Below are 144,179 nucleotides of genomic sequence, written 5' to 3'. Positions count from 1 at the left end.
CATTTCTGTGGTGGTGCTCAACTGTGTTTTGCCTCTAGTTAGCCAATCACTTTTAACAGAGGGCGCAGAGATGACAATGTTGTAATCCTTGTAAAAAGTAGACCACATCCAGAAGATCTTTAAGGCTGCCCTAGCTCTAAGCTGGGGGAGAATCATTTCCCTGGAGCTCAATTCCATTTCCTGCTTCTCTTTCAAAGTTCATTTCTCAGTTTATTACTCATTGCTGATAATTTTGTGTTTGACTCTGGTTGGGCAAGATTTCGTAGTGCCAATCATGTATTCTTTTCATTTAAATTTGCTTCAGGATTAAAGGAATTTGAAGTTCACTGCTTTTTTGATAGGGGAATCATCCAGATGTACATTCCAGCAGATACAGAATTCCTTTCCTTTATTATTCACATCTGCTTTACGTAATCCAGCCTTCTAGCACCAAGAGAGATAACTACCTACTCACAATTTGCACATTTCTACTCGGCTGAATACTGTTCTGCCTGAATTTGTAAGAATGTTCCTACTGTAATTCTCTTGAGGATTAAAAGCACGTGTAAGCCAAGAGACACAGTATGGAAATATTCATTAAAAAAAAAAAAAAAAAACAAGTCTAGTAACACAAGACAGCTCCTTGCTATGGGGTACTTCTACCATCAACACCCTCATTCCCAAAGCTTCACCTGTCATCTCATAGTACTCTATCTGGTTCTTCTCTATCTACCATTCAACAAGATTTCCAGGTCCTGGGGGCAGGAATCCTGCAATACATCTTTTGCTTCCTTTCTAGTGTCTAAGGAAGTACTGAGCATCACGTGGCTATCCAATAAACAATTGTTGAGTCACGGTGAATTGAATTTAAAAAACACATATTCCTCGTGCTGGAATGACGGAAGCAACTGAACTTCCCCCTGTTCTCCACAGTCTGAGAATTATCATCAAAAGTAAGGATTATCAGGTAAATGAAGATTACCAGGAAGGAAAAGCCAAAGACCAATGCAAAATACTGCAAAGAAGGGTTACAAGAGAAATAACTCCCCTTTAACCTAGTCCTCTGCTGCAGAAAGGGGATGTTTGGTAACTTGTTGGTAAAAGTCACAGTCTACATGGTCTATTGTGATTGTCACATGTTCCAGCAGCATAGAATAAAACAACTTTTTAAAGCTTGAAGTTCTAATACAAGTTCTGTGTTTCTTATTTCTTTGATTCTATGATTAGTATATAAATAATGAAAAGAGCTTCTCCAAATCCATGACTAATTCCTGAATATGAATTCAGTGCTCAGACACTAGTTTTCACTGCACATTTTCCTCCATAGTTAAACCTTGTGAGTGTCATGTGCAGGAAGCAGGACAGAGAACAGAGGTCTTCTGTTAACTTTAGTTCTGTCACATGGACTTCCTTCAGGACTGTGTGTTGGGTTCCATATTCTACAACCATGACCTCATTGTCATCTTTATTATGCCTTTGCTAGCTTCTGTTTTTTAAAAAATCTACTTTTGAATCTCTTGATTTTTAGACTTGTATCATAAAATCTTTCACTTTAGAGATTCCACCCCCCCCCCCCAGTGTTTAGTGGAGTAAAGAGCCTCTTACAGGTTTTCAATGAACAATTTTTGAATCATGTTGAATTGAACTTAAAATTTCATTGAATTTCAATTGAAATTAAAATTTAAAAGGAATTTTAAAATGATGTTATTTGTTTCCAGGATGAAAGTTTTATATGGTATCTATGGTATAACTGAATAATTACTACAAATAAAGTGTCATAAAATATTATAAACGTAGTTTAGTAAAATAGCAGTTTAACCAAAAATAGATATTGCATGTAAACACAGACAGACCTTGGTTATTTCCTGTAACATATCTGTCTTATAGTTTTTATATAAAGATTTTATATAGGGGCTTTCCTGGTGGCTCAGTGGTAAAGAATCCACCTGCCAATGCAGGAGACCCAGGTTCGATCCCTGGTCCCGGATGATGTCACATACCTTGGAGCAGCTAAGCCACTGTGCCAACAGTTGAGCCTGTGTTCCAGAGCCTGGGAAGGACAACTACTGAGCCCACGCACTGCAGCTACTGAAGCCCGCGTGCTCCAAAGCCTTTGCTCAGCCGCAAGAGAAGCCGCCACAATGAGAAGGCCATGCACCACCCTAGGGAGCAGCCCCTGCTCGCCAAGGAAAGCCCGTGCAGCAGTGAAGACCCAGCACAGTCATAAATAAATAAATTTTTTTTTTTTAAGTCTTATACAGAAGCAGTAACCATATTTCTTGAAAAGTATTTGGGATTCTTTCTTGTGTAAGTATGGTAAGGTAGGACCATATAGGATCAATTTTTTTTTTCTGTTACCTTGACTTTAAAAAAAATAAACTCAATTTTTCCAATAAATCAATGGAAATTACACAGAATATACCTATATTGGCCTGATAACTTTAATTGTAGCACTGGTTAGTAGCATATTAATGTCTTGGCACTTCCCCACCTCCACTTTAAGGAATTCTCTGTAATAATGAATTTTCACCCTTTACAATAAAGATTTTCTTGTCATGCAGATGGTGGTGGTATTTTGAATGAATACAAGTGTGTATATAAAAGATCAATAGGAAATAAAATTATACCCATATGAAAAGTGCTCTTCTCTAAATTAGAAAAATTGGACTATAAAAAAAGATAATAGTTTTAGTTTTCTAAGTGCTCCCTCATAATTTCATGACTCTTATTCAGCAAAACAAAAATTTAAATTAGTGTTTGTCTTATTACACATGCAATCCACTTGTAATCCACTCGGTAGGTCACCATTATCTCTCACAAAGCCATAACGAGAAGTTTGGAATTGTTTAGCAAAACTGAGCTGGGAGCAGGCCTGTTTTGTTGTATTTGCCAATCTGATTAGTTGCTCTTTTTCATACACAGTAGGACCTAAAGCACAGGTTTCAAAGTATGGTCCAAGAATCATCTGAGAAGCTTGTAGTTATGCATCTCCCCAGGCCCCTAATGGACCAGCCGAATCAGAACCTCTGGGTGCAAGGCCTAGAGATCTATATTTAAACCAGAGTCCCTAGTGATAATTATGCTCACCAAATTTGAAAGCCACTGACTGCAGGTTCACACTTAGAAATTAAAATATATATATACCTCATCTTTTGGTAAAAAAAAAAAAAAAGATTTTTTTGGTAAAACTTAACTTTTGGTTTCATATTTAATATGCCTCTCCACTCAGTGGTTTTTTTTCCCCCTTCTTCCTGGGTCAGGAAGATCCCCTGGAGAAGGGATAGGCTACCTACTCTAGTATTCTGGGTCTTACCTGGAGCCTCAGATGGTAAAGAATCTGGCTGCAATGCAAGAAACCTAGTTTTAATCCCTGGGTTGGGAAGATTCTCTTGGAGAAGGAAACAGCAACCCACTCCAGAATAGAGGGCTTCCCTGGAGGCTCAGACAGTAAAGAATCTGCCTGCAATGTAGGAGACTCTGGTTCGATCCCTGGGTGGGAAAGATCCCCTGGAGGAGGAAATGGCAACCCACTCCAGGATTCTGGCCTGGATATTCCCCATAGAGGAGCCTGGTGGGCTACAGTCCATGGGGTCGCAGAGGCAGACACGACTGAGCGGCTATGCGCAGCACAACCACTCCCTGTGTTTCTGCTCTTTTCTACTCTTCGCCTCTCACTCCTAAGTTTCACAGAGTTTTAGAACTATGTGTGACGACCATCCTTTGGTTACAGGCAACAGAATCTAATTCTGAATGTGTTAAGATTTTTTGCAATTTGTGGGTAGCTCATAAGTCAAAAATAAATCTGAAAACAGTGTTAAGAAAATACATGAGTTCAAGTAGATAGAATAGGAAGTACCTTTGGTCTTCAATTCCTGTATCACTTCATTCAAATTTCAAATTATATTTAAAAAGTATAGGCTTTGCCTAGCATGGTCCTGTTCCCATATCTTGGCCAGAAGAGGGAATGTAACTTTCAGGAGCCTTCCAGAACTGTATCCAGTGACCGAGGGGTGGATCCCTAAAGCAAAATAGTACTAGTACCTTTACAAGAAGACTGAAGAAAGATTTTGGTACAGTCAAAAATAATAGATTCACCATGATGCAGAAAACTTTTAATTACACAATTTGAAGTCCTCGTTTTAATCATTAAGTCAACTGATTCCTGAGAGTTAGTCAACAGATACTTATTACAAAGTTAGTATTCTGAGTCAGGTGCTATGTTAGGTGTTAGGGAAATTATATTGAAGTTACCAGAGGTCAGGAGTAACAAATTAAGGTTATGTAGGTGGGCTAGTTTAGATGGACTATTTGGGACTAACAGAAGTGCCTGTTTATGTAAATAAAAGTCTGAATCAGATACTTTTTTATCTAAATAGACTATTGTTTATACTCAGCTGGTAAAGAATCTGCCCCCAATGTAGGAAACCCTGGTTCTATTCCTGGGTCAGGTAGGTTGTTTCTATCTACTAAGGAAGACAGGGTAAAACACTGTTTGCCTTCTGGGTGTTCTCATGGGGCCTTAAGACACACAGATAAGGGAGCTTGGCTGGGTGTGTGTGTAAACAGGAGCTTGTGGGGGGTGTGTGTGTGTAAATGAGAACTTGGGGGGTGTGTGTGTGTGTGTGTGTATGTAAATGGGATCTTCCCAACCCAGGGGTCAAACTCTCATCCCCTGCATTTGCAGGAAGAATCTTTACCACTGTGCCAGCTGTGAAGCCCCGAAACTTGTGTGAAAGTGAAAGTCGCTCAGTCATGTCTGACTCTTTGCGACCCCTTGGACGGTAGCCTACCAGGCTCCTCTGTCCATGGGATTTTCCAGACAAGGGTACTGGAGTGGGTTGCCATTTCCTTCTCCAGGGGGTCATCCCAACCCAGGGATCAAACCCAGGTCTCCCGAATTGTGGGAGAAACAAAGGGGAAACAACTGGGGAAACAGACTCTTGGAGGGCACAAACAGAATCTTGTGTGCACCAGGACCCAGGAGAAGGGAGCAATGACCCCACAAGAGACTGACCAAGGCTTGCCTGTGAGTGTCCAGGAGTCTCCGGTGGAGGCGTGGGTCGGTGGTGGTCCGCTGCAGGGCTGGGGCACTGAGTGTATCAGTGTGTGCTCCGGACCTTGTGAAGGAGGTCACGGTTATCTTCAAAACCTCCATAGTTTGGCCTCAGGTCAAATAACAGGGAGGGAACACTGCCCCACCCTTCAGAGAAAATGGGAGTAAAGATTTACTGAGCGTGGCCCCGCCCATCAGAACAAGACCCAGTTTCTCCCTCAGTCTGTCTCTTCCATCAGGAAGCTTCCATAAGCCTCTTCTCCATCACAGGGCAGACAAAATGAAAACTAAACAATCTGATCACATGGACCATAGCCTTATCTAACTCAATGAAACTATGAGCCACGCCTTGTAGGGCCACCCAAGATGGACTGGTCATGGTGGAGAGTTCTAACAAAACATGGGCTACTGGAAAAGGGACCAGAATTCTTGCCTTGAGAGCCTCATGAACAGTATGGAAAGGCAGAAGATAGAACAATGAATGATGAACTCCCCAGGTCAGTAGGTGCCCAATATGCTACTGGAGATCAGTGGAGAAATAACTCCAGAAAGAATGAAGAGATGTGAGAGTTGGACTATAAAGAAAGCTGAGCGCTGAAGATTAAGAGCCCCTTGAACAGCTAGGAGACCCAACAAGTCCATCCTAAAGGAAATCAGTCCTGAATATTCATTGGAAGGACTGATTCTGAAGGTGAAACTCCAATACTTTGGCCACCCGGTGTGAAGAACTGACTCATTTGAAAAGACTCTCATGCTGGGAAAGATTGAAGGCAAGAGGAGGGGGTTATGATAGAGGATGAGATGGTTGGACGGCATCACCGATTCATGGGACATGAGTTTGAGTAAACTCTGGGAGTTGGTGATGGACAGGGAGGCCTGGCATGCTGCTGTCCTTGGGGTTGCAAAGAGTCAGACATGACTGAGTGACTGAACTGAACTGAGTCCTGCCAGGAATGCTCCAGTTCCTAACCATCCCACTAATAAATACAGATTCATCCTTTGTGTTTGAGATGAAAAGAGCCTCTGGGTAGAGTTTTCTCACTTCCCCTCAAATTTAATTTCTCTGGCATTTTATGCCAATATTTTTGTCCCATAATTGCTTACCTGCCTTGTTCCCCACTAGATCTTTCCCTTATCTTTTGTGAGCCAAGAGCCTCCTTAGACAATGTCTTACACAGTTTCAACCACCATTTATATTCTGAGAAAGCTCAAATCTATGTCTCAGCTCCAATATCTGTTGCTTTCTGGATTATACAACCCGCTGCACATACAGAATTTCCAAATCTGATCTCACTGATCATTCCCTCACTTGTTTTCTCCTCTTGGAATCCTCTATTTGAGTGAAAGGTACTGCCTTCAGCTTAGATTTTCAGGACAGAAGCCTGGAATCTGTGTCTTCATCTCCTCCTTCCACATGTATTCAGAATTTCTCCACTTTAATCTCTTTCTACTCTGCTCACTCTTCTACATACCTCTGTACCACCTTAATTCCAGCCAGCATGATATTTATCAGAACTGCTGTAGATTCTAAATTAGCCTATCCCCTATGGCCCACCTTCTAAAATTAGCAGAAGCCAATTTTATAAAACAAAACTAACTTCCCTTACCTCTTTTAAAAAACATTTTAAAGCTGCAAAATAAATCATGCAAAGTGCCAGGCTGAATGACTCACAAGTTGGAATCAAGATTGCTGGGAGAAATATCAACAACCTCAGATATACAGATGATACCAGTGTAATAACAGAAAGCAAAGAGGAACTAAACAGCCTCTCGATGAAGGTGAAAGAGGAGGCTGAAAAGGCTGGTAAAACACAACATTCAAAAAACAAAGATCATGGCATCTGGTCCTGTAACTTCATGGCACAGAGATGGGTAAAAGTGCAAATAGTGATAGATTTTCTTTTCTTGGGCTCCAAAATCACTGTGGATGATGACTACAGCCACAAAATTAAAAAAAACTCTTGCTTCTTAGAAGAAAAGCTATGACAAACCTAGACAGCATATTAAAAAACAGAGACATCACTTTGCTTACAAAGGTCTGTAGATTCAAAGCTATGATTTTTCCAGTGGTCATGTATGGATGTGAGAGCTGGACCATAAAGAAGGCTAAGGGCCAAAGAATTGGTGCTTTTGAACTGTGGTGCTGGAGAAGACTCTTGAGAGTCCCTTGGATTGCAAGGAGATCCAACCGGTCCATCCTAAAGGAGATCAGTCCTGAATATTCATTGGAAGGACAGATACTGAAGCTGAACTCCAATACTTTAGCCACCTGATGTGAACTGATTTATTTGAAAATACCCTGATCCTGAAAAAGATTGAGGGCAAGAGGAGAAGGGGGTGAGAGAGGATGAGATGGTTGGATGGCATCACTGATTCAATGGACATGAGTTTGAGGAAACTCAAGGAGATAGTGATGGACAGAGAAGCCTGGCATGCTGTAGTTCATGGGGTCACAAAAAGTGGGACCCGACTTAGGGACGGAACAACAACAATATTAAGGAGAAAGTTCAAATTCACATGCGTTATATAGAAACATCATTGTCTATTCCTTCCTATCTGTCTAGTTTCTTGGTCTGTCAAAGCCAATGAGTAATGTTGGTATTCCCACCCCACAAGCCTGTCTCAAGTCCTTACCATTTTAGTGACACTGACTTCCAACTGCCTAAAGTCTTTCTCCTGTAGGTGTCCTCAAACAAAACATATCAAAAATTGATGCATAAATGAGTACTCCAACTTCCTTATCCTCTGGTTAGATAACTCTAAGGCTTGTGTCCTACATCAGCTCCCAGAAATCCCCAGTGTAGCTGATTTCCATGTATTCACATTTGCCACAGTGGAAACAGACTTGATCAAGTAAACTTTGGTTCTACCTCTCCTTTCCTAGAGTCTTCCCAGTGTCTCATGGGATCACCACACTGCACCGACACTCTGAATCTTGTCTCTACATCAGATTTTGAGGCAGCCAAACAAGGCATCCAACATGTATCCTTTGCTTCAGCCAAAAATATAACTGCATTTTTAAAAGCTGTCATGCTTTCCCTGGAATGATTCTGGCCCCCACCTCCATTACCTTGCTGAACTTTACTAATTTCTTAAAATATCTGCCCAAATACCACCTCTTTAAGGGAAACTTTTCTTAACACCGAATCGTGGCCTGGAAGCCCTCCCTCTCTGTACCAAAGAATATCTATCTCATGGCAGACACCTTAGTCTTTGATTTGCTCCTCTCGCTCCCCTAGTGGACTATGAGCTCCTTGAGGGCAGGGATCAAGATACATTTGAAAGTTTGGTGCAGCCCTAAAAATATAAGGGAAGACAGCACAATTAAGCTCACTAAATGTTTGCCTGAATGAATGGTTTTTAATGAATGTGTTATGAATGAATGAGTAAATAAAAAATGAAACCAAGGACAAATGTAATTCAAGGACAGTAAGTCTATTGTTGAATGAAAATTTGTGCAATTAATCCCAAGTTTCAGAAGAAATAGTTCTGGTTCATTTGCATCACTGCTATTCCCAGTAGGTGGGGATAACAATAATAAAACTAATACATTCTGAGCAATTGTTATGTCCCAAACAGTGTGTAAGCACATTACATATGTAATCTTCCCTTTGTATATGATGTTATGATATTATTTTGTATCATATTACACCGACTATATTAGAATTTATTATTATGATGACTACTATTATGACTTATTATTAGTTCCATTCAACAAAGGGTTAATTATGTTCATGCTGGATATTTTAAAGCAGTTTCTTTTCACAAGAGTCTCAGAAAGTCCTATTATCCTTATCAAGGTGATGCAGAATAATAAATTCAAATGATGGAACTAAGAAACTTCATGCCTCAGGACCCAGCCACCAAAAAAAAAAAAAAACAAAAAAACACAAATTGCCAGGGGCAGACTTCTGGCCTCACACTGTTTTGTAACTTAACATAGCCAAAACACTCTTGTTTTGACCATAGGCTAGACTTTCCTAAAACCAGTTTCAGAATTATATTTTCCAAACACATTCAAAATTTAGGTTCACAATAAAGTAGTGAAACTACTACTACTACTAATCAACAAGTGTAATAGGCCCTTTTTATATTTATTGCATGATATTAACTCCTGGGGATACAGATTTAACTAAGTCAGGATTCAGATCACTGGCATGTGGTAGCTTATTTTGAATAATAGAGCTGACCCTTGAACAATATGGGCTTGAACTGCATGGGTACAGCTTCCAATCAGTTTTTTCAATAAATATACAGGCTCCCAGTATCCATGGGGTTCCACATCCATGGATTCAATCAACCACAGATCATGTAATATTTATGATCTGGATCTGCAGTTGATGGATCCATAGATTCGAGTCTGTGGATACGGAGGGCAAGTATGGGACTTGAGCATCCTTGGGATTTTGGTGTCTGTGGTGGGTCCAATCCCTCTCAGATTCTAACAACTTTAATTTCCTTTCCAACTTTAGGATCAATGACCAAAAGGTACGACTCAAGTCTTTTCTCCTGTACTGTGTCTAGAATTAAAAATAAAAATTGACTTGATCTTAGATAATTTTATATTTGTTTATAGAAGTCTGTCTGCTAAGAAACTCCAGATGCATCGTAGACATCAGCTTGTTTATCTTGAAATGACTACTTCACTTATGTCAAAACTGAACTAAACAACACTTTCATTTTTAAAAAAAATTTTATCTGGTTGTGCTGGGTCTTAGTTGCATCATGTGGGTTCTTTAGTCATGGCATGTGAACTCTTAGCTGTAACATGTGGGATCTAGTTCCCTGACCAGGGATCAAACCCAGGTCCCCTGCATTGGGAGTGTGGAGTCTTAGCCACTGGACCAGCAGGGAGGCCCCTCAACAACACTTTCATTTTATTTATTAGTTAATTAATTTTGCCTTACTCTTCTGGTTTTCTCTCTGAAAGAGTATTTTTTTTTTCTTTTTGAGGAAAGGAATGATGTTTTATCTATTTTTGTATCACCAGGACCAGTATGGCTTTAGGTACCTCAGAAGCATTCTATAAGTGTTTCTGTAATGGATTAAAAAAAAAAAATTCTCTAAAACGTTAAATTTTATGCTTTTAAGCTTGAAAAACTAGAAATGTTTTTGCAGAGTAGTTCTATATAGATTTTTATCAATAAAGGCATTTTAGTTTAAGTTCTGTGAATTAAGCCATGCCTTATTTAATCCCTACCCCTATATCTTTTCCTCCAGACATAACTTGAAATCAGTGATAAATTCCAATTCATAAAGCTAATCTCTAGTGTTACATCCGGTCTGCCTCATTCACTAGCTTTCCAACAATAGTCTGAAGTAGTCAGCATGTAGTAATCAGGAAACCTTCACTGGCATGCTTCCAGGCCCTAGTCATCTTTTATGAGCCTTAACACTGTTAAGTCACATCAACTTAGGCTCAACCACATGAATGAAAATTCCACGATACGCTTACGTCACTGTACAAGTCCACAATTTATAAAGAGGCTGTATTTTGAAGTCTGTTTTTACATCAGTGCTTGCAATTTGGAGAGCCTTTTCATAAATTTCCAAACTAGCCCACCAATTCCTTTAGTTAACTTTATTTAAAGATAGATGAATCATAAATGATAATAGTTGTATTTATAGTTATGGATTCTAGGTCGGGGAGTAGGAATGGGATTTACTGGAAAGAGATGTATACCCCTAAGGGCTGAATTGACCAGTGGAGCAAAGCCCCCCGTCTTTGCAAAGCCTGAGCAGCGCCGCAGAGGGTACAACACTTTTACATTACTTCCAGGTCACATGAAACTTCAGGGGCCCAATGGCAGGACAAAGGTAGAAGGCTGGCTGCCCAATTTATAGACTTGCGGAGCTTTCTTTGGTCATCCCTGCCAGATTTGTCTGTAAAGGGTCAGATAGTAAATATTTTAGGCTTTTCAGATGATACAGTCCCTATCACAAGTATTCAGCTCCACTGCTGTGGTGTGAAAGCAGCCGAAGATGATGCATAAATGGGTGAGCAGAGCTGTGTTCTAGTAAAACTTTACTAACAGATACCAGAAGTTGAATTCTACATAATTTTCATGTGTCACAAATATAGTACTTCTTTCGAATTTTCTTCCAACCATTTAAAAATACAGAAACATTCTTAGCTGTGCTGGACAGAACTGTCAGAAGGCTGGATGTGAACCACAGGCCATAGGTTGCCAACCCTGCTTTAAAATAACCCATGTTTAACTTCACGTTTGCTAAAATTTTTTTCTGCCTCCCATTTCTGCCTCCCTCATGCACCCTGAACTCTTGTTTTGTTCTAAATCCCATGCAGGATGATTCGAGACCAAAGTATCCCATGCTCTGCTGTGTCTGAATTTTCCTTCCTGCCTTCCCATCTCCTGGGTATATAGCTTTCTAGCTAGCTCTTCACCATTTAGTCACTTAGTTATGTCTGACTCTCTGTGATCCCATGGATGATAGCCCACCAGGCTCCTCTGTCCATGGGATTTTTCAGGCAAGAATACTGGAGTGGGTTGCCATTTCCTTCTCCAGTGCTAGTTCTTAAGAAAAATTAAATGTGATTCACTAAGAAGTGCTGTTGCCCAAATATTCTCTAGAAAATACAAATCTGGACGTGTCATCCCAGTTCCAACATTTCCCTATCTTTCCTTTGACTAAAAGAAATATAATCTCAGGCATCCAACCTGGGCTGGTGATCTGTTTCACCCTTGATAGTATACTTGTTTCAGTGCTGTTCTCTCTGAACATCCCACTCTCGCCTTCTCCCACAGAGTCCGAAAGTCTGTTCTGTACATCTGTGTCTCTTTTTCTGTTTTGCATATAGGGTTATCGTTACCATCTTTCTAAATTCCATATATATGTGTTAGTATACTATAATGGTCTTTATCTTTCTGGCTTACTTCACTCTGTATAATGGGCTCCAGTTTCTTCCATCTCATTAGAACTGATTCAAATGAATTCTTTTTAATGGACCACTACAATATCATAAAGTAATTAGCCTCCAACTAATAAAAATAAATGAAAAAAAAAAAGAAATATAATGGTTTACACTCAGCCGTTAAGTCCTCCACCACCTGGCTGTCATCTCCCACCAGATCTTATTCCTTACCATTCCTGTGATTCTCACAGAATCATGTGTACTGCATGCCCTGTGGACAGGCCATTTGTTTCCCTGGTTGCCAAGCAGGGCCCTTTTGTCCTCAAGCAAACTACTCTCTCCCAATGGAATGCTTTGACCCCTGTCCTCTGATATGGAGCTTCAGCTGACCCTTCACGGTCTGGCTCTAAAGTTACACTCCCAATGAAGCCTTTGCTAATACCTCAAGAAATCACTTTGTGAAAAAAAAAAAAATATTATGACGTACAACACATTGTTGAGTCACTATCTGTTTATACACCATTTCTTCCTACCAGACTAGTTTTAGGTGGGGAGGGATTGTGTTTTCTTTATCTTCACTGATACCTTCCTTTTCTACCTGCAGTCCTAGCCCAGAGTCAGCAAGTAGTGTATTCCTATGAAAGGTATTAAATTTAACTCTCCCAGAGGGTTAAATGTTTTCACATTTAGCAGTGTCTATTTGCTAAGTCAAGTGAATTGCGAATTTGCAGGGTTCCAGGCTATAGTAAAATAAAGTGAACAAATTTGGGCAGAAAAAATAAAGACGCTGTTTTTGGTCAGAGCCAGCTTCCCCAAGGGGTTTCCATGGTTTACAGTTCTTGTCTCTTTCTGATTCCCACAGGCTCCCTATCATGTCTAATGTCCCTGTGACTTTCATGGGTAAGGCTTCAAGTCAGAGGAGGGAAGTGAAATGAGAGGAACTGCTATTCAAAGACCAGTCAGCTGTTACTTGTTTGGAAGCTAGGGACTGAGGCAGTAGCAGGACCTGCCATGCTTCCTTACCTACCACATCCAGGGAGCAGAGAAGGGTTTAAATGGGAGTGATAGAGACTCTGAAATGTGTCACTTAGCAATGACTATTTCATTAAATGCAGAAGAATTAGGGAAATGCTCAACTCTTTGTCTAAAATAAATGGCAGTGATTCAGTGAAGGTCCTGTCAGGAAGATAAGATTTAAACAATTTTCTGATTTTTTCCTTGGAAACTTTTCTACCTTTTAGACCTATTCAATCTGATTTTCAAGGAAAAAATAAATAAATAAAACCTAAAAACAGGTTTTTCTGATGGCTCAGTGGTAAAGAATCTGCCTGCCAATACAGGAGGTGTGAGTTCGTTCCCTGGGTCAGGAAGATCCCCCAGAGAAGGAAATGGCAACCCTCTCCAGCATTCTTGCCTAGAGAATCCCATGGACAAAGGAGTGTGATGGACTATAGTCCATGGGGTCACAAATGAGTCGGACCCAACTGAGCACACACACACCCAAAAGCCCTTAAAACACTGCAAAAGGTACAATTTACTATCTGTTATAGATCATTATCGGCAGATATTGTACAACTATTTTCTTTCCCCATTTCCCCAAGCCAGGTACTATCTGTCGTAATGCAACTAACCAACAACAACAAAGCTAAAACATCATAAATAAATCTCATTAGATATTTTAAAATGACTATTCACTAATTTGTGTGATTTTCCTGATTAGCAAATTAGTTTCACCTTGATTACTATTTTGGTTTTTGACAGAAATCTTTGAAAGTTAGAGGTAGAGACTTGCTTATCTATGAATTATGGCAACATTCCAAACCCAGTTTTCTTCCAACTTTCTGAACAAGACACTGTGGACTCATTTCATCTTCCCATTGCAGGGATTACAAACAAAAATTTTTTTTTCAAATAGTGATTTTTATACAATTTTTGAAGGTTGCTTCCCTTTACAGTTATTGCAAAATACTGGCTATGTGCCCTGTGTTGTACAATGCATCCTTGATCCTGTCTGACACCCAACAGTCTGTATACTCCACTCCTCCATCCTTAAAATTGCTCCCCAGCCAAACGTAAACTGGGCTTCCCGGGTGGCTCAGCGGTAAAGAATCTGCCTGCCAATGCTGGTGACATGGGTTTGATACTTGGGAAATGGCATGGACAGAGAAGTCTAGCTAGTGGGCTACAGTCCATGGGGTCACAAAGAGTCATGCATGCCTTAGCAACCAAACAACAAAAGCAAACATAAACTAATTTCAGTTGGGCCTAAAAGAGTTGTTCATGATCTGGAAACCGTGGGCCCTTGAAGAAGCCAAAATGACAACCAGATGTAATTCTTGCCTTCACAAAACATCCCATTTACTTCAACAATATTTATACTCTAGCCCATTTGGCTATCATTTCTGTATTCAGCCCTCAACACTTTGCATCGTGTTTGGTGCTAATAAATGTTGGTTTCATATTAATAGTGGAAGGAGACCGGGAGTTTTAAGATGCCGAAGAGAAAAATAAATATTAAATGTAGTTGGTTACTAGTGAACTGAAAACAAATGACTCACTGACTGCCAATGAGGGAAGTTCTTATTGGAGGAAAGGGTACAATTTTTAATAGAACAGGGGAGAAGTTATTAAGACAGCCCAGTTGAATTCATATTTCTTGGGGTCCTTTAGGATATCAATATGGATTTATTTATTAGGTTAGTTTGATGTCCAACCCAAGGGAGCTTAGATATGATGAAGGAAGAGCAGGACAGTAGCCCAGGGAGATAAACTATAGGCAAGAGCAAAATTTTGGGAAGAAAAATTGCTGAAAGTAATTCCCCACTGAATACACTGGCCTAACTGAGGATTAAAAATACTCTTAACTCCAGGATCATTGGGTCTTTGGAACATGAAACCTTTTTTTTTAAATATCTTTTTAATGGAAATAAACACTAATAAGCTAATTAAAAAAATTGTTTTAAGACTTCTTGTTGTATGAGGGGGATTTAAAAAACCTGCGGGTAGACTTCCCAGGTGGTCCAGTGGCTAAGAGTCCACCTTCTAGTGTAGGGGACATAGGTTCAGTCCTTGGTCGGGGAAGATTCCATATGCTGTGGAGCAGCTAAGGCCACGTGCCACCACTACTGAAGCCAGAGTGGCCTAGCGCCCACGCTCTGCAACAGGAGAAGCCGCCGCAGTGACAAGCCCATGCACTGCAACTAGAGAGGAGACCCTGAGCTTTGCAACTGGAGAAAGCCCATGGGCAGCAAGGAAGACCCAGCACAGCCCAAATAAGTAATTTTTCTTAATAAAAAAAATAAAAAGTTTGAGGGGGAAAAATTCCTAAAACAAAGTTTGGTTAGTTTAACTTTAGAAGATGAGTTTAACTTCACATTCAGCTTTGGGTCTCCTTTGAGCTGACTTCTCCAAAGAAAAATCTACTTGTGTCCTCAGGTTAGAAACTGTGTTAACATATACTATTTTAAAAGATTCCAGAGCCTCAATGAAATTAGAACTGTAATGGGATCTAGGGCATTATCTGTAATATTTGAATAGCTTTTTTCTATTCAGTGGGCTTGCCACACAGTTGAAATAAATTCCTACAGAAAATATTGCAGGATCTTTCTGGTTAAGTGACTAAACTTCAGTTAAGTACTCCATGCTGATACTTTTTTTTTTTTTTTTAAAAGCAAATAGAAGCAGAGAGACCAGATTCCATCACTGGCTGCCATGGCCCACTTTTGAATTCCTGGCAACTAAAGATTGTTTGATAAGTATCTTCAGCCCAAGTTACGCATTCAAAGATTTTCTTCAGCAAGGGTAAAAAAAAACAGGCACGAGGGTTTATCTTCTATCAGATGGCAGGCTGCTGTCTTCAGGGCTGGTGGAGTCAATGAGATTAGGAGAAAGGCAGGTATTTCGATAAAGAAGAGTTTATCAGAACAGGAGTCTTACCACTGGATATTCAATCTAACTTTTAACAATCCAAAAAGAACTAGTTTAATCGGCCTTTCCCAGCATGCTGTGTGGTCGGCTAAGAACACAGCATGTGGTAATAATGTATCACAACATTCTGTAGATCAAGATCACAAAGAAATGTTTAAATTAATTCATCAAGACATTTGAAATGGCATTTAATCCCTGTCTCTCCTTTTTTCCTCTCTTTAAATAAAGTCTTATTCCTGGTCTTTATTTTCTGGTGGCTGCTTCTTTTGTAATGTAATTCTACATAGGGTTTTGAAAAGTGACACATTCATTTTCAGTCACAATTTGTTTAAAAAGTGAATACATCAGATGTATTATAAAAAAAAAAACATGAAACTGTAGATTTCTTGTACCTAAAAATATATATGTCCCGGCTCTTTCTTTTCCTTAACAAGGTACCTATGTAATTTTTATGTGATAATTCATCTAATTGTGTCAGCTTTATTTTTTATATAACATTCCTTCATATTTCTACATAGTGTTCATATTTTAATTTCTTACATTACATTGTAATCTAAAGAAATAATATAGTTTGTTAAAATGTTTCTGATTGCAGCCTCAGTTTTACAACAATTGATAAATGAGTAGATCTAATAATAAGGATAATTCTGTGTATGTTATATTATTAAAGAGCCTGTATAGCCTGACACTATCACAGGAAAAACTTTTCTTTGTAAAGAAGTAACTCAGGGCTTCCCTGATGGCCCAGTGGTGAAGAGTCTGCCTACCAGTGTAGGAGATATGGGTTCAATGGCTGATATGGGAAGATCCCATATGCGGTGAAGCAGCTAAACCCGGGAGCCTCAACTCCGGAGCCCACGCGCCAAACTGCTGAAGCCGGTGCAGCCTAGGGCCGGTGCTCCGTGACGGGAGAAGCCGGGGCAAGGGGAGCCTGTGCACCTAAACTGGAGCGTAGCCTCCACTCTCCACAGTGGGGAGAAGCCCTCGCAGCAGCAAAGACCCCGCATAGCCAGAAACAAAAATGAATAAAACTTTTTAAAAATGGCTGAAGCTAAAAAAAATAGGGGGTGGTGGTACCAAAACTATAAATCTTAAAAAAAAGAAGGAGGATGGAGACACTTCATGGCAGCTAACAGCATGAGTTTTCTGAAATCTTCATTTTTAAATATCCTCTGACTCTCCAGTGGTAATGATTCCCCCAGGGATTTGGTGAGCGCCTTCCTCATCCCTGTCCACGTAGAAGAGCAAGTAGTTAAATAGCAAGTTCCACAGGCAAAGTGCTGTTCTAGGCGCTTCACTTACATTAATTATTTAATCCTTCCAATGACATTGCAGCCAGTATACCATTAATAGCGCCATTTCACAGTGGGGCAAATGAGGTAGAGTGAGGTTAAGTCACTTGCTCAAGGTCAGCGCTAATCACGGGGAACCAAGACTGGGACAGTCTTGCTCGCCAGCTCATGTTCTTCACCACATGCCCAGCACCTCACAGGCCAGTGCTGGAAATTGGAACACACACCGCCACATCATGCTATCTTTTAGTAATAAGAAAGGGGACTTCCACGGTGGTACGCTGGATAAGAATCTGCAGGCCAGTGCAGGGGACAAGGGTTCTATCCCTGCTCTGGGACGATTCCACGCTGTGAAGCAACTAACCCTCGCCACAACTATACTGAGCCCGCACTCTGGAGACCACCGAACACAACTACTGAGCGTGTGTGCCGCAAGTGAAACGCCTCTGGACAGCACTGAAGAGTTCCCCACTTGCCATAATTAGAGGAGGGCCCAACAAAGACCCAGCGCAAGCAAAAAAAAAAAAAAAGAAAAAAAGAATGAATGAATGAATTTTAAAAAATTAAGCAAGAAAGAGAGGATTAATACAAGACTAACATTCATCATCTTGAAATGCAAAAGCAGACAAAACATTGGGGACAGAAGTTCGTCGTAGGTGGCCATTAGTCAAGACAGTATTTATGCTCTTTCCTCCCACAATTGGAGCTTGCAGAGGCCCTGCAGGGAACCTCATGATATCATCTTTAAAACTTCCCTGAAAATGTGTCTTCTACATAGGAATATTATGTCTCCCTGATACTTGGCAGCTTGCATACTTGTAATGGTACTAAGCAGTTTTGCAATTCCTTAAATCATTTTCAGCCTTTTGAGAAGGGGGGTCATTAGCCTCAAGGTCACTTCTGTCAATCTGGATATGATAGAATATGGGTCAGTTATCTATAGTAGGGGCAAGGGCAGATGAGGAGAAAGAGGGACCTGGAATTACAGGCCCTCTCGAGGCAGGAAAGAAGTTCCTTTCCAGTGGATTCTAGGAACACAGGAGCATGCAATGCAGTGAAGAGAAAAGAGCATAATATTTGGAGCCAGGAGGCTTAAATGTGAGCATTGATGCCACCAATGCTAACTACATGAGCTTGTGTGGGTTATTTAACTTTTCACTGCTCTAGATTTTTATGAAGGCTGTTAGGATTGAATAAGAAAATAGATTAAGTGTGCCCTGTAGACTATAAATTGTTAAGTACATTTTAGCTAATTAAAAAAAAAAGATGGACAGTGGGCACTCAATTAGACCATCACACTGAGTCTGAACTCCTAATACGGCATAGTCTGGTGTCATAGCCGGTGTAATAGCCGGTGGTCAGGTTCCATGACGGGTGATCCAGACCCGAGTGAGAGGTGGAATCTCAGATCTCCAGGGCATCTGTGAGCAGCCATCAGAACTCCAGCCTCTGGGCTGGGTTCAGGCAGAAAGCCCTAATTTTGGGTCTGTTAAGAAGCTAGGTAAAACTTTGGGTATTTAAATAGGTACTAACAAAGTCAGTGCCCAGATACTGGGTCACAATATTATCTTGAGAATAGCAAGGATTCCTTGAGTCTGTACCCCAATATTTGGGCTAAAGTGCCACCAATCCTTTTATTGAGCTCTGACCATGAGGTGCAACGGCTGCCAAGTCTGGGAACCTGATACTTGCCTCTCAAACTAATGGACCATATATGATTCTTAGATTACAGAAATGGAGACAGTTTCAAGGGGGTGGAAAATGAGGACTCAAAGGTGACTTTGTGGTTTTTAGCCAGAGTGGCTGGGGCCACAGGTATCTCATTTACAAAGGTTGCTAAGTTGGGGGCCAAAGGTGAGAAAGGAAAGAGATGGGAGAAGAGTAATATTCTGGAAATGCAGGATCATGGTCAGGTAGTCAGGAGATGCTGTTGATACCTTACACCTAGAACTCAGAAGGAATATTAGGACCAGAGGTGTAAGTTTGATAAACTGTTCACAGAACAGTTGCCCAAGCCCTTGAAAAGTGTTTCTTTTCCTGGGGCTGCCATAACGAATTACCGCAAATTAAAAAGCTTAAACAGTAGGAATTTATCACCTCACAGTTGTGGAGGCTAGAAATCTGAAATCAAGGTGTCAAATGTTACAGCCCTCTCTCCTGGCTTCTGGTAGCGCTGGCATCCTTCAGCTTGTAGATTATATTCTCTTTGTGTATTCACATGGTCTTTCTTCTATTCATGTCTGTGTCTGAATGTTGCGCTCTTATTAGGACACAGTCATATTGGATTAGAGTCTGCCCAAATGACCTCATCCTCACTTGATCATTTGAAAAGACCCTATTTTCAAATAAGGTCACATTCACAGACACCGAGGGTTAAGATCTCAGCATCTTTTTGAAGGACACAGTCTAGGCCATGACAGAGGAAAATGTTCCTGGGAGAACAAAGAGGGGGCACTGAAGTAAGGCCTTTGAAGCTGTGAGCCTGAAGAAAGGCATATAAGACTGAAGAAGAAGATGTAACTACCACATGGAGATAGGAGAACCAAGACAATGTAGCAACTGAGAGAAGGCAAGCTTCACACAGAAAGGATCATGATTTTAAATGATAGAGAAAAAAATTAGGCAGCGGAATGAGGACTAAGAAAAGATAGCTGGATTGGTGACCAGAAGGTCACTGATGTTCTTTGTAAGAGATGTGTGTGACATAGTGTTTCTGGGATACCTGCTGTGGGCTCTATCTTAGTTTCAGCTGCTGTAACAAAGTACCATAGACTGAAAGGGTTATAACCAATTTTTTTCACAAGTTCTGGAGGTTCCGGATCAGTGTGCCATCATGACTGGTTCTGGTGAGAGCCCTCTTCTAGGTTATAGACTGCCAGATTCTTGTTATATTCTCGCCGGGAGGAGAGCAGAGAGGGGACATGAGCTCTCTCCCGACCCTTGTAAGAGCACAAATCCCACCCAGAATGGCTCCCTTCACATCATCTCATCTAATCCTAATCACTTCTGAAAGCTTCCACCTCCTCTTACCATGATGTTGGGGGGCAAAGCTTCAACATATGAATTTTGGGAAGACACATTCAGTCCATAACAGATTCAAACCTAAGCTCAGTCATTATCATGGGATGTTGCCACATTATTTAAACCCACTATTTCTCAGCATTCTTATCTATAAAATGGGGATGATAATAATTGTTGCAATCTCATAGAGTTGTTACAAAGATTAAATGAGTTGTTCTTAAAATAGTGTCATGCTATTTATGCTCAAAGAACACTATCAACAGAATGAGAAGGCAACCCAGGGAATGGGAGAAAATATTTGCAAATCATATATTTGATCAGGGATTGAGTAGGTTTTACTGATTACAGGTATTCCTTGATTTTTTTTAAAAGCTACTTTGCTTTTTACAAAAGATCCACATTAGTACCCATCTTTGCTGACTAAAACTATCTGAAGGGTTTTTTTAAAAAGCACTCAGCGTTTGTTCCGCAGCAGCCCTCACATGGGCGGCACACCCCTTGAACTGTGAAGCGGTGAGGGTGGGACCACCCAGCATCTCCGCATCAGGCCTCCACAGCTCCGAACTATGAGTGTGAGTATCTCCGCCTTACCTCAGTTTAGCCTGCATCTGTTAGCAATGTGTGTCCTAAGGTAATTGCCTCGCCACTTCACCCCATTTTGGCTTAACATTTGGATATGGGGGAAATCTGTAATTGCAACTAAATCAGTAGAATTAAAGGCTCTTAAACTTCAAGATCAAATATATTTCAAGTATTATGAAAATTCATGTTTAGTATAGAAATATTCTTGGCCAAAAACAGAAAAACGTAAAAACAGTTATCATAGGTAAGTGTGTCCCGCTTTAAACCTTTGGCAGGATTATTCTGAAATTAATCTGAAGAATTAAACTAACCAAATTGGGAAAAGAAATGAAAGCTCTAGGGCTTTAATTATTTGTGTACGCTCATAATTTTGCTAAAATATCCTTTAATTGGGAAGGTAATTAAGATATTTTCAGCTTCTTAGTCAACTCAGGAAAATTAGTACAGTCCTGCCTTTTCAGTAATTTTACACTCTCTGTTTACTGAACTGTTCCATTAAGGTTAAACCCTCAAATTAGCTTTCAGAACACTTAATAGGTGCTGAAATATGATAAAACAATATTAAACTTTCCATTTTTAGAGATAAGGGGCCATTATGCATCCAAATGTTGATACTGGTAAAACAAATTTTTTTGATCAATTCACAATTTAAAAAACACTTTACATTGATGTATTTAAAAGAATTCGTTTCTCCCAAATTTATCATTTCATGCTTCTTTCATTTAGTAGGGTGATAGGTTCTTTATTCTCACTCTACTTTCCTAGGATTTAGGTATTGGACGATTCTGCCAGATTTTAATTTCTAGCTATGGAAATGGCCAGAAATTCAGATTATCAGATGGAATGGATGGAAATTCAGATTATCAGGTGAGATTAGTAATTAGATTTATATTTTCTTTATATAATATTCTATGTGGCTCAGATGGTAAAGAATATGCCTGCAATGCAGGAGACCTGGGTTCAACCCCTGGGTAGGAAGGTCCCCTGGAGAAGGGAATGACTACTCCAGTATTCTTGCCTGGAGAATCCCATGGACAGAGTAGATTGAATGCTGGCTCCCAAAGACATCAGATCCTGATATCTGGAACTTTTTCATTATCTTATTTGGGAAAGGGTCTTTGCACTGTGATTATATTAAGAATTTTGAGATGGGGAGGTTATCCTGGATATCTGTGTGGTTCTTAAGTATCATCACATGTATCCTTATAGAAGAGGTACAGAGTGGGGCTTGAAAATTACACAGAGGAGAACATATGAAGACAGAGAGACAGATTGAGTGAAGAGGCCACAAGCTGAAGGATGCCTGTAGCCCCCAGAAGTGGGAAGAGGCAAGGATTTCCCTCTGGAGCCTCCAGAGGAAGTGTGGCCCTGTGACACCTTGATTTTGACCCAATGACATTGATTTTTGAACTTCTGGCCTCAGGATCTGTAAGAGAATAAATTTCTGTTTGTTTTAAGCCACCAAGTTGTGGTTCTAGGTTATAACAGCCACAGGACTCTAAAACAAATATAAACTTTTACAGTGGAAAATTTTCACCCAATCACTTTAATATTGCAGGTAATTCTGATGTTTTCACAGAAACCCTGGAGAGGAATTGTCCTGTGATGAACTACAAGAATTCTATATTTAGGGAGATATAAAGAACTAGAAAAAGATTGGTGTTGACATGATGATTCAGAAGAAATGGTACCCTATTGCATAAACTATTTCATTTGCCTATATAGTATTTTGTCAGGCCAAGAAGAAATTTCATGAATGTCAGAGAAATAAACACAGTATTTTAATCTCCTTCCCATTAATTACTTAAAATTATTTTCCAAACTATAAAAATAGCACAGTTGCATTGAATAACCTTTGCAAACTAGATGGGAACCAATTCACACAAAATTCTCAATACCACTACTATCATCACTTTTTTATAATCACTTACATTTACTTTCTCTTTTTAAGTGGTGGTAGCCATTGTGTGGAAAATTCTGAAAGAGATGGGAATATCAGACCACCTGACCTGCCTCTTGAGAAACCTGTATGCAGGTCAGGAATCAACAGTTAGAACTGGACATGGAACAACAGACTGGTTCCAAATAGGAAAAGGAGTACATCAAGGCTGTATAATATCACCCTGCTTATTTAACTTCTATGCAGAGTACATCATGAGAAATTCTGGGTTGAATGGAGCACAAACTGGAATCCAGATTGCCAGGAGAAGTATCAATAACCTCAGATATGCAGATGACACCACCCTTATGGGAGAAAGTGAAGAACTAAAGAGCCTTTTGATGAAAGTGAAAGAGGAGAGTGAAAAAGTTGGCTTAAAGCTCAACATTCAGAAAACTAAGATCATGGCATCTGGTCCCATCACTTCATGGGAAATAGATGGGGAAACAGTGGCTGACTTTATTTTTGGGGGCTCCAAAATCACTGCAGATGGTGATTGCAGCCATGAAATTAAAAGATGCTTACTCTTTGGAAGGAAAGTTATGATCAACCTAGACAGCATGTTAAAAAGCAGAGACATTACTTTGTCCACAAAGGTCCATCTAGTCAAGGCTATGGTTTTTCCAGTGGTCATGTATGGATGTGAGAGTTGGACTGTGAAGAAAGCTGAGTGCCGAAAAATTGATGCTTTTGAACTGTGGTGTTGGAGAAGACTCTTGAGAGTCCCTTGGACTGCAAGGAGATCCAATCAGTCTATCCTAATGGAGATCAGTCCTGGGTGTTCATTGGAAGGACTGATGTTGAAGCTGAAACTCCAATCCTTTGGCCACCTGATTGGAAGAGCTGACTCATTTGAAAAGACTCTGAAGCTGGGAAAGATCGAAGGCAGGAAGAGAAGGGGATGACAGAGGATGAGATGGTTGGATGGCATCACCAACTCAATGGACATGAGTTTGGTTAAGCTGCAGGAGTTGGTGATAGACAGGGAGGCCTGGCATGCGTGCTACGGTTCATGGGGTCGCAAAGAGTCAGACACGACTGAGCGACTGAACTGAACTGAACTGAGTCATTTAATGCCTACACTGTTGTATATTGTGGAGAAGGAAATGGCAGCACACTCCAGTATTCTTGCCTGGAGAATCCTGTGGATGGAGGAATCTGGTGGGCTGCTGTCCATGGGGTTGCACAGAATTGGACATGACTGAGGTGACTTAGTATGCATGCATGCATTGGAGAAGGAAATGGCAGCCCACTCCAGTATTCTTGCCTGGAGAATCCCAGGAATGGAGGAGCCTGGTGAGCTGCCGTCTATGGGTCACACGGAGTCAGACACGACTGAAGCAACTTAGCAGAAGCAGTTGTATATTGACTTTATTTGCTTAATATGCAACTTTTGCTATTGTTAGTCTTTATAACAATTTTCTTAATGATAGGTTAAATTGCTATTGAATGGGTACACTATAATTCAAATAGTCTCTTGTCACAAATCTTCAGACAAACTTCTATTTTTTGAGGAACTGTATAAGTCATCTTTTAGAAATTCCCTTATTTAAACTTTAAAGAAATTGAGACCAATGAATTAGAGTTTCTTAATCTCAGCACCACTGACATTTTGGGCTGGATGATTCTCTGCTGTTGGGGGCAGTCATTTGCTATGGAGAATGTTTAGCAGCATCCTGTTTTCTATTCCACTTGATGCCAGTAGCTTCCCCCTCACACAATTGTGACAACCCAAAATGTTTCCAGACATTGCCAAATGTGACGTGGTAGGCAAGATAGCCCCGTCTAGATAATCACTGAAACAGCGGCTAAGTTCAAGTCCAATCACTGAAGAATCCATTATTAAGTTCCAAGTTTGGGGCTTTTTATCCACTTTCAATGGCCTTGTTCCACCATTTCTATGAAAACTTTTGAACTTCATGGTGGTAAGACGGTTGCTGCATCTCCAAGTATCACGTATACATTTCTTTCAGGAAGATGGGAAATTGACAAATTATAAGAGGCAAGAACACTCCTTCCAAAGAAGCCATCTTTTTTTTTTTTTAATTAAAAAATTTTTTTTTTTTTTTAAGAAGCCATCATTTTATTGAGAAGGGATGCCCTCCCTAGTAACTTTTCATAAATATTATTTGCTGGACGTATATCACATGACCACCTCTAGTCATGGGAAAAGCTAGGAATTCAAATTCTTGGCTTTAACAGTCTCTGTAATAGAAGAGGGAGAAGGGTATATGTGAATGATTTTTGAATAGCCCATCCACACTATTTGCTAAATTTCCATTCTAGTTCACTTTCTTCTCTGTGGCAGATGGGATAGGCAAGGATTTGGAAGATACTCAAGATGTTTAGCCATATATATATGAGGTCTTACTGTGCTGTGATTTATTATCTAGAAAGTGCTTCATGAAATCCTTCCCAGCTGATTGATTTGGTGATGTTTTTAAAATTCTGTTTTCTCTTAATTAAGACAGTGTATTCATGTACAAATAGTGTCATTGAAAGGACCCAATTAATTTCAGCTAGAAAGGTCGCTACGTCAAACCATCAGTGCTTTTACCAGTTGTAATAAACATGCCTATCGATGCATATCATCTGCAGGCTGATGTTAGAAGCCCATGTCAGTTTCATTTCCTATCCAACAATATTCAGCAGTGTCCCAAGTGCTAGGTGCTATCTGCATCTGAAGATGTGCAGGATGTGGACACATCAGACATATGCTAAGAACACAATACAAGTTCAGATCAGTCCAGTCGCTCAGTCTTTGCGACCCCATGAACCACAGCACGCCAGGCCTCCCTGTCCATCACCAACTCCCAGAGTTTACCCAGACTCATGTTCATTGAGTCGGTGATGCCATCCAACCATCTCATCCTCTGTCGTCCCCTTCTCCTCCTGCCCTCAATCTTTCCCAGCTTCAGGGTCTTTTCAAATGAGTCAGCTCTTTGCATTAGGTAGCCAAAGTATTGGAGTTTCACCTTCAGAATCAGTCCTTCCAATGAACACCCAGGACTGATCTCCTTTAGGATGGACTTGTTGGATCACCTCGCAGTCCAAGGGACTCTCAAGAGTCTTCTCCAACACAAGAGTCTTCTCAAAAGCATCAGTTCTTTGGTGCTCAGCTTTCTCTATGGTCCTACTCTCACATCCAGAACACAATACAAATAGGAGCACAAATCACTAGCTATGAATAAAAGCATGACTTTTTGTTTCCTTATCCCCCAGGTAGTTCAGAAATTTTAATTATGTAGTATTTAATTTTCCTATTCAAATAAATGTGCCCCTACCTGTGTTGGGGTTGAATTGTATTTCCCCAGAAGATACACTGAAGTCCTAGCCCTGGGTACCTGTGACCTCAATTTGAAATAGTATCTTTGCAAATATAATCAAGTGACCTTGAGGTCACTAGAGGGTGGGGGGCCCCTAATCCATTATGACTGCTGTCCTTTTAGAGGACGAGACAGAAAGACATCTAAGGAGAAAACTGTGTGACTACTGAGGTAGACATTGGACTCATGAATGATAAACCAAGAAACACCAAGGTCTGTTGGAAATACCCGAATTGTGGTGCTGGAGAAAACTCCTGAAAGTCCCTTGGACAGCAAAGAGATCAAGCCAGTCAACCTTAGGGAAATCGACCCTGAATGCTCACTGGAAGGACTGATGCTGAAGCTGAAGCTCCAGTATTTTGGTCGTCTGATGTGAACACTGACTCATTGGAAAAGACCCTGATGCCAGGGAAGTTTGAGGGCAGAAGGAGAAGAGGGTGTTAGAGGATGAGATGGCCGGATGGCACCACCGATGCAATAGATATGAACTTGGGCAAACTTCAGGAGGTGGTGAGGGACAGGGAGGCCTGGCGTGCTTCAGTCCATGGGGTCACAAAGGGTCGGACATGACTAAGTGACTGAACAATAATAGCAATAAGAGAAATGAATGGAAAAGATTCTCCCTTAGGGCCTTCAGAGACAGCTTCGCCCTGAAGACGTGGATTTCAGACTTCTTACCTCCAAAACTGTTTGAGAGTATAAATTTCTATTGTTCAAAGTTACTCAGTACTTTATTATGCAGCTCTAGAAATCTAGCTAATACACACTAAGCATGAAAAAATAGTAAGTACTTGCTAGATGAAAAATTAGTAGTACCTTCCATTAGGCTCTTCAAAGGATAATTTTAGATAAGTGCTTCTGTTCTGCATGTATGTTCTTTTTCACTTTTTTGAGTGATCAATTTCCCAGTGCTAATTTCCTTTCCTTTGCTTTTATCAAATGACAAGATCATTTCCAAATCAAACGTCTTTCAGGAAGAAGGGCAGATACAAGCCCGGTGGTCAATATCAAGGGAAAGGTAGTAATGGGAGATAGAGAGACTTTCCTTCTTTGCATGATCATGGAGGGTTGGGATGCTTGTGAGAAAGACTTCACCTAAAACCCCAACAGAATGAAACCTGATAACGGATTGCAACATAGTTGGGTATCTATGTTAGCTGGGTTCCTCTAAGAAGCAGACAACAAACTAATATTAGACATGCAGAAAATGTATCCTAAGAAGGATAAAGGATAAGGATAAAGAAGTATCTGAAGAAGGCAAGCAGTGTCTTCCAACCATAATTCTAATCTGATACCTGTAAAGGGGACAGACAAGGAAGGAAGATTGGATAGGAAGAGTCTGAAGCTTCAGCACAGTTCTAAGAAATGTTCAGCTAGGTCAAAGGGCAATCTTGTACCAAAACTGCCCATCAGGACAGTCCTACACCTCAGGAATGAAAGTGAAAGCCGCTCAGTTGTGTCCAATTCTTTGTGACCCCATGGACTGTACAGTCCATGGAATTCTCCAGGCCAGAATACTGGAATGGGTAGCCTTTTCCTTCTCCAGTGGATCTTCCTGACCCAGGGATCAAACGCAGGTCTCTCACATTGCAGGCAGATTCTCTACCAGCTAAGCCACAAGGGAAGCCCAAGAATACTGGAGTGGGTAGCCTATCACTTCTCCAGTGGATCTTCCTGACCCAGGAATCAAACTGGGGTCTCTTGCATTGCAGACAGATTGTTGACCAACTGAGCTATCAGGAAATGGGCTTGCCTAAGCCCTTCACATGCTCAGTCACTGGCTGGGAACACTCATGGGAAATGTGCCCTGAGATCAGATGTGGTCGTAGATCCAGAGAAGCAGCATCTGGGCCATCAGGCAACCATGTTCGCAAAGGCAGGAGGTCTGATCAGGGTATTTCCACAGCCACCACTCTGTTCAAAACCAGAACAAATTCTCAGTGTTGCTAGGAGTTCATTCTAGGGCTTCCCTTGTGACTCAGCCAGTAAAGAATCCACCTGCAATGCAGGAGATCCGGGTTTGATTCCTGGATCGGGAAGATTCCCTGGAGAAGGGAAAGGCCACCTACTTCAGTTCTTCTGTGTATTCCTATGACCTCCTTTTATGCTCTTCTGCTTCTGTTAAGTCCTTGCCATTTCTGTCCTTTCTCACAAAGAACTATACAAAAAAGGTCTTAATGACTGGAATAACCACAATGGTGTGGTCAGTCACTTAGAGCCAGACATCCTGGAGTGTGAATTCAAGTGGGCCTTAACAAACAAAGCTAGTGGAGGTGTTGGAGTCCCAGTTGAGCTATTTAAAATCTTTAAATTATCTAAAATCTTTAAATCTTAAAAGATGATGCTGTTAAAGTGCTACATTCAAAATACCAGCAAATTTGGAAAACTAAGGTCAGTTTTCATCCCAATCCAAAGGAAAGGCAATGCCAAGGAGTGTCCAAACTATGAGTACAATTGCATTTATTTTGCATGCTGGCAAGATTATGCTTAAAATCCTTCAATCCAGCAGTACAAGAACTAAGAACTTCCAGATGTAAAAGCTGGGTTTAGAAAAGGCAGAGGAACTAGAGATCAAATTGCTAACATTTGTTGCATCCTAGAGAAAGCAAGAGAACTCCAGAAAAACATCCACTTCTGCCTGATTAACTACACTAAAGCCTTTAACTGTGTGGGTCACAACAAAGTGTGGAAACTTCTTAAAGAGATGGGAATACCAGACCACCATACCTGCCTGCTGAGAAATCCATATGCAGGTCAAGAAGCAACAGTTAGAACTGCACATGGAACAACTGAATAGTTCCATGAAATGGTTCGGTAAAAACAGAGAAAAGAGTGTGGCAAGGCTGTATATTGTCACCCTGCTTATTTAACTTATATGCAGAGTACATCATGAGAAACGCTGGGCTGGATAAATCACAAGCTGGAATCAAGGTTGCCAGGAGAAATATCAACCTCAGATATGCAGATGATACCACTCTAATGGCAGAAAGTGAAGAGGAATGAAAGAGACTTTTCATGAGGGTAAAGGAGGAGAGTGAAAAATCTGGCTTAAAACTCAACATTCACTGCGAGTCGGGACCAGGGTCTGGTGCAGACAGCCCTTCATTATGGGACATGCATGACTGGAAAGGCGGCCACCCCCTCACACATCCTACACCCCATGTTCCTGGGGAACCTGGTGCTAAACCATTGGTAGAGGACCTGCTTCTGGGTCTGGGTTTCATTTGCAGCAGAGAAGCTCCCTTGCTGTGATCTATTGAAAGTCAGACCTTGACACAAGGGTTTGTAAAAAGGAAAAAATAACAACATTCAGAAAACAAAGATCATGGCATCTGGTCCCATCACATCATGGTAAATCAGTTCAGTTCAGTTGCTCAGTCATGTCTGACTCTTTGCGACCCCATGGACTGCAGCACACCAGGCCTCCCTGTCCATCACCAACTCCCGGAACTTACTCAAACTCATCTCCATCGAGTTGGTGATGCCATCCAACCATTTCATCCTCTGTCATCCCCTTCTCCTCCCACCTTCAATCTTTCCAAGCATCAGGGTCTTTTCCAATGAGTCAGGTCTTTGCATCAGGTGCCCAAACTATTGGAGTTTCAGATTCAGAATCGGTCCTTCTGATGAATATTCAGGACTAGTTTCCTTTAGGACTGACTGGTTTGATCTCCTTGGAGTCCAAGGGACTCTCAAGAGTCTTCTCCAACACCACAGTTCAAAAGCATCAATTCTTCGGCACTCAGCTTTCTTTATAGTCCAACTCTCACATCCATACATGACTACTGGGAAAACCATAAATTTGACTAGACGGACCTTTGTTGGCAAAGTAATGTCTCTGCTTTTTAATATGCTGTCTAGGTGTGTATAACTTTTCTTCCAAGGAGTACACGTTTTTTAATTTCATGACTGCAGTCACCACCTGCAGTGATCTTGGAGTCCCCCAAAATAAAGTCTGCCACTGTTTCCATTGTTTCATCTATTTGCCATGAAGTGATGGGACCGGATGCCATGATCTTAGTTTTCTGAATGTTGAGTTTTAAGCCAACTTTTTAACTCTCCTCTTTCACTTTCATCAAGAGGCTCTTTAGTTCTTATTCACTTTCTGCCATAAGTGTGGTGTCATCTGAATACCTGAGGTTATTGATATTTCTCTTGGTAATCTGGATTCCAGCTTGTGCTTCATCCAGCCCAGCATTTTGCATGATGTACTCTGCATATAAGTTAAATAAGCAGAGTGACAATATACAGCCTTGATGTACTCCTTTTCTTATTTGGAACCAGTCTGTTGTTATACGTCCAGCTCTAACTGCTGCTTCTTGACCTGCATTTGGATTTCTCAGGAGTCAGGTCAGGTGGTCTGGTATTCCCATCTCTTTCAGAATTTTCCACAATTTGTTGTGTTCCACACAGTCAAAGGCTTTAGCATAGTCAATAAAGCAGAATTAGATGTTTTTCTGGAACTCTCTTGCTTTTTTGATGATCCATCGGACGTTGGCAATTTGATCTCTGGTTCTTCAGCCTTTTCTAAATCCAGCTTGAACATCTGGAAGTTCACGATTCATGTACTGTTGATGCATGGCTTGGAGAATTTTGAGCATTGCTTTGCTAGTGTGTGAGATGAATGCAATTGTGCAGTAGTTTGGACATTCTTTGGCTGTGCTTTTGTTTGGGATTGGGATGAAAATTGACCTTTTCCAGTCCTGTGGCCACTGCTGAGTTTTCCAAATTTGCTGACATATTGAGTAGAGCACTTTCACAACATCATCTTTTAGGGTTTGAAGTAACTCAACTGGAATTTCATCACCGCCACTAGCTTTGTTTGTAGTGATGCTTCCTAAGGCCCACTTGACTTGGCATTCCAGGATTTCTGGCTCTAGGTGAGTGATCACACCATCATGGTTATCTAGGTCAAGAAGATCTTTTTTCTATGGTTTTTCTGTGTGTTCTTGCCACCTCTTCTTAATATCTTCTGTTTCTGTTAGGTCCATACCATTTCTGTTTTTTATTGTGCCCATCTTTGCATGACATGTTCCCTTGGTTATCTCTAATTTTTTTGAAGAGATCATTAGTCTTTCTCATTCTATTGTTTTCCTCTACTTCTTTTCAATGATCCCTGAGGAAGGATTTCTTATCTAGATCTCCAAAATGTCTTTGGAACTCTGCATTCAAATTGGTATATCTTTCCTTTTCTCCTTTGCCTTTAGCCTCTCTTCTTTTCTCAGCTATTTGTAAGCCCTCCTCAGACAATCATTTTGCCTTTTTGCATTTCTTATTTTGGGGGATGGTCTTGACCCCTGCCTCCTGTACAACATCATGAACCTCCATCCATAGTTTTTCAGGCACTCTGTCTATCAGATCTAATCCCTTGAATCTGTTTGTCACTTCCACTGTATAGTCGTAAGGGATTTGATTTAGGTCATACCTGAAAGATTTAATGGTTTTCCCTACTTTATTCAACTTAAGTCTGAATTTTGTAATTAGGAGTTCATGATGTGAACCATAGTGAGCTCCTGGTCTTTTTTTTTTTTTTTTTTCTGACTATATAGAGCTTCTCCATCTTTGGCTGCAAAGAATATATTCAATCTGTTTTTGGTGTTAGCCATCTGGTGATGTCCATGTGTAGAGTCTTCTCTTGCATTTTTGGAAGAGGGTGTTTGCTATGACCAGTGCGTTCTCTTGGCAAAACTCTGTTAGCCTTTGTCCTGCTTCATTCTGTACTCCAAGGCCAAATTTGCCTGTTACTCCAGGTATCTCTTGACTTCCTACTTTCGCATTGTAGATCCCTATAATGAAAAGTACATCTCTTTTGGGTGTTAGTTCTAGAAGGTATTGTAGTCTTCATAGAACCATTCAACTTCAGCTTCTTCAGCATTACTGGTTGGGGGCACAGATTTGAATTACTCTGATATGAATGATTTACCTTGGAAATGAACAGAGATCATTCTGTTGTTTTTAAGATTGCATCCAGGTACTGCATTTTGGACTCTTGTTGACTATGATGGCTACTCCATTTCTTCTAAGGGATTCTTGCCCACAGTAATAGATACAATGACTATCTGAGTTAAATTCACACATTCCAATCCAGTTTGGTTCACTGATTCCTAAAATGTCCACGTTCACTTTTGCCATCTCCTGTTTGACCACTTCCAATTTACCTTGATTCATGGACCTACCATTCTCGGTTCCTATGCAATATTGTTCTTTACAGCATCAGACTTTACTTGAATCACCAGTTACATCCACAACTGCATGTTGTTTTTGGTTTGGCTCCATCTCTTCATTCTTTCTAGAGTTATTTCTCCACTGTTCTCCAGTAGCATATTGGGCACCTACCAACCTGGGGAGATCATCTTTCAGTTTTCAAAGTTCAGCTTCCTATCTTTCAGTTTCATGGCAAATAGATTGGGAAAAGTAGAGTGACAGATTTTATTTCCTTGGTCTCCAAAATCACTGAAGATGGTGATTGTAGCCATGAAATTAAAAGACACTTGCTCCTTGAAAGAAAAGCTATGACCAACCTAGACAGCATATTTAAAAGCAGAGACATCACTTTGGTGACAAGTCCATCTAGTCAAAGCTATGGTTTTTCCAGTAGCCATGTGTGGATGTGAGAGCTGGACATAAAGAAGGCTGAGCACAATTTTGAATTGTAGTATTGGAGAAGACTCTTGAGAGTCCCTTGGACAGCATGGAAATCAAACCATTCAATCCTAAAGGAAATCAACCCTGAATATTCATTGGAAGGACTATTGCTGAAGCTCCAATAATTTGGCCACCTGATGGGAAGTGTTGACTCACTGGAAAAGACCCTGATGCTGGGAAAGTTTGAATACAAAAGAAGAGTGTGGCAGAGTATGAAATGGTTAGATAGCATCACCAAGTCAGAGGACATGAGTTTGAGCAAACTCTGAGAGATAGTGAAGGACAGGGAAGCCTGGAGTGCTGCAGTCCATGGGGTTGCAAAGTGTCAGACACAAACTTAGTGACTAAACACCACCACCAGCACCCACATTAGTATTCTTGCCTGGAGAAGTCCGTGGATAGAGAAGCCTAATGGGCTACAGTCCATGGGGTTCCAAAGAGTCAGACATGACTAAGTGACTAATGGGGGGTCATGAGAGGGCTAGATTCTTGAATAATAAGGCACCTTCAGCCTAATTCATTTGCTGGCTCCTGAAATGATAGTTCCTATTGGCAATGGCTGGTCAGAAACTGTTTTCTTTTTTGCTACCATGGGTTCCTGGTACTGGCTATGGCTCCCTGCTTTGTTTCTTGACAGCAGCTCTTGCCTTAGGCATCTCCCTTTGAGAAAGACTGGAAGCAGTTGTTTGGTGAGTCCCACTCTGGACTCCATTATGCCTAACCTGGCTGCAGGCTACAGGTGTTTCTTTCAGCTTCAGCAGTGGTTTGCTCTGGCAGTGGTTCCTTGTGCCCACCACCCCTCCTTTGCCCTCACTTTTCCCCCTACAGGACCACCTTCCTCTTCTGCTCATTCAAATGCCACCCATTCACAGCTCAGCTTAGTTTCACTTCTTTCCTAGAATTCAAAAACATAGAATGTATTCATTATTCAATCCAGGATTTCCTTGTTCATTAACTTTTCACACAGGGCGTATCGTATTTCTCTAATAGTGCACATGACAAATCTGTAAACGTATGGTCCATGATAGATACTTTTCTACGGGGCTTAAAAAATTTTTGAAAAATACTGACACTATTGATATAATTCAGTAATATCTAATGAATACCTGTAATGACTATGGCTCTAGTCACCCAGTAACTATTCCTGTTTCCCTAGCTGCTGATGACATTGTATATGTTTCCAGACCACAATGATTCATTATGAGTTGATAGTACAGTATTCTGAAGGCTAAAACATATTCTAAATTATTTTCTAGTTAAAATAATTTTGAAAATACTGGAGATATATATATGTGTGTGTGTGTGTGTAGATATAATATATATATATATTTATTTTAGTTAAAATAATTTTGAAAATATTGGAGATGCATATTATAGATATATATAGAAAAGAAATATGTGTATATTTCTTTTCTGCAGTATACTTTGGGACTTTTAATTTTTTTTTTTTTTTTTGGCATTGTGAAATTTAAAGAGTTAACAAAGTATGGAGCATTTACCAAAAGTTCTTTGACCACAGAGCTTTTCTTTTTCTTTTCCCCTTGAAACTTATTGAGAGACTAGAACTATATATTTTTGGAAATACTGGATTGAATATCTAATCTTCCCAGGGGTGATTTTCATTTTGATGGGAAACTCTAGAAGACCAGAAAGACTTCATGACGCTCTAATTGTGGAATTTCAGGCATTAAGAAAGCCAGGAGAGTTTTGAAGAGGAGGAGAGACTGTTCTGGCACAGGTCTGATGTATCCTGCCTGATAACACTGCCCTTCTGATGACCTCATGGAAGATCTTATTAAGAGCTCTGACTTGCAGTAGGCTGTCCTGATTTGGATTCAAGCTGAATTGTTCTATTATTCACAGACTTCATGTTATCACTTGCCCCGCCTCTCCCCCACTTCAGAGCTGTGCTCCTTCCCTGAGAAATTTCTTGTTGAGCTTAGGAAAGCAGTCTGAGAAATTGCATAACTCCTCCATTCTCAGAAAAGATATCCTTAGTTTTGAGCCTAAAATCAGGATCCTATCTTAAGAGAAGACATTGCCTGTCTGGTTGGGGAATGCTTCAAGGTTATCAACTCAATGCGTGTCCATTGAGCAACCAAAATGTGCAAAGTCCTATGCTTTATGTTTGCCTAATATCATACATAGTTTCCCCTGTTCCTTAGGAACAATCTAGATTAATGGAACAAACCTAAATTTAGTCATCTGAGTGCTTAATGTTTAACCAAATGTCATAGTCTTCTTATTTAGAATGCAAAATGAAAGCAAAGCAATATCTTTGTTGAGGTCACCACTAAAATTGTTTTCTATATAAGTTGTGCATATAATTGGATCATGATCTGACTCTAAAGCTTTCTGCTTCAGAAGACTGGCATGCAGTCCTTTATTAAAAACTCTATTCAGAGATGTGGGAGTCTCCTGTGGAGTATACATACTAAACTATTAGACTGTGATCATTAGTTTTTTATGGATTACCTGGTCAGTAAATGTTAATAAATGTGGTTGATATATTCATTTAAAATAATCAATATTAAAGAAATTTCATGGATGCTTTTCTGGTAGGAAATTGTTATTTTCTATCTCAACTTGTCTTTTGAAAACATTGTTATTACCACTAAAGTAATTCACTTCTCCCAGGGCTCAATAATGCCATATAGCCATTATTTCACTAATTTTTCTTCATTATATAATTTTTTAGATACAAGAAAGTTGCAATTATGAATATACAATGATAAAGAGATGGGCAGTAATCAAGAGTTATTTCTATACATTTATAATGTGTGTGCTAAGTTGTTCTAGTCGTGTCTGGCTCGTTGCAATCCCATGGACTATAGAGCTCCAGGCTCCTCTGTCCGTGGGATTCTCCAGGCAAGAAAACTGAGGTGGGTTGCTTGCTCTCCTCCAGGGACTCTTCCCGACCCAGGGATCGAACCTGAGTCTCTGTCTCACCGCATTGGCAAGTGGGCTCTTTACCACTAGTGTCAGCTGGGACGCCCACATAATAGGCAAACTTATTAATAGGCCTTTGCGAAGAAAAGGTTATTGTCTCTCCTTTTTTTTTTCTTCTCCCTATTGGGATCATTTGTTGTTTACTGAGCTTAGACTGGGCTTGCCACTTTGTGTTGTCCTATTTTCGGATTTGGCCATCTTGATCTGGGTGTGTCTTAGGGGAGGGGGTGTCTGTGAAGTGGAATTTGTTGTGTAGGGAGCTGGCCTGAGACTGGGGGACAATGGAGAGGACCACTGGGGCGGGTTCTACCCCCTAGCCAGCCCTGGGGACTAATCCCAAGGCCTGTGAAGAAAAAGAAGGAACTAAAAGAACTGTTTTAACTCAATGACTGGTGAAGAAGCAGGAGGCGGGCCCATTGCCTGAGCACCCTGGATGAGAAGGGAACCGTGCGTTTGTTGATTGTCCTAGTCTGCCTGGGCTAGCTCAAGTTTATTCTTCTGTCTTGGGGTAACTATTAAATAGAGCCCCTCTCGCTCTCAAAATTATTCAAGCTAAGAAAATAAATTATATATTCACCCTCAACAGAGAGTGAGGCAGAAAAGAGATTCTGTCCTTGGGGATCGAGGAAGGAATAGTGCATCTCAGGGCAGAGGACTCAAGGGAAGGCATCTCATGGAGGGCCTGGGTGGTGGTGACCAGTGTCCCCCAGACGGCTCTACAGATGTCAAGATCACTTAGTGGCCGCACTGGAAGAATGTGAGCTGATCTATTTGGGGGCACGTGGAGAGTTACCCTGAGGACTACCTGACATCCTGAAGAGAGACTTGTTAGGAGGGACTTTTTCTCATGTGACCTCATTTGATCTCCAGGCTGGTGAGGCAGGGGGGACCTAACACAGGGCCTGGCCGTAACCACAAGGGCCCGTATTAATTCTGAGAGTTTGTTTAATGCATTCAGCAACATTTTTGGAATGGGTAAGATTCAACCACAGTGAATCTTAAGTAGTTTCCCCAAGTTAAATGGATCTAAATAATGCTGAATCCCTTATCAAATAGTAGTGTTCAGCGATTTATCAGTCTGAATTTGGGTCTCTTGAAATCCTGAAGCTTCCATCTGAAGCAGTCACTCAAAGTCTCTCATAGTGATGACAAGATCAGAATGATGACTAAGTTTGCTTCCAGGTGTGGAGCCAGTTTGAAAATAACTATAGTGCATTTTTGACTGATTAGCTCATGCTCTCACTTTAATATGATCATGTCTGTCTGATTTATTTTTATTATGTTATATAACCAAAACTTCTCCCAACACAGGAATAAAAATAGAGAGAACTGCCATAAGTGGTTATGTATTATTTGTTCTAGGGATGGTTTCATATTTTGCTGGTTCTCAGAGAACTGTCTTAAATTTACTTGTGCTTCATCATCATAAGGGTTAAAATCAAACTATGACTGTCACTTTTGTTTTCAGCGATTTAACTTTTGGATTGAAAAGGATAGTTTGCATTAATGCCCTGAATAAGTTAATTAGAAAAAAAATTCAACTAATCTAAAAGAACTGATGTACCTCCCCAACATGACTAATCAATTTCTGGACTTCCCCCACTATCAACTATTTTTTTTATTGGTATATATATAGAGGCTGTTTCCCTATTAGTTTAGTTAGTCACTCAGTCATGTCTGACTCTTTGTGACCTCATGGACTGCAGCATGCCAGGCTTCCCTGTCCTTCAGTATCTCCCTGAGTTTGCTCAAACTCACGTCCATTGAGTCAGTGATGCCATTCAACCCTCTCATCCTCTGTTACCCCCTTCTCCTCCTGCCCTCAATCTTTCCCAGCATCAGGGTCTTTTCCAATATGTCAGCTCTATGCATTAATAAAAAGTTTTTTTTTTTTGCTTTTCCACATTTTTTGTGTGCATAGGATTCACTCTCTTAAAGAAAGACACTAAGTTATTTTAAGTATTTTAGCCCCTACAGCACAATAACTAGCAAATACTGATATCTATGAACATCCTTTGCATTCATGTACTTTAATTTTATATCGCATATTTGTTTCTTGGTATATTGACTCAATATTATGAATTATTCTGTTTTTAAATAATCTGATTATTCCATTTTCCCAATGTTTTGTATGTTCAATTCTTCCATATTTGTATACTGTGTATTTATATTCCCCTTTTTATTTTATAATGTCTTAAGTAGAGAAACAAAACAGAGACGTTACTTTGCTGGTAAAGGTCCGCCTAGTCAAGGCTGTGGTTTTTTCCAGTAGTCATGTATAGATATGAGAGTTGGACCATAAAGAAAGCTGAGCACTGAAGAATTGATGCTTTTGAACTGTGGTGTTGGAGAAGACTCCTGAGAGTCGCTTGGACTGCAAGGAGATACAACCAGTCAATCCTAAAGGAAATCAGTCCTGAATATTCATTGGAAGGGCTGATGCTGAAACTGAAGCTCCAATACTTTGGCCACCGGATACGAAGAACTGACTCATTGGAAAAGACCCTGATTCTGGGAAAGACTGAAGGCAGGAGGAGAAGGAGATGACAGAGGATGAGACGGTTGGATAGCATCGCCAACTCAATGGACATGAGTCTGAGTACGTTCTGGGAGTTGGTGATGGATAGGGAAGCCTGACGTGTTGCAGTTCATGGGGTCGCAAAGAGTCATACATGACTGAGTGACTGAACTGAAGCACAGGAACTATTTTTATTATTGAATTTTTCTGTTGTACTCTCAGCCTTTTTTAAAAACAAGAAAGTAAATGTGAAAAATGATTGTTTAGTGTTGACTGAATTATTTGGGTATCGAAATTACCTGACTATTGCATCTTTTTAAAGTATCAATGATCTAATTGCAAAAGAAGTGCATTCCTCAGGCCTTTGGCTTTTCTCCCTTACCTGTTCAACTGTGTATCACCTTTCATCTTCTCTAGATCTTCCTCCACAAAATACCTCCTTTTTTCCTGAAATAATTGACTGTCTCTTGACTGTCTCCTCCTATTCTACCTGCAAACACTACCAACCCTTCCTTAATTATAAAAGCAAATGAAAAAAACAAGCAAAACACCATTTTCTCCACTGTCCTGCAGCTTCTTTTACTAGATATCTTGAAAAAGCTACCCTGGGCTACTTTGCTTCAATAACCTCTCTCTTATCATCTGACTTGCTCCTTTCTCAACTGCCCTGACATCTTAGAGGTCCCCAGTAACAAACAATTCTCTGATGTGCTGTTCCAGCCTCCTCAGCCTCTCTGAGTACTTGGTGATTTAATTACACTCTGTTTTCCTTAGTCTGTTTTGATGTGGTTCTGGCTGTAATTGCTGGACCACTTTGAGCTATCAGCACTGCTCCCAACATAATGTGATACATCATCCAGACTCTACGTCATCATTTAGGAAAAAATAACAGTTAAGTTATGTAAACACTTAACATCAGAGTATAATGCAGATGGCATGGAGTTTTCTGTCTTTGAACACTTGCATCATCAAAGTTCCTGAAAATTCAGTTGAGGTCAGCAAGTCTTCTGGAATTACAGCTGCCACCTTGGCCCCCAAGTCCTTAATGCATCCCAGACTAGAACTTCCAGTGATTCAGTGGCAGAGTCAGTACAAAACTGTGGGGATGTGGTACAGTTCTAATCATCCCATGAGCATTCTTACCTGTTATTAAAAAGAGAGACAAATTTACATGAGGCCTCTCTGTGACTGATGTCAACTGAGTAATAAGGCCGTGTATCCTCTTAGAAACATTTTCAAAGTGATTTAAAGGTTAAGAGCTACTTATTCGTAACACTCTGATCCTCCACACATTGTTTGGCCTTGGCAACCCCTGCACTCATACACTCTGATGTACTTCAGAATTTATTTCAACACAGTCTGTCCACTTCTCTTCCTAGATGGTTATTCACATTCTTTTTCATTATATTTATTCCATCGGCATTTATTGAATGCCTCCCGGGGTAATACTGAGTATGTAGAGATTAATAAGACACAGCCTTTATTCTAGCATGTAGTCCATTAGAGGAGATGGACACAATCAAATATTCATAAAACACTTGTACTTTTGTCTGCATAGTAAATGTGCCTTTAAGAAACAACTCCATCCCTCCATGTTTGAAGTAAACAGTGATGACTGGTTCAAGGTCAAGAACACACCCATGTGTCAAACAATTCCAATCAGGGCCCTTTCATAAATCTGATGTGTGAATACCGAGAGAGACAAGATGTCTTTTCTTTTTGGATTTCAAATTGGGGACAACTAGTAGCCTCCTGTGTAGAAAGGGCAAGCTTAAGAATGAGAACAACAGAGGCAGAGGGAACAGTCAGTGACAGAGACCAAGTCACTGGGACATCTTTTGACCACTGATATTCAGCCATTCCTATTCTACTGTTACTTCCTTGAACTTCTGAAAGTTCAGATGAACACAGTTATATAATAAATACACTGAGAGACCATATATAGGCATTATACAATCACAGGTGTAGAGTCCAACCTAGAAGGATAAGGCTAGGCTAGACAGAGTCAACTGTTTCCTGAAAGGTATAAGTAGCATGCTTTGGAAAGAGTCTCAGACTCTCAGAATGCAATATCCAGAAATACCAACCTTCTACAATATCAGTTCTTGCTGCTACATACTCAAAAACTGCATTACATTTTAATCACCAAATGAAATTAAAAACTTGATCACTGAGGAATTTGAAAAGTTTTCTTTATCAGAAATAGTGCAACTTTAAGTTTGATCTGTCATGACTAGAACTGTTTACTAAATATACAAAATCAGGAGGTCAGTGATGGGATAGTTTGGGCCCAACCAAATCCTGGTAGTCCAACCTGGGCCGGGGCTTCGATTTTGCCATAGCTCCCTGCACTTCACCTTCTTAAAACTCAGTACGTTTAAGTTGACATTTCCTGAGAGAATGCACTCTCCGAGGGTCGGGATGGCATCTGTCCATCTTGTGTTTCATTGTTACCCCCGCATTTGGCTCAGTGCCTGAACTGTCCTGGGTGTTCCACACATTTGCCATATGAAATTGTCTCAAAAGTAGGAACATCACACACGACAGAGCTGCAGTCCAGAATCTTTTTGTATGTTGAAGTATATCGTAGGAGAGGAAAAAATATGGAAAGTAAGAAGAAATGTGTCTGCAGGCTCCCAGTGCAGGGGGCCTGGGTTCCATCCCTGATCTGGGAACTAGATCCCACATGCTACAACTGAGTTCTCTTGCTGCAACTAAAGATCCCGCACGCCACAACAAAGACTGAAGATCTTGTGTGCTGCAACTAAGATCCAGCACAGACAAATAAATGAAAATAAATATTAAAAGAAGAAGAAGAAATGTCCCAGGTGGCAGAGAGGATGGGTGGCCATTCTACTGGCCTGGTATGGACACACCTTTCCACTTATCCTCTTATACACAGTATGTAGTGTTTGGAAGGCCAGCTTGGAGAAAGGAGTTAGCTATCCTAGAAGAGGGGTAACTAGCACAAGTCTTTCTTGAGGCCAAAGTAAATGTGTTCCATTGAATTTCAAAATACTGGGGGAACTAAGGCCTGGAATGTCATAAAGGCTTCTTGTTTAATGATTTCTATTCTCTCTCTCTTTTCTTTAAGAAAATACATATGTGTGTGTGAGTGTGTGTGTATTTATAATTCACAGTAAGATTATTGACAGGTATTTCAGCTTATCTATGATGTCAATTTCCTGAGAAAGTGGTATCTATGAAAATTTGCTAAAATCATTCATATAACACAAAATAATACATACACATATAAACTTAGCCATTTCAAACATGAGGAAATGTGATCCTTGAATGTTAGTTACATGTTTAAAATGTAGACATTTTTAAACATCTAAATGTGCAGAGAATGAATCCCTATACATCAATGATTGTCAACTCATGGTCAAGCTTCTTTCATTCATACTCTTCCTCATTCATGCCCTCCTCATATTTCTATGGAAAACCTAGACTGTATATTGTTTATTATAAATGTTTCTTTATGACTTTCCTGGTGGCTCAGACAGAAAGAATCTGCCTGCAATACAGGAGAGCTGGGTTTGATCCCTTGGTTGGGAAGACCCCCAGGAGAAGGAAATGGCAACCCATTCTAGTATTCTTGCCTGGAGAATTCCATGGACAGAGGACCCTGGTGGGCGACAATCCATGGAGTCACAAAGAGTCAGACATGACTGAGCAACTAACACCTTACGTATAAGATATAGACTTTTAAAAAACATGACCACAATAATTATGTCACTATATATAATATATACATATATTATATATATATGAAATTTACTTTTAGGACTTGCAGTTATATTCAGTAACTAGAATTTGCTAACACAGTTAATTTTTCACTTAGGATGGTAGAGCTTGGTTTGACCAGTTATCATAAAGGAATGAGTCATTTGAAATTCTTAATTTATCATTCCAAAAAATGATAAATTTATTTCTTTAAATAGATTATAAACAAGTCTCCTAGGGTCTCATTAACAGTATTAATTTGTTCAGAATACCTTTATCACTTATTAATGGAAAAAAATTGGCACCCTGTATTTCTGAAGTCTGATGGGGAGAAGATTTATCTATCAATATGCATTCAATCCATTACTCTTGGAGAATTTTGTACTTTGCAACTTAAAATGCTTTTTAAATATTTTTAAATAATCCTGTAAGTTGGTTATTATTAGCTTCATCCTTATTTCAAACGAGAGGAACAACAGCTCAGAGAGGTGAAGTACCAGAGGGTCTGAGTCAATCTCTCAAACCCTGGGCTCATGTCGCCTAATCACACTGCTTTTCTATGAATCGTTCCATTATTGCTCTCCTGCAAAGATACCCACATTCTACATGCTCAAACTTTCAGGTCCTCAGGTAAAGAGAAAAGGTAAAATGAGAATGTGTCTCACATTTCTAATCTGACTAGGCTGCTCGTTCAACATTTTTTTTTTCAGCCTCGTGTGCACACATGCCTGATGGCACAGCTTGTGGTGCTAGGCTAGTCATATTGTCAGGGTCAGAAGATGGGATCAAATAAACACCTTTTCCTCTCTGCAGAAAAAGTACATCTTTGAGAGAAGGTTTCTTGTCCAAGACAAAGTTCTCTACCTTCAAGCTTTGACTAAAGTCATGTTCTTAAGTACTTCTGGGATATATGACTTTATAAAGTAAAGTAATTTGATTTTTAATAATCTGTAGTCTTTCTTGCTGCTTATTGTTTTTGTCTTTCCACTTATTGATAAAATTCATTCCTGAAGGAATTTATTTTCACCATTTCTATTTTCAGTAACAATTTTCTATTATGTATGGATTTGTACTATGAATGGATGTTACGAATCCAGCATTGATTGTTGCAACACTGAGAAACGATGCAAATTGAGGTTATAATGGTTCTCAAAGGCAGAACTGATCTTAATCAAATAAACACATGGATTGTGGTTGCTTAATGGAGAAGAAAAAAATAATTTTTGAATGTTGGCAAAGGAACACGTAAATTGACCACTTGAGAACATTTTGAAATTAATACGCTAAATAATTATTGCAATTTAGTGATCATTATCATGAATTGTTTTGTCTCTTCTTTGGGGAATAGCATTACTCCTCCCTCTCCTACTTCCTACCCCCATGTAATCGTAATGAGAGCCTCATCCTAATGAAATCCTGGGCTACAGTGATTGTTGTACCCAGACCCAGTGCTAGGGCTAGAGTCAGACCCGTGACTCAGTCAGCCAGGAAAAATCCTTCTATGAAGTGTCAATAGCCGGGGTTGTGAGAGTTTGTTTCCTCTTTGGACACAAGTGAGCAATGGAAGCCTTTGGAAGCTTCAGGAACTTTTGGAAGCCAGATCCCCTTCTCAGGAAAGCCTGTCTGAGGGAACGTAACCTACTTGCAGAGAGAGGTGAAGCAGAAACCTGGACAGTGTTGAGTTCTGCCAGTGTGAGAGCGCTGGAACTGCTGACCAGTCCTCAGGATTGTTCAGTATGAAGAACGCGCCCTTAGGAATTAGTTAAGCTAATACGCATGCTCAGGATTTAGCATATATCCTCTTATGTGGTAGGTTTTTCCTTTTTTACATGTGTCTTCTACGTGTCTACACATCAACGCTACAAGAATTCAACAGAAAAAACAATGATCGGGGTTGAATGTGGTTGAGAAAACTTTCATGAACTCTGGAGTCATAGGTTTCACCCTGAAGGAAGCATGATCCTAAAATAAGTAGAAAAAATAGGGAACACCATTTCACGGGGATATGAATGTGAGCAGATATACAGAGATGAAAACACAAGTCGTGTTCTGAAGGATTCTTCTGTGTGTCAAGTTGCCCGGGTCACAGGGTGGAGAGGTGGTTAGACAGTATTCTAGGCCTGTCTGTGAGAGTGCTTCTGGATGTTAACATATGAAGTGGCCTACTGAGGGCCCTCCTGATTGTGGGTGGGCGTCATTCAATTCACTGCAAACCTGAATAGAACAGAAAGGCTGATAAGGGAAGTAACTGCTCTCTCTGCCCATCTTTGATCTGGGATGTCTATCTCCTGGAAATTATACCACTTCCTCCCCTGGTCCTCATACCTTTGGTCTTGCACCAGAACTACGTCATCAACTCTCCTGGGTCTCCATCTTGCCAGCATCCATAATCATTTTGTGAACCAGTTCCTTATAACATTAAAATACCTTTCTTTCTCTCTTTATATAAATACAAGTTGTGAGTATATAATATATATATTTATATACGTTATATAAATTAGGGTTAGTTTATATATAAATTATATATAACACATAAATATATATAATATTGTTTCTATTATATCTGTTGGTTCCATCTTTATGAAGAACTCAAGCTGATACATGTGTTGAGTGGGAAATTTTTATCATAGTATGAATCTGTTGTATAAGGTGAGGTAAAAGACGTCCTGTTTAGCTAGTAGAGCTAAAGAGAAATTAATCTAATAAATTTAGAAGAAAGCTGTCAAGAGGTCAGCTAAACTTTGTGCGGAGGGAGAGACAAAACAATAGAGTAAACATCCTTTTAACTATAAGAGTAAGTGTAACTCAGAGACAGTGGACTTTTGACCAGGTCTAGTTAAAACTTGTCAAAACTTTTTGCACATTCTCCTTTTTGCCCTACCAAGAGTATCTCTGCCTTCTGGCAATTTCATTAAATGCAAATACAGTAAATATGACTAGGGCAAAGAAGAGAATTTCCAGGCACTCCTTACCTGCTGCTTTTGCTGCTGACTTTGGCTGGTATCACTGTTGGGTGAAAAAAACTTGGAAGTATTTTGTCTACATTATCAAGTCTACTCTAGCTTTCATGTTTATAAAGAAGCCCTAGGATTCCAAAACCTAGGATTTGGCAAAGGTGGAAAGCCATTTTCTTGTGCTTGCTGTTGGAACTGATGATTTATATAGAGATAGAGAAAGGAGATCAGAGAAATCAACAAGGAATTGATTGTGGAAGTCCTTGAATATAAGATTAAAAGTTATCAAGAAAAGTGTGTGTGTGTTGCTTTGGATTGGAAAGGTTATATGTAAAATCATGATTTAATGATAATCACATGAAAACATGGATTGATGGATTAGAGAACAGAAATCACATGAATTGGCACATAGGTACCACACTATCATTCTACATAAGTCTATCTGTTCAGAATACTGTGTTGGGGGATTCAGAAGTAATACAGTCAACAACAGCTCCTTCCTAGCACGTACTGACAGATGGAATATTATCTCTCTTGTAACAGCACCTATATGTTTAATACAGTATTAAAGTACCTATAATATACTCAGAGTAAGTGACAAAGATAGAAAAGTAAGTATTTTCATTGTCAATGTTGTAGTTCCAAAAAGTGACAACAAGAAGCAGCTTAAGATTAAATGGCAGAGTTAGTACCACCAACGCTAGTTGTTCCTCCGTTAGTAGAGCAGATTATTTAATATATATTTACATCAGTCAATATAATTTCACCACATCAGCTATTGAGTGCATGGTTTTCTTTGGTTTCTGGCACAGTTTGAGAATACTGTGTGGAGAGCCTGGCAGGAGAGCAAGTCCCACTGATAAGCCCTGGATCCGTTTTGCACTGTTGCCTGTATGAGTTTCAGAATCTCTTGGGCTCACGACTTCCCGTCTCCACGTTTGAGGAGAGAATTAGCAGAACTTCTATTGGAGAAGCAGAGTGAGAGGATGGAGTGGTGCGTATGAAGACAGAAGATCTTAAGTAAGGCAGCTGAGTCTGACCTACTAGGAAACTGAGGGAAGAAGGTTTCATTTACAGAGTGTGAAGACAACATTTGGGAAGTCATACTGTAGGCAGCAGGGGATGTCAGAGTAGATGGCATGAGACCAGAGAGAAGGGGGAGTGTGTGGCCAGAGGCTTCTGAATTGGGGAGCCTATATGTTGCAAGCTACTTGTGTGCTAAGTCGCTTCAGTCGTGTCTAACTCTTTGTGATGCCACGGACAATATCCCACCAGACTTCTCTGTCCGTGGACTCTCCAGGCGAGAATACTGGAGTGGGTTGCCATTTCCTTCTCCAGGAGGCTGCAAGGTGAGAGAGCAGGAAAGATGTTAATAAGGTAAAAGAGGGGGTGTCAAGAGATTAGATGGAGCTAATCTAGTGAATGCACTAGTGAAATCAACCACTTAGGAGTTAAATACTGAAAGCTGAATTCGCTTCAGGCTTTACAGAAAAATGTCATGTGATGATGACTCCACACAAGGGTGACTAGCAACAGGAAGTGCAATGACTTCATTTTTGTTTAAAGTTTTGTTTGAATAAAGTTGGTGGTGGGTCAAGTATTGGAAGCAGTTTGTTGTCATCTGTTAACTTGCTGGGAGATCAGCAAAAAAGAAGAGGAAATAAATTCTCAACTATAGAGATCAAAGCATTTTTTTCTCTGCAATGGCGTTAAATGACAGAGTTGGAGGTATGTAGCTGTAAAAGATTTATGCAGATGTAGGCACAGTAAGGCATATTTCCTACTCTGAGGAGAAATACAATTAATAGAAAGTAGCAAATGAAATTATTTCCTTCTCTCTTTGATTATTTACAAGTTGAAAAGAATGGCTTAATTATGTTATAAATATCAGGTGCTGAATAAGCCCAGGGAAGCCCTTTCTGCAACAATTTTTTTTAATAAAGCATTATTTCCACAATATTTAAAAAGGTTTTTAAGATCTACTCTCAATATTGACAATATAATGAATGTGTCCACTGGATGTAATATTTTATTGCTTCAACTTTAAAGCCTCCCCTATATCACCCTTAATGTGATGCAGTATGATGGTTTTTTAAACTAATTTACAAAATTAATGTGCAAATGGACAAACGATGCATAATTAAGTTACTTGTTAACACCGAGTTTGTGGAATCTGCATCTGAGTTATGTGTTTTTTTCTCCTTAGCATATTCTTTCAAGTCAGATCTGTGATCTCCTTCTATAGATGAATTTGTGATCGGGATAAGAAGTTACGGAGAATTTAAAAATCTTCATTTAGTTTCACTTCTTAGGGATATGACCATCTAGAAAAGCCTAAAGAAACTTTCTATCATATGAAACACCTTTTAACTGAAGAAAACTTTCATGTAGGAGGCAACTCCCCCTGCTGTGATATCTGGGAACAGGAAAACAGAAGCCTGAGATTTAGAGATGCTAAAGTATGGAGGTTTTCATATCAATAGAATTAACAGCATGGAGATTACTTTCTTATCATACCGAGGATCAGATAAGTAAACACTTTCATTGTTACTATCCTCGTTGCTACAAAGAAAATAGAAGCCATCTTCACTATGCGAATATGTAGCTTTTTTCTTTTACTTTCAAGAGCTCTTTAAGTAGAATGTTGGGGTTTCATTTTACCTCATAGTGCATTTTTTCTTCTACTTCAGCTTTACTCACATTTAATCATATTAAAACTTTCCCACCTGGCTGGCAGAACTTTAGGACAAACTACATTTTCATTAAGAACATCTGTTTTTGAATACTGAAGAGATTGAACTGTTTCAAAATTTCATTCATTATTTTAGCAAGCAAGTACACGTATTTTAATGATTTTAAAGAAGCATTGTTTATGAGCCATATAAACAGTCACTAAAGCACCTGTAATGTACTCAGAATGTAATGACAGAGGTAGAGAAACAATAGACTGGGTAATACAGAATCAACTCAGTATCCACCATATTCAACTTATAAGAACGTTCAGTTTCTAAACAATAGACAGTGCAGGCATCTGTGTTTTTCAAAAGCTTAACATCTTTACTTTGGATGACATCACACTTGGATAACATACAGAAAAATTTTCTTCTTTCAATTTTTCTTTCTAATTATATGGGACTGATGAACGTGGTTTCTTGTTGGCCCTCTTATTGAGTCAGTAGAGGGAGCCAGAGCTACCAGCCAGTGGTCCTGACCTAGCGTGCTTGTCAGGCAAGCAAGCAAAGGAGATGGAGCCAGCAAGCCTACTTTGTGTTCCAAACAGTCAGAATAGGTTCAGGAGGATAGCAGAAGGCTTCTGAATCTGAAATAGCCAGACTTCTTTTCAAGTGCTTTGGTGTTTCATAAAGAAAAGTCTTAACATTTGCAAATAGGATTTTTTCTGGTTTCTCATTAGGCAGATAGGCACTGAATAATCTGCTTATAGAGAATTCTCCTTAGAAATGCATGGTGAGTTTGTGGAAACTGTAATTGTCATATTAAGCACTGATGTGCAAGTTCGTGTTCGGAAGTGGTAAATTGCTAGGTTTTGTCATAGTTCTCATTGTTTCCTATCCAAGCTATTCTCTTCTCTCTTCTGGGTACCTGCATTAGCCTCCTGACAGGTCTCTCTGCTTTCACTCTTCCTCTCCTACAGTCTGTTTTTAACATGAGAGCCAGCGTGATCCTTTATGCTTCACTCAAGGACTACCCTAGAAGTGAAATGTTAATCGCTCAATCATGTCCAGTTCCTTGCTATCTTATGGACGGAAGCCCAGCAGGCTCCTCTGTCCATGGAATTCTCTAGGCAAGAATACTGGGATGGGTTGCCATTCTCTTCTCCAGGAGATCCTCCTGACCCAGGGATCCAACCCGGTCTCCTGCATTGCAGGCAGATTTTTTTATCACTGAGCCAGAGTGATCCTTTACACTCTATTCAAAGACTACCCAACTCCAATGCTGAGAAAAAGCCAAAGTCTTTACAATGGCCTCTGAGGTCCTCTGCGTTTTGGTGCTTCACAATCTCTGACTTCATCACCTACTGCTCTCTGTCTGCTCCCCCAGCTCCAGCCGCTGGCCCCTCATCTCTCCTCTAATGCTCAAGCTCATTCCTACCTTAGAGGCTTTGTCAGGCTGCTTCCTCCACTGAATGCTTTTCCTATAGCATTTCCAGCATCCTAAGTCTTTGCTCAAATAACATCTTCATAATAGATCTTGGATACTCCTAGTTCCCCTCCCCCATCCTCCTTGTTTATAATACTTAATAATGCTCTCGCCTACTTTATAATTTTTTTATTTACAATGTTTGTTATTTTTTGTGTCCACAGACACTAGGATTTAAGCTTTGAAGATAAGGATTTTTTTGAAACTTGCTTTTTATTAAAACTTTATTTTTAAAATTTATTTTCAGATGATTAAGGATTCACAGTAATAAAAGATAATCAAGGAGATCTTGTATACCATGACCCAACTTCCTCAAAGTCTTACAAAAGATCATCAGACCGGCATTGATTTAATTTGTCTACCTTATTCAGATTTCACTGTTTCATGAATTCATTTGTGTGTGTATCTAGCTCCCTGCAACTGTATCATGTGTGTAGACTTGTGTGCCCATCATCATAGTCAAGATATAGAACAGTCACTCACAAGGATCAACAGTAGGAACTTCTGTTTAATTCATTGTATTTCAATAGTTTGGTAACATAGTGAGTGCTCAATAAATATTTAATGAATAAATTATTTTATGCAATAGAACTTATATAAAAATAGTCAGTTTTGGGTTCTCAAATACTTTGAAACCCTATTTAAGTTGGGCTTTTTTGGGGTTGTTAATATAACAGGCATATATAAATATGATTCTTTTGGAACACATACATGTTGATCTCTTACTTCTAAAGTGCTGGTAATTATGACATGGTGGCTAGATATATGATTTGATATAAATACTAAAAGCATTTTTGCTCATGGGCTTAGAAAAATCATTTAATATCCATGATTTTCTAATCCTAATTTAATGTAGGATTTGGGGGAAATAAAACACTGACATTTTACTGATACGCTCACCATATTTTAAATATATCCCAGAGAAGTGGTATGAGAGGGAGTCACGGTAGAACTGGCAAGCTATCTTGTCATCTTATTAGCTTTTCTTGAGGGGTTTCAGTAATAAAACAAAGTTGGAATCACACCAAGGCTTTTTCCATAGAAACAATATTCTAATCATTATTATCTACCTGGCTTTTTGTTGTTAAATAGATTCCCTACACAGCAACACTGACGGTCACTCAGTTTCTTTGTTGGTTTATGAAACCACTGACTTGGCGGCTTAGTCTGGAAACAGGAGAGTTGTCGTCTCTGTAAAGTTCCTTGGCATATTCTGGAATTGAACTCAAGTTTTAACTGCATTAAGCTCACAGAACATAACAGCATGATATAGGTTACCCTGAGGAAAGTGGAAGTGAAAGTCGCTCAGTCCTGTCCTACTTTTTGTGACTCCTTGGATTGTAGCCTGCCAGGCTCCTCTGTCCATGGAATTCTCCAGGCAAGAGTACTGGAGTGGGCAGCCACTCCAGGGGATCGTCTCTATTCAGGGATGGACCCAGGTCTCCCACATTGCAGGCACATTCTTTACCGTCTGAGCTATATCCACTAGCTATACTCTGACCTATATCCTAGCTATACTGCTGAGCTATACCCTGAGAAGACCGGGGTTAGATTTAATGATTTCTATCAAGATAATTCTCCAACCAGTGGAATAAATAAAACTGGACACCTACTAGAATTTTTACAGAACTAAGCCTCCTTTTCATCTCTTGTATGCAAGAATTAAAGATTAGTAATATAAAAGCAAGCTAACTTCTTTCTTTTTCTAGGATTTCACATCTCTTGTACTTTTGGAGGACATTGTTTAGTTGATTGGAAAAATAAAACCAAAACTGAGACCTAGAATAATTTTGAAATGTAGCTCTATACTTAGCCATTTCTTAAGTATCTTTTGTTTTGAGCTACAGATGTAGTTAATTTTGACAAAGTCTAAAAAATTTTAATTATTGATTTTTCATGAGATCTTAAATTTTATTAGCATAAGTAGACTGAAAGACATGCAGCTAAATCATGTGGGATCAAAGATAATCTAAGGTCAATGGCTTAAAAACATTAACAGAGGAAAGTGAAAATGTTAACTATATAGCTAGTGACGAATTTCACTGGTCGGCAAGAATTAAAGGAAATTAGGAAAGGATCAATAGATGTGATTAAAATGTATAATTTTTTATTTAAAAAAAGACACATACATATATTTAAAGACAAACAACCAACAATATTTAAGACAAACAGATAAAGTTAACATCCTTAATAAGTAAGTGAACTTGCTTTTCTAAATATCAATTTCCCAATTTAAATAATAGGCATAATACTGCTAATTTCAGAGGAATCTGGTGACTATTACATGTGAAAATCTCTAAACATGATGGAAGTCTGATAAATGTACCTTGAATTTGAATATAAATTAAGTTCAATTACAGACTTCTATTTTAATTAGCCATTTTACTGAAGAAGATATAAAAGTATTTTTTAAGGTACATTTGGACATTTATATGTGAAGTGGTAATAAATGCATATCGTATCAGTTAATCATCTTAAAATGATATTTACAGGTGGGAGAAGCAGTATACTTTTACCTCGGCTCCCTTTTTCCTTTTCTACTTCCAGCTATTGACATTTTTTATCATTCCTGTATTCAACCATAATCCTCACTTTTTTGGTTTTAGTTTCTACTGATAAAATGTATCAATACTCATTGTTAGTCAGTTTGCCATGATGTTTCCAGATACCTCTTGGTTGGCTGAATTTAGTCCTCTAACAGTTTAAAAAATAAAAGATTTATTTTCCAGCTTTATTGCTATAAGGCTGTAACATTGTGCTAAGTTTAAGGTTTGCAACAGGATGATGTGAAACATGGATATATTGTGAGCTAACAAGCTTATGAAGAAGTGTGTGTGCATGCTATGTCATTTTAGTCGTGTCCGACTCTGTTTAACCCAAGGACTGCAGCCTGCCATGCTTCTCTGTCCGTGGGATTCTCCAGGTAAGAATACTAGAGTGGGTTACCATGCCCTCCTCCAGGGGATCTTCCCAACCCAGGAATCAAATCCACATCTCTTATATCTAACCTGCTTTGGCAGGCAGATTCTTTACCCCTAGCACCATCTGGGAAACTGTTATGAAGAAGAATTGATGGGAAATATATTCTTGGGGCTCTTGCATATTCAGACTTTTTTTTAATGGGCTTTATGATTTGGCCTCTAATGGTTTAGCTAGGGATACAATGTTTGGGTCACTCTTTCTTTTGGCTTTTGAAGGACCTGCTCCAATGTTGTTCAGGGTTGAATGTTTCTTTGTAGATATCTGAAGCCTGTCTGCTTGTTTTCTCACCATAGATTATAAAGGATTCTTTATTGTAGTATCCGAAATTTTAGGTTTCCCTGCTAGCTCAGCAGGTAAAGAATCTACCGGTAATGCAGGAGACACAGGAGACGTGGGTTAGATTACTGGGTCGGGAGGATCCCCTGGAGGATGAAATGGCAACCTACTCCAGTATTCTTGCCTGGAGAATCCCATGGACAGAGAAGGCTGGAGGGCTGCAGTCCCTGGGGTCGCAAAGAGTTGGACATGATGGAGTACACACACACTCCAAAAACTTTACTCGGAAATATCTCAGGGCCCTCCCCGACCTTGTTTGGTTTTGGATACAATATGCTCTTTCAATCAGTAGGTTCAACTCTTCTTTTCTTTCTGGCCAGTTTTCTTGAAATTAACCTTTAAGTATTTGTTGTTTTCACTATTTCAGTCCTCTTGATTGTGAACTCCAATCATGTACATATTTTCCATCTTTTGCCCATCTGCCACATTATTTACCTTTAACAATATTTTGTCCATTTATGTTATTCCCTTTTCTCAGCTCTGTCTTTATATGACTCACTGCATTCTCATCCGCTTTCTGTATGCTTCTCGACCTTCATTTCTATAATATTTTTATCTTTTCTTTCTTGAATTCTGCCAGCTTATGTTTCATCTCCTTTTGCTTTCTCACCAATCTGAGCCCCTACGTATCAGTTAGTGCTTTTTTTAATTTTCAAAAAGTTTGTATCAGTAAATTTGACTGCATTTACAATTTTTGTTCCCCCTGGCAATTCTTTCTTCTGGTTTCCTTATTTTTTATTTTTGCTATTTTTGTCTCTTTTTTCTTACATTATTTTCTGTAATGGTTGTGTTGGTTCTTTATTTAATTTTTATTTTATGTTAGAATATAGTTGATTTAGAATTTTCTGTTAGTTTTAGGTGTACAGCAAAGTGATTCATTTATACATACACATATATCTACTCCTTTTCAGATTTTTTCCCATATAGATCATTACAGAGTAGTGAGTAGAGTTCCCCGTGTTATACAGTAGGTCCTTGTTGCTAATCTATTTTATATATACTAGTGCATATCTGTTAATCCCAAACCCTTAATTTACCCCTCCCCCAACCTGTCCCCTTTGGTAATCATAAATTTGTTTTCTGAGCCTATGAATCTGTTTCTGTCTTGTAAATAAATTCATTTGTATCATTTTTTAGATTTAGCATATAAGTGATATCAGTTCCTTTTTATCTTTATTCACCTTTAAATTAGATACATTCTTCTTAGATCAGCTATTTGCTGTAAATTTATGTAAGGGAGGGTCAGGCCATTACTCCATCACCACAGACATTTTCTGTATGCAGATGTGAATCCCTTGGGCATTTTTTTTCTAGCAAAGATCAACCGGGATTAGCACTGCAGGGCTGATAATAAGGCAGAGGGTCTCAGTCCTGCCTCCTCTGCTCCTCAGAGCTGCATTGTGGGTAGACAAGCTCTCACCACCACATCTCTCACCCTTTTCCGGATGTCATGATCAGGAGTTGCTTGTGTTGAAATCACTTTTTTTTGGAAGAGGGAGCGTTGCCATTATTTTCTGAGAATGTGGAACATGAGGGTTTTGCCTTCACACCGTCCCTCGTGCCTACTCGCCCTGTACTGATTCTGATTTGGGGTTTTATTTATTTTTAAGCACGGAGCCTGCCTGTTGTTTCTTGTTCTGCTTGCTGGTTTTGGGTGATTTCTAAGAGGGGATGGGAAAAATCCAAATGTGTTAGAAGTCTGGCTGTAAACATAAGTGATTGCTTCTTATTTGCATTCAGAAAATAACTGTGGTAAGTCATTACATATCCGAAAGACTTGGAGGAGTTGTGATTTCTTCTTGAACTGCCCCAGAAAGAACCTGCTACACTTAATATCTATCTTCGTTTGCTTTTTATTAGTCCTTTCTACTTGTTCTTTGGATAGTAATTTCCTGGTTTTCTGTTCATTTATTTTCTGTCTTCTTTCACTTCTTTTTTTCATTGTATGATAAATTTAGACATAGTGCTGATTTTATGTGATGAGTTCAAACGGAACAATTTAGAATGCAGATAAGAAAACTTGGGGAAACCAAGGCTTGCCAGGTGCTCAGGCGTAAAGAATCCGCCTGCAATGCAGGAGCCACAGGAGACTCAGTTTCAGTCCCTGGGTTGGGAAGATCACCTGGAGGAGGAAATGGCAGCCCATTTCCAGTATTCTTGCCTGGAGAATCCCATGGACAGAAGAGCCTGGCGGGCTACAGCCCATGGGGTCATAAAGAGTTGGACACGACTGACTTAGCATGCATGCACTGAAAGTGTCGCAAAGAGTAGGACACAACTCAGCAACTGAACAACAGCAAAAACGACTGAAAATGAGGCATATAGAAAGCCGGAGGCCTTTACTTCTGCCACCTCCAAACAATGCTAGAAGATAAGACAGGAGTAACAAATCTGAGTTTTTTTCAATGGGAGCCTTGGAGATTTATGCTCAGGTAAACCATATGCAGGTCAGGAAGCAACAGTTACAACTGGACATGGACCAACAGACTGGTTCCAAATAGGAAAAGGAATACGTCAAGGCTGTATATTGTCACCCTGCTTATTTAACCTATTTGCAGAGTACATCATGAGAAATGCTGGGCTGGAAGAAACACAAACTGGAATCAAGATTGCCCGGAGAAATATCAATAACCTCAGATATGCAGATGACACCACCCTTATGTCAGAAAGTGAAGAGGAACTAAAAAGCCTCTTGATGAACATGAAAGAGGAGAGTGAAAAAGTCAGCTTAAAGCTCAACATTCAGAAAACTAATATCATGGCATCTGGTCCCATCACTTCATGGGAAATAGATGGGGAAACAGTGGAAGCAGTGTCAGACTACTTTTGGGGGCTCTAAAATCACTGCAGATGGTGATTGCAGCCAGGAAATTAAAAGACGCTTACTCCTTGGAAGGAAAGTTATGACCAACCTAGATAGCATATTAAAAAGCAGAGACGTTACTTTGCCAACAAAGGTCTGTCTAGTCAAGGTTATGGTATGTCCAGTGGTCACGCATGGATGTGAGAGTTGGACTGTGAAGAAAGCTGAGCGCTGAAAAATTGATGCTTTTGAACTGTGGTGTTGGAGAAGACTTTGAGAGTCCCTTGGACTACAAGGAGATCCAACCAGTCCATCCTAAAGGAGATCAGTCCTGGGTTTTCATTGGAAGGACTGATGCTGAAGCTGAAACTCCAATTCTTTGGCCACCTGATGCGAAGAGTTGACTCATTGGAAAAGACCCTGATGCTGGGAGGGATTGGGGGCAGGAGGAGAAGGGGACGACAGAGGATGAGATGGCTGGATGGTATCACCGACTCGATGGACATGAGTTTGAATAAACTCTAGGAGTTGGTGATGGACAGGGAGGCCTGGCATGCTGTGATTCATGGGGTCGCAAAGAGTCAGACACGACTGAGCAACTGAACTGAACTGAAACTGTGTGTGAATGTTCACAAAACACTCCAATTTTGCAAGCACAGAAACAGAAAATCTCAACATCAAGAACTAATTTCAACAAAAATGTCAAAATAGTCATTGGAAGATATAAGTCTCTTAGGTATTTCACATGCATTTGCTGTTTAGATACTTCTGGATGAGCACTACATAATGTAGTCTCATCCAAACAAATTGTCTAAATCAAAATCCATAAATTGAAGGAAGTTACCTGAGTCTATGAATTTTTAATATAAAATAAAAATTACCCCTATTTTTTATCTTGAAATAATTATCTGAACTTCCTTATTCATCTTGAGGTTAATATGTGAGTTACCCTGGTAAGCCGGTGACTTTGGGAGTCACCCTTTGCAGCTGGACAGGCCAGGAGGAGGTGATGGCTGGAGCCTTGCTGACCTAACAGAACTGGGCAGCAAGTCCTTCCAGGGAGAGGATCCTGAGCAGTGCGTCTCTGTGTCCACTACAGTAAGAGTGGGCAATACAGCTTATTAGCTGCATCTTCTAGCAAGGACCCTGGCAAAGTGGTATGCTCTTGGCTGGCTTTTGCACTGTGATTTTTGTAGCTTTGGACCTATGTTAATGCATAATCACCCTCTGGTCACCTTTTCTCTTGCTTCACTCTTTCAGAGCTCATCTCCTCCAGCATGGAACAATGGACTGTTTGCCTTTTCTAGTAATTTGGGTGAATTCTGTCTTTGGTAAGGAATCAAATTCTCCTTACACTGGCTTAGCTGTTCTTGCTATTACTGACCACTCCTGATATTTTCAGCACCATAACTCTTATGTTATTGCTTATTTAATTCTCTCTTCCTGGGTTGCTAAAATTCCTAATATCTAGCTGAATGAAATACAGTAACTATTTATAAATTATAGTGTATGGTTAATAAAAACTCCTTAACTTTCTAGAGACATGATCAAGAGGCAGTATAGAGTAATGTTTAAGAGCACAAAACCTGCGGCCAGCTATGAACCTTGGCAAATTTCTTCCCTCTCTACAACTCAGTTTCCTTATCTGTTAGGAGAGGATACTAATAGAATCCACTTTGTAAGTTTGATGTGAGGATAAATACAATGCATTGACGACAGCACTTGGCCTGATATGTTGCTGTTGACACTGTTGTTAATGTGGCAGAATGGAAAATACAAGTTTGGTGAGTCTTATCATGGATGCAAAATAAAAACTGACTACTGGGTTTTACTGTATAATCGTAAGGGATGTGATTTAGGTCATACCTGAATGGTATAGTGGTTTTCCCTACTTTCTTCAATTTAAGTCTGAATTTTGCAATATTATACAGTGGAAGTGACAAATAGATTCAAGGGATTAGATCTGATAGAGTGTCTGACGAACTATGGACAGAGGTTCATGATATTGTATAGGAGGCAGTGATCAAGATCATCCCCAAGAAAAAAAGAAATGCAAAAAGGCAAAATGGTTGCCTGAGGAGGCCTTACAAATGGCTGAGAAAAGAAGAGAAGCTAAAGGCAAAGGAGAAAAGGAAATGCAGGGTTCCAAAGAATAGCAAGGAGAGATAAGAAAGCCTTCCTTGGTGATCAGTGTAAAGTAATAGAGGAAAACAATAGAATGGGAAAAACGTCTTCAAGAAGACGAGAGACACCAAGGGGACATGTCATGCAAAGATGGGCACAATAAAGGACAGAGATGGCATGGACCTAACAGAAGCAGAAGATGTTAAGAGGAGGTGGCAGGAATACACAGAACTGTGCAAAAAAGATCTTCATGACCTAGATAACCACGATGGTGTGATCACTCACCTAGAACCAGACATCCTGGAATGCAAAGTCAAGTGGGCCTTAGGAAGGATCACTACAAACAAAGCTAGTGGCGGTAATGAAATTCCAGCTGAGTTACTTCAAATCCTAAAATATGATGCTGTGAAAGTGCTCTGCTCAATATGTCAGAAAATTTGGAAAACTCAGCAGTGGCCACAGGACTGGAAAAGGTCAGTTTTCATTCCAATCCCAAAGAAAGGCAATCCCAAAGAATGTTCAAAGTACCGCACAATTGTACATATCTCACATGCTAGCAAAGCAATGCTCAAAATTGCCCAAGCCAGGCTTCAACAGTACATGAACCATGAACTTCCAGATGTTCAAGATGGATTTAGAAAAGGCAGAGGAGCCAGAGATCAAATTGCCAACATCCATTGGATCATCAAAAAAGCAAGAAGTTTCCAGAAAAACATTTATTTATGCTTTATTGACTATGCCAAAGCCTTTGACTGTGTGGATCACAACAAACTGTGGAAAATTCTTCAAGAGATGGGAATATCAGACCATCTTACCTGACTCGTGAGAAATCTGTATTCAGGTCAAGAAGGAACAGTTAGAACTCAATATGGAACAACAGACTGGTTCCAAATTGGGAAAGGAGTACATCAAGGCTGTATATTGTCACCCTGCTTATTTAACTTCTATGCAGAGTACGTCATGAGAAATGCTGGGCTGGACAAAGCACAAGCTGGAATCAAGATTGCCAAGAGAAATATCAATAACTTCAGATACACAGAGGACACCACCCTTATGGCAAAAAGCGAAGAGGAACTGAAGAGCCTCTTGATAAAAGTGAAAGAGGAGGGTGAAAAAGTTGGCCTAAAACTCAATATTCAAAAAACTAAGATCACGGCATCCGGTCCCATCACTCCATGGCAAACAGATGCAGAAACAATGGAAACAGTGAGAGATTTAACAGTGAGCAACCAAACTGAACTGAACTGAACAAGTCACATGCAGCAAAGACAAGTTTAAGCAAAACTTCGTTTTCAAGTTCTTTAACCCTACAATTTATCATTTCCTTGATTGATTTCATGATTTCTCTCTTTAACCTTCAGGTTATTTAATTATGAATTATTTCAACTATACGTTAAAATAGTGAAAATAATATAACCTTCTCCTTTAAAAAAAAATCCATCATTATCATATCAACTTTTGCTATGTTGTTTTTAGGCCTGTCTCTACCTCTGTCATTATCTCTGTCTTGTAAACACTGCCACCCAAAGAACTTCTGTTATGTTTCAGTGAGGCCAAACAGCTCAAGATTTGTATGGATCTCATTGGTACTCCTTCTACTTCCCTAAGATTTCATGGCATTACTTTACTGATTCAAATTGCATATCAGGGTTTCCCTAGTGGCTCAGTGGTAAAGAATCCTCTTGCCAATGCAAGAGACACAGGTTTGATCCCTGACGCACAGAGCAACTAAGTCCACGCACCACAACTATTGATCCTGTCCTCTAGAGCCTGGGAGCTGCCACTACTGAAGCCCATGGACCCTAGAGTCCATGCTCAGCAAGAAGAGACACCACTGCAATGAGAAACCCATGCATTGCAACTAGAGAGTAGACCCTGCTCGCCACAGCTAGAGAAAAGTCCACACAGCAACAGAGACCCAGCACAACCAAAAATAAAATAAATAAATAAAATAAAAAATTAAAATGAGCTAAAAAAATTGTATATCATAGTTGTTTTCCTTTCCAACCCAGTTGAAAGTTTTTAATTAGCAAGTAATGTTGATATTTCAAGTCTTGCTTAAAACCCGTTTGCTTCTGAATAGAGCTACAAACCCCTTCATTTGGAGGAGGAAGAAGGATTCTGTGAGGATTCACTGGCAATTGCTTTTATTTCTGCCTTAAATATCTTCTCCTCACTTGAATGCTAGTACATGCCCTTTACCTCTGTGATAAACTCTGATATAATAATATAAAAGAAAAGTAATAATCACCTTTGGTCACTTAAGAGATGAAAAGAAGAACTTCATGTTGCTATGGATACTGGAGTCTTGCTGGCTGACTGTCATTCTTAAAACACTAATATTGTAACATTCTAGCCTAAACCTCCCATATTACAATAATGAATTAGTTAAAGATATAATTGTTTCAAAGCTTTCAGGCAGGAAAATGCCATGGTTCCTGCAAATTATCACATATTTGATATGAAAGCTCCATATTCAAAGTGAAATTATTAACTTTACATTCAATAATTTGCAAGTATGCTTAGAGCTGCCTTGAAGACAAAGAATGTACTAATCTACCCTTTTGAAAGTTAGGCATGCTTCTGCCAAAATAGATGGGCTTTTTACAGTGGAAGAAATGGGTTACATATTTGCAGGTTGAGTCAATGATATTTCTTGGGGGGTGGGAGATGGAGAGGAATACCAGAGAAAAGTATTTGGATCAATGGATTGTTGGTCTCGGTGCAGCTAAAACACTGAGAGAATGATATGCTTGAATGGGTGCTTGGAATTAAGATTTTAGAGGTATTGTTTATTTGCAATGACAAGGTCTAGGATTCAACCATGGAAGTGGCTGGGGTTTTATAAAGGACAAGGTCACTGGAGCAGAGGAATTCTGAGAATTTAGTGATAAGTATGTTGGAGGGGTAGTACAAATGGATTAAATCACTAAAGGGACAGTGTTGGATAGAATGCCATTGAGCCAGGAACTAAAATCTTCCAAGAATGAAGGTAAATGAGATAGAGTCAGTGAAAGACTACAACAAAGTGTAGGATTATCTAATATTTTATACATGAAAGAGCTGAGAGCCAGAATTGTGAACTGATTTACCCAGGGTTATACAAATTATTAACACAGCCATACAACTCAAACTCTAGCAGTCTGTCTCCAAGCTGAATGTTGTGCCTACTATATCACATTATCAATCATGATAATTTCTGTGAATTCAACACTGAATGAAGATTAATAGCAGGAAGCAAAAAAATTGTTACATAGTGGATGGGGCAATGATGAATTAACTTTTTGCAACCTGAATTTGAAACACCCGGGGCTTCCCAGGTGGCTCAGGGGTAAAGGATCCACCTGCTAGTGTAGGAGGTGTGGGTTTGCCCTCTGGGGCAGGAAGATCCCCTGGAGGAGGAAATGGCAGCCCCCTCCAGTTTTCTTGCCTGTAAAATCCCATGAGTGGAGGAGCCTGGTGAGCTACAGTCCATGGGGTCGCAAAGAGTTGGACAGCATTGACCAATGAGCATGCATGCATGCACATGCTATAGTGAAGAGGGCTTTTAATTATGGAAGTTACACATTCAAGTAGAGAGATTTTGTGGGCAATCAGAGATATAGCCTTGTCTGAAGCAATAAATATGGATGAGACAAAACAGGGAGAGAATGTAGAAAGGGAAAATAAGTCTAGCAAAAATTGGATATCACATATAAGCGGCAAAGAGAGAAAAATGGAATCATACAAGAAGCTGAGAGAAGAGTTCCAGGAGGTGGAAGAACCAAGATTTCAAGAATTGGTGATCAGTTGCACAAAATGCTCCAAGGAGATTAAATGGAATAAGGAAAAGAACTAATCCTTTGGGTTTGTCACTAAGAAGGTCAAGTACACATGTGCATGTATGCATGCCCAGTGATTCTCAGTTGTGTCCACTCTTTGTGACCCCAAGGACAGTACCCTGCCAGGCTCCTCTATCCATGGGATTATCCTGGCAAGAATACTAGGGTGGGTTACCATTTCCTCCTCCAGGGGATCTTCCCCACCCAGGGATTGAACCCATGTCTTCTGTGTCTCCTGCATTGGCAGGCAGATGCTTTACCACTGAGCCACCTGGGACCACAATAATTAAGTTATTATTTAATAATGAATAATATTTAACCAATGAATAATAAATGATTAAGCATTGTTCAGGTATCAGAAAATAGAAGGATCAGTTATGATCACCACAGTTTTGCTGAAATCATTGTCCATGGGAATGATTCAACCATTGTCAATGGGAAAGTTCCACCAGTTTACCATCAAAGTGTCACAAAAAAGTGTCAAAGATTTGCAAATAATGAATTACAGAAGCATTTTCTGGAACACATGTCCAAAAGATATTCCTTAAAATAATGCTAAAATAATTTGGGAGACCCAATACAAGAACTTTATCATCAGCATCATTATTATTTGCAAAGTACCTTTTAACATTCTAAGATTAGAATTCTGCAGAACACATTTGGAAGAATGCTGATTTATATTTATCAGGTCAGAATGCATTGGTGAAAGAAAAATCAAGTCATTAACTTTTTAGGGTATGAAAATTATGACTAAAAGACATAAAGTACTAGAGCAACGACTAAATTTAGTGTATTTTCTTCCTAATTGTAGCCAAGAGCTAGACATTCTTTCATTTATTATCATTATTATCACAATTTAAATTCTTGATACAATAGTTTTAAGTCAATAAGATTATATATACTTTTTAGTAACTTTAAGTCACTTCAAATCATTTTCTCCATGTTAAGTTTACAATAATGGTTGTATTGGAAAATTTATTAAAAGTGACTTCATTTAAGCTCACAATAGCAGACTGATCAATTCAGATAAAGGAAAAAATAGCCTCAATCTGCCTAGAATTTTGATCAGATCTTTCTGCCATCGGAAGAGAATATACTATTCGTGTGACACTGTCTGAGACTTTCTTTAGGATTTATAGATGGTCCCTAATGACTGTATTAAAGAAAAAATGACATCAGAATTTGTGACTGACATTCATCAATTGATAAATTGATTGGCACTTTACTAATAGGATAGCTAATTAACAGTCTTGGTGATGACAAATGACATAATTATTGAATTTATACTGCCAAAAAGAGAACTGACTTTAAAGTCATTATCAAAGGGAGATGTTATTAAACACTTTCCTTTAGAGATTAAAACTTATTTGAGCAGTATGAATTAATCTAAATATGTAGGAAATTTTGTGATTTGTTTTAAAATGAGACTTCTGATTATACATTACTTTGTTATACACCTCAGATTAGGTAGATTTTTGTGAATGCGCATTTCTCTTCTCTTAGCAATGCTAACAGCAATATGTTATGGAAGGCCTGGGTCGTTTTTTTGCTCCTAAGAGTTAAGAGGAGACTTCCCTGGTGGTCCAGTGGCTAAGACTCCATGTTCCCAGTGCAAGGGGCCTGGGTTGGAACCTGGTCAGGGAGCTATATCCCACATGCTGCAACTAAGAGTTCACATGCCATAACTCAAAAGATCCTGCATGTTGCAGCGAAGATTGAAGATCCTGTGTGCTGCAACTAAGACCTGGCCCAGCCAAATGAAGAATTTTTTTTTTTTCAAAAAAGAGACATGAGGTAAATAAGAAAAACACAGGAAACATGACAAGTGAATGGGATTTTAAAAGTGGAACCCATCTTTAAAAGAGTAAGTTCTCCTTTATTCAATCAAGAAATAATTATTGAATGCTCACTATGTAAGAGATTCTGAGACCTGTGGCGCTGGGGGATACAAGCAGTGAAATATTCACAGTTCATATGCTCGTGAAACTTCCAGTAAGGGAAGCAGACAAGAAAGAAAAAAAAAGGTAATTTCTATAGTAATAATTGTGCAGAACGTTAACTAGGGTGAAGGAGTGTAAAGAAAACATTTAGGAACGTCCTTCTCTGAGGGGGTGAAACCTGTGTCAGACCTGAATGGTGAGGTATGGTCGGGCCTTAAGAAGCTGTGGGAAAAGGGCCTTCATGGCAGAAGGAAACACGTGAAAAAAGACCCAGAGGTGTTTGTTCTAAGCTTCATTGGAAGACACTGATCAGTTTTACAGCAGAGGAAAGGGCACGACCTGATCTACAAAGACCCCTTTGAGTGTGGAGTGGAGAACTGACCATGGGAAAGTGCAGAGAGGATGCTTGTGGGAACGAAGATGGTACCGGTGAGGCCAATGAGAAGTGATCAGATTGTGGATCTATTTCAGAAGTACAGATGACAGGCCTGGCTGTTGAATTTTGAGATGAGGCCCAAGGAGAGAGGAGTGAACAAGGATGATGGCTCTGTTTGGGCCTGTGCAACTTGGTCCATGATGCAGAAACAGAGAAGATTTAAGATAAAAGCAGGTTTACATCAAACGTTAAAAAGAAAAGTGATCTCATTAATACAACTAGGGAGTCCCTAAAAATTCCTTAAGGATGTTTTTGTAAAGTTAATTCACTTTCATAAAGAAACCCCACTAGAATTTAATTATGATAAATGACTTCACTGGAGTAACAGGGAGCAAAAATGTATATTCAGGTTAGAAGCTGCTACTTGAAAGATGTTTTATTACTTTGGGAACATAAGCAAGAAAGACTAAATAGCTCATCATAAGATATAGATTTATATCTCTTAGGATCAGGAAGACTTCAAAGTCTTTTGTGTATGTCCTTCTCAACAAGCTAAATTGGATGGCATTTTCAGTAAATATAAAAGAGTTTACTTACACTTTAAAAAAATGAAGTCTTTTCCTCTGTGGACATACAATGGAAAAAAACAAATCAGCGACTAGGGAGTTACTTGCCTTTAAAAATAAAAGTAGCAATATTCATGCTGAGTTGTATATGAGTAAGAATAGCTTGCTAACCTATCCTTTTACTGAAAACATAACAAGAACAAATTAAAGGAACAGTGACGAGTTAACCACAGAGACAAAATTTTTGGCAGTAAATCAGTCTTGAAAACAAGTAGTTGCTATCAAGAGCCACCTAGACTAGGTCATAAGAAAATATTTTTATATGGAAGATTGATAAAGAAACAATAAACTTTATCTCCTTAGAAATCTGTTCCTATAATTATTAACACATAAGAGAGGAGTGGGGAATAATTCCATTTATCTGAAAATACATCCAAAGTTTCTTCAGTAATGCCAACAGCTTCAGGACAATATTTGAAGCCATTATACTTGTAGAAATAATCTGTAAGATACTGTATGTAGATTCCTTAGTGTATAAGCAAATTTCAGCATCTCTCTTTTTTTTTTTTTATGGTAAACTTTGAATCTCCCTCCCATGATTAAATGAATATATTAAAGTACTTGGCTCAAATTGAAGTTTTGACTTAAGAGATGGAAAATTTTTTGTTAGGTTTTCCAGGTCCATGCCAATGTTAACTGTTTCCTCAGTTTTATGAAGTTTTGATAAATGACTACCTCTTACAGGACATAGCACAATAAAAATAAGTATCCAACTTTTCATGGGCTTATGGCTTTAGAAACAAGTAAACAAATCCTGTATGATCATAGCTTTCGTTGAATCCATTGCTTTTTCCAAGTTGTTTTGGTGAGTGCAACTGAATAATCAAGTGTTTGATTCTTTGATGATTAGGAAATTGTTGGAAAGCAGAATGCAAAATTTTCTGGCATGACCATCTCAGAGATGGAAGATATAAGATCTGTTGTTTTATCTAAATTTACAGGTGGTAATTGTTAATCATATCACCTGGCTTAGCTCTGGTCAAGTGTGTAGTATACATATTTTGAAGAAAAGAACTACAAGAAAGAAAGTAGATTTTCACTGCAAAACGTTCCCAGTAGCAGGGACATTGCCACAAATTGTGATTTCATTTTCCTAAATGCCAATTGGCCAAGTCAGTATGGAAACAACTTTATTTTCTATACTATGTGAATTCACAACTCCCATTAGACTTGCAGAGGCAATCTCAGTTCTATTACAACAGCACATGTTCCCAAGATAACCACTCCAAATTGAATTAATATTCAAGAGGATCTTATTCATCACATTATAGATGTGGTTTGTTCCTTTATAACAACTCCATGTTTATTGCCTTGATTTTCTATTCATTGTAAATGTATAATAGCCAACTATTGGTTTAATTCAACATAAATAACTGGTTAAAAATATAATTTCAATTTGATTATAAAAGAGAGTAAGCCAGCTCAAGGTTTTGTTTCTTTGTATACAACCATCTTTCGGAGAAGGCAATGGCACCCTACTCCAGTACTCTGTCCGGGAAAATGCCATGGACGGAGGAGCCTGGTGGGCTGCAGTCCATGGGGTCGCTACGAGTTGGACACGACTGAGCGACTTCACTTTCACTTTTCACTTTCATGCACTGGAGGAGGAAATGGCGACCCACTCCAGTGTTCTTGCCTGGAGAATCCCAGGGACGGGGGAGCTTGGTGGGCTGCCATCTGTGGGGTTGCACAGAGTCAGACACGACTGGAGCGACTTAGCAGCCGCAGCAGCAGCATACAACCATCTTTAGTGTGGTATTAAATGTTTAACTCATACATTCTATGGAATAAAGTAAACAACGGTTTTTAGTTTTGTCTGTGCCTTTTTTTTTTTTTTTGTCTGTGCCTTATTATGGGCTTCCCGGGTGGCACTCGTGGTAAGGAACCTGACTGCCACTTCAGGGAGACGTAAGAGACGTGGGTTCCATCCCTGGGTCAGGAACATCTCCCTGGAGAAGGGAATGACAACCCACTCCAGTATTCTTGCCTGGAGAGTCCCATGGACAGAGGAGCCTGGCAGGCTACAGTCCGTGAGTTCACAAAGAGTTGGACACGACTGAGCACAAACACCTTGTGCCTTATTATGTTAAATGTCTTAATAATCAGAACTAGATTTTCAAAAGAGTGCTGTCAAATTCTCAGGACAAAAATTTGTTTTCATCTGATTTTTTTCAAAGCTAGCACAACTCTCTACAGATCTGAATAGTGAGGTAATTGCATTTGGGCAGCCTTCCTTAGCAAGGCTTGATGAAGTAATTTAGAGAGACCTTGTTGGCAGGTGGCACTGTCCCACGGGTGGTAGCTCCTTGTGGGTGGAAAGGTGGGCCAGAGGTGAGTTTTCTCTTTTCGAAATATAAACAAAGAATGATCTACCTCTGTGCTCTTTGCAAACATCATATGCAATGAAATATTTGGCTGGGAACATGAACAATTACGATTTTCATCTGAGGCCCTAATGTTGAAAAGCTGACAATCCTTATAATCACTGCCAACCAAGGAACGCTGCCAAGCTTCCGAAGATGCCAAAGGGCATGGCAGCCAAAAGACTCCAAAAAAAAGTAAATCTTCAAGGTAAAGTCAACAGATAGTGGAGGGAAGCAAGAACGTGTGTAGTAACAGTCTGGTTCTGCTTTCTGGTTTTAAGGAGAGGGACCTTGCAGAAAGAGCCTGGAGGATGTACACAGGAGATCACCTTGTGAGAATCTCTAAACACAATTTAGAGTGAGCCAACTCCTGATTACAGTTCTGAAGAATATCTGACTGCCCATAAAGGACTTAACTATACTAATTGAGGGATGTGATGGAATTAGACTGGGAAGCTGTGAGCTATCCCAGCTTTGAGAGTTGCCAAGGCAACTCAGAAAGATTGAATAGGATATCTACGGGGTAGGTTTTCAAAATGAGACCTGGAGGAGGTAGAGAAGGGGGAGGACTGGAAAGAACAAACAGCTAGTATTAAACAGTAGCTAAAGGCAGGAGGACTGGAGGCTCAGCTTGTGAACCAGGCTCACTGGGCTCTGCTGCTCATACTGAGCCTTTGGAATTTATACACGAGAGGAATGCAGCAAGTCACTGGTTGGTTTCAAATCAATTCTGGACCAAATAATGTGCAAAAGCAGGGCTGCATATTAAATATAACAAGGTAATTATATTCTATTTTATTGTTATTGATGGTACATGTCTCCATTATTTCCTCCATCATTTTTCATGTGTGTTTATAAGAATTCTGCACTTGGGGCACACAGAAAGAAAAATCCTAGAATTTGATTCATATTTCAATCAGCCAAGATAATGAAAGAAAATTTAGTAAATCTATCGTGCTTTATCTGTCTCCCCAAATTTGACATCAAAAGGTTTTATTGTAACAGAGTGCATATCTAGCCTTCAACAATTTCCTTTCCTCAAATTAGTACTGCCAAATCCCAAACCCAAACCCATTTCCTTTCCCCAATTCCCCCAGAGCCTTAATGTTTTTTTTTGTGTGGAAGTGTGTATATGATGAATATTTTTTTCTGGAGTTTAAATCTAATTCAATTTAAAAATAAAGCTCACTTCTTTTAACATGGAATAATTATTTGTGATTATTTAAAAATCCAATCCGTTCTCCCAAGGCTTATTTTCAAAACAGCTTTTCGTAGGTGTGTGAAATTTTAATTAAGTCCTGTGCAAGAATGCCTATTCATAGCCTTAGTAAAAGAATTTGATTTTAAGCAACTAGTCCTAAAAAGCATGCAGCCAAGTAGAAAAGTGGATGCTGGGCTTAAAATGTGGCCTTTTGCCACCATCTCATTGTTTTGAACCTACTTGTGTCAATTTGGTCATACTCAGTGCATGAATTCTTTTGAGCAGGTATATCAACAGTATCTACTAATGAAGTTTTGAACTGGGTGAGCACTGCTTATGCTACCATAACTCAGCAGTGTGTTGACAAATGTTTAACAATCACCTTTGGAAAATGTGTGTGTGTGTTATAAGAGATGTGAGGCACACTTTTCACAAATAATAATAGCATGTATAGTATTCATGATGGTAGATTCCATATAGCTAATTGAATCTAATCAAATGCCTCATTGATTTTGACCAAACTTTTGCATCTGTAGCCAACATGAGGTTGCAGTTACTAGATCCTCACGAATATTAGTTACTATTTTTGCTTTTGTTAACGAGTAAGGTGGAAGTGAAGCACTGAAGACGTATGTTGGAAGCTCATTTGACCATCAGTGATATATGTGATTTTGATGAGTCAGGTATCTTTTCAAATAGAATAGTTTTTCAATTTTTTGTCCTATTTATAGTGAATGGCTATATATTTGAAAAACATTTAAATTTAATTTTCACTAACATTTTCTCCATCATTTTCTTAAATAATGAAATAATAAATCAAGCCCTGATTTTTAGGAAGTTATTGATAGAGATATAGATAACATGTAACTTTGAAGAACACTCTTCCTGATTTAAAAGGCAAGTGGACCACACCACAGGCTACTTACAGCTTTTGGTCTCAGGATTAATGCACAAGTTAAACATATATATATATATACACACATATATATATATATTAAAGTATTTTAATATGCATTACAGCTATTGTAACACTGCCATTTAATATCATTGAGATTTATAGGTTATGTATCAACATGTTTGTACTTAACTACACATGCAAATAATGGGGTGCAAGGTCCCAACTTATAAAAAGTGAAGTGCTGGATACTGCAGAGAGTAATGCAATGGTAATATGTACTTTTGTAAAAGAAAAGAATACAGAAGCATTTAAAGTAAAAAAGTGAAAGTTACTACCTCCTTGCCCACTGTTCTAATCTTATTCTTTGAAGGTAAACACTTTTAATAGCTAATATCTATCCTTTAAATTTTGTTCTGCCCACATAGATATTTTGACTAGATTGTATTATAGTATGCTTTAGTTATTTTAAATAAGATGCTATATTATTTTTATTTTTAAGGGACACATTAAACATATTGTTAGGCAACATGTGTTTTTTTCCAACTTATAATAGATTCTGCTTTGTCATATAGCCCTACTTTATATTCCACAAAAGCTGTAGAATATTCTATAGAAATAGTCTCCTATTAATAGAAGTTGATTCATTGTAAGAATTCACTTACCAATAGAAGTTTAGGTTTCCTTCAAGTTTTTAAAATTTAATATGCCTTTTGTTTTTGCAAAAAAACAGTAATGAATATCTTTGCACATATGTGTGTAGTGTGTGAATTTCTATAGGAGATAGAATCCTAGAAATAAAAAGTAAAGGCTTCTTCAATCACTGATCACATTTGTTTGTTTTAATTGAATGTATATATATATATATATATATACACACACACACACACACACACACATCTAGGTATCAGTAGTTTTTACATTTAAAAATACACAATGTTGGGATTACCAAATACAAATCACTATACATAAAATAGACAAACAACAAGTCCCACTTATATAGGACGGGGAACCACACTCAACATTTTGTAATAGGGACTTCTCTGGTGGTCCAGTGGCTAAGACTCCATGCTCCTAACGCAGGGGGCCTGTGTTCAATCTCTGGTTGGGGAACTAGACCTCACATGCTGCATCTAAGAGTTCACATGCTACAATTAAAGATCCTGCATGCCACAACGAAGATCAAAGATCCTGCATGCCATAACTAAGACCTGACACAATAAAAAATAAAAAAAAAAAAACTTGTAATAAACCACAAGAGAAAAGAAAAAAAAATATACAAGGTGTATTTGTGTTCTTAGGCTTCATTCGGACAAGTTCCCACTGAAGCATTTCCAAAACACTAACCTTCTCTTTTACTACCCATAATGTTCAATGTTCTCAGATATTATTTCTCAGATCCCTACTTCAGAAATGGACACACTATGGTGAACTGACCTCAACATCATTCTTCAGATATCATCTTGATATATTTCCAGACTCTTCTGCTAGGGGAGGGGAAGCTGTCACAACATATAAAACTTTCATCCCTGAACTAGTTAGTAACTTAGTTTGTCTCAAAAGGCCTCTCAAAAAGCCCACAACTGGTAAGATATTCCCTAAATTACTCCTTTAAAATATGGGTTTTAAATTGCAGTAGAATCTCATACAATAAAAGGTCAGAAAAATAAATGAAAAAAAAGTTAAGTAAATAAATGAAAGAAAGGCAAAAATCACAGTACATTGCTTTGGAAATGTTAATGCGTTTCTGTGTCTTTATCTCTCATTATGACATTATCCAGAAGTGACAAGGATTATACAGACTGCCAACTTTTTCTTTAAGGCATGTTCAACATTTATTTTTATTGAAGTCTAGATTTACACCGTTGTGTTAGTTTCAAGTGGACAGCAAAGTGATTCAATTATGTCTGTGTGTATGTGTGTTCTTTTCCCTTATGGGTTACTATAAAACATAAGATCACATATTTCTTACTTTGTAATTACTCATACCATGTTGGGATAAATTCCAGTTTTGTATACAAATATTTGCCAATACATCATCACTAGGTAGTCACTAAATATGCTCCAAAGATACCCCACTTTTTGATTTCATCAAGTTCAACATTATTTTGTTTCTGAATACTCTGTGGTTCAAAAGCTTTGATTCTGGAGTTCACATTTGTTATAGGTGTTTTCACTAACGAATTATCTGGTCACTAATTTTAAGAAGTAAATGAAATGATTTTTTAAACTATGTTTATTGTTAACAAATCAGAGTAAAATGAATTCTCTTTTCAGGGTCCATTAGCACATCTTCAGAATGAGATTGTCAGTACCTTACTTATTTGGGAGAAAAAAGAAAGTCTGTCTATAAGTAATAGTTTTAATTAAAGTGGAGGAAAACATTTAAACTTGTTCAAGTAGGAGAGATTATCGTTCGTTCACAGACTAGGTTCTGTAATAAATTCTGTGACTTGCTGCGTTATGAACAGGTACATGTATATCATTCCCATGATAAGAGATGGAACACAGTAGCAGAGTATTAAGCCCCTCAGAACTGAAGCTACTGCTGGAGTCTGGAGCAGTTGGATTTTCAAGTCTTAGTGAACTTTATACCATCTGAACCTATGAATATAGGGTCAGTTTGTTCTTTTAAAACATGTATGGATATCACACATATATGGCATATTTCTTTTTATTAGATATGTCAGCATCCTTATCTGCAATTATACTAAATGATTTGCAACATAAACCTGCTTCTCATGCATCCAGTGGTGTTATTCAAAGCTTAATTATCTGTTTTAATTTTTTATAAGCCATTCTTTTTTGTAACCTTGAAACACTCAGATTGTTCAAACCCAACTAAGTGAAAAATAAGTCTGGCTAAGACATCTCTGATGCAACCTCTGCTGGTGACGAGGAGTGGAGAGTGTGTGTTTGGGTATATTTGAACACAAAGCTACTGTATATCTACTCAAATTGGTGACTCAAAATCTGAAGGTGTGGGGATGTCTAATCTGACAATGAAACTCACTGGTGCACACTCTTAAGAAATGGACCAGAGTATGAGAACATAGACACTTGGCACCACATGAAATATTTACTGACGGGGGAGCCGGATAAGGTTAACAGAAAGAACTTGAAGAATTCTAGAAAAAAAATGTGCAGGCACGTTCAACCACTGATCATGCGCTTATTTTGAAATCATAGAATCATTCTGGTTTCAACCAAAAACCAAGTGCTTATTTAGAGGACAAAGAATGCATGGGGTCTGAATTGAGCCTTGCTGATCTCATAGATTTTTCTGTCAGTTTACAGTTTAGAGGGACAGGCAAGAGGCTAAATTCTTGAGCCGCTTTTCTTTCTACAGTTGGATGAACTCAGGCATCTGACCTGCAGGCCTTAACAATACATTGTCAGGACAGAAATTAAAGGAAATCACTGACTCGCACTGAGCTAGGAAACTGGTAGAGCCGAGCAAGGGGATAAGGCAATTATGACCTAAGAAGACCAGGGTGTCTCTTCATCTTTACTGACAGATCATCTGTATTTCGGAGGAGGCGATGGCAACCTACTCCAGTAGTCTTGCCTGAAGAATCCCAGGGACAGAGGAGCCTGGTGGGCTGCTGTCTATGGGGTTGCACAGAGTCAGACACAACTGATGCGACTTAGCAGCATCCGTATTTGCTTTCTAAGTGTGGCAGTTGGGAAAAGGCAGTTAGTGAGACAGAAGCTCCTGAACTATGCTTTCTCCCTCTTCAAAACATTTGATTCTTTTTGATCAAAACCATTTAGGTACTTAATTTTGAGGACACTAAACTGTAGGTTTTAGGAAGGCTGTGAGAGTCTCTGTTTTGCCCCACCCAGATTTCTAGGGCCTGGCACAAAGTAGGTGATCAGTGATTACTGATGGATGAATGAATAACGGAAAGGAAGTGCATCTTTCCATGAGTGAAGTGTTGAATAAGTATTATCGTTGTGGTTGGCAGGCTCTAGGTTGGCCCTAGCTGGAGCGAGTCTCTTTTCCTGATACTCACGCTTGTTGTGAAATCTTCTCTTGGAGTGTGGACTGGAGCTAGTGACCTGCTTTTAGTGAGCACAAGACAGCAGATGTGATGGGGTGTCACTTCTGAGATCAGCGTATGGAAAGACTGACTTATCTTGCTTTCAGTCCCACCCCCTCAAAGTCCTCATTCTGGGGAAGCAAGTTATATGTTGTGAGTAGCCCAATAGAGAGGCCCAGGAAGCAAAGAACTGATGCCTTTGGCCAACAGTCACATGAGTGGGTTGGCAAGCATAGCCTCCCTGATGGAGCCCTGAGATGACCTCTGCCCTGGCCAGCACCTTGATGGCACCCAACCAAGCTGCCTCTTGATTCCTGACCACCACACAAAAATTTGTGAGATAACAAATGTTTGTTGTTTTAAGCTATGACATTTCTGGGTAATTTATTATACAATAGGAGAAAGTCAATACAGTTGAATTGATTTGCTATATTGAATTCATTTGTTGTAAAAATTCTAACTGCATAATTCTTGAAAGACATTGACAGTTTGTTGAGAAACACAATTTTTCTATTCCAGAATATTTTAATGGCTGTATAGTTAAAAACCAAATTACTTTATCAAAGTCACAAATTATTTCAAATAGTTAAAATAGGGATATTTACCCTGAACTTCTTCACCAAGAATAAGAAGTAGAAACACTCTTGATCTTATCACTGTTATGTTAGTTTACATTCAGATCAAAGTGTGTAATATATCAGTACTTATTTAGACCTCATGTTCAACGAACTAAACTTTACCCATGCATTCAGATGGAATTGCCATGCGGGGTGCTGTGGTGAAGATTGCGGTCAGTGGTGTCAGAGTGCCTGAATTTGAGTCTAGCTTTGCTGCTTTATTAACTTAACAAATTTGATCAAGTTACTTATCTACATCTATTCACCTACAAGGGAAAGGGAGTAGACGGTAAAAAAAAAAACATAAAACTTACAGAGAATAGTTTATAGGAGTGATGAGATCCCATGCCCTGATGGCCAATGAAAAATCCGCAATTTTGCTTTTTCATGGTTTTCTCAAGGAACTTCCATTTTCCCTAGTCTTTTCAATTATTTGGTCCCCTGTTTTGATGGCATTAGTGCATTTCTACATTCACAAAATAAGTAGACAGATGTCTACATGTGTGTTCCTTTACAACTTAAAAAATTTTTTTCAAAACCATTCATCTAATTCAGAGTTTTACTGTCATATAAGGTGGCTCTAGCTTTGACTGGCATTGAAATGTGGCCAGTCCTAATTCACATTGGCTGCAAGGATAAAGTACACCGTGGACTTCAGACTTAGTATGGAAAAAAGGAGCTAAGTAGATCGTTAATAAATTTTCTGTGATGATTGCTGGTTGAAATATTTTGGATACATTGGGTTAAATCAAATATATTGTTGAAGTTAATTGTACTTTCTTTTTCTACTTTTAAAAAAAATGTGTCTACTAGGAAATCTACACTTACATATGCAACTCTCATGTTTTATTAAAAGCACTATCATACTTTATGTTTAAGAAAAAAAGCAGTATTCCTCCCTCTGCTCCAGTGTCTCCACAACTTTCACCTTCTCTATGCATTTTTACCTCTTTTAGGTCATTCATTTTGGAGATTTGGTCATTGTAACTTTGAATAACGCAGTTTTGCTGCTACTTCTTGACTTTTCAGGCTCAGACATTATCTCTTCACATCTAGTTCCCGCTTTGTCCCCCCCCAGCCCTCAAGCATTATTTCCCAGCCCACAGCTGTATTTGCATCATTTGAGAGCCCCATTCATGGCTGAGGCAGTGGGGAACCATGACTGACTGTCTTTTCAACCCAGGTTGCTGTTTGCCGAGGACTAATGTGTCTTCTTGCTTTGTGTTTCATAATCTAGCTTCAACCTTTTGCCAACTTTCTAGATCTCTTCTTAAGATGCCAGGTGTGTCTGCTATTCTCTCAGAAGTCCCTCTCCAAGCCATCGGGTCCACCCCAACCACACCAGGGGCTCTCTCGATCTGGGGCACAGCTGTCATCTGGGAATCTTCTGCACCATCCAAGGGATTCCCCTCATCATGCGCCTCTGTTGGATCACCTATTTTTTATACTAGAACTTCCTCTTTCTTGGTTTATTTCCTTCTTTTGATAGACTACATAGTAGTCTACCAAAGATTTTTGGTAGGGAGGTAGAAAGCGAACACATTTACCTAATTTTTGAGATGTGCATGTCTGAAAATGTTTCTACACTGATTGGAAGGGTTTGGCTAGGTAGAATTATGGAAAATCTTCCTTTTGACGTTTGAAAGGCTCACTTAGAATTCTCTAGCTTCAAAATCCTGCTATTGAGAACTCTGAAGTCATTATGAATCCATATACTTTGTGACAGTATTTTTTTTCTCTTTCTGGAAGCTTAAAGGATCCTTGTTCTATCCCCAGCATTCAGTCACTTCTATGCACGATAACTGCATTGATGCGGCTCTACTGTCAAATAATGCCTGTTCCTTCTTCCTGGAACAGTTGCCCCCATATCCATGTGGCTGTCTCCCTCGCCTCTTTCTGAGTGACACCTACTCTGATTGCTCTTAAAATAGCACTCAGACCTTCCCTCCAGCAGTCCTCTTGATCCTCCTTGCGCTGCTCTGCTGTTTTTTTTCCTCTATCACAGTATGTCGTTAGGTCTGCTTTCCATTTCATTAATTTTCTTGTTAATTTGGCCTAATTTTCTGTTTTATCCCTCTATGTTATTTCAATTATTATATATTTATTTCTAAAAGTTCTATTTTTTCAAACACACTTGGTCACTTTTGATATTCTCTTTCTCCTAACTTGTCTTTTTTATTTCACCTTTTATGTCTTTTAACACTGTAAACATATATTTACTTTTTTATTTAGTATCTAATGATTTCAGCATTTGAAGTCTTTGGTTTCGTTGCTTGTTTTGGCTCTTTTTTTTTTGTTTTTGTTTTGTTTTGTTTTTGTTTTGGCTCTTAACTCCTATTTCCTTGTGTATGTTTGCTGGTAATTATCAATTCTTAATTTTTTACAATTTTGTGAAGGAATTCTATGAGGACTGGGTGGAGAAAAAAATCGGTATTTACTTCTGCTAGAGTGCCGAGGATACCACATCATCGACTGCTATTTAATAAGATACTTCTTGGAAGATTTTGGGACCACCTAGACATGTGATCCTAGACCTATGTGGGCTGCTCTGTCCTTGCTAAATCCTATGGATATTTTTCCTGTTAACTACAACACAGAAATTAGAGTTTTCTTTTTAGTCTACTTTGCTAAAATGGTTTTCATTTAGATCATCTTGTTTTTATACACATAGTACTACCAAAGTGCCAGCTTTATATGGGGTGGGTTCAGATGTTTTTATCTATTTCTGCACAGCTGCCTGAGACTCCAGGCTACCTACATGAATCCCATCGATGCCCTCAGGTTATGCTGTACATTCAGCCTTTCACACCTGCTGAGGTTTTCTGCTTCTATTTTGCTTGTAGCTACAGGGCATAGACTGAATTTTTTTTTTGGATACTAGTCCATCATTTAAAAAAACATCCTGTATGGAATTAACATTTTATACATAAAGAAATTTAAGATTATTAGTGTATCATAATAATGGAAATAAGACACTGGAAAGAGAAATACAAGGCATTTTTAAAAGCTATGAATATTTATCATACATATATAATATAAAGCATAATATATATAATATCCATTCCCACCAACCAGCTTAAGAACTAGAACATTTTCAATATATTTGAAGCTTCCTGTTTGCTTTCCATGATTTCATAGCCCTCCCTTCCTCATAGAGATATCAATTATCCTGAAATTTGTGGTGACATTTGTTTTTCTTAATAATTTCATGACTTATGCAATATCCCTTAAAGTAATGTTTACTTTTGTATGTCTTCAAACTTTACACAAAAATCACATTGGTACAACTTATCTGCAACTTGCCTTTTTTTAAAAAATTTGTTGAGGATTGTTTGTGAGATTCTATAAAAAGCTTTTCAACTTCTTAAAAATAAACTAACCATTATTCACAGAAATGCCATGTCAATGATTAAGCAGCATAAAACAAATAATAACTAGAGGGCTTGGGAATTTCTGTGTTTTACTTTTATTGGAAATGAAAGTTCAGTTGAAAAGCTTAATATTGACTAACTGTTCCCCTAATTAGAAAAAATATTTATCATGATTACAAGAAAAGAAATGCAAATTCTTCTATTGCAGCAGTTTTATATTGTGTTTGAATTCTTCCTACAAACCCGATGCCAATCACACAATTCCAGATGAGTTAAATAATGTTTAAGTTTAAACTAGCTTTTAAGTTTATAAAACTAAGCAGGACTTGAATAAATAATAGTATCAAGCTGCTTGTTTATTTCTATATACACACACAGAAAATGTTAAATTGTTAAGAATTTTGAATGGGATAAAAAGTATTTGCTTTCTAAACAGGCTTATCAGTCTAACATTTCCTTCCTTCTTTGTTTACTTCTGTTTTGGGGGAAAGGCTGCAAAATTCCTTAAAGAATAATACGTCTTACAAAATCTACCCTCACTTTTTCCAAGTCTATTTTCAGATATCTATGAGTTAATTTTGGGGATGATAAGAGCTAAATGCAGAGAACACAATAAGAGGGAAGCACTACTGGGAAAAATGTCATCATTTCACCAGGAGAGAGAGTATAAATTTTCAATGTTCTGGGGAATTTCTATTGCATCTTCCATATACTAGTGAGTTAATAAGCCTCAGGCAAAAAAATAAAGCAGAAAGGGAGTGCTGACTCCTTCCTTGTTCCACCACAGGCAAATGCCATGCCTTTTCAGTAAATGACTGAGGGCTATCTACCACTCATCAGACCAGGAGAAAGGGATTTTCATGAAAAACAAAAGCCAGAGGTCATAAACTACGATGAGATATAGTCTGCCTTGAACAAAGTAGGTACTTAATAAATGGTTTTTGTGTTAAGTAAATTTCAAGTGTCCATTCATAATTTTACCTTCAACTACCTCTTAAACATGAATCCTAATACAAATTCTGTAACACAAACATTAAAAAAACATAGCTTATATTTCTCCCTAAAAGCTATTTAATAAGGGTGCAGTCTTTACAGAGATTCCTTAGTATCAAATTTAGCCATAAATATTTCTGGCGTCTTTGTCAACTTTTAATAGTTGGAAATTATAATATTTTCCTGTGGATGTTATCATCTTGTTATCATCTTGACTGAAAACACATAGTATGTATGTTACTCAGCATTACTGTATCTCACCTTCTGTTTTTCTACTTTATTTGTTCACGTTTTCACATTTCAATCAGATTTTCATTTTTCCTCCACTTTCTAATTGATACGCATTAGCTACTTTCACTAAAATATTGCTGGTCACCCTATCACCCTTCCCCAAATGTTTACTGAGCACCTACTTTATGTTCAGCATTGTTTTGAGGGCTCAAGTTACAAGGATAAGAAAGAATAAATCTTTGACTTAGAATTTACTCGTGATTAAGGTCCAGACTCTGCAAAGTTATATATTAACATGAATATAACTGTCCAATTGAAATACCCATGAGTTCTATCAGGCAGAGAATGTGAAAGTGTTAGTTGCAAAGTTGTGTCCAACTCTTTGTGACCCTGTGGTCTGTCCATAGAATTCTCCTGGCAAGAATACTGGAGTGGTTTGCCACGGCCCTCTCTAGGGATCTTCCCGACGCAAGGAGCAAATCTGAGTCTCCTGCATTGAAGACAGATTTTTTTTACCATCTGAGCTGCCAGGAAAGCCCTTAATTTCATGGTTTCATGCCCTATAGGATATAATTATTTTTGTGTCTAACATGGGAAATTCATTCCAGTATGCCTTTTCTGAATGATATATAAGCATTTATTCTACAAATTCTCCTTAGAAAAAGCCTTACTTTGTTTGAAGTGAAAGTGCTATTCACTGTGACTGTGTTAGTCGTGTCTGACTCTGTGACCCCACGGACTGTAGCCCACCAGGATCCTCCGTCCAATTCTCCAGGCAAGAATACTGGAGTGGGTAGCTGTTCTTTTCTCCGGGGGACCATCCTGACCCAGGAATCGAAACCAGGTCTCCTGCACTGTAAACAGACTCTTTACCATTTGAGCCACAAGGGAAGCCCTTTATCTTCTTTACTATTTTCTTATTAGTAGGTTAAACATTTAACACTATTTCAGGATTAGTATGAGAATCTTGATTTTTACTTTCTGAAAATTATATTTTTTCAGAGGACAGAGGATGAAAGAGAAAACTTTTCTGCAGAAGGAAGGTTTGAGCGCAAATCTAAATGCCATGAGAGAGTCACAAGCCCAATCAGAACGTAGTCCTCTGGACAGACAGAACATGTGCATGCCTGTGTGCTCAGCTGTGTCTGACTCTTTGCGACCCCACAGACTGTAGCCCACCAGGCTCCTCTCTCCATGGAATTTTCCAGGCAAGTGTACTGGAGTGGTTGCCATTTCCTACTCCAGGGGATCTTCCCGACCCAGGGATCAATCCCAGGTCTCCAGAGTCTCCTGCATTAGGAGGCAGATTCTTTACCACTGTGCCACCAGGAAAGCCCAGGGAGACAGAACAGGATGTCTAAAAGCCTGAAGTCTTTAAGGAATGAGTGTGGAGGGTTGAAGGCTCAGAAATTTGTATGAAGCAAAAAAGAAGAAGAGTAGGAGTGGAGGACTTCAGAAAACGAATCAGGGGACAATTATGTAGGGTTCTGGAGACTATGAATAATAACTTCCAAAGAAGGCTGAGCACCGAAAAACTGATGCTTCTGAATTGTGGTGCTGGAGAAGACTCTTGAGAGTCCTTTGTTTTTTTTTTTTTTTTGGACAGCAAGGAGATTGAACCAATCAATCCTAAAGGAAATCAACTCTGAATATTCTTTAGAAGAACTGATGCTGAAGCTCCAATACTTTGGCTACCTGATGCAAAGAGCCAACTCATTGGAAAAGATTTTGATGCTGGGAAAGATTGAAGGCAAAAGGAGAAAGGGGAGGCAGAGGATGAGATGATTAGATAGCATCACTGACTCAATGGACATCAATTTGAGCAAACTTCAGGAGATAGTGAAGGACAGGGAAGCCTGTGTGCCGCATTTCATAGGATCACAAAAGTTGGAGACAACTTAGCAACTGAACAACAACAAAATTATATTATCTAGGTAATCTTAATTCATATGTTCTTGCTTTTACACCTAAGGTAAGTTCTTTAATTCTTTAAAAAATTGGGGTGGGGAGAAAAACACAAGGATTTATACAAACAAAAGAAAGAGAAAAATAGAAGAAAAATTCTAATTAAGAAAATATATTGAATCATGCCCTATGAGATGATGCTTTGATTTAAATTGAAGATGCAGGTGGGTGCAAATATACCTATAGGCCCCCTTTTCTTCCTTTTCTCAGTAAAGAGGATAAACTCCCAATGCCAAATTATCAGAGACCCATGGAGGAGAAAATAAAAGCAGGGTGCTGTGATCAACTCTGCCCCTGATTGATTGTGTTTTTAATAGTGTTTCAGCTTCCTCGTCTCTATAGTGAGCATGAAATTGCCTAGAGATCTGTGTGTTTCCTTTGTGGAAAGGTTTAAGACAGATAAAATTAACTGCAAATCATTTTGAATTTCTAAGAGAAAAAGCTCAGACTTTGAGGATTAGGGTTTGTCTTTTTGCACCTTGCTTTGCCTTACATGGCAAAGACAAAAAAATGCCCACTGTAGTTACTTTCTCTTCCCTGCTTGAGATCAGAGTGTTCTGTGCCATGAACATTTCACTTCTTAATTTATTAAAGGTCACAATATTGTGTCTTTCTACGTGGTTTTCTGTATTTGCCAAGAAAGGAAATGCAAAGAACTAACGTAAGATTGTAGGGTATTTTTATTTGTTTTTCACTTGCCTAGTTACTCTCGTCTCTCTGTTATTGGGCCCTGACCTTTTGGCAAAGTTTATTTTCAGTTTCTATTTTGTTTTCCCTGCATTGTGGAAAGGTCTCAACTCTCACCCAAATGGCAGAAATCCACCAGAAAATCCAAACTGGGGAAATCCTAGAGTTGAAATGACTTTTTTTTCTTTATTAAAGAAAACCTTACCAAAATAAACAGGCTCAGGGATACTCCTGTTTGCTACCAAGGAGATCTGTAGAAAATTCTAAAATAAGGGATAGTAAAAATAAGAAAATACAGGCATAATTAATTTTCAGAATATCAACTGCTGTTGCAAATGAAGCCCAGCTTCTGCATAAAATACATATTAGCAAAATGTGCTATGTCTTCTGCCCCTTTAATTTTGTTTTCAAAAATTCCCATGACAATGTTCAGATATCCACAACCACACTGACACATTTCATGCCAAAATTGGTTTAGGAATTCTGCAGATCAAAAGAGAAAGGGATGCTGCATCTGAGAACAGACACTTCTAAGACATCTCGCAAGGGTAAGTTCAGAACTGCATGGTGTCGTGAATACTGTCTGGGTATTGACAAGAAGATTCAAATAGATTCTGTAAACAATGGAGCCTTGGGAACCGCATACATCTTGAGAAGCAATTTGAGTGGCATATATTTAAGACAGTCCATTCATGTTTGAGCACACTCAAGCAATTTATGTTTCCTCAATGTCAGCTTGAATGGGACATTGGGAGAATGGTGATGCTTCACTCTCATTTTAGATAAAAATCCTGAGTAATTATGTATTTATCTTCATATTAATTTATGTCACAGAAATATGTCATGTAAGAAAATAAGACCTCCATATGCTGCTGTTGATGGTATAAATTGTTATACAATTTCATGGAGGACACTTTGGAGTTTATATCCAAAAGTTTAAAAATATTCGTGATCTTTGACTCATCAATTTTTCAAGGAAATAGGAAGATAGATGTCCAGGATAATATCATTAATTTATTATGTTGCCATTATGTTTACAGCAATGAAAATTGAGAAAGAGTCTATCAAACCAGAGGTAAAGGAACAATGGATGTGTTTCACTCACACTAGAGAATACTTGGAGCATATACAAGTGATAATAAAGATTTATAGTTATTGACATGAAAATATATTTTTACATTTTAAAAGATAAAATCAGGCTGTAGAATCTTCTCAAAACATATGTGAAGTTTATTAAGCTTTAATCTCTAAATTAATCCAGGAGCAATATCCCTTTTATAGTCTCTGGACCCAGAATGGAATATAATTTTCATTTATGTCTCTCTCTACTTTTAAAGAGATATGAGTACTAGGATCACAGCAACTGCTATTAACATATGGCAACCTTGCTCTCAGAAGTCTCCTGCTCTTCCGTTAAGCAGAATTTTCTCACTTATGCAACCTATTCTTACATTTTCCCAACCTACACCACAAAGCTCATGGTTTCTCACAGTATACTTGGGACACTTCCTGACTCTGGGGTTTAGCACCTAAGGGAGAAGTCCTTTGTGGTTCTGAATACTTCCATCAGACCAATTTTAGATATTGTGCTTTGTATATTTTAAAAAACCATATATAGATTAAAAAAAAAAAACAAAACCTGATCAGTCTCCTAAAAAGACAGGCCTAGGATTTCATAATCAATTGTGGAAATATTTTTCTTTCTGAAATCATAGCAAATATTTGTTTGCTATTTACTTAACTGAAGTTTGTAGTGGCTGAGATATATTTGGCTCCACCAAAATAAATGCTAAGAAATAAATGGTGCCTCAAAGAATTTAAGAGTATAGAATTCTCTCAAAAATCTTTTCTGACCACAATGGCATGAAACTAGAAATTAACCACAGGAAAAGAAATGAGAAAAAAATGATTTTATGGAGACTAAACAACATGCTACTAGAAATAAAATCAGTTCAGATCAGTTCAGTCGCTTAGTCATGTCCGACTGTTTGTGACCCCATGAACCGCAGCACGCCAGGCCTTCCTGTCCATCACCAACTCCCAGAGTTCACCCAAACTCATGTCCATAGAGTCGGTGATGCCATCCAGCCATTTCATCCTCTGTCGTCCCCTTCTCCTCCCGCCTTCAATTTTTCCCAGCATCAGGGTCTTTTCAAATGAGTCAGTTCTTTGCATCAGGTGGCCAAAGTATTGGAGTTTCAGCTTCAACATCAGTCCCTCCAGTGAATACCCAGGACTGATCTTCTTTAGGATGGACTGGTTGGATCTCCTTGCAGTCCAAAGGACTCTCGAGTCTTCTCCAACACCACAGTTCAAAAGCATCAATTCTTCAGTGCTCAGCTTTCTTTATAGTCCAATTCTCACACCCATACATGACCCCTGGAAAAACCATAGCCTTAACTAGATGGACCTTTGCTGACAAAGTAATGTCTCTGCTTTTTAATATGCTGTCTAGGTTAGTCATAACTTTCCTTCCAAGGAGTAAGCATCTTTTAATTTCATGGCTGCAATCACCATCTGCAGTGATTTTGGAGCCCAGAAAAATAAAGCATGCCACTGTTTCCACTGTTTCCCCATCTATGTGCCATGAAGTGATGGGACCAGATGCCATGACCTTAGTTTTCTGAATGTTGAGCTTTAAGCCAACTTTTTCACGCTCCTCTTTCATTTTCATCAAGAGGCTCTTTAGTTCTTCTTCACTTTCTGCCATAAGGGTGGAGTCATCTGCATATCTGAGGTTATTGATATTTCTCCCAGCAATCTTGATTCCAGCCTGTGCTTCCTCCAGCCCAGCGTTTCTCATGATGTGCTCTGCATAGAAGTTAAATAAGCAGGGTTACAATATGCAGCCTTGACATACTCCTTTTCCTATTTGGAACCAGTTTGTTGGTCCATGTCCAGTTCTAACTGTTGCTTCCTGACCTGCATACAGGTTTCTCAAGAGGCAGGTCAGATGATCTGGTATTCCCATCTCCTGAAGAATTTTCCACAGTTTTTTTGTGATCCACACAGTCAAAGGCTTTGGCATAGTCAATAAAGCAAAAGTAGATTTTTTCTGGAACTCTCTTGCTTTTTCAATGATCCAGTGAATGTTAGCAATTTGATCTCTCGTTCCTCTGCCTTTTCTAAAACCAGCTTGAACATCTGGAAGTTCATGGGTCACATATTGCTGAAGCCTGGCTTGGAGAATTTTGAGCATTACTCTACTAGCGTGTGAGATGAATGCAATTGTGCGGTAGTTTGAACATTCTTTGGCATTGCCTTTCTTTGGGATTGGAATGAAAACTGGCCTTTTCCAGTCCTATGGCCACTGCTGACTTTTCTTAATTTGCTGACATATTGAATGCAACACTTTCACAGCATCATCTTTTAGGATTTGAAATAGCTCAAGTGGAATTCCATCACCTCCACTAGCTTTGTTTGTTGTGACGCTGTCTAAGGCCCACTTGACTTCACATTCCAGGATGTCTGGCTCTAGGTGAGTGATCACACGATCGTGGTTATCTGGGTCGTGAAGATCTTTTTTGTACAGTTCTTCTGTGTATTCTTGCCACCTCTTCTTAATATCTTCTGCTTCTGTTAGATCTGTACCATTTCTGTCCTTTATTGAAACCATCTTTGTATGAAATGTTCCCTTGCTATCTCTAATTTTCTTGAAGAGATCTCCAGTCTTTCCCATTCTGTTGTTTTCCTCTATTTCTTTGCATTGATCGCTGAGGAAGGCTTTCTTCTCTCTTCTTACTATTTTCTGGAACTCCACATTCAAATGGGTATATCTTTCCTTTTCTCCTTTGCTTTTGCTTCTGTTCTTTTCACAGCTATTTGTAAGGCCCACTCAGACAGCCACTGTGCTTTTTCTCATTTCTTTTTCTTGAGGATGGTCTTGATCCCTGCCTCCTGTACAATGTCATGAACCTCCATACATAGTTCATCAGGCACTCTGTCTATCAGATTTAGAAATAAATTGGTACTTTTGAAAAAATAAACTGTCCAGAAAAATGTATGGATGTTTTCCACATATGATATCTAGGAATAGCAAGCATGGACTTGAATTTTCCTGGTGGCTTAGATGGTAAAGAATATGCCCATAATTCTGGAGACCCACGTTCATTCCCTGGGTTGGGAAGATCCCTTGAAGGAGGGAGTGGCTACACACTCCAGTATTCTTGCCTGGAGAACTCCATGGATAGAGGAGCCTGGCCGGCTGCAGTCCTGGGGTTGTAAAGAGTCAGACACGATTAAGTGACTAACACTTTCACTTTTCAAGCATGGCCTTAACGACATGAAAGTAACAAAGTATTGTCTTCCTTGCTAGCACAGGTCCTTAGTTATCCTACTGATCTTACGTGCTGTCCCAAGGAATATTTAAGCCCATTTTGATGTTGATACATCATTGAATCACTTTTGTAAACATAAAGCCCAAATATTACAATGCTTTATTCTAGTTAAGTTCTAATATGTATGAAGATTCATCTCTGCTACAATGCCTGAAGATTTCATAAAATATTTATGACCAGTTCAGTCTTTGTTGAGAATAACAAAACATGGGAAGTGTGCAAATTATGTCTCCTCTGGTTAAAAACTTTATGTGCCTTTATCTTTATTGGAAGATTTAGGCTACAAATAAATGTAGATTTTCAACAAATCTGATCCATAGTAGAGTCCAATATTTTGTCTCCCCACCATAGGTCATTATGTTCAAGGTATAGTGATATGTTTAAGAAATTATGAAATAAAATTATTGACTGTGACCTGATTTATAATATTTCAAGCTTTATTTCATTTGGAGTGGAACTGCAGTATAATTTGCAGCTCAGCAACTCAGGAATTCCCTGACTCCCTTATTACAAATCACATATTTTGAACTCTCTTCCTTATAAATAAAGTGGCCTTCCAGTATCTCTATTGTAGCATTATTGTTGGTGTTAATGATATAACCTGGGTAAGGTGTCTAATATAGTGCTTGACACTTGGCAGATTCTCAGTGAATGCTAGTGGCATGTCATGTTTTTTCCGTCAACTTTATTTATTCCAACAAATATGATCACATAAAATGTATGCAGGAAAGACTCATTTGGATAAGCTTGAAGATTCAAGCCTCAAGTGCAGCAATAAATCAGAGTTTGAGATGGTTATTCAGACCTCTAGCGATTTCATCGATCTCTGAAGGCGACAGATTCCAGGATGGAGAACCCACCATATGGAGAGTGTTCTCTCCCTCAAGGGTCCCTTTCATAAACAAAGGTTTGTACACATTTGAGATAAATCACATTTTTGAGCTATCTTCACAGTTTTCCTATAAATCTATTTTAAAACATTAAAAAAATACCCTCTGAGAAAATGACCCAAAATGAGAATATATACACACACACTTTTTAAAAAATTAATTAATTAATTTTAATTGGAGGCTAATTACAATATTGTGGTGGTTTCTGCCATACACTGACATGGATCAGCCATGTGTGTACATGTGTCCCCCATCCTGAACCCCCCTCCCACCTCCCTCCCCATCCCACCCCTCAGGGTTGTCCCAGGGCATCGGCTTTGAGTGCCCTGTTTCATGCATCGGACCTGGACTGGTGACCTATTTCACATATGGTAATATACAGGTTTAAATGCTATTCTCTCAAATCATCCCACCCCTGCCTTCTCCCACGTATTCCAAAAGTCTGTTCTTTATATCTGTGTCTCTTTTGCTGTCTCACATATAGGGTCATCATTACCATCTTTCTAAATTCCATATATATGCGTTAATATGCTGTATCAGTGTTTTTCTTTCTGACTTACTTCACTCTGTATAATAGGCTCCAGCTTCATCCACCTCACTGGAACTGATTCAAATGTATTCTTTTTCATAGCTGAGTAATATTCCATTGTGTATATGTACCACAGCTTTCTTATCCATTCGTCTGCTGATGGGCATCCAGGTTGCTTCCACGTCCTAGCTATTTATTGTAAACAGTGCTGTGATGAACATTGGGGTACACGCACATACACACACTTTTGAATGTGGAAAAGTTCAACAGTGAAAAATTGGAAATAAATCAGGTCTGAAGAATTTTGAACACAACTGAGTGATCCACAAATAATAGTGGATGCTATATTGTCATTTAAGATTCCAAAAATATGGAATATCCTGATAAATGGAAAATTATCCATCAGTGAGATATGAAAAAGCAAAACATATAATAGTATGTTTACTCTGGTTATAAAAATTTCAGAAGATAGCCATATTCACATTAAAAATAATTTTAATGTGAAAATGTAACAATGAGGTAGTGAGATTTCAAATTTGTGGATATTTTCTGTGGATGTATCAAGTAAAATATTCTTAAGTATTCCCTTATTCAGATGGAAACAATTCTCTCCTCACTCAGACTTGTTAATCTGAACATTTATTTTTCTCAACCTAATTGTTAGATTCTTGAGGGAAAGTACCCTCTTTATTCTATGAGATAGTCACCCAGCTAGTTTACTATCTCCAGCCCTGGTATAAAGTAAGAATTCAGTGAAAGCTCACTAAATAAAAACTTTAATTTATTTGTTAAACCTTAAAATATTTTGTAGACCTTTCTGTTCAATATAATAACCATGTAAACATTAAAAAATTTAATTTTATTGTTACAATATACAAATAGAAAAGTACTGAAAGGTGTTCAGCTTGATGAATGTGGTAAATAGAATTATTGCTTAGCAAATATGCACTCATTCTCCCCTTTCCCTCCACAGCCTTCATGGGAGGAAGAATACTCCCCAGCCCTTTGATGTTGGATCTGGCCATCTGACAGGTTTTGGTCAATGAGATGTTTATAGACATGATATAAGAAGAAGCTTCAATAGGCATGCACAGTTGGGTTTGACTTTTGCTTTTACCCCATTACATGAGAACTTGGGTAGACACTGATTCATAGCAATGAAAGACACCTGAAACAGACCTGGTCCAACCCTCTTCTGGAGCCAACTTTGATCCAGCTGAATCTCACCTAGATCAAGCACTAATCCATAGATTCACAAGAGGGAAATAAATCATTATTGTCCAGTGACATTGAGTTTGGGGATGACTTGTTACATAGTTTTATTATGACAATTACTGATTGAACAGCATGTATACTATCTATGGTGAAACAGATCACCAGCCCAGGTGGGATGCATGAGACAAGTGCTCGGGCCTGGTGCACTGGGAAGACCCAGAGGAATCGGGTGGAGAGGGAGGTGGGAGGGGGGATCGGGATGGGGAATAAGTGTAAATCTATGGCTGATTCATATCAATGTATGACAAAACCCACTGAAATGTTGTGAAGTAATTAGCCTCCAACTAATAAAAAAATTAAAAAAAAAATTTGATGTTGCCTTGAATCTGTAACAATTTAAAGAAACTGACATCTCTGTATCAAGTCTTCCAATTCATAATTGTGATTTACTCTTCTGTTCACTTAGGTATTCTTTAATTATTGCCAATAATACTTTATGGTTTACTGAACGATTATCTTGAAATCATTGATTATTATTAGGTTATTTTTATTTTTTGCAAATGGCATATTTTTAAAACTTTGAAAATTTTGATGGAAATATAAACATTATACTATCCAACAATCTTGCTAAAATTTTTTATTTAGTCTAATACTTTATTTGAAGGTTATTTTGGATCTTCTATGTACAATTATGTTGTCTATAAATAATGAGAACTTTATTTTCTCCTTTGCAGTATTTGTATCTTTCATTTCTTTTTTGTCTTTTTGCATTGACTAGGACCTGCAGGCAGAATGTTTAGTAGAGGTGGAAATAGTGGACATCTTTTATTTAATCATGATCTGTCACAGGTTGGGTGGCCTCAGAAACAGATCTTGAGATGGAGATTAGTGTGTAGAAGATGTGTTAGGAGTGATCCTGGGATCTACTGGGTGGATGGAATGAAGTCACAGGAGGACTGGATTGAAAAAGAAGTTGGGCTACAATGTGGTCACAGAGAATGCCTCAGCCAGCCCATGAGGACCTCTGAAGCCGATGCATCTCTTTCAAGTCCCTCCAAGTGGGAGAAGAGGACCAAGTCTTGTGTCTCTGTATTAACCAGTGACTGGTTGAGGACTCTCCAGGTGAGGAAGGTGATGTACCTTTGGATGAGGTGATTCTTCAGTCAGTACAATTTCTAAAGGAGGTGGACAACTGAGGGGTCCCCTGCTGGAAGTACTCCCAGAGGCTGGGGTAATAAGTCCTTCACTTCTGAAGGGCTCTCTAGAGAGCATCCACTATGTAAGTTTTCAGTGGGAAAGATTTTAATTTTACAATGTTTGTGTCTTAGTGTTCCCTAAACAATAAATGTGACAACACTAAAAATAGTGATGATAAAAAGAAAATGATAAATAAGAATAACTGATATTTCTGTAACAGAGTGTAAAATGGTCCTTTTCCCATTGTTTCAGAATTTCAGCTGAAGGGTACAGTTGACATTTCCATGAGGGCTTGCTAAAAGGTCTATCTATCACTTTGTATCCATTACCTCAAACAAACTATGTAATAAAATGTGAGAAATTTAAAAGAGAAAAAGTTTTCTGTGTCATAGTCTTTACTCTCTTAAAACCAGGGGCTTTCTAAAGAGATTTGTTTTTGTTGTTAATGTTGTTTGTTTGTGCTGGCTTTCATTTTTTTTCAGGAGAAGAGAATTGAATCTTATTTCCCAGCTGGATTTAACAGCCTATTTATTTAACAGCATAAATGCATTGTTATGCCTTATGTTACTCTTGCTGAACTTGAGAGCATCAGGAAAGGTATAGAGCCTAGCACCTGCGTTTGGTCTGAGGAATGCTGAAGTCTGAGGTAGGTTAGAGCTAACCATGAGAGCAGGAGGAACAAAGAAGGCAGTTTTGGTATCAGCAGCCTGAATGCAAATTTCTATGGGTCAAGTGAATCCACTGAAAATAGCCACGTAAGCCTTCTTGGCAGAATTCTATTGAAGGAGGTGGTTTCAGAAGTGTGAAGGTCTTAGCTGAAAGAGTCTGTGGGTTCACCACTGAGAGAAGGGGAAAGGGTGCAGAAGGGGTCATGAGAGGTCAGCAGGAGAGGTCATGACGTGTGTCAGGGGACGGTGCCCTGCGGAGATCCTATAGAAGGATTCTCCAGACAAACCTCAAATTTTCTCTAGGAAAGAGTCTGCATTTAGAACTTCCCACAACTGAGGACATGGGTGGGTTATAATAGCGCTAGACAAGCAAGATTTTGACCTTTTCTTTTAACCTCTCTCCACCAGCTATTCTCATCTTCCAACTTTCTTCCACCCCAAAAACCCCAGCAATGCCAGTGCCAGACCACATAAAGCAGGAAGAATAAAATGCCAGCAAACTTTCTCAAGCCTCAGATCTGACCTGAGAGGATGGAGTCAAGGCTTAAGAGAGTAGAGGTTTTATTGTAGGAGTAAACACTGAATTAGACCTGGTATGAAAATTTTGCTTTAGTCAACTAGTTTTCTCAGCAATTACTGTACCTGTTCACGACATTGCCAAGAGGTAGAAAAGGGTGATTTAACTCACTGCTTAAAGGCAGTGAGAGAAAAATACAGCCCTGCTTCTCCACTAATATCAGACAATAACAACAATAATCATAGTTACTAAAAGTAACCACAAACCTATTTTCAGGGTTTTACCTTTTATGAGACACTTTATTGTTGTCTAACTCAGGGGAACCCCATCCCCGGGTCACAGACTATTACTGGTCTGCGGCTCCGTAGGAAGTGGGCTGTGCAGGAGGTGAGCAGTGGGTGAGCAAGCGAAACTTCGTCTGTATTTACAGCCACTCCCCACGGGCTTGCGTTACTGCCTGAGCTTCGCCTCCTGTCAGATCAGTGGCAGCATAACAAATGTAATCATCTCCAAACTCCACCCAGTCTACAGAAAAACTGTCTTTCGTGAAACCAGTCCTTGGTGCCAAAAAAGGTTGGGGATCACTGGTCCAACTTACAGACATTGTGTTCTTGGTCTTGCTCAATACCACAATAATCAATATTGCTTTTCTTTCTAATACAGGATAGTGGAGTAATCTGTAGCCTTTGCTAGAATGCTCTTCCTTCTATTTTAACCTAGTTACCTCCTACTATGCCAGAGTCCAGGTCAAATGTCTTTGCCTCAAGGAAGACATCTGTGGTCCTCCAGATTTACCCATACTATGCTTTCATAATGCCCACTATTTCTAATTCATAATACTCTTCATAATTTTACTTTAAAAATATGTAATTAATTAGTTAATACCTAGTGTTAGCTTCATGAGAGCAGGGCCCTACTGGATCTCACTCAGTATTAATTTTCTGGTGCCTACCACAGAGGCTTACACATACTAGGGGCTCAATAGATTTTAGTTGAATAAATAGAGAAAAGATGAAAGACAGAATCAATACGCCTTGAAATCCCTTGTTCCCGATTAAGAAGAGTTTCTTTGGAATCATGGTTGATAAAGTTTCAGGCCCAAATGCCTTTCTGGTAGTAGTCATTTGAGGCTGCATTTGATGTTATACTGTGGCCTGTTAAGAGACACTGAATTGGGTGTGGAGGACCATCAGTGTAGATGACTGGGAAGGGTGGATCACAGGTGGACTTGTTACTTTTGTTTTAGATAGCAAGTCTATTCATTAGCAAGCCCCTTGTACTTTCATCGTTGTAAAAATAATGGGATAATAACTTTTTTTAAAAAAGCAGGTTCTTTGGTCCCTTTGAAGGAGAGTGCTATATAAGTCCATGATGTTATTTTTTACTAATCAAAGGGAAAAAATGTCAGGCTAACATCAAGGACAATGCTTTTGATAATTTTTTAAAAGATTGTGCATGCTTTTATTTAGCAGTCAATTAGACATCTTCTTTTTTAAACATAAAACTGAGCAGCTGATATTTCTTTTTAATGACATTTTCTTACCATGAAAAATTGAGCATATTTTCTAATAAATTATTAGAAAAGATCAACCATCCATTCATAAGGACTTTTAAGGCTACTATATCCCTTCCCTCCTGGCATTTTAAAACATTTAAATTAGCTTGGTAATGTTTTAAAATTCTACTCATTGTAAAATACATAAATAAAGGTTTACCCTGAGGCGTCCAATTATGCTAAAGCAGATTTCATTTCACTGGAATGTTATTTCTTCTTTGACTTTTGAGTATGATGATTGTTAAAGATCTTTCCAGAGTTAGATTGCTATTGACTCATTTCCCTTCTAAACGGGTTGGGTTTTCAATCTGCATTTGCTGGTGGCTAATTATCAACTGATCAACTAAGAGACACCATAAAATACAAGAAGGGAGGTATTTTATTAAATTTAATTTCAGGATACATAAAGCAAATCATTATGCCATACGCCTAAAAGTAATACAATATCATGTCAATAATATGATAAATAATTTTTTTCAGGAGGCTTCCTAGAAGGTTAAAATATAAATGTAGTCAATGCCATGTGTGTTAACTAAATGCAGCAACTTATAGAAATAAATAAATTATTTATTTTTATTAATAATGATATTGATCTTATTGGCCAATAATCACATGACTAATAATTATATATGATGTAATATTCATTTCTTTAATCATTAACCAGTTTATAAGACAAACATATGAGGAGTTTATGAATAAAGGGACTATCTTCCCTCTATTAATCTGGTTAAATTATTATTATTGGCCAAATAATTTTTATGGGGAAGGTAATCAAGGCACAATCAGACTTACCAGAATTCCAGAGGTACACCTGCCTTAGATTCCGGCTGAAAAACTTGTTTTCAATCATGAATTTTCAAGATGAGCATTATAAGGATCAGAATCATGTTAACTTAAATATTAAAAGTACTATGACTTTATTTTGTGTTCCCCAAGCTGGTAACACTTAATAGATGTATTGAAGTCAGTACTTAATTCAGAAAAAAACTGATCCTGTGAATAATATTTAATTTCCCACTAAATGATATAGCATTGCTCCTTATTTATTCAAGACATTTATTTTTGTCTCTAATGGAGCTTTTGGCTTGAGCCTAATGGAGTACACCTTTGGATTCTGTCAGTTTTAGGTGTATCTGGGAAATTAATGGGCAGTTCCCCTGAGGCTTGATTGCATGAGAGAATGAGACTTCTGCTAGAAGAAAATGAAGTCTCAGGGAACAGAGTGTCAGACAACTAATGAAATGAGTAACAAATTCTTGGACATAAGTGAGGAACAGGCAAGACTAAGAGGTCTGCACAGAGCACAATATTTATCTCCTGTTTCAGCTGCATTCCCTTCCCTCAATTCTTATTCATATCTAAATTTCCCAGAGGAGGCACTCTGAAATCAAAAAGAGAAAATACTGTATTCCTATAAACCGCTCCAGCCATGAGATCACAAGCATATTTCTTTGGCACTCCTTTAAGAGATTACCATCCCAAATGGGAGAGGGGTCTTCTCCAGCCTTCACCACAGAACACGGTGCAGCACTAAATATAGGATTCACTGAGTAACTAGGACTTGAACCAATGGACAAGGGGTTTCTGGCCAACCCGGTGGAGGTGGCAACTCTGCCTGGCTGCAAGGGATGCGGGCGGCGGGGAGGGAGGGAGGGAAGGGGCAGAAAGAAGGACTTCTGGGGAAGTGGTGTTCTCACCAAAGAAAGCTGGAGGACCCAAAGGAACGGTGGCGTTCCACAGAAGTGCAGAAACAGAAGAAGGAGCACCTGGAGGAAATGGAAGTAGGAATGTAACATGCTCATCGAAGGAAGCAGTTCCTGGAGTAAAACAGCTCAACTGCTGGTGCTGGGAAGTGATGAGGAGCTTCATTTAGCCCTTGGGATGAAGGGAAGAACATCTCTAAAGAGAGGCAGAGCAGGGAGGGAAATCTCTATATGGCTGCTGGCTTCTCAGCTCTGGTGAGACATTTAATTCCTGGGGGCTTCTGGATGGGGAAACTTTGCAGGAGAAAAAAAATTCTGAAAGAGCAGGTGGGACAGGTTCCTGTGGATGTGGCTTACTGATGTTGGTGAAATATAATTTCAATTTTTGGGTTGGCATCTTTAGGGGGAAAGGGCTTTGGTACTCTAAGCAGATTTCTTCATAGTCTTAAATATTACATGAGATGGTTGGTTTGATTTTCCATAGCCAAGGTAAGTTGAATTTTTTTTCTGGTTTTATAATGTAATTAATCTATTAGTCCATCTATTTCTCAAATAAACAAAATATTGAAAAAATTACTGAAGTAAATTATAACAAAAAACAAATTAAGAAGTACCAAAGAAGTACCAAAAATTAATGTAAAGGTGACAGCTGAGTAGAAAATGAAAAGAGGATTACATTTTTCAAAAAATGCAACAATTTCCAAAATATACAAGCAGTTCATACAACTTACTACCAGCAAAACAAACAACCCAAATCAAAAAGTGGGCAGAAGACCTAAACAAACATTTCTCCAAAGAAGACATGCAGATGGCTAATAAACACATGAAGAGATGCTCAACATTGCTCATTATTAGAGAAATGCAAATCAAAATTACAATGAGATATCACCTCACACTGTTCAAAAATCTACAAACAATAAATGCCAGAGAGGGTGTCGAGAAAAGGGAACCCTCTTGCACTGTTGGTGGGAATGTAAATTGACACAGCCACTATGGAAGACAGTATGGAGATTCCTCAAAAAACTAGGAATAAAACCACCACATGACCCAACAATCCCACTACTGGGCATATACCCTGATAAAAACATAATTGAAAAAGACACATGTGCCCCAGTGTTCACTGCAGCACAACTTACAATAGCTAGGACATGGAAGCAACCTAAATGTCCATCGACAGATGAATGGTGAAAGAAGCTTTGGTACATATATACAATGGAATATTACTCAGCCATAGAAGGGAACACATCTGAGTCAATTCTAATGAAGTGGAAGAACCTACAGCCTATTATACAGAGTGAGTAAGTTAGAAAGAGAAAAACAAATATCATGTATTAACCCATATATATGGAATCTAGAAAGATGGTACTGATGAACCTATTTGCAGGGTAGCAACAGAGATGCAGACAGAGAGAACAGACGTGTGAACATAGTGGGAGGGAGGAGAGGGTGGGACAAATGGAGAGAGTAGCAGGAAAACATATCCACTACCATATGTAAAATCCATCAGTTCAGTTCAGTCGCTCAGTCGCATCCGACTGTTTGCGACCCCATGGACTGCAGAACACCAGGCCTCCCTGTCCATCGCCAACTCCCGGAGTTTACTCAAACCCATGTCTATTGAGTTGGTGATGCCATCCAACCATCTCATCCTCTGTCGTTCCCTTCTTCTCCTGCCTCCAATCTTTTCCAGCATCAGGGTCTTTTCCAATGAGTCAGCTCTTCACATCAGGTGGCCAAAGTATTGAAGTTTCAGTTTCAGCATCAGTCCTTCCAATGAATATTCAGAACTGATTTCCTTTAGGATGGGCTGGTTTGATCTCCTTGCAGTCCAAGGGACTCGCAAGAGTCTTCTCTGACACCACAGCTCAAAAGCATCAATTCTTCTGCACTCAGCTTTCTTTATAGTCCGACTCTCACATCCATACATGACTACTGGAAAAAACATAGCTTTGACTAGGTGGACCTTTGTTGACAAAATAATGTCTCTGCTTTTTAACATGTTGTCTAGGTTGGTCATAACTTTCCTTCTGAGGAGCATAAAATAGATAGCCAGTGGGAATTTGCTCTATGACTCAGGAAACTCAAACTAGTGCTCTGTGACAATCTAGAGATGTAGGATGGAGTGGGTGGGGGCAGGGAGGTTGAAGAGGGCGTGGACATATGTATAACTATGGCTGATTCATGCTGATGTATGGCAGAAAGCAACACAGTATTGTAAAGCAATTATCCTTCAATTAAAAATAAATTTTAAAAAATATAAAGAAAATACAACAAATCTATGAGGTTTCATTATAAGTTAACTATCTCAATAGGATGTAAAATAAGTTTTGAATATTCTGGTAGTGAAAAAGAGAGAAAATTAAGATAGATTATATAATACTTTTACATTTTTGCATGATATTACCCTCATTTTTTTACCCTCATTTTAAATTACTGTTTAACTCTTTTTAAGTGTTTTCTCTTACAAGAAATCTGCAAACACATCTCATTTAAACAATTCAAGCAAAATGTGTACAATAAAATATGAATTCTACTCTCCTTCTCTGTCAGAAATACTTTTAACATATGATACATGTCCCTGCATTCTTTTTTCCTACATATTTTTGGCTGTCAATACATAAAAAGGAAGCCCTAGAAAGATCTGTATGAGAAGGCTTCCCTGTGGGAGTTCTAATTGATGTGAGCCTTGTCCTTGAGGGTTGTATCTTAAATATATTTAAAAAGAAAAGGAAGATGATCACTAAAATGCGAATATTTTCCTTACATATAGAAGAATAATGACTTAGAATTTTTTCAAAGATCCCTGTATATTTCAAATGTTCTATATTAACTATGTATTAAACTTTAAATTAAAAGAAACAACCTCCTTCCTCAAAACTACATGTTAATTTAATAATATCAGTCAGTTTCTGTGGGCACAGATGCAAAAAGACTTTAAGGCAGAGGCTTAAATTTTAGGCCAACTGGTAATGCTTGGATGGTTAAAAAAAAGTCTGCTAGAGGTTTGCATAAAATGTTTGGTAGTATTAGTATGCTGCAAACAGCTATTTTTCCTCAGTTTTATAAATAACCTGGTTTCTTAATAGTCAAATCACAATCCCAGTTTAGGATTTTTTCCCTCCATATTCAGATTTAGTTCCTGCATAGATAGATTATTCAAGCATTGAGGGCCCACAAATCAACTTAGAAGTCACAGAATTGGGGATATTCTTTTATAAATCTCCACAAACTCTGTGTAGATCATGTAATATCATCTATATCCCTGGAGGAGGGCATAGCAACCCCGTACAGTATTCTTGTCTGGAGAATCCCATGGACAGAGGAGCCTGGCGGGTTACAGTCCATAGGGTTTCAGAGTCAGACAGGACTGAAGCAACTTAGCACACACACACATCCATTTGTCAAACTCTTTACAACATGTATTTGCTGAGCATCTATGTGCTAGACCTTTTGCTAGGTAGCAACAATATCTAGCAAAAATAAGTAAATGTATCTTGCTTTAATTTAGCAATAAAAATCAGTTGGATGAATGAAGGCAAGTACTTTGAGGGGTTCTGGCATATACAGAAGCAAAAAAAAAAAAGAAGAAGAAGAAACTGAAGAAGGGGAGCTAATATGAAATCTAGTAAGGTACAACTGCCTGTAGCCTGGCTTATTTTTGTTTCCCAGTAACTAATATTATAGATTCTTCATTATAGGCCTGGTACAAATATTTAAAAATTAACAGGGGATTCTTTTAATTTTCCTTTGTTTTGGAGCCCTAAATGTGATGTTTTATAACCAGACTTTGGATGTAGATTTTCCATCTATTAGTAACTGTTCTCTATACTTTGCAGAGAAGACACTGGTGACCCACTCCAGTACTGCCTGGAAAATCCCATGGACAGAGGAGCCTGGTAGGCTATAGTCCATGGGGTTGCTAAGAGTTGAACATGACTGAGCAACTTCCCTTTACTTTGCACTTCCATGCGTTGGAGGAGGAAATGGCAACCCACTCCAGTGTTCTTGCCTGGAGAATCCCAGGGATGGGGGAGCCCGGTGGGCTGCAGTCTATGGGGTTACACAGAGTCGGACACGACTGACGTGACTTAGTAGCAGCAGCAGCAGCTCTATACTTTGAATCAAAATTTGTTCTTCTTTTTACCAATCAGCTCAAATTTGAAGCATGATTCACCACCCAAGCCTCCTAGGTTCCATTCCACACTGCAGTATAAGTTAAGGCCTTTCTGACAGCACCATATTGAGGACTGTTATTTGTATAGCTTAATTTTGTTGTGTAGGTTCACAATCAAGCTGTGATCTGCATGCGATCCAAGTGGGAGCTAGCTCATTCGAAAAGAATTAAGATCCAGTTGAGAATTAGCTAATAAATACAAAAGATTTGCTTAACCAAGTAAAGTACTTATAGGGCAGTGATTACTTATAAGAGTTTTATCCTTTATGTTTAATATTCATGAGTGCTGATCCATGCATGAATTCTCTTAGTAAGCTCCCCAAAATACTAATTACATGAAAGTAGGGATATTGTATCTGCTATAGCTATTTTTTTTTGACAGATTACATTGTAAGATGTTTGCCCAGAGTGAATGTTCTAACACCTACTCAGAGTTCCAGCAAAAGCAGTTCTTTTCCAAAAATTTAAGCTCTGGTGAAAGCATCTTCCAGACATATGAAGCATAGTGCCTTGAAGAAATCCAATGAAACTCACTTTATTTTGGGAAATATTTGCTGAGTTGCATTGCAGTAGAACTAGTAGATGAGTTATAACAGGCTTGAACATCTGAAGAAATCCTTAGAGTAGATCTAACGCTTTTTTGAAGTTCTAAGAAATTAGTTTTTTTTTTTTTAAATTCTTTTAGTTTCATTCATTTTCAGTGTAAATGTTCTGATTCACTTCTGTCTTGACAAGGTCTTGATGAAATATTTTTATTAATGTCATTTTAAATTGTGAACTTGTTCATCATCTGTGTATTTTAAGCTTTATAATCCAAATAAGTTTTAACTTTGAAAAACTGAAGTGGTAGTGAAAACTAATAGTTTCTTGTTTTAGTCTGAAATTTAGTAAGTAGGAAGGATAAGAAATTACTTTTTATACCATAGTGGTTGGCTATGATAAACTTCTAAATAAGACCTAATGGGACTATGGAGATTAGTAGGGTCCAGAATGTTTAACTGCGGTTAACAGGTTTCAGATTAATCCTTTCCTCCCTAAATCAAAAGTGACTTTGACTTTGTGGATAAACACCAATATGAGTTTAGATATTAAGAATACAAACGAATATAGCATGAAGAATTTCTAGATGAATGTGGAGGTTTTCTGTAGCGAGCTAACCATGGGTCTTAAGAGTGTGGTAAAATACTAAAAAAAAAAAAAAAGAGTGTGGTAAAATACTTTCACAAAAATAGGATCTCTGGCCACCTGCAATATTTGAGCCAGCAATTTTAGGGGCATGTTGTAGAAAGAAAAAATTTTTTCAGGATTAAAACTTAGGTTCAAGGATTCAATTTAATTGCCAATCTGACTTGGCAGTCTGTTAATAGGCCCAGTGGGAATGTTTTAAGAATTGGATGAGAGATATGAATGAACCTACTTACAAAACAGAAAATGACTCATGGACCTAGACAATGAATTTATGGTTGCTGGGGGATAACCACCAAGGACCTACTGGGAACTCTGCTCAATCTTATGTGGCAGCCTGGATGGGAGGAGAGTTCGCAGAAGAATGGATCCTTGTAAATGTATAGCTGAGTCTCTCTGCTGTCCACCTGAAACTATAACATTGTCAATTGGCTACATCCCAATACAAAATAAAAAGTTTAAAAAAATATGGGTAAGAAAAAGGTGGAGTCAAGGGAACAGAAAGAAATACCAGCTGAAGAGCAAGGAACCCAGAGTTCAGTAATGGTGAAAGTCACTCAGCTGTGTCCAACTCCTTGTGACCCCATAGACTATACAGCCCATGGAATTCTCCAGGCCAGAATACTGGAGTGGGTAGCCTTTCCCTTCTCCAGGGGATCCTCCCAACCCAGGGGTCGAACCCAGGTCTCCCGCATTGCAGGTAGATTCTTTACCAGATGAGCCACAAGGGAAGCCCAGAGTAATGGTGACCTAATTACCATTAGGTAATTAGGAAGCTCATCTTAAAAGCTTGTTAATAATCTTATCAAAGCTCCTATTAAGAGGCTTTGGAGAATCTGCTCAAATTGCTACATAGAAAGGAGGAGGAAGGATGGATATAAATTACAATTCACATGAAGCAACTCACTTAAACATGTGTTGGCTGATACCTATAATTACTATTTTAGATATTTGTTGTTGGTTACTTACTTTATTGAAGCATGTATTCAACCAGATTATGAGCTCCTTATTGCAAAATTCAGGCTTAAATTGAAAAAAGTAGGGAAAACCAATAGGACATTCAGATATGACCAAATCAAATCCCTTATGATTACACAGTGGAGGTGATGAATAGATTCAAGAGATTAGATCTGGTAGACAGAGTGCCTGAAAAACTATGGATGGAGGTTCATAACTTTGTTCAGGAGGCAGTGACCAAAACCATCCTAAAGAAAAATAAAATAGAGATGGCAAAGTGGTCGTCTGAGGAGGCTTTACAAACAGTAACAGCTGGGGAAAGAAGAGAAGTTAAAGGCAAGGGAAAGAGGGAAAGAGATACCCAACTGAACCTAACCAGACCTAACAGAAGCAGAAGATATTAAGAAGAGGTGGCAAGAATACACAGAAGAACTGTACAAAGAAAGGTCTTAATGACCCAGATAACCATGATGGTGTGGTCACTCACCTAGAGCCAGACATCCTGGAGTGTGAAGTCAGGTGGGCCTTAGGAAGCATTACAACCAGCAAAGCTAGTGGAGGTGATGGAATTCCAGCTGAGTTATTTCAAATCCTAAACGATGATGCTGTGAAAGTGCTGCACTTAACATGCCAACAAATTTGGAAAACTCAGCAGTGGCCACAGGACTGGAAAAGGTTAGTTTTCATTCCAATCCCAAAGAAGGGCAATGCCAAAGAATGGTCAAACTACCACACAATGGCACTCATTTCACACGCTAGCAAGGTAATGCTCAAAATCCTTCAAGCTAGGCTTCAACAGTTCATGAACCGAGAACTTCCAGATGTACAAGCTGGATTTAGAAAAGGCAGAGGAACCAGAGATCAAATTGCCAACATCCATTGGATTAGGAAAAACAAGGGAATTCCAGAAAAACATCTACTTCTGCTTCATTGACTATGCTAAAGCCTTTGACTGTGTGGATCCCAACAAACTGTAGAAAATTTTTAAAGAAATTGGAATACCAGACCACCTTCTCTGCCTCCTGAGAAGCCGGTATGCAGGTCAAGGAGAAATAGTTAGAACTGGACATGAACCAGCAGACTGGTTCAAAACTGGGAAAGGAGTACATCAGGGCTGTACATTGTCACCCTGCTTATTTAACATCTACACAGAGGACATCATTAGAAATGCCAGGCTGGATAAAGCACAAGCTGGAATCAAGACTGCTGAGAGAAATATCAGTAATCTTGGTTATGCACATGACACTACCCCAATGGCAGAAAGTGAAGAGGAACTAACGAGCCTCTTGTTGAAGGTGAAAGGGGAGAGTGAAAAAGCTAGCTTAAAACTCAACATTCAAAAAACTAAGATCATGGCATCTGGTCCCATCACTTCATGACAGATCGGTGTGGAAAAAAATGGAACAGTGAAATACTTTATTTTCTTGGGCTCCAAAATCACTGTGGACGATGACTGCAGCCATGAAATTAAAAGATGCTTGCTCCTTGGAAGAAAAGCTACGACTAACCTAGGCAGTGTATTAAAAAGCAGAGACATCACTTTGCCTGCAAACAGATATAGTGAAATCTGTTTTGTTTTGTTTTTTCCCTGTAGTCATGTATGGATGTGAAAGTTGGATTGCAAAGAAGGCTGAGCACTGAAGAATTGATGCTTGTGAACTGTGGTGCTGGAGAAGACTCTTGAGAGTCCCTTGGACTGCAAGGAGATCAAACCAGTCAAACCTAAAAGAAATCAGTCCTTAATATTCATTGGAAGGACTGATGCTGAAGCTGACATTTCAATACTTTGACCACCTGATGTGAAGAACTGACTCACTGGAAAAGACTCTGATGCTGGAAAAGATTGAAGTCAAAAGGAGAAGGGGGTGGCAGAGGATGAGATGGTTAGATAACATCACTGACTCAATAGACATGAATCTGAGCATACTCCAGGAGATAGTGGAGGACAGAGGAGCCTGGCGAGCCCCAGTTCACGGAGTCAGAACTTATTTAGTGACCGAACAGCAACAGCATTCAATCATGGTAAGTTAAATTGCGTAAGTGAGGGGACGTGGTAGGCCCTGTGATACCAGAGTGTCATTTATTGTTGTGGCTTTCCCTTAGTGCTTTTATGTGATCGAAATTCGATGGCGTATATGCAACAGTTAATCAGAGTGTGTGCCTGTGGCATCTGAGAGATAATGTGGTTTCAGGTTGTGATACCTTATCTTCATCATGAATTTATACTTGTTCACACCCATACCCGCACACCCCTATCTCCCAAACTGGGGAACTGGTGACTTTTGTTGGCTTTTGTTTGTAGTTTCCACTGACTTGAAGTACTTTTGATAATCTATTTTCACAAAGCTTCAATCTGAAATCAGAGGCTCAGACAAAGAAAGACTCTACTGCCTAGAGACTAGGAGTCCTAATGAGACTCTTAGTCTCATTTTTTTTTCCCTTGAGGAAAAAAAAAAAATTACTAGGGGCAAGAGAGGTGGGGCATATAATGGGTCCTGTAAGGAGGAGATGGCCTCTAGGGATCTAGCCCAACAAATGTAATCAAACTTCAGCTTCCATCATTCACAAGATGTATACATATGAATTTACTCCTAGTGGTTCTCTCCTTTTTTTTTTCTTACCTTTCTTACATGGCCTTTGTAGGCATTTTCGTTGTGATTGCTACATTATTGCTCTATTAAACAATGAACACAATTTGCATGTTGATGATTAACTCATACCCCTCATTCCATCATTCTGTAGAATAGTTATATAACTGAACAGACAGTATCTAATTCTTATTTGACCCTCATCCACCTCCTCCTTCCATTGTCACAAACTCACGGAGCCCTTGAACAATTTTAAATCCTTCTCTAACCCCTTTCCTGATGCAGGTCATTACCAGTGCAGGCAACTCAACAAAAGCAGGCAACTCAACAAAATAATGCTTTCACTGCATATCACTGCCCTGTTTAAATGCCTACTGAGGTTCCCTGTTACTTATTAGATTTAGTCTATTTCTCTTTTCAAAATTTTATCCCTCCTAAAACATCTTTCTGGTACTTTCTCCTACCACTTCTGTGTTTCTCTAGCCTGGCTGATAATTAAAATCCCCTGGGAAACTTTTTGAAAGAGCGCTTTTCCTGACCTGACCTCTGGAGCTTACGGTTTAAGTGACCTGGCATGTGGACTTGAGGATAAGTGTTTTCCCTTTGCCTTTAACTTAGGTATTTCTAGTTTGAAGCCAGGCTTGAAAGCCACTTACACAAATTAGTGGTTCCAGACCAGGAGCATCTGCATCACCTGGGAACTTGCTAGAAATGCAAATTATTGGACTCCACCCCAGATCTTGTGAATCAGAAATCCTTGGCATGAAACCAGAAACCTGTATTTCAATAAGATTCTGACATATATCAAAGCTGTGCTGTCTAATGTGGTAGCTACCTGTGGCTATTGAGCACTTGAAATGTAGCTAGTCCAAATTGAGATGGACTGTAATATTAAGTCAGAGAAGGCAATGGCACCCCACTCCAGTACTCTTGCCTGGAAAATCCCATGGACGGAGGAGCCTGGTAGGCTGCAGTCCATGGGGTCGCTAAGAGTCAGACATGACAGAGCGACTTCACTTTCATTTTTCCCTTTCATGCATTGGAGAAGGAAATGGCAACCCACTCCAGTGTTCTTGCCTGGAGAATCCCAGGGACGGGGGAGCCTGGCGGGCTGCCATCTATGGGGTCGCACAGAGTTGGACATGACTGAAGTGACTTAGCAGCAGCAGCATAATATCAAGTACAGGATAAAATTTGAAGACCCAGTACAAAAAGAGAATATGAAAGTCATGTAAATGATATTTTAAATTAATAAAATGTTGAAATTATATTGGGCAGGTTCAAGAAACTGTATTGTTACAATGAATTTTACCTATTTCTTTTTTTTAATGTGCCTGCTAGAAATTACATATATGGCTTGCATTGGGCCTCCCAGGTGGCACAGTGGTAAAGAATCTGCCTGCCAAATGCAGGAAACACAGGTTAGATCTCTGGGTTGGGAAGATTCCCTGGAGGAGGTAACGGCAACATACTCCAGTATTCTTGCCTGGGTAATCCCATGGACAGAGGAACTGGCAGGCTACAGTCCATGGGGTCACAGAGTCAGACACAGATAAAGCGACGGAGCACACACACACTCATGCACGTAGCCAAGGTCAGTTTGTGTCCCACGAGGCAGGAGTGCAGTAGATGTATGTGGCTGATGAAGGCTATGGACTTTAGAAGCCAGAGTGAGGGAAGGACAGCTGCTGGAAAACTGGATAAAAGCCGTAGGAACCAAGAATGAGGCTTCTTTTTGAAAGAAAAAAAAAAAATCTCTTCGTGTTCCAATTTAATGAGATGGTACCAAAATTCACTGGTTAATTGGTTTCAGTAACTTGTAGAAATCAAGCCATGAATTTGGGGCTTTTATGATTATGGGGATAGGGGTGCCAGTAGAGAGAACATTTAAGTAATACTTTAGGGGCTTTTTCTTACATGTTTCCTATGTTTTATTTTATAGTAGGTACTGCTGCTGCTGCTAAGTCGCTTCAGTCGTGTCCGACTCTGTGCGACCCCATAGACGGCAGCCCACCAAGCTCCCCCATCCCTGGGATTCTCCAGGCAAGAATACTGGAGTGGGTTGCCATTTCCTTCTCCAATGCATGAAAGTGAAAAGTGAAAGTGAAGTCGCTCTGTCATGTCTGACTCTTAGCGACCCCACGGACTGCAGCCTACCAGGCTCCTCTGTCCATGGGATTTTCCAGGCAAGAGTACTGGAGTGGGGTGCCATTGCCTTCTCAAATATCAGGTACAGTTTTGCTTAAAAGGTGTAAGAGAGACTAGATGACCTCAAAATATGACTTTCTGCTCAGAACTCTACTCCCTACACCACGTAAGACAGACCCATGTCCCTTTCCTAGTCTATTTAAAATCCCACAACACTCTCCTCTTGCAGCTTTTTTCTACTGATAGTTTCTCAACATTCTCTCTCTTGTCATTTCCCACCATTGTGTAACATTAAGACAGAACAAAGAATGATGATGTTAAGGATGTAAAAGGAGAGATCCTAAAACAGAAAAATAAAAAAGCTAACCATGTTTCTTCCTATGTGGAACTCGTTTGCCAACCCTCAGTCCACTATAGTACATGAATTCATTTTATTCTTTCTATAATCATGCAATTTTAGAAAGCTAATGTTTAATATCTCTCAGAAAGAACCATTTAAACCACCAGATGCTTTAACAGTTGCTTCAAGTTCTTCAGAAAGTTCTCGCATGAAAACATGAATTTGATCTTTGAAAGGCTCCTCAGGGAAACAAGTAGTAATGCTTGAATTGATTAAAACTTTCTGCCTCCAGAATCCTTTAATTCTCATTAATAAGGAAGAAAAATATCTACTAGCAAATACTTTCTAAGACTTAAATAGTGATGTTTTATATTCAATCAAGATATATGAGTCTCAAGACAATGAAGCACCTAGATATGATATTATCAAGTTATAAATTACCCATTTCTCATCACTACCTGAAAAAAAATGTTCTTTTAAAAAATGAACCTACTTGCAAACGAACCTGTAAAATACCACCAGCCAAGCATGAGACTGGGATAAAGCATTTCATCAAAATGTCTATAGATCATTTCTTTAAAGTGTAGATGAGTATCTTGCAAGTTATCACATAGTGCACATTTTCAGAGTCACTTTGGGGAGAAATGTGATATCATATTTTTTTTATGAAAAGAGGCAATGTGATCAATAAAATAAAAGGGCAGATTTGAAATGCAGAAATCAATTTTCAGTGAGGAATGAATGACAAAAATAGGTTATTTAGTTTCCAAAACCTGTGTGCTGTCTTGGTCTATTTTATTTTGTTATACCTTTTTTTTTTCTTTTTTTTTTTTACCCAACTGTCATTTTGGTTTCCATTCCCCAGGAACCCTCTATGCTATTACCAAAGCTGTGTTGCTGACATAGGTTTTCAAGATCAGGAATGGTTCTAACAGTTTTCTTTTCTTTCCCAAAGATGACTGACACCTTTTCTCCCTCCCACCCCTCCCCCCAAACCATTTCTTAGAAAGTAGCAAAGGCAAGAAGTTAGAGGGGATACCTGGATATCCTTAGAATATTCACCAGAAATTACTAATAAGCACTGTACTCATAAATCTACTTCCTTATGCAGAGCAAACTTTGGGGTTGGAAATTGGCTCTGGAGCCCCCAGGTTTGGTTTGGGTAGCTGCCACTTCAGAGACTCCACGTCTTAACCAGCTTTCTTTATGCAAATCCAAAGATTCACTAAATGTGGAAAATCTTATATGTGAACACTCTGCCCTCAAATAATGGCCCTCACCTTCCTAACAGTAGCTGCTCTCAGGTTCTCTAGTGGGTGCCCAGTTAATGTGTTGAGTTTGGGTCTATTTCTCAAACTTCTCTTGCCCTGGTTTGAATGGCTAGGAATGACCTTCCTCAGGCTGTGGGTAGGTTCATTCATCCAATGGGAGGCAAGAGTGGGGTCAGAAGAAGGAAGATGGCAGTGATGTTTTCTCTCTCTTTTTTTTCTTCTGATTTTCACGCCATTTATGGCAGCACCACGTGGTGCTGGTGGTAAAGAATCCGCTTGTCAATGCACGAAACATGAGACTTGTGGGTTCGATTCCTGGATCCAGAAGAGCCCCTGGAGGAGGGCATGGCAACCCACTCCAGTATTCTTGCCTGGAGAATCCCAAGGACAGAGGAGCCAGGCGGGCCATAGTCCACGGGGGTCACAAAGAGTCAGACGCGACTGAATCAGCTTAGCAGAGATGCACGCGTGGCAGCGTGTCTTCCTTGACTCTGACCTCTGCCAGGCAGCCCCTCTTCCTGCGGTCCCAGCTCCTTCTGGTCAGTGCCTGCCAGGTCCGCATCCCACAAGACATCCTGGCTATGGGCTCTTAGTATATCACTTCTAGTTCTCTCCAGGCCTAGGAACGGTAGCTTCTTTCTGCTTTTGCCCAACTCTGGGCGGCCTCACCATCCCCTCATAGGTGTCTCTGTTTTTCCACCAGCTGTTTCAGGAGATGCTCTAGCTCCTTCTCGGTCTCCTCCCTGGCCTGAAGTACCCATTGCCCTGCTACTATGAGTTTTGACTGCTGAGAGTTCAGAACCCGCCTCCTGCTCTGAGATGTGCCTGATGGAGTTGACAGAGCAGCCATAGCCAGTGCTGATGGCTATGAAATGCAGAAAGGAAGGGACTATTCTTCAGTGGGCTTTGTGACCCAGAGACCTCTCCCTGTGGATCAGGCCAAGGCTGTGCATGACTTGAGTCCCATCTTTGCTTGGCTCTATCTTCTTCTCTATCCTGATTTGCTCTCTCCTTCACTTTTCTTAAAGAGCACGCCTTCAGAAAAATCACATGTGCTCAAATCCTTGTCCCAATCTGTCATTTCTTGGTGACCCAAACTGAGGAAGCAGTGTAATTAAACCCCTCTGTTTGGAAGTCTTACGGTAGTTTGTGTTTTCCTGATTGTGTCCTGAATGATACAGAAAGCTTAAAGTAATTCTCAGCATCTCACTTGCAAAAAAAAAAAAAAAAAAAGCACAATGATAACATCTGTTTGGCTATTATAATACAAAAGCAATCTCATGCCCACTGCTTATTTGATTGTCCTCACCCCTCTCTGAGGTAGAGTTCTCCTTCATTGTCTCCCTCTAACCTCAGTGGTTTTCTTTTAGTTTAATACAGTATATTTCTTCCTACCTTAGATTAGTTTCCAAATGCTGTTACTTTTTCTGGAATGGGGTAAGGGATATTATGTGAATTGTCTACATGACATCTCATTCAGGAGATAGAACTGGGTCATAAAGAACTGGGTCTGAGACCCAGGACAGTGAGTTTCCTGTTGCCCCACATCCTTCTAATTAGGAAGCAACCAGGCAGAAAATACTTTTTAAAGAGGAAATTAACACAATAAAGTAAAAAGATCTTTCAGGTTATACTGCTAACTTCCTGTTTTGCATTGAGAAGTAAGTTATCTCTCCTTGATGCTCATTTAGAGACCTTAGATCTTTCTGACAAGAAGAGCATAGGCCAAGATAAAACTCAGCCTCCCAGAGATAATTCTCACTGGCATGCTTACCTTCTCCTCCAGGCAAGGGAATGTACCCACCAGTGTAATTCTGAGAGATCCCTGAGAAGTGAGCTACTGGGTGGTGATCATCCTTCCACTGAGGACCACTTCCTTCCTCTCCACTCCAACTTCCACCATCATTCTGCCTTCCCTCAACTTTAAGTGGATGAGTTCTCTAATGCCCTTGCCCCTTCATGGTTCCTTGATCTCTGTAACTCCATTGGCTTCCACATTCATTTGCTCTTATCATGACTTGGAAGTCTCCTCCTTTGAAGCATGAAGCTTCAATAACTTGCCATCAACCAACAATCTCATATTTTTCCAGCTCTTACTCCGTCACCCTGGCATACTCATTAGTCTCATCAAATTAAATTTACTTGATTCATTTTTTCCAATTTCTCAACTGTCACCTTCACTTTGTTCCTGACTTTGCTTAGACACTATAATCTCTGGTGTTCGGCTACAAAGAGCACAGTAATCTATGGAGCTGAAATGTTCTCTTGCCAGAATCCTCAGTTCCCATACTGCCTTTCCATCTTCATCACTACGGCAGTATTCCAGCCTAGACATCTACAATTTCTCTTCTCAGCTCCTATAACCAGATGAATGAGTACTACTGAGGAAGCCAAAATTCACCTTGCCACCATGAGCAGAGAGAAATCTATTTCAGTTGGATTATTGAAATTGTTAAGTATGAAATTACTAAAACTTACATATTCTCACATATCATTCCAGTCTGATGCTGAGATGTCCCTTCCCGTTCAAAGACAAATGAACCCAGGCAAGATATTCCCTCCCATGGGTTTACTGAGAATACGTATAATGCTTTATCTCTATTTCATCAGTATTAGAACCTGGAGCATGATAGGTAGTCAGTAAGTATTCTATTTAATGACACTTTCTTTCCTGTATTTTTCTGTAGCTTGTATCATATTCATGTCTATCTACCTTACTAAACTGTGAGTTTCTTGAGGACAGGAATTGTTTCTTAGTCATTTTGATCCCTTATACCAGGCAATGTCTGAAACATAGTAGGTGTGAGTGAACAAGGGGAAAGGAAATGGATACCTTAGTGACATAGTAATTTTTGTGCAATTAAACTATGTTGATAAATGGATGTCTAAATGAGGAAATTAGTTACATGACAAGTCTAAGTGTACAGCTATGATAACTCAATGAATTCTAACTTGCTTTATTACCAAATGAATTTATATAATTATTTCCATCTCAAACTCAAGTCAGTTTACTTAAAAAAAAAAAAAAAAACTAATTAGATGATTTTTAGCCTGAGAATGGATGCTCTGAGAGCCCTACATTTTCTATTGCCCAGGTTCCCTTTAACACAACTTGACTGATCTGAAGATAACTGTGCACAGACCTAAGTTCTCATTTTGAAATCTACTCTTTCTTCTTCTCTTTGGTTATTTAGTTTAGCTGTTTATATAGTTTCTTTGGGATGCCCTGCTTGGTGGTTTTTTTCTTTTGTATTATCATAATAGAAATCATCAAAAAGTTAAAACTAGTACTTCCTAATCCACTATTTCAAGTCTATTTATTGCTGGCCATTGCCTAATCATGACAAAAATATGCACCAATATGATATAGAGAATAAAATTAAGATTATGCAACACTTACAGTTGCCTACAGAATACACAACTAAAGTTGTATACAGACTTTTCAGACCCTTTCTAGATTTAAATAAGCCACAATTGAATCTCCAGATGGTGCATTTGCTTATCTGAGGTCTCCATACTGACCACTCAGTAAATGTTCAGGAATCTGACTTTTTATTTTTAACTGCAAAAGAATCTCACCATGAACTCCTACTTTACCACAAGCCTTCAGGAAAGTCAGATGAGAATAAGCTCTCCTTTCCTCTTATAAAATCCAAATTTCTGACTTATGAAACAAGAAACCATGCCTTAGCACAAGGGCACTTGATATTTCCCAAACACAGTCTATCCTTGATTATCCAGGGGTGTAAGTTATGTACTTCTGAGTTTGTAGTTTATAATTCTAGGTTGAATCTTCCCTTTTGCCATACATAGCTCTAGATTATCTTTCCTTATATTGTTTGTGTATGGTTAAGAGCTTACAAGCTTTAACATTAACCTATCAAATATATTGCCCCCAAATCACATAGGACTCTCAAAACCGAAAATAAAATGTGTGGTGCATGGCCCAGATTCCCCTTCCAGGCAGAAGCTCTCGTTTCCCTAACCTCCAGGACCATGGCCTGCGGAGCTCTCATACCAGTCTCTCCCCAAGAATTGCCCTTGAGTGAAAAGACCTGCTTTGCCCAATATTCTAAGCAACACACAATGACTCTCAAATGTAGGAAGTTACAAAACTAACCTCTGATCCCCTTTCTCCACTGCCCCCATACACTATTGGGGTGGGTCATTCCAGTTTCAGAACTGCCCATGTGATCAGTTGAGACTTCCTTTGCAACAGTCATCAGTTTAATTTCTCCCTCCACCCGACCCTGTTTCCTTCGCTTCCTTGTGGGTGTTAGTTATAGGAGGTTTTCCAAAAAACCACCTGGATGCAATGGGATTCAACCTACGGTTGTTAATGTCAGGAGTGATCCTAGAAAGGAGACTATGAAGATTTTGAAGTTGGATCACCTACCAGTTGGCTGGTAGATTATGGGTAGGTAGCTGGCCTGCTGTAGTGGTGAAATTGTTAAACTTTCAAGGTGGTAAAAACTGGGACGGGAATAGGGACTGTCCCGGGTATTATACATTTCAGGGAGGAACAGTAATATTAAAAAAAAAGGAATCAAACGATTCATTCTAGTAATGCCTTTGCTGTGCTATGTCTGCTCAGTTGCATGGTCATGTCCAACTCTGCAACTCCATGGACTGTAGCCTACCAGGCACCTCTGTCCATGGGATTTTTTTCCTAGCAAGAATACTGGAGTGGGTTGCCATGCCCTGCTCCAGGAGATCTTCCCATCCAGGGACTGATCTGCATCTCTAGTGTCTCCTACATTGGCAGGCAGATTTTTTTTTTTTTTAACCACTGTATCATCTGGGAGGCCCTCAATGCCTTTAAAAGGTAGCAGAATATGCCACTCCAAAATACAACTGCAAAAGTTCAGAGCATGACACCCTAAAATATGCCACTTTGGTATATTGATTATTTTGAACTGTAGGTACTTGAAAAACGGCAAATGCAGGAAGAGGCTTTCTCTGAACTTCCTTTTTTTGCCTAAAGACAGATACTCCAAAAGAGACTCCAAAACATTGTCAAAGAATATCATACCTACCATCTATTCTTCTAAAGGCCCACTTATCATCCTAAAAATTATTTACTCTTCCCTAAGACTCCCATCGGAGAAGGGAATGGCAACCCACTCCAGTACTCTTGCCTGGAAAACCCCATGGATGGAGGAGCCTGGTGGACTGCAGTCCATGGGGTCGCTAAGAGTTGGACATGGCTGAGCAACTTCACTTTCACTTTTCACTTTCATGCATCGGAGAAGGAAATGGCAACCCACTCCAGTGTTCTTGCCTGGAGAATCCCAGGGATGGGGGAGCCTGGTGGGCGACCGTCTATGGGGTAGCACAGACTCAGACACGACTGAAGTGACTTAGCAGCAGCAGCAAGAATCCCATATTCCCCTCCCCTTTCCCTATTTAGATGGTTGTTGTTGTTTAGTCACTTAGTCATATCTGATTCTTTGCAATCCCATGGCCTATAGCCTCCCAGCCTCCTTCGTTCTTGGGCAGGAATAGTGGGTAGCCATTTCCTCTTCCAGGGATCCTCCCGGCCCACAGGCTGAATCTGTATCTCCTGCACTGGCAGACAGATTTTTTATTGCTAAGCCACCAGGGAAACCAGTAAAGATAGTATTTAAGTCTAAATTTTAAGCTACCTTGGAAAATTACTCATTTTTCCCTGAGTATCTCCCATATATACCATGAAGTATGCATGTTAAACTTTTGATTGTTTTTCTTTTGTTAATCTGTTTTATTACAGAAGTCTCAGCAAAAATTCAAAAGGGTAAAGGGAAAATGAATATATTCTCCATACTCACTAGAGAATAATAATGAAGGCTGAAGGTGATTAATAATTAATTTAGGGCAAAATATGAAAGTTAGATGGTTTCCTGGGTGACTATATCTATCTATCTATCTATATATTTGCCTCCTGCTGTGAAAGGGCAGAAAAGCTTGCAGAGTTAATTATAAAGGTAGTGGATCTCTGGATGAAGTTGCATTCTCCACCTCTGCCAGTCAACTCTACTTACTAACGTCAGAGTTTGTTGGTTAGGCAGGAGCGAGACCCCGAGACACACTACAAAACACAGCCTAGGTTTTTCTGGACAATCTGGTTCTGCATCAATGGCTCAGTTCTCCCCGCTGAAAAATTTTCATTCCCCCTTTGCTTGAGAAACAATTTGAAAGTCATTGTTTTGCAAAGAAATACGCAGCTTTCTCCCTTCCAATCTATCTACGCCTTTTCTGTTGGCCACCAGACAACAAAACCTACAGTCAAGAGACAAGATGATCTGGTCTGGGAAGTGCTGGGCTGGTTAAGGGAGGAAAGAGACGGTGGTAGGACTCAGGAAACATACTATCATGAACTGGCGGGTGTAGTATTGACTTGGATATGACACTGGACGTAATATGCTGGCAAGGACCCTGGGAATCAGTGCCAGGAGGCTTGTGGGGTTTCAGAAACCTGGAAAAAGGGATGACTCTTACTAGTTAAGCTAGAAATTCCAAACTGCCATGCAAATAGAAGAGAGATCAAAAGGCTTAGAGAAGTGAGTGCACAGGAATGGATATGTTATGTAAGGTCCAAATGTTTACCAGCCGACTAAGTTCTGTGGGAGGGCCCAGAGAACACACTATTTACCAAGAGGATCAGAAATGCACCAGTGAGAGGGACCCCAGCATCACCGAATAACTTAGTGTCCTTCAGGAAAAGATCAGTGTTCATGGTAGGTTTCCTCATAGCAATAGGGTTGATAGGACCAGAAGATAAAAAAGAATAGGTTACGGCATTTAACAGTCAGAAACAATGTGGGTATAATCATCATGATGGAATGGCACCAGGGGGCTTGACTAATAAACTGTGGAGAAGATTAATGAAATATTCCTAAATATTGCTGTGCTGTGCTTAGTCATTCAGTCGCGTGAGACTTTGCAACCCCGTGGACTGTAGCCTGCCAGGCTCCTCTGTCCATGGGGATCCTCTAGGCAAGAATACTGGAGTGGGTTGTCATGCCCTCCTCCATGGGGTTATCCTGACCCAGGGATCAAACCCAGGTCTCCCGGGGAGGCAGGCAGAATCTTTACCATCTGAGCCACCAGCGATAGGCCAACAGAAACTATTCAATGTATACAATCTAAAGAAATTAAAGTTAAATGATCAGGAGCTTGAGGACACTGTCCTAACATAAGTTCATATTTATCTGCCATTTTCAAACTCAGCCAGTTTTCTGATCCAGAAGTCATTGGCGAAAGTAGAGGCTGGGTCCCCATAAGGAAGTGCTCTGAATTGCTACTGCAAGTAGACATGGTGACGATTCTTCTGGTTCTTTCTCAAAAGGACATGATGATTTACGTGGGTAAACTTATACTATGAGAAAGAGAAAATCTAGGCATTGTAATGATTCTTGAACTTGGGGTTTGAGTTAACATTAATACTGAGGGACCTCAAGTACCATTACAGCTCCTGTGTTAGAGTAGAGGCATAGAGGAGCCAAGTAATAAATGAAGTCCTATTACAGGTTGATGAAAGTGAAAGAGGAGAGTGGAAAAGTTGGCGTAAAGCTTAACATTCAGAAAACTAAGATCATGGCATCTGGTCCCATCACTCATGGCAAATAGATGGGGTAACAGTGGAAACAGTGTCAGACTTTATTTTTCTGGGCTCCAAAATCACTGCAGATGGTGACTGCAGCCATGAAATTGAAAGATGCTTACTCCTTGGAAGGAAAGTTATGACCAACCTAGACAGCATATTAAAAAGCAGAGACATTACTTTGCCAACAAAGGTCCGTCTAGTCAAGGCTATGGTTTCTCCAGTAGTCATGTCTGGATGTGAGAGTTGGACTATAAAGAAAGCTGAGCGCCGAAGAATTGATGCTTTTGAACTGTGGTGTTGGAGAAGACTCTTGAGAGTCCTTTGGACTGCAAGGAGATCCAACCAGTCCATCCTAAAGGAGATCAGTCTTGAGTTCATTGGAAGATTAGTTCATTGGAAGGGCTGATGTTGAAGCTGAAACTCCAATACTTTGGCCACCTGATGTGAGAGCTGACTCTTTGGAAAAGACCCTCATGCTGGGAAAGATTGAAGGTGGGAGAAGAAGAGGATGACAGAGGATGAGATGGTTGGATGGCATCACCTACTCAATGGACATAAGTTTGAGTAAGCTCTGGGAGTTGGTGATGGACAGGGAAGCCTGGCGTGCTGCAGTCCATGGGGTCACAAAGAGTCAGATATAACTGAGTGACTGAACTGATGGACTTCCTGTCAATGGCATTGGTGTGGCTGCTTGATGAGAAATTGTAAGGAGAAAAATGGAAACTTTGAGGGATCAGAGGTTGAGGAAAAGACCTGAGGATGGGCCTGTGGAAGTGAACACAATTTGTGAAGGTCCATGTATAACTTGTTACTGCCTTCCAGGGAGCATTTACCATGAAAGAAACTCCAAACAGCTAGACAGACAGAATGACTCTCTGCTACTGGCAGACATGTGACAGCCAGCCTGCTATCAGCAACTGCAGTGCTGGCACAAAAAGAGCAAGAACAGGGCATTCATGGTGTCAGGATGGACACTAGGCATGGGCCCACCCAACGGCGTGGCCTCGCCATGACTACGGCTGATCTACCTACCTATGGCTGTCAGATGTCCAACCAGGCAGCAACAAAGACCAATACTAAGACTTGATATGGCACCATCTCTAAAGGATACCAAGACACTTGTGGCAAGCCAGTTGTCTCCTGGAAAATGTAGCAATTTATCTTTGCTAGAATCAGGATATTTTCTAGGTATCAGATTGAATTCTCCATTTATAGGACCTCAGCCATCTCCAATATTTACATAATGTTTGATTCACATACATGGTATTGTACCTGACAATGTTTCAGACCAAGGGCCACTTTAAAGCAAAAGAGGTTTGGCAGAGGACTATAACAAAAGAATACACTATTCCTATAACAGACCATACCACTGAAAAGCTACCAGACTTTTAGAGTGATAGAATTGCCTTTTGAAGTTATAGCTGAAACCTAAGCTTGAAGACAATACCCTTCAAAGATGGAGTGTCATCCTTTAGGACATAGGACACATCCTAAGTTAGTGATCATTATACAGTGCTCTGGTCCCAGGAGATAGAAGATGTGAAAATAGGGAGTAGCCCCTTTTACTATCAATCCTACAGAGGACCTTGAAAAATTTGTGCCTCTGACTCTATAATGACAAACTTTGCAGGTCTAAAGTTTCTGTTCCCAAAGATGAATGCTTTTACCAATAACACTTTGAAGTTCTGTTTGTCAGTCAATTAGCACTTCAGATTCCTTGTGCCAAAAGGCCTGAAAACAAGTTACCATCCTGGCTGATATAATGCACCCTGATGATTATGAGTCTATGATATTGCCAATACATATTAGGGGAGGCAAAAATACCTCTGGCAGCCAGGAGATCCACCATGGTGTTTCTTGGTATTCCTTACCCAATTCTGACAGTAAATTGTCAAGTACTGACACCACAGTTTGAGAAGTGCATGGTGATCAGAGGATCAGAACTTTTAGGAATGAGGGCTTGGATTTCCCAATGACATAAACCAAGTAGACCAGGGGATGTGCTGTTTGAGATGGAAGGGAATCTAGAAGGGATAGTAAAGAAAGGAGATGAGTATCAGCTGTGTTCCCAAGACCAGCTTCAGTGGCGAGGGCTGTAGCTGTCTCCACTAACCTCTCTCTTATTCATCAATCCTGTCTGACTCTTGCAACCTCATGAATTGTAGCCTGCCAGGCTCCTCTGTCCATGGAATTCTCAGGCAAGAATACTGAAGTGGGTTGCCATTTCCTTCTCCAAGGGATTTTCCCGACCTAGGAATTGAACCCAGGTGAGAGTGGTTTGCAAAGACAGAAAACAAAGCTCTCTGGCTCATTTCCTACAGGTAACTGAATTCAATCGTCTGGCAGCGTTTGTCCTGTCCCAGGCTCCATCTGACCCCACGGACTGCAGTAGACTTCATAACTCCCATATGGGTTTATCTTTCTCCACTTTCTAGAGCTCATATTCCTCAAACATAGAAGAATAAAATGTAACTACCATCAGTGGCATGCCATTCAAATGAGCCTAGCCTAATTACTTGGAAATACGTCTTCCTTTTCTTTCTGGACTGAAATTAATCTGAACTTGGTCAAACTATGTCAGGAAATTTTTAAAAATAAATAAGTATAGTCCTACTGAGAAATAACTAATTATTGCATATACAAGAGAAGCTGAGCCCTTTCTTTCTACATTGGAATCTATGTTTCATGGAAATTCTGACACTCATTTTAAGGATTAAAATAAATTGGGAATTTTGCCAGTCCCATTTGTTGCTGTCTTCTTGTGCTAGGAAAAACTGCACGTTCTGAGGAAAGTCCATGCTGTTCCTATATCCTCGTTGCTAAGGTGATTGGGGAGGATGAAAACACACTGGCAACTCACTGTTAATTTGTTTACAAAAGAATATGAATGAGTTTCACCTCCTACAGTCAGGAGCACTTTAGCCTCTGCCTAATTCTTTGAATCCAACTGTAGGGTGCAAGGTCATTCTCAACTAAACGCTTGCAAATTAAGTAAAAACTCCTTCAGTTGTTGTTAAGATACAATTACTCTCAGCAGCCACGTACGCAATCTGTTAAATAGTCCCAATTAACTACCTATTTAGAGCACAAAGTGAAAAACAGAATATATGTGAAACTAAGTGGGAAAAAAGATCTTTCAATCCCCAAATTAAATGTACCTTGCTTTTCAGGGCAAGCACCTTAACCCCCAGTGTATCAAAATGGTTTGGCAAAACAGTTGACTTGCAGGGTTTTGTGTGTGTGTGTGAATATGTAGAGTAATACATTGTTATTTGTTCGAATAATCAGTTATTACTTTATATAACTGTGTCCTTTTGGACAGGGGTGGGGAATGGGACAGAGACAGTGGTGACTGTCTGGGTTTGTATAAATAATAAAGCAAGGAATTAAAATAATGATCACTGTTTTCCTGCTAATGGGCTCTGTCTTATTGCTTTGTATACTTCCTCTCAAAGCCTAGGCTTATCTTTGATCATGACTGCATCAGAAGCAAGACTCATCATGGATCACTGATTCTGCTTTATGCAGTAGCTGGTAAAAAGAATCTTAATGTGATGTAATAAATAAATTCATACCATGCTACAGGAGAATATTATTTATGAGAGGTAATATAGTGAAGTGGTTATGAACATAAACTCCGGTGCTCAACTGCCGAGGTGTACTGCTTGCTATTTCATGATCTAGGGGCAAACGCCTTAACTCTATGTCCTGTTGCATCCTCTGTAAAACAGGAAAAATGAAAGTAACTGAATTATAAATGAGTGAATTTCATGTTAATATAAATCGAGAGTGAACATTTTGATGGTATTTGTTGTTTTTAATATATATGTAATATTTTGAATTCTTCAATTAGTATATAGAGAAAATTACAAAACATTGAATTCTAGAACTAGAAAGTGTTTTCTTCATGTGAGAAAAGTGAAATTTTATATGGCTTTGACACAAATTTCTACCAAGACCTTTTGTTTCCCAACTCTTTAACTGTAAATTGACTTCTCAAATTATTTGATTTGCTAGAAGCTGAGCTAGAAGAAAGTGGGGAAAACCCCTACACCATTCAGGTATGACCTAAATCAAATCCCTTATGATTATGCAGTGGAAGTGACAAATAGATTCAAGGGATTAGATCTGATAGACAGAGAGCCTAAAGAACTATGGACAGAGCTTCATGACATTGTACAGGGCAATGATCAAGACCATTCCCAAGAAAAAGAAATGCAAAAAGGCAAAATTGTTGTCTGACAAGGACTTACAAATAGCTGAGAAAAGAAGAGAAAAGAAAGGAAGGAGAAAAGGAAAGATTTACCCTTTTTGAATGCAGAGTTCCAAAGAATGGCAAGGAGAGATAAGACTTCCTCAGTGATCAGTGCAAAGAAATAGAGGGAAACAATAGACTGGGAAAGAATAGAGAGCTCTTCAAGAAAATTAGAGATACCAAGGGAACATTTCATGAAAAGATGAGCATAATAAAGGACAGAAATGGTATGGACCTAACAGAAACAGAAGGTATTAAGAAGAGGTGGCAAGAATACACAGAAGAACTCTACAAAAAAGATCTTCATGACCCAGATAACCAGAATGATGTGATCACTCACCTAGAGCCAGACATCCTGGAATGTGAAGTCAAGTGGGCCTCAGGAAGCATCACTATAAACAAAGCTAGTGGAGGTGATGGATTTCCAGTTGAGCTATTTCAAATGCTAAAAGATGATGCTGTGAAAATGCTGCACTCAATATGCCAGCAAATTTAGAAAACTCAGCAGTGGCCTGGACTGGAAAAGGTCAGTTTTCATTCCAATCCTAAAGAAAGGCAATGCCAAAGAATGCTCAAACTACTGCACAATTGCACTCATCTCACACGCTAGCAAAGTAATGCTCAAAATTCTCCGAGCCAAGCTTCAACAGTACATGAACCATGAACTTCCAGATGTTCAAGCTGGATTTAGAAAAGGCAGAGGAACCAGAGATCAAATTGTGAACATCTGCAGGATCATCGAAAAAGCAAGAGAGTTCCCGAAAAACATCTACTTCTGCTTTACTGACTATGCCAAAGCCTTTGACTGTGTGGATCACAACAAACTGTGGAAAATTCTTCAAGAGATGGGAATGCCAGACCACCTGACCTGCCTCCTGAGAAATCTGTATGCAGATCAGGAAGCAACAGTTAGAACTGGACATAGACCAACAGACTGGTTCCAAATAGGAAAAGGAGTACATCAAGGCTGTATATTGTCACCCTGCTTATTTAAATTATATGCAGAGTACATCATGAGAAACGTTGGGCTGGAAGAAGCACAAGCTGGAATCAAGATTGCCAGGAGAAATATCAATAACCTCAGATATGTAGATGACACCACTCTTATGGCAGAAAGTGAAGAGGAACTAAAGAGCTTCTTGATGAAAGTGAAAGAAGAGAGTGACAAAGTTGGCTTAAAACTCAACATTCAGAAAACTAAGACCATAGTATCCAGTCCTATCACTTCATGGCAAATAGATAGAGAAACAGTGGAAACAGTGACAGACTTTATTTTGGGGGGCTCCAGAATCACTGCAGATGGTGACTGCAGCCATGAAATTAAAAGATGCTTACTCCTTGGAAGAAAAGCTATGACCAACCTAGTAGCATATTAAAAAGCAGAGACATTACTTTGCCAATAAAGGTCCATCTAGTCAAGGCTATGGCTCTTTTCAGTGGTCATGTATGGAAGTGAGAGTTGAAGTATAAAGAAAGCTGAGCGCAGAAGAGTTGATGCTTTTGAACTGTGGTGTTGGAGAAGACTCTTGAGAGTCCCTTGGACTGCAAGGAGATCCAACTAGTCCATCCTAAAGGAGATCAGTCCTGAATGTTCACTGAAAAGACTGATGGCTAAAACTGAAATTCCAATACTTTGGCCAACTGATGTGAAGAACTGACTCATTTGAATAGACCCTGATGCTGGGAAAGACTGAAGGCAGCAGGAGAAGGGGACAACAGAGGATGGGATGGTTGAATGGCATCACCAATGTGATGGACATGAGTTTGAGTACACTCTGGGAGTTGGTGATGGACAGGGAAGCCTGGTGTGTCCATAGGGTTGCAAAGAGTTAGACACGACTGAGCAACTGAACTGAACTGAGCTGTGTTACCCACAGTAGATTAAAAACCTAGGAAAATCCTAATACAGTATGACTACTTTTCCTGCTCTTACATTTAAGCTATTTTAATTGAGGAAAGGAATACCAATTTATAGACTCTTAGAGTTGTAAGAAATCTTAAAAGGCAAAACTCTATCCGATATAGTGCTCTCATTCACTCATGTATTTATTCTGCTGATTTTTTTTTTTTTTTTTAGTACTCCTTAAGGGCAAGGGCTGAGCCTTATTTTAATTCTGTATGCCTTATTGTTGATTTAGTGTCTGCACTGAGGCAATGCTTACTCGGAATGGAATATATTTATTCCTCCATTAAGCACATACTGAGTATCTAATAAATGCCAACACTTGGATAAGCTATGGTGTTATAAAGATAAATAGTCTCTGGTCTTAAGGAGCTCATATCATGTTGTACAAACGAACTAAATATTATGTGTTAAGTGCTAGGCCAGGTGGATGGACAGAGTACAACCGCTGGAACACAAACTGCAGTGCTCTCCTTAAACTGTGGGAAGTGGGAATGAAGCCCTCCGTCTCACACTTTCTCTCCAACAACCTGGCCTGTATCCCAGCAATGGCCAGCTCTAGTCAATACTTTGACCACCTGGTGCAAAGAGCTGAGTCATTGGAAAAGACCCTGATGCTAGGAAAGATTGAGGGCAGGAGGAGAAGGGGGAGGCAGCAGACGAGATGGTTAGACAGCATCATTGACTCAATGGACAGGAGTTTGAGCAAACTCCAGAAGAAGGTGAAGGACAGGGAAGCCTGGCCTGCTGCAGTCCTCTGGGTCGCAAAGCATCTGACATGACCTAGTGACCGAACAGCAACACAGACTAGCAATGAGTAGTTCTTAAGCATGACTTGACATGTAATGGGGGACTATGAGGACTGTGAACAAGTCCCTGTCTTTTGGAGCTTTAAAATGTCCATTTAATGTGGGTAACAGGAGTCAAAGTGTGGGCTGGAGTAAGAAGGAGTGGCTTCCGCATGTCTGGTGCGCTTGAAACACTGAGACTCTGAGCCTTAGAGAACTGTCCTTCAGCATCAGCCCCTACCCCTCGGAAGTGTTCCTTCATGGGATGCTTATTCCAGGAAGCTCAGTCGTGGGTAAGGGAGCCCTTTCTATCACCAAAAGTTTCTTATGTTAAATCTTTATATACCTCCTTGTAATTATCCATGACCAGTGCTAATTCTGCCATCTAAATAAGATGCAAAATAAAGCCCTCTACCGTATAACATACATTCAAACAAGAGAAGACGTTCTCATTTTTATATCCCTTCATCTTTTTTAAAAATTTATATTTTGTATTGGGGTATAGCTAATTAACAATGTGATAGCTTCTGGTGAGCAGTGAATGGACTCAGCTATACATACACATGTATCAATCCTTTCATCTTTTATTAGATTAAATACTCCGTATTTCTTCAGACTTTCCTCTTATTGTAATTTCCATAGCTTTCATCACTCTCTTTTCTCTTTCAGAAAAAGGGAGTCAGTGAACCTCCTAAAATTGTGAAACTTGGGACCGAACACTCTGAAGGACTCCACACAGTACTGAAACTCCACACAGCGTCATAGGAGGCCCACATTGCATCTTGCAGAACAGAACACAGTTTGCAGAAAGAAAATAGAATCACTCTGCAAACTGTGAAGTCACTTTCAAATGCACAGTATAACTAATATTTTGTAAATTTTCTCTGGTGTTCTTTAAATCACATACATCAAAGGAGTTAAATGACTTTGTTCAGAGCCAGTGGCTCAGCAATACCTGTAATAAGGGAAAGTAACATTAGTTATTTCTTAATTAAGACTCTTGTAGCATAAGGAGGTGCTGGGAAATTAATTTGACAGGCTAAATTAACATGCATTACTTTAACAATTAACTCTGATTTATTTTGGAGAAGCTAAGCAAGTATTGATTCATTTCTCCAGCCTTCTATGAGTAATCGCATTCAAAGTAAACAACATCAATTATTAAGAATCTGCTTTTGCATGGTAACTAACTTTATATCAAAAGAGTAAATGTCAAAACACATTAGATGGGAAGGCTTGAATTGATTTTCTGATAACTTTAAGAAAAACCTCACTAAAAGCTAACTTATTTACAGTACATGCCTTAGTTTCTTTTTATATTATTTTTCAGAGATTTGTCACCCACATCTTTGTACTAGAAGGAAACTCAAGGATCATCTGATCCAATTCAAATAAATATCAGTGTGTGGAGATAAGGACGTTGTTATAATTGTGAGAGAAGGATATTTAGTAACCAAATTAATTTTTATCACTGGTCAGTTATTTACCACTGTTCCAGTGAGCTGGAACAATTAGCACTTAGACATTAATACTTACTACTCAGCCATGATACAATATAATTGTCTCTAAGGAGCTTCCCAAGTGGCTCAGTGGTAAAAAATCCATCTGTCAATGCAGGAGACATGGGTTCGATTCCTGGGCCAGGAAGATCCCACATGCCATGGAATAACTAAGCCTGTGGGCCACAACTACTGAAGCCCTATAGCCCATGCTCAGCAACCCGAGAAGCCACCGCAATGAGAAGCTCTCACGCTGCAACTAGAAAGTAGACCCTACTTGTTGCAACTAGAGAAAAATGCACCCAGCAAGGAAGACCCAGCACAGTCTTAACTATAAATAGATAAAATTATTAAAAAATTAATTATGGTTAAGGATTAATCCTAGTTGACTTTACTAAGTAGAAGAGTGAGGAGACACACTGATAGGTTAATGGTCTAGTTCCTCTCTAGGCAATGTACTGATATTTGCAGTTGAAGGTCAGCTTTATTGGTCACTAAAAACACACCAATGGCTTCCCTGGTGGCTCAGAGGTTAAAGCGTCTGCCTGCAATGTGGTAGACCTAGGTTCGATCCCTGGGTCGGGAAGATCCCCTGGAGAAGGGAATGGCAACCCACTCCAGTATTCTTGCCTGGAGAATCCCATGGATGGAGGAGTCTGGTGGGCTACAAACCATGGAGTCGAAAAGGGTCAGACACGACTGAGCGACTTCACTTTCACTTTCTTTCCAAAACACATCAAAATGATTTGTTGATGTAAACTATGGTGGCAGTGTGGGGTCATAAGTGGGGAGTTTTAATTTCCTTTTGTTTGTACTTTTCTGTGTCCTCTAATTTTTTGCATTGAATATGTTCATAATTTGAAAAATCATATGCATTAGTATTTTAGAGAAATATATCATCTCTGATTCTGTGGTATAAATAGAAAACTAAGGGGTTACAAATGAGTCCCTATTAAAAGTCCAAGTAGATAATAATTCATTTAAGAACACTTTTTATTTTGGCATTTAACCTTGTGGCCTGGTAAGAGCTACACTAAAGGTGAAGTGAAAGTGAAAGTCACTCAGTCATGTCTGACTCTCTGCAACTTCATGGACTGTAGCCCACTAGGCACCTCTGTCCATGGAATTCTCCAGGAAGAATACTGGAATGGGCTACCATTTCCTTCTCCATACATAGATGATAGTGCCTATGACACAACCAGAGCCTTTCCTCTGATTTTCCCTCCCAGATTCAAGTCCTTCCCAGCCCCAGTTTTCATCTCTATTTACAAATCAAAGGGATGGAGAAGGGGCAGCCGGCTGCATGCAGTCTTCCTGGCTGTTGGGCAGATTTATTTTCCAGGATGATGAGTCAAAACAGATGGTTATGTGTAGAAGTATCTGCAACAGTGTTGAGGTAGAATGACTGATTTAATTATTGTTTTTCCCACTATCTATATGTTCTGATTTTTCCATATGGTAATGTTATTTAATCTAAAAGTCAGTGAAAATTCTGGAAGATATGATTGTGAGCAGCAGTGCTATATACTGCTTATCAATTGGCTTTCAAAATAGCTTAATTTTCATTATCTACAATGAAGGAAAAGGTGCAGAATTCTAGAAGAGACCAAGATTAGTGATTTGCCTGTGATTACACAGCAAGGAAATGAGAGCACTTTAAAATAATTTTCATTAGATAAATACCTTTTCCTGACATGTTTGTTTATTAATCTTTAATCTTTTACAGATAATCTTAAAAAAGATGATGCAAGTCCATAAGAAATGGAAAGAGAAAACCTGGAAACATTTAGCATTTAAGAATAAAATGCATTATACACTGGATTTTTTTCCCCTCAAAGCCCAACATTTGCTCCTTTTGTTATCTCATAAACGTCCAATGCTTCACTGCTTTGGAAGAACTGAATTTGGAACAGTAAGATTTGAGGGATTAAAAATGTATTTCGCAAATTTATAGTATAAACAAAGTCAATATTGACAAATGCTCAGCCCCAGAAAACACAGAGCATTGACAATGACTTTAGGAAGGAATAAAATTAGGTGGCTTGTAGAATATTCCTTCTGGTTTTGATCTGTAAGCCGATCTAAAGTTTGTTTTTAAATAGGTAAGTTGCGCCTGTTTACATTTATTGATATGATGAATGTTTTGTCTTTGTAACATCAAACTATGTTTACGATGTGACCTTCACTCAGTTCAGTTCAGTTCCTCTGTCGTGTCCAACTTTTTGTGACTCCATGGACTGCAGCACTCCTGAGTTCCCTGTCCATCACCAGCACCAGGAGCTTACTCAAACTCACATCCACCGAGTTGGTGATGCCATCCAACCATCTCATCCTCTGCCATCCTCTTCTCTTCCTGCTTTCAGTCGTTCTCAGCAATAGGGTCTTTTCCAGTTCTTCATATCAGATGGCCAAAGTATTGGAGTGTCAGCTTCAGCATCAGTCCTTCCAAAGAATATTCAGGACTGATTTCCTTCTGAATTGACTGGTTTGATCTCCTTGCAGCCCAAGAGACTCTTAAGGGTCTTCTCCAACACCACAGTTCAAAAGCATCAATTCTTTGGCACTCAGCTTTCCTTATAGTCCAACTCTCACATCCATACATGACTACTGGAAAAACCATAGCCTTGACTAGATGGACCTTTGTTGGCAAAGCAATGTTTCTGTTTTTTTAATATGCTGTCTAGGTTGGTCATAGGTTTTCTTCCAAGGAGCAAGCATCTTTTAATTTCATGGCTGAAGTCACCATCTGCAGTGATTTTGGAGCCCAGAAAAATAAAATCTCTGTTTCCATTGTTTCCTCATCGATTTGCCATGATGTGATAGGACCGGATGTCAAGATCTTCATTTTCTGAATGTTGAGCTTTAAGCCAACTTTTTCACTCTCCTCTTTCACTTTCATCAAGAGGCTCTTTAGTTCTTCACTTTCTGCCATAAGGGTGGTGTCATCTGTGTATCTGAGGTTATTGATATTTCTCATGGTAATCTTGATTCTAGTTTGTGCTTCATCCAGCCTGCATGACTTTCATTAAATAGTCTATTCTGTTTGTTTTTTAATTAAACTTTTCCTGTTATATTTTCTTGGGCTTAAGAAGACATATATTCAAAATAATTATTACTTTATCTTAATGCTTTTATTTAACACTCTTAGTCCCCTTCCTCCTTGGGATGTCAGCTATATTGTCAACTTCAGATAATTTCCTTTTATTTCAACTTATTACTTTGTAGCAGCCAATGAGAATATACTCTTTTCTCTTTTTCTCACATTTTTGTCTCTCAAATTTTGTCTTTATGGGTTTTTTTTTATATGTTACTTTGACAGAGCAAAGAATATTTATATAATAATTTTCTTCTCTCATTCTCACTTGTTATAGTTTAGATTTACAATTAAGAACAGCTGACTCTTGAACAACATCAATTTGAATTGCGGTCCTCTTACATGTGCTTTTTTTTCTTCCCCCACTAAATGTATGAATATCCAGGGATAGTGAATCTGTGGATGTGGACCTGGCTTTGGACAGCTGACTGTGAAATTACATCAGATAGTCTACACACCTACCATCTGCAATGGTCAATGGTTAACGGTATATTTAATCCTCATTACCAGTCCTTTGTCTAGATTCCTTAATCATCTCTATATTAAGTGAAATTCATCTGTTAGTAGATTTCCCAGGAAAGACTCCTGGGTAGTGTTAATTTTGAAGAACAGCTTGGCTGTGTATAAAATGCTTACCCCTTCCTTCAAGTTGAAGGAAGTTGATGGAGTTTTGCACTGCTTTCTTGGTTTGATTGTTGATGACAATAAGTTTGATGCCAAACTGAATTTCTTTTCCTTCTGAATTTTCTGCCTAGAAACCCAAAGGGTTCTTTCATTTTTAAAATTTAATGATTTTACTAGGATATGTCTCACAGCCAACTGTTCTGGATTGATTTTGGGGAATAAAAGGTGGAGCCACTCAATATACAGATCCAAGTCTTTATTTCAGAGGACTTTTCTTGAACCATGGTATTTAATGTTGGTTCCCTTCATTGGGAACTAGGGTGCAGGAGGACAGAGTCAGGAGAAACTTTTACTCTTTGTGTTCTCTGCTACATATTATTACCTATTCAGAAGTAAATAAAATAGTTCAGCAAACCAGAATTTTTATTTAGTATATTTAATATGATACGCAATGTTTGTCACTCACTGTCAATAAAATTTGTTGAAATTCTAAAGGTACCTGTATATTCAACATATGCTATACCAAACAGTTTAATGAAAATAGTATATCTTCTATAAGGTCACATTTAAGGCCATTAATTAATACTATATTTTTGAACATTCACAAAAGAAGTTACTTGATTGGCTTAGTTTCAAGAAAAAGTTGTGCTTCTGAAAGTCCGATTTGATTTTCAGCTTATGTATATGCAATTGCTTTATCCTGTCCACTCCTGATTTTTGCAATCAAAAATATAAAAAGTCAATCTGAATTATAATTGTATCACTAAAAGTAAAACCAAACCTTTGTTCTTAAATATAATTTAAAATGGTTGAATTTGTTATCTGTCCAAAGTTAGTGAATAGGACTTCCTGGCATGCATTTAAAAAATATTAACTCATTCTTCTCTTTTTATAACCCTATTCTTATTTTAAGTTAGTGCTTAGTAACCCATAAGACTCATAGAAAACCCCAATAAAGGTAAGCTAGATATGTGTGTTTTTCATATTTTGATATGTTTTATAGAGATGTGTATGTTTATTTCACTCATTTAAAGATGCATGGTGTAGATAGAGAGATGGAATTACTGAATAATATAGACTCCTTTTTGAGATGTAAATATGTTGAAGTAACCATTCCTATACACCTGCTGAAACCTAATTACACCACACTCTCTTGTAGGGTGACGTTCTGCACAGCACATGTTTGTATGAGAATAACTGGAATATGGAAATTGGGTAACTTTCTAAATTTAAGAATATTTTAGTTTTGGCATTGTGAGTGATAATTAAAGAAAAGAACAAAACAACAGCCAGTGAGAAATATACATTTAACATAACTGTTCCAGGTTAGGATGACTGGTAGAGATTTTTTTCCAATTTCCACTGTATCTGTCTCCAGACTAATTTCTTTGAAACTGAGGTACTCAACTTTCCTTTGTGACAGGAAGCATGCTATGTCAGTGTTAGTGGCTCAGTTATGTCTGACTCTTTGTGACCCCGTGGACAGTAGCCTGCCAGGCTCCTCTGTGGAATTCTCCAGGCAAGAATATTGAAGTGGCTAGCCTTTCCCTTCTGCAGGGGATCTTCCTAGCCCAGGGATCAGACCTGGGTCTCCCACATTGCAGGCAGATTCCTTTCTGTCTGAGACGCAGTGTGATGCAGGGAGAAATTTTTTGGCTATTGAAATAGAAATCTGGATTCAACTTCTAATTTTGTCACTTCCAAGCTTCAGGAGGTTAAAAAATGTATTTAATCCCTGTAAGTTCCTCTTCCGCCTGCATAGAAATGGACATAAGAACACCTACTTGGTGGTTTTGGAGATTAATTGATAATATGTAAACACTGATTAACACAGGTTTTGTATGTGTGGGCGCACTTATCCTTTCTGCTGTCTGTGCTTAAGAATAACTTTCAGAACAGCTGACTCAGCAATGAAGTCCTGCGTTACAGCTCTTGAGCTTCTTACTACTAAAAGCAAAACAAACAAATGCAACAACAACAACAAAAAAAACGAAATGAAAGCAACTTTATGGATAGCTCCCAATTCAGAGAGCTCCTTGCATGAATATTTTCATTGATCTATCCTCTAAGCAAAAGATAAACCCTCCAGGGAAAACTGTGTGACACCAAACTGTGACATTTATTATTATATTCCTATATATCTAATTAACTGGTTGTAGGAAAAAGGCATGTGTGTATCTATGATTTTGTAAGCCTAGAGTACATTAGAGGATCTAAAGGTCATGAGCTAAGGTAGAAATCAGAATATAAATATCCTCATAATACCTGAGGATAAAAAAAATCCCCTCACGTTCCTAGTAAAAAACTGATCTATTGTATCACAAAAACATCCAACTGAAATGTTTTTAAACCTGTCTAGTCACAATAAACTGTGGAAAATTCTGAAAGAGATGGGAATGCCAGACCACCTGATCTGCCTCTTGAGAAACTTGTATGCAGGTCAGGAAGCAACAGTTAGAACTGGACATAGAACAACAGACTGGTTCCAAATAGGAAAAGGAGTATGTCAAGGCTGTATATTGTCACCCTGCTTATTTAACTTATATGCAGAGTACATCATGAGAAACGCTGGGCTGGAGGAAGCACAAGCTGGAATCAAGATTGCCGGGAGAAATATCAATAACCTCAGATATGCAGATGACACCACCCTCATGGCAGAAAGTGAAGAGGAACTAAAGAGCCTCTTGATGAAAGTGGAGAGGGAAAAAGTTGGCTTAAACCTCAACATTCAGAAAACTAAGATCATGACATCCGGTCCCATCACTTCATGGCAAATAGATGGGGAAACAGTGGAAACAGTGTCAGACTTTATTATTTTGGGCTCCAAAATCACTGCAGTTGGTGATTGCAGCCATGAAATTAAAAGATGTTTACTCCTTGGAAGGAAAGTTATGACCAACCTAGATAGCATATTAAGAACCAGAGACATTACTTTGTCAACAAAGGTCCATCTAGTCAAGGCTGTAGTTTTTCCAGCGGTCATGTATGGATGTGAGAGCTCGATTATAAAGAAAGCTGAGAGGCAAAGAATTGATGCTTTTGAACTGTGGTGTTGGAGAAGACTCTTGAGAGTCCCTTGGACTGCAAGAAGATCCACCCAGTCCATCCTAAAGGAGATCAGTCCTGGGTGTTCATTGGAAGAACTGATGCTGAAGCTGAAACTCCAATACTTTGGCCACCTCATGCGAAGAGCTGACTCATTGGAAAAGACCCTGATGCTGGGAAAGATTGAAGGTGGGAGGAGAAGGGGATGATAGAGGGATGAGATGGTTGGATGATATCACCAACTCAATGGACATGAGTTTGGGTAAACTCCGGGAGTTGGTGATGGGCAGGGAGGCCTGGCGTGCTGTGATTCATGGGGATGCAAAGAGTCGGACACGACTGAGCGACTGAACTGAACTGAGTCAATAACTGACTGTTTCATAGCCATGGTTCTAAGAAATCACTACATCTGTGGCAGACTCAATAACCTGAACACAACTCTAAGGCTGACATCCACCCATTCTTCTGTAACCAACACAGAATGCACTTTTGTATCCAACACAAAAGTGCCTCCATCATAGTAGCTATTCAGTAAATATTTGTAGAGTATTTGTGTCAGTTTCTAACACTGACACCATAGTCTTACCTCAGTAACAAACACATCTCAAAACAAACTCTTTCCTAAACACCTACATAATATCAGCAGTTTGCTTTGCTCAGAAGTGATTGTGTCTGTCTAGCATGACTCTTCCTTACTTAAGAAAATGATAGATTAGGCTTGGATTTTTATTTGAATTTTGAGTTTTGGCCTCAAACCTATCTGTTTTGATGGAGACAGTGAACAAAATAGATTATTTTCAAGCAACATGGAAATAATCATTAAAAGTTAGTATGCATTTCTCAAGAAAAGTCCAATCAATATAAGTTAATTTCTTTGCTGCTTCAGTTCATTCCACAAATATTTATTGAATATCTACTATGATGGAAGTACCATTCAAGGAATTGGACAAATATAGACTAATAATACATGGTTCATTGCTTCAAAGTCTTAGTGAAAGGACAGAATACATATATCACTTCAGTTCACTTCAGTTGCTCAGTCGTGTCCGACTCTGTGACCCATGGACTGCAGCACGCCAGGCCTCCCTGTCCATCACCAACTCCCAGAGTTTACTCAAACACATTTCCATTGAGTCAGTGATGGCATGCAACCATCTCATCCTCTGTCATCCCCTTCTCCTCCTGCCTTCTTTCTTTCCCAGCATCAGGGTCTTTTCCAGTGAGTCAGTTCTTCATATCAGGTGGCCAAAATATTGGAGTTTCAGCTTCAGCATCAGTCCTACCAGTGAACATTCAGGACTGATTTCCTTTAGGATGGACTGGTTGGATCTCCTTGCAGTAGGGAGGGCCTCTAAAGAGTCTTCTCCAACACCAGAGTTCAAAAGCATCAATTCTTCACTGCTCAGCTTTCTTTATAGTCCAACTCTCACATCCATACATGACACCTTGACTAGATGAAACTTTGTTGGCAAAGAATGTCTCTGGTTTTTAACATGCAGTCTAGGTTGGTCATAACTTTTCTTCCAAGGAGAAAGCATCTTTTTATTTCATGGCTGTAGTCACAATCTGCAGTGATTTTGGAACCCAAAATAATAAAGTCTGCCACTGTTTCCACTGTTTCCCCATCTATTTCCCATGAAGTGATGGGACCAGATGCCATGATCTTAGTTTTCTGAATGTTGAGGTTTAAGCCAACTTTTTCACTCTCCTCTTTCACTTTCATCAAGAGGCTCCTTAGTTGTTCTTCTCTTTCTGCCATAAGGGTGCTGTTATCTGCATATCTGCATTATTATTTCTCCTGGCAATCTTGATTCCAGCTTGTGCTTCCTCCAGCCCAGCATTTCTCATGATGTACTCTGCATATAAGTTAAATAAGCATGGTGACAATAAACAGCCTTGACATACTCCTTTTCCTATTTGGAAATACATACATAATACATCCATAATTGTAGCAAAATATAAGAAGGGAGTGCTATAATTGCAGTCTATTCAGCATACCAAGATAATAAAGAGGAAATATTTTCTATCTTTGTTTATGGTGGTAGCTGGTTTGGGAGTGGAATTTCACTGAGTAACATTTGAGTTGCACCTTGAAAAACATGTAGAAGTTGAGCAACGGAGAAATTTGGGGATGATAAAATAGTACCTTCCGTGATTCAGAGCCATGAGCAAGTTCAGGATATTTATTTGGTTGAGTGGGAGAAATGATGGGAGGAATGATGGATGAATGAGGAGGTGACAGTGATAAAGCAGCAAAGATATGATGGAGCCAGTTTGTGGAAAGCCTTTTGTGAATACAGAATTGGAGAGAGGCATGACGGAAAGCCAGAGTCCATAACTGACATGGCACATATCCCAAACAGTTTAATAAATGTCTGAGTTGAGGACATGGAAGAGGAGGTAATCAGCAGAAGATAGAAGATGGTGTGACTACACAAGGCAAGAATTGCTGGAAAGGAATATGGTGTGTGGCAAAATAAAGAATTTAATATGACATGTATTACATCTGAGATACATTTGATTCACCTGGGAGACGTTATTGAGAAAGCAGTTTATATATGAATTTTAAGTTCAAGGCAGGACTTGGAGATATATTCATCAGCCGCTGATGTGCAGATATGTTAAATTTAATCCTCTAAGATACAGTTGCCAAGACAGAATCAAGAATGAACAGAATGATTGGGGGAAGCACTCATGAAGAGGAAGACAGGGAGACCCTTAGGCCACAATGCTAGTTTGACATCTGTGATATAAGAAGTGGGAGGAAGGAGATTTGTTTGGGCAGAGTCAAAGATGGCAGTGCAATCTGAAGAAAGTTTTCTCCAGGCCAAAGGGAGTCCTAGAGCCGAAACAGAGTCCTGTGGGCTGCAGAGCTGGGCCTGCTTTCAAATCTAACCACATGGAGTCGTTGGCTGGGAGCAGCCCATAGAAGACGGGCCTGGGTGCAGATGTAGCGGCTGACCTGTAAGGGGTCAGCTGGGGCTGTCGGTCAGCGTTTTCCTCACAGTAGATCTGAGCAGACTGTCTGCTTGGCTGTAACAGTAAGTGAAAGTAGACTGGTGGGGTGGGTCCTATCACTCCAGGAGAAAAATGAGCATGAGAATAAAAGAAAGTACGTAGGAAGAACTCAAAGTACCATCCTCAAGTGATCCTGAAGAAGAATCAACCAAGAAAATCCAGGATTGATCAGAGGAATCAGGGCCAGGATCTAAGAGTTGAAGGATTCAAGAAAGACTATGATCCACAGATGCTAAATGGGACAAAGAAGTGAAATAGATTATTGAATTTAAGACTGATAGGTCACTGATGACTTGGGGAAGCAGGGATTCAGTAGAGGGATGTGATTATAGCAGATGATGAAACTTTCTAATGAAATCTGCAGTGAAAGGAGGACAGAGATCAACTTACTAGCTTAAGAGGAGCCAAGGAGAGCAGAAGATTTTCTTTAGGATGAGAGGAGACTTAAGCATATTTATTGAGGAAGAAAAAGCTGTCAATGAACAGGGGAAATTCGATGATGGAACAGGATCTGGAAGAATGTTTGGAGATGAATACAAGACCTGGGTTGAATGTGGTGGACGAGGATGGGTATTAATATATAATTATAATTATATATAATATATAATATTGTAGCTGGAGGAGAAAATTGGAATAAATTAATTACCTGGAGTATTCATTTGGTTTTCTAGAAAGCAGTACTTTTTTTCCTGCATATAAAAGTGGAAGGTTGAGGAGGAGTGCAAAAACCTCAAATGGTGACCTTAGTGAGTGGGAAAGATATCTCAACAGAGGCAAATGAAAGTGGTGCCCAGCAATACTGAGGACCAAGTTGAGGCTGGAGGTGGTAAATATGTGAAAAGTCCAAGCAATCCAGTTACACAATTTTTCTCCAGCAGTGTTTGGCAGCTTTGAAGTATCTGTTGAGTAAGCAGATGGTTGGATTAATCATAGGTTAGGGACTGGTGATTCAGATGAGCTGGAAGGACGAGAGTTGAGAAACTAGAGGATATAGGCAAGGTCTGTTGAAATAGTGGTCCAGGCTAAGCAGGGGAGAAAGAAATGAGGTTTCTAATTTGGGAGGTCAAAGTAATGCCATAAATGACACATAGCAATGAATGAATTTTATACTTATGAGCAAGGTGTGTAGAAGTATTTTTTGATAATAAGCAGCAGCATAAGATGAATTAACTGTATTTTGGATGTAATGTTAATGCTTGGGTAGTAAGCTGAATGGAACTATAAACTCTATAATTAGCACTCAGTTCAAGATTTATACCTGTGATTTAGATAAAGACATGCTTATCAAAATGACAAAGGAAGAGTCAATATTTAAAGTCATATTTTATGATAGAACCGAACAAAATAAACATTTTTTTTCTTAGCCTTCCTTCTCATAGTTAATGGCATTATCATTTCTAAGTGCTTAATCCTAAAAGATAGACACCATCGGTAAGTCTTTCTTCCCTCTCTCACATTACATACTCAAATATGGGCAGATTCTGTTATTCTACCCTGAAAATATATCACAGATTTTCAATATCTTACTATTTTTATAACATGATCCTAGGCCAAGCCCCCATCATCTTTCATCTAGGTCATTGAAAAAGCCTCCTAAACTGCACTCTACATCTGGGGTTTCTCCTCTCGGTCTATTCTCCCCCGAGCATCAGAGCCATCTTCAGCAATGTAAGCCAGCTCATGCCATTCCTCCACTTGGAAGTCTCATTGCACCTTACAAAACCTCACACCATTGTCACGGTCTACAGCGCCCTGTATGAGCTGGTTCTTGATTGTACTTTTACCTTGTCCCCTGTTAACAACCACTTCATTGGCTGTTTTTTGCTATATTGGCCTCTTTACTGTTTGATTAATCATGTTTAATATTGTCTGTGTGTTAAAGCAGTACCTTTTAGCTATGTTGGGTTATATAAAATACATTATTAAAATTGACTTGGGGATTTTCCTGGTGGTCCAGTGGTTGAGACTCTTGGCTTCCACTGCAGGGGGTGTGGGTTTGAACCCTAGTTGGGGAACTAAGATCCTGCATGTCATGGAGCATGGCTATATATATACCTACATATACATATATAATATATGTGTGTGTATATATATATAATATAAATATACATATATATACAACATATACAAACTCAGATATATGTATATGAAATTGACCTGTTTCATTTTACCTTTTTAATTTGGCTAGAAAATTTTAAATTATTTATGTGTTTTACATTATACTTTTATGGAATAGCACCGGCTGTTCCTTGTTCCTACCTCATTGTGTTTTCTGCCAAATGACTGACTAGTGGTGGGCTAGGGCTGTGCTGAGGAAGAAGGATTCACAATCAAGAAAAAGACCTAAATTTGGTACAGAGGTCAAGCATGAGGGCAAAGTGAAATGCTAGAGGCACTTTTGTATCTGTTCATCACTCTATTTGCCTGCCAAGACCTTTAGAAATAATGACTTCTGCTTCCTCCTGCTTTGTGAATCTTGTGCAAGTTCCTCTTTTGGGTGCTTTTACTCAGAACCATACAAAGAAGGAGATGGTGGGAAAAAACAGTTCCCAGATTAACCAATATGTTGATGGAACATTTCATCATGATTTCTGAAGGTGGAAGCCCTGAGCTATTAGGTGTTTGGAAACCATGTTATAGCAAGAACTGTCTTATGGAACTGAAGATAATCATTCTGGGATAAAGAAAGGATTTAAAAGAGGCATGCCAGAAAATATTAGGAATACTATTGTGATAGAAGAGGATATTCAAACAGATCTCATGCACCACCGCCTTGTCTAACTCAATGAAACTATGAGACATGCCATGTAGGGCCACCCAAGATGGACAGGTCATGGTGGAAGGTTCTGACAAAACATGGTCCACTGGAGAAAGAAAGGGCAAACCACTTCAGTATTCTTGCCTTGAAAATCCCATGAACAGTATGAAAAGGCCGAAGGATATGACACAGAAAGATGAACTCCCCAGGTCAGTAGGTTCCCAATATGCTGCTAGAGAACATTAGAGAAATAACTCCAGAAAGAATGAAGAGGTGGAGCCAAAGCAAAAACAACACACCACAACACATACAACACCCACAACAAAATGAGTTGTGGGTGTAACTGGTGATGGACGTAAAGTCCAATGCTATAAAGAACAATATTGTATAGGAACCTGGAATGTTAGGTCCATGAATCAAGGTAAATCTGAACTGGTCAAACAGGACATAGTAAGAGTGAACATTGACATTTTAGGAATCAGTGAACTAAAATGGACTTGAATGGGTGAATTTAACTCAGATGACCATTATATCTACTACTGTGGGCAAGAATCCCTTAGAAGAAATGGAGTAACCATCATAGTCAACAAAAGAGTCTGAAACACAGTACTTGGATGCAATCTCAAAAACGACAGAATGATCTATGTTTGTTTCCAAGGCAACTCATTCAATATCACAGTTCAGTGCAGTTCAGTTCAGTTCAATCGCTCAGTCGTGTCCGACTCTTTGCGACCCCATGAATCACAGCACGCCAGGCCTCCCTGTCCATCACCAACTCCCAGAGTCTACCCAAACCCATGCCCATCGAGTTGGTGATGCCATCCAGCCATCTCATCCCCTGTCGTCCCCTTCTCCTCCTGCCTCCAATCCCTCCCAGCATCAGGGTCTTTTCCAATGAGTCAACTCTTCGCAGTAATCCAAGTCTATGCCCCACCAGTAATGCTGAAAAGCTGAAGTTGAATGGTTCTGTGATGATCTTCTAGAATTAACACCCCCCAAAGATGTCCTTTTCATTATAGGGAACTGGAATGCAAAAGTAGGAAGTCAAGAGATCCTTGGAGTAACAGGCAAATTTGGCCTTGGAGTACAAAATGAAGCAGGGCAAAGACTAACAGAGTTTTGCCAAGAGAATGCACTGGTCATAGCAAACACCCTCTTCCAACAACACAAGAGAAGACTCTACACATGGACATAAACAGATGATCAATAACAAAATTAGACTGATTATATTCTTTGCAGCCAAAGATGGAGAGGCTCTATACAGTCAGCAAAAAAAAAAAAAAAAGACTGGGAGCTGACTATGGCTCAAATCATGAACTCCATATTGCCAAATTCAGACTAAAATTAAAGAGAGTAGAGAAAATTGCTAGGCCATTCATGTATGACCTAAATTAAATCCCTTATGATTACAGTGGAAGTGACACATAGATTCAAGGGATTAAATCTGATGGACAGAGTGACTGAAGAACTATGGACAGAGATTTGTGACATTGTACAGGAGGCAGGGATCAAGATCATCCCCAAGAAAAATAAATGCAAAAAGGCAAAATGATTGTCTGAGGAGGCCTCACAAACAGCTGTGAAAAGAAGAGAAGCGAAAGGCAAAGGAGAAAAGGAAAGATATACCCATTTGAATGCAGAGTTCCAAAGAATAGCAAGGAGAGATAAGAAATTTTCATCAGTGATCAATGCAAAGAAATAGAGGAAAACAATAGAATGGGAAAGACTAGAGAGTTCTTCAAGAAAATCAGAGATACCAAGGGAATATTCCATGCAAAGATGGGTAAGATAAAGGACAGTAATGGTATGGACCTAACAGAAGCAGAAGATATTAAGAAGAGGTGGCAAGAATACACAGAAGCACTGTACAAAAAAGATCTTCATGACCCAGATAACCATGATGGTGTGATCACTCACCTAGAGCTAGACATCCTGGAGTACAAAGTCAAGTGGGTCTTAGGAAGCATCACTACGAACAAAGCTAGTGGAGGTGATGAAATTACAACTGAGCTATTTAAAATCCTAAAAGAAGATACTGTGAAAGTGCTGCACTCCATATGCCAGCAAATTTGAAAACTCAGCTGTGGCCACAGGACTGGAAAAGATCAGTTTTTATTTCAATCCGAAAGAAAGGCAATGTCAAAGAATGTTCAAGCTACCACACAGTTGCATTCATCTCACATGCTTTCAGTTATGCTCAAAATTCTTCAAGCCAGGTTTTAATAGTTCGTGAACTATGAACTTTCAGATGTTTAAGCTGGATTTAGAAAAGGTAGAGGAACCAGAGATCAAATTGCCACTATCCACTGGGTCATCAAAAAAGCAAGAGAGTTCCAGAAAAACATCTATTTTTGCTTTATTGACTATGCCAAAGCCTTTGACTGTGTGGATCACAACAAACTGTGGAAAACTCTTCAAGAGATGGGAATACCAGACCACCTTATCTGCCTCCTGCAAAATCTGTATGCAGGTCAAGAAACAACAGTTAGAACCGGACATGGGACAATGGAATGCTTCAAAATTGGGAAAGGAGTATGCCAAGGTTGTATATTGTCACCCTGCTTATTTAACTTTTATGCAGAGTACATCATATGAAATGCTGGGCTGGATGAAGCACAAGCTGGAATCAAGATTGCCGAGAGAAATATCAATAACCTCAGATATGCAGATTACACACCTCTTACAGCAGAAAGCGAAGAACTGAAGGACATCTTGATGAAGGTGAAAGTGGAGAGTGAAAAAGTTGGCTTAAAACTCAACCTTCAGAAAATGAAAATCATGGCATCCAGTCCCATCACATCAAGGCAAGCAGATGCAGAAACAATGGAAACAGTGATAGACTTTATTTTCTTGGGCTACAAAATCACTGCAGATGGTGACTGCAGCCATGAAATTAAAAGATGCTTGTTCCTTGGAAGAAAAGTTATGACCAACCTAGACAGCATATTAAAAAGCAGAGACATTACTTTGTCAACAAAGGTCTGTCTAGTCAAGGCTATGGTTTTTCCAGGTGTCAGGTATGGATGTGAGAGTTGGACTATAAAGACAGCTGAGCGCAGAAGAACTAATACTTTTGAACTGTGGTGTTGGAAAAGACTCTTGAGAGTCCCTTGGACTGCAAGGAGATCCAACCAGTCCCTCCTAAAGGAGATCAGTCCCTGGTGTTCATTGGAAGGACTGATGTTGAAGCTGAAACTCCAATACTTTGGCCACTTGATGCGAAGAGCTGACTCATTGGAAAAGACCCTGATGCTGGGAAAGATTGAGGGCAGGAGGAGAAGGGGAGGACAGACGATGAGATTGTTGGATGGCATCACCGACTCAACGGAAATGAGTTTGAGTAAACTCCAGGAGTTGGTGATGGACAGGGAGGCCTGGCATGCTGCGGTTCATGGTGTCGCAGAGTGGGACACGACTGAGCAACTGAACTGAACTGAATTACGGGTAAAATGAGGAAAATAAAAAAAAAGGAAGTTGATGCTCTCGGAAATAAAATTCCCCCAGCTGCATTCTGAACTTGGAAAGTGGTCCAAATTATAATGATCCTCTTTCCTTCCACCCTCACCTCCAAAAGGAAATGGGGTGCAGCCCCAACCAGACTTACAAAACCCTGGTCTAGGACAATGAACCAAATCTCACAAGAAAGAACCCAAGTGTCTGCTCATCTTAGTCTTAGGGAGAGTCTACTGAACGCAGAAATGAACACACCCTCAGATTCTCACACTGTACCACAGAGGGAAAATGAGAGAGTGAGGGAGAGAATATGGATGATGAGAATAATGAGAAGTTAGTTAAGGCACTGCTGCACAGTATCAGACAAATAAAAAGTCTGGACATGGTCCTTCAAGTGTAAGAAAAAGAAAAGTAATGACATGGCAACTTCACACACTTGCTACAAATTATAAATAAAGAGACAAATTAATCAGTTCAAGAAAAGAAAGACCACACATACTTATGTTTAAAATAGAGATCTTTTTGGTGGTAGAATTCAGAGCAATTAAAAATATTTTGTGTGTGTCTTCTCTTGTTTCAATGCACAAAATATCCTTTTAGAAATTTGTGGTTTGTTTTAATGGAAGCAAACATTTAAAGGTGCTAGCTATTTTTCTTTTTCGATTAAAGAAAAATATACAAAATATATATCACTGCTTTTCTAGGCCTTCTCCAGACTATGGGGGCCTAAATTCATCTTCAGGTAACTGATGGTGGTGGAAATCTTTCTAAAAGTGACTCAGTCATCGCAGCACTGTTTATAATAGCCAGGACATGGAAGCAACCTAGATGACCATCAGCAGATGAATGGATAAGGAAGCTGTGGTACATATACACCATGGAATATTACTCAGCCGTTAAAAAGAATTCATTTGAATCAGTTCTAATGAGATGGATGAAACTGGAGCCCATTTACAGAATGAAGTAAGCCAGAAAGATAAAGAACATTACAGCATACTAACACATATATATGGAATTTAGAAAGATGGTAATGATAACCCTATATGCAAAACAGAAAAAAGAGACACAGATGTATAGAACGGACTTTTAGACTCTGTGGGAGAAGGCGAGGGTGGGATGTTCAGACAGAACAGCGTTGAAACAAGTATACGATCAAGGGTGAAACAGATCACCAGCCCAGGTTGGGTGCATGAGACAAGTGCTCAGGGCTGGTGCACTGGGAAGACCCAGAGGGATAGGATGGAGAGGGAGGTGGGAGGGGGGATCGGGATGGGGAATACATGTAAATCCATGGCTGATTCATGTCAATGTATGGCAAAACCCACTACAATATGGTAAAGTAATTAGCCTCCAACTAATAAATGGAAAAAAAAATTATCTGGATTAAAAATAAATAAATAAGTAAATAAAAGTGACTCAGTTATAAGCATCTACAAGTTTTGACACCAAGAGGACAAATAAGCAGGAATCCCTTCACTCAGATCCATGATATGATCGGGCTACCATATGTTCCCTGTTCTGAATGCTGCATCCATTACAGGCTTCTATTTAAAAGCCTGGATAGTGAGAATGTGTTTTAATTAGTTCTACATTAGGAATCATAGAGAGCTCTATCATTTCATTTCCAAATCTGCACCTGGTCTTGAGCTATTCCTAACTCTTCCTCCACACTGCAATCCAACTGGCTTTTCCAATAGTGACATTTCAAGATCCTCATTTGAGAATACAGTGCACATTTCTCATGCCACAAATTTACTCTGTTTCTTTCTCCAAAAATATCCCCTTTCCACGCCCACCAGATTTTCCAGGTTGAACCCAAGGCTCTATTTCCTTTGAGACAGCATAGCTGCAAAGGGATTTCTCCTTCTCTGAACAGTGGAACAAGGCGTTGCTTTTTGTCCACAGTGGCATTCACTGGCTCTTAACTGCACTGGTATTTAAGTCCTCATTATGCTTTAATTTCCATTCACATTTCTCTTGGTTTTTGCTACTAGATAGTGTTCTCCCCCAGGGCAACTATCCACGGTTTGTTAAGAGTTCTTTACATTCCGCCCACAAGGGGAAGAGCTATTTCTGGGCTGGAACAAATCTCAGCAGAGGGACAGATCCATTTTCAGGATCTCAGATGCCTGGAGCTCTGGGTGCCAGGCATGGCTTGGTAAAGAGGAAGCAGGTTGATTGGCTGGTACTAAAAAGACCTGAGGCTCAACCACGTGCATCTAATTGGCCCATAAATCTCAACATCTTTGAAACCAAAGCTTTCTCTCTTTATAGACTCCAAATCTCCTTCAAAGCTGCACGTGTCTTTTTTTTTTTAAATTTCTTTGTTCTAATTCCCCCAGGATAACACTGTAATGTGGCATTTAGCAGCACTCACTTAGAATTAGATTCCCTGGGCTTAAATCCCAATGGTACCACTTCCTAGCTGTGTGAACTTACACAGCTTATGTACCGTTTGTCTCCTACTTTCCTCCTCTGTGAAACTAGGAAAATGATAATACCTACCCATATGACAGCCACTTTAGAGGTAAGCACAACAAATGAAAGATTACTAACTCTACTGAAGCTGATGAAGTTCTAAAGAAGTTATCACGGAAGAATTGATGCTAAATTATTATTGTCATTGATTATTGAGTTGATATTAGGTTAAAGTACTTGGCAAATGGCAAATGCAATGTACTGAATAATATTGTTGATCACTATGAGTTTTCTCCTTGATGCCAGAAGAACTAGGAGTAGCAGTGGGAAGAGATCCTTCATGGACTGACTTTGTCCAGGACCTCCATGTAATTTTGGCTAGGTTTAAATTCCTCATGTGACCCTTTATATCCATGGTGCCAACACAGGACTTTGCAGACAGTAGTGGTAAGATGTGCTTGTTGAATAAATTATTGAGAAAAGCCAAATAAGCGGGATACATAGTTATGGAACACTAGGGCCTACCTACACACACACACACACACACACACACATACTTTGGACTTTGCGAAAATCTGAAAAGACATGCTTTCACCTTGAACTTAATTATATTTCCTTAGACATCTTGCCATGAGAAATAAAAACTGTATCAATAGACTTGTCTTATCAAAACTCATGGATTTCTGAAACATTTTCACAACTGATGAAAGCATTTGAGCAAATATCTTGACTTTTGACTTATACCATATGAAATAGTTTGTTACATTTATAGTTATTGAAACATATATTTCTTGTAATGTACTGAGTATTTTCCTCCTACATTTTACTGTTTTGTTTGCTTAAATCCAGAAAAGTGAAGTTGAAGTCACTCAGTCGTGTCCGACTCTTTGCGACCCCATGGACTGTAGCCTACCAGGCTCCTCCATCCATGGGATTTTCCAGGCAAGAATTCTGGAGTGGGTTGCCATTTCCTTCTCCAGGAGATCTTCCTGACCCAGGGATTGAACCCAGGTCTCCCACATTGTAGAAAGACGCTTTACCATCTGAGCCAGTACCTCTAAATAGGCCTAATTCTATCGAGAAGGCAAACATAGATTATATTTCAAAATGTGGCACAATTCTAGGCATATAGTTGGAGTTCTAGAAATATCTATTTAAAAATATACAATTCCACATACATATTATGGATGCTACTTGGAAATAATTAGAGAACATTAAGATTGGGAGGGACTTTAGGTGTCATATGATTTAGGACCCTCGTTTTATAACTTAAAACTGACAACTCTGAAGTTATACAATAAAGGACTGACAAAACTTGTCCTCATGCTCAATTCTCATGACTCTGATTCTAGTGATATCTTCTGCAAGTGATCTGAGTTTTGTGTGGAGAAACTGACATATCAGTAAATCCTTGTAATCCAACATGACACTGGTGTACTGGAGGAATGTGTGACAATACGGAAGTGCAGAGTGAAGGACTTCTGACCCTGTTGGGAGTTGGGGAGAAAATACAATGGAGTCTGTGTTCTTCACAGAAAAAGTAGTGCTAAGGGTGCTTCATATCATCAGGAGGAGTCTGATGAGTGAGGGCCATGGAATAAGGTGAGAGCGAGGTGGTTGGAAGGACATGCAGAGCAAAAGGAATGGAAAGTGCTAAGGTTTGGAAACATGAAAGAACAAAGTGTCATGGAGTAAGGCAGGCCAAAGAGCATTTTACATATGGAAAGAAATTTCTGGAGATTAAATGTCAAAGGATGGCATCACCATGACCAGACCATAGGGACTCCATACAACATTTTAAGGAGTTTGATCTTTGTTCTTTAAAAAGTAAATAATTTTAAAGAAAAAAAAATAACTTGATTGGGTTTATACTAAGGGAGGATTATTCTGGCTGCAATGAATGCATTTTGAAGGCAAGACTGAAGTCTAGGAAACACATCAGGAGCTACTTAAGCAAATCAAGAAAAAGATGATGAGTATTTGAATTAAGGTAGTGACAGGCAATGGGGTTGGAAAGGAAGGGCAGGTTTGAGAGGGCCTTGGGATATAGAGCTCAGAGGACTTTGGTACTTGTTAGAAGTTATCTCAGTTCAGTTCAGTCACTCAGCCAAGTATGACTGTTTGTGACCCCATGGACTGCAGTACACCAGGCCTCCCTGCCCATCACCAACTCCTGGAGTTTACTCAAACTCATGTCCATTACATCGGTGATGCCATCCAACCGTCTTACCCTCTGTCATCCCCTTCTCCTGCTTCAATCTTTCCCAGCATCAGGGTCTTTTCCAATGAGTCAGTTCTTTTCATCAGGTGGCCAAAGTATTTATGCTTAACTGTGAACCAAAGAAAATGATAATTTCAAGAACAAAGCCAGTGGAGGTGATGGAATTCCAGTTGAGCTATTTCAAATCCTAAAAGATGATGCCGTGAAAGTGCTACACTCAATATGCCAGCAAATTTGGAAAACTCAGCAGTGGCCACAGGACTGGAAAAGGTGAGCTTTCATTCCAATCCCTAAGAAAGGCAATGCCAAAGAATGCTCAAACTACTGCACAATTGCACTCATCTCACAGGTTAGCAAAGCAATGCTCCAAAATTCTCCAACAATACGTGAACCATGAATTTCCAGATGTTCAAGCTGGATTTAGAAAAGGCAGAGGAACCAGAGATCAAATTGCCAACATCCGCTGGATCATTGAAAAAGCAAAAGAGTTCCAGAACATCTACTTCTGCTTTACTGACTATGTCAAAGCCTCTGTGTGGATCACAACAAACTGTGGAAAATTCTTCAAGAGATGGGAATGCCAGACCACCTTACCTGCCTCCTGAGAAATCAGTATGCAGGCCAAGAAGCAACAGTTAGAACTGGACATGGAACAACAGACTGGTTCTGAGGCAGGAAAGGAGTACACCAAGGCTGTATATTGTCACCCTGCTTATTTAACTTATATGAAGAGTACATCATGTGAAATGCTGGGCTGGATGAAGCACAAGCTGGAATTAAGAATGCCGGGAGAAATATCAATAATCTCAGATACACAGATACAGCACCCTTATGGCAGAAAGAGAAGAACAACTAAAGAGCCTCTTGATGAAAGTGAAAGAGGAGAGGGAAAAAGTTGGCTTAAAACTCAACATTCAGAAAATGAAGATCATGGCATCTGGTCCCATCACTTCATGGCAAATAGATGGGGAAGCAATGGAAAGAGTGACAGACTTTATTTTTGGGCTCCAAAATCATTGCAGATGGTGACTGTAGCCATGAAATTAAAAGACACTTACTCCTTGGAGGAAAAGTTATAACCAACCTAGACAGCATATTAAAAGGCAGAGACATTACTTTGCCAACAAAGGTCCACCTCGTCAAAGCTATGGGTTTTTCCAGTAGTCATGTATGGATGTGAGAGTTGAGAAAGAAAGCTGAGTTCTGAAGAATTGATGCTTTTGAAGTGTGGTGTTGGAGAAGACTCTTGAGAGTCCCTTGGACAACAAGGAGATCAACCAGTCCATCCTAAAGGAAAGCAGTCCTGAATATTCATTGGAAGGACTGATGCAAAAACTGAAACTCCAATACTTTGCCACCTGATGTGAAGAACTGACTCATTAGAAAAGACCCTGATGCTGGGAAAGATTGAAGGTGGGAGGAGAAGGGGACGACAGAGGATGAGATGGTTGGATGGCATCACTGACTCAATGGACATGAGTTTGAATAAACTCCAGGAGTTGGTGATCAACAGGGAGGCCTGGCATGCTGAAGTCCATGGGGTCACAAAGAGTCAGACACAACTGACCGACTGAACTGAACTGAAGATACTTTCGCCATCTTTTTTTTTTTTTTTAATCTCAATAAGTGATACCTCCTTGTTGCAATATTTCTGACTTAAGACTTTTTCATGCCCATCTTTGGTTTCAGGTGTATCCCTTGGTGATATGATTGTGATACTAAATAGGAAATTGATGCTATTGCTTCTGCCACCATCTTCCCAAATGTGTGGGGACTTCTCTTCCATGTGTTGCAGTGGAAACACTGTAGATCAGAAAGAGTGGACTGAGAAGGCTCATGTTTGAAAATGATCTAAAGGGTGACAGTGGAGACAACTGTAGTGAAATGTGTTGATTATTCATTGTTGCCACTGGATTGTATCTCAGAA

This window comes from Cervus canadensis, chromosome 7, assembly GCF_019320065.1.
Source record: "Cervus canadensis isolate Bull #8, Minnesota chromosome 7, ASM1932006v1, whole genome shotgun sequence".
Lineage (NCBI taxonomy): Eukaryota > Metazoa > Chordata > Mammalia > Artiodactyla > Cervidae > Cervus > Cervus canadensis.
The sequence above is the reverse complement of the archived record's forward strand: the minus strand, read 5'-3'. Positions refer to the sequence as shown.